This window comes from Triturus cristatus, chromosome 11 (genome assembly GCF_964204655.1).
Source record: "Triturus cristatus chromosome 11, aTriCri1.1, whole genome shotgun sequence".
Classification (NCBI taxonomy): domain Eukaryota; kingdom Metazoa; phylum Chordata; class Amphibia; order Caudata; family Salamandridae; genus Triturus; species Triturus cristatus.
Window position 1 is genome coordinate 686056859 of NC_140594.1, and position 144179 is coordinate 686201037.

Sequence of the window (144179 nt, forward strand, 5' to 3'; positions counted from 1 at the left end):
GCGCGCTACCTTCCATGGGTCAGAGGTTCCCGGAAGGAGCACATTTGCCTTTATATATATAAATATATTCACTGAAAAGAACACAGGTTACAGGGACATTATATTTAGGAATTAGCTTTTAAAAAACCTTAGATATTCACCAAAAAAAACTAAAGTTTCAGGGACGTTATTGTTAGGCTAACATTTCACTCATACAAATCCAGAGAAATTCAGCCGATATAGTTAGCTGAGCTAACTATAACTCATGCCCCTGCAAATCACTGCTGATGACTTCACATATTACATCACTCATGACATGGTCATTGACATCACTGATGACATATCAAATGACATCACTGATGACATCACTAATGACATCATCCAGTGACTGAGGGCCAGATGTGCGACATGATTTTGCATGCGCAAACGGGAAAATATTTTTTAAGGCAGGCAGTGGTCCCAGGGACCACTGTCTGCCCTTAAAAAATTACACAAAAACATTACACTTTTTCTTTTTTAAATGCATCCCATTTTCCTTTAGGGAAAACGGGCTGCATTTAAAAAAAAAAAAACGGTGTTATTTAAAAGCAGTCCCAGACCTGGTGGTCTACTGAGCCCAGAAGGCCACCATACCTGGGAGGGCCTGCCATTACCAATGGGGTCGCAAATTGCGAGAGGCTCATTAATATTCATGAGCCTCTCTATTTGCGACCCCATTGGGAATCACAAAACAGTGTAATAACACTGTTGTACATGCATAATAGCGCTTCTCAAATTGCGAGTCGCAAAAGACACGCAATTTGCGAAGCACTATTTTGCGTGTCGTACATCTGGCCCTGAGTCTTTCTAAAAATGTAAAAATTTTAAATACAAATATGTGAACAAGGCTCTGCTGAGCCGAAACGTCAAGACGACATCCTCAACGAATAAAAATTAGGCACTTTATTGAAGGTCCGTGTCCGCCTGTGATTTGGAGCTTTGACGTTCATCGCCGTCGTTTTCCCCATAACTAGCGGTAAAACGGATATATATATATATACACACTGACGAAGGCAAGGGTGCCGGAACGCGTGTGTCAGCTTTCCACGGAGAGTGACGAATAAAGATTTAATTTTGGTAAACGAGCTCGGAGTGCGCTTCACGTTATCTTGGGAGACGTGTGTTTTTGGAGATATATACATATATATATATCTACCAAGGTGTATTGAAGAGTGAGTGGGTGTATGAATGTCTCAATGGATGATTTAGTGGGTGCGTGACTGACTGTATAAGTGAGTGACTAAACGTGTCTTAGTGAATGCATGGTGAATTACTAATCTGTGTGAATGTCTGTATCAGTCTGTCAGTTGGTGTATATGTTGCTCAATGGGTTTGTGAGTAGCTACATGAGTCTCTATATGGGTTAATGATTGGTTGAGTACCTCTATAGGTACCTGAGTGTCTGTATGGGTGGGTGGGATCGTGTGTAATTCCCTGCATGGATGTGTGAGTGGGTGATTCACTGTGTGTATGTGTTCATGAGTACGGCTGCGAGGGGCTATATGGGTGAGTGAGTGTGCGTATGGTTGTGTTGGTGAGTGAATGAATGTCTCAGTGGTATATGTGTGAGTAGCTACATATGTGAATGGCAGCATATGTGAGTGTTGGAGTATATACGCTTCTATATGTGAGAGTGAGTGATTGTGAGAGTGGCTGTATGGATGAGTGTGTGCTTGTGTCAGTGATTATAGAAGAGAGTAATTATGTGTTACTATCCATATGAATAAGTGAGGTGGTGTGTATAACTGTATAGGTGAGTAAATAGCAGTGTGATTGATTCTTTTTTTATTGTTTTTATTATCATTTTAACTTTATGGGTGAGTGGCAGTGTGTGAGCGTCTGTATGGGTGTATGGGTGCATATATCAGTGGCTATATTGAGTGACTGCATGTATGAATGACTGTATGGGTGAGTGAGTGGATGTGTGTGTAGACCTATGAATCAGTGAGTGGGTATATACTAACTGGTATTGATGTGTCTATGATTTCGAGAATGGTAGTCTCTATTTTAGAGTGGGTGTATGAAAGGTTATAATAGGGTGTGACGGGGCATCAGAGATTAAGTGGATGATGTCATCAGTGATGTAATCAGTGACGTCATTTGAGATGTCATCAGTGATGTCACTGACCATGTCATGAGTGATGTAATATGTGATGTCATCAGCAGTGCATTGTGTGGTTGTGAGTTATAGTTAGCCCACCTAAATATAATGGCTGAATTTCTCTAGTTTTGTACGAGTGAAATGTCAACCTAACTATAACATCACTGAAACCTGTGGTTTTTCAGTGAATATCTAGGTTTTTAAAATGCTAATTCCTAACTATAATGTCTCTGTAACCTGTGGTTTTTTCAGTGAATTTCTAAAGTTTTTTAAATGCTAATTTTGAACAATGCCTACATAGGTAGGACATGTACAGAAAGAGGAAGAAAGGCGAAGATAGAAGCAAGAGAAGTGCAGAAAGAAGCAACAGAGGTGCAGAAAGAGGCCTACTTCGACTGTACCTTTCCACAGACTCATACAAAGTGGGCTAGTCACTAATCCTTCTCCCAAGATCTTAAACCTCACTTTTCTCTTGAACGTTCACTATTCATCAACTGCTAAAAATGTTAGCGATTTTTTAATAGAGCTTGCAGCTACTCAGATAGAGTAGCTGCAGTAGATAGAGCCCTATCAATTGTAAAACTGCAATCCTAACCATTTCACTGTTGGACGTCTGACCAAGTTTGAGAAGATATGCATGCATGTCTCTGCTTTTACCTAGTGACATGTTACATAAAAAGAAAAGAGGCAAGAGAAGTGCAGAAAGAGGCAAGTGGGGTGCAGAAAGAGGCAAGAGAGGTGCTGAAAGAAGCAACAGAGATGCAGAAAGAAGCAAGAGAAGTGAAGAAAGACACAAGAGAGTTGTAGAAAGAAACAAAAGAGGTACAGAAAAAAGCAAGAAAAGTGCAGAAAAAGGGAAGAAGTGTACAGAAAGAGGCAAGAGGGGTGCAGAAAGAAACAAGAGATGTGACGAAAGAAGCAGTAGAAGTGCAGACAGAAGCACCAAATGGGCAGAAAGAGGCAAGATGGGTGCAGAAAGAGGCAACAGGGGTACAGAAAGAGGCAAGAGAGGTACAGAAAGAGGGAAGAGAGGTGTAAAAACAGGCAAGAGAGGTGCAGAAAGAGGGAAGAGAGGTGCAGAAAGAGGCAAGAGAGGTACAGAAATAGGGAAGGGGTACAGAAAAAGGCAAGAGGGGTGCAAAAAGAGGCAAGAGGGGTGCAGAAAGAAGCAACATATGTGCAGAAAGAGGCAAGAGAGGTACAGAAAGAGACACGAGAGGTGTGTGCTGAAAAAGCAACATAGGTGCAGAAAGAAGCAAGAGAAGTGATGAAAGAGACAAGAGAGTTGTAGAAAGAAACAAAAGAGGTGCAGACAGAGGGAAGAGGAGTGCAGAAACAAGCAAAAGGGTTGCGGAAAGAGGCAAGAGAGGTGCGGAAAGAAGCAACTGAGGTGCATAAAGAGGAGGAGAAGTGCAGAAAGAGGGAAGAGAAGTGCAGAAAGAAGGAACAGATATGCAGAAAGAGGCAAGAGAGGGGTGCAGAAAGAGGGAGGAGAAGTACTAAAAGAAGCAACAGAGGTGCAGAAAGTGCCAAGAGGGGTGCAGAAAGAGGCAACAGGGGTGCAAAAAGAGGCAAGAGAGGTGTAGAAAGAGGCAAGAGGGGTGCAGAAAGGCAAGAGAGATTCAGAAAGAGGGAAGAGGGGTACAGAAAGATGCAAGAGGGTTGCAGAAAGTAGCACAAGGGGTGCAGAAAGAAGCAACAGGTGTAGAAAGAGGCACGAGAGGGGCAGGAACAGGCAAGAGAGGTGCAGAAAGGGGCAGGAGTGGTACAGAAAGAGGGAAGAGGGGTGCAAAAAGAAGCAAGAGAGGTACAGAAAGAAGCAAGAGATGTGCAGAAAGAAGCATCAGGGGTGCAGAAAGAGGCTAGAGGGATACAGAAAGAGGTAAGCAAAGTGTAGATAGAAGCAACATAGTTGCAGAAAGAGGCACAATAGTTTCAGAAGCAGGGAAAAGAGGTGCAGAAAGAAGGAATAGGGGTGCAGAACGAGGCAAGAGGGGTGCAGAAAGAGGCAAGAGAGGTGCCATAATAAAGGAGGAGAAGTACAGAAAGAGGGAAGAGATATGCAGAAAGAGGCAAGAGACGTGCAGAGAAAAGCAAAAGAGGTGCAGAAAGAGGCAAGAGAGGGGTGCAGAAAGAGGCAAGAGAAGTACTGAAAGAAGCAACAGAGGTGCAGAAAGAGGCAAGAGGGGTGCAGAAAGAAGCAACAGGTGTAGAAAGAGGCAAGAGAGGTGCAGGAACAGGCAAGAGAGGTGCCGAAAGAGACAGAACAGGTGGCAAAATAGGGAAGAGGGATGCAGAAAGAGGCAAGAGGGGTGCAGAAAGAGGCAACAGGGTGCACAAAGAGGCAAGAGAGGTATAGATTGAGGGAACAGAGGTGTAGAAACAGGCAAAAGAGGCACAGAAAGAGGGAACAGGGGTGCAGCAAGAGGCAAGAGAGGTGTAGAAAGAGGCAAGAGGGATGCAGCAAGGCAAGAGAGGTTCAGAAAGAGGGAAGAGGGATGCAGAAAGACACATGAGGGGTACAAAAAGAGGCAAGAGGGGTGCAGAACAAAGCAACAGGTGTAGAAAGAGGCAAGAGAGGTACAGGAACAGGCAAGAGAGGTGCAGACAGAGGCATTAGAGGTGCAGAAAGTGGGAAGAGGGTGCAGAAAGAGGCAAGAGGGGTGCAGAAAGAGGGAAGAGACGTGATGAAAGAAGCAACTGTGGTGCAGAAAGAAGGAAGAGAAGTACAGAAAGAGGGAAGAGAAGTGCAGAAAGAATGAACAGATATGCAGAATGATGCAAGAGAAGTGCAGAAAGAAGCAACAGAGGTGCAGAAAGATTCAAGAGAGGTGTTCAGAAAGATGCAAGTGAAGTACTGAAAGAAGCAACAGAGGTGCAGAAAGAGGCAAGAGAGGTGCAGAAAGAAGCAACAGGTGTAGAAAGAGGCAAGAGAGGTGCAGGAACAGGCAAGAGAGGTGCAGAAAGAGGCAGAACACGTGCAGAAAGAGGAAAGAGGGGTGCAGAAAGAGGCAAGAGGGGTGGAGAAAGAGGCAAGAGAGGTGCTGAAAGAACCAACTGTGGTACAGAAAGATGGAAGAGAAGTGTAGAAAGAGGGAAGAGAAGTGCAGAAAGAAGGAACAGATATGCAGAATGATGCAAGAGAAGTACTGAAAGAAGCAAGAGGGGTACAGAAAGAGGCAACAGGGATGCAATAAGAGGCAAGAGAGGTACAGAACGAGGGAAGAGAGGTATAGAAAGAGGCAAAAGAGGTTCAGAAAGAGGCACGAGGGGTACAGAAAGAGGCAACAGGGTGCAAAAAGAAGCAAGAGAGGTGAAGATTGAGGGAACAGAGTTGTAGAAACAGGCAAAAGATGCACATAATGAGCGAACAGGTGTACAGAAAGAGGCAAGAGAGGTGTAGAAAGAGGCAAGAGGGGTACAGCAAGGCAAAAGAGGTTCAGAAAGAGGGAAGAGGGATGCAGAAAGGCACATGAGGGGTGCAGAAAGAGGTAAGAGGGGTGCAGAACAAAGCAACAGGTGTAGAAAGAGGCAAGAGAGGTACAGGAACGTGCAAGAGAGGTACAGAAAGAGGCAGGACAGGTGCAGAAACAGGGAAGAGGGGCGCAGAAAGAGGCAAGAGGGATGTAGAAAGAAGCAAGAGAGGTACAGAAAGAAGCAACAGAAGTGCAGAAAGAAGCAACAGGGGTGCAGAAAGATGCTAGAGGGATGCAGCAAGAGGCATGAGAAGTGCAGAAAGAAGCAACATAGTTGCAGAAATATGCAAGAGGTCTGCAGAAAGAGGCAAGAGAGTTTCAGAAACAGGCAAAAGAGGTGCAGAAAGAGGGAATAGGGGTGCAGCAAGAGGCAATAGAGGTGCAGAAAGTGGGAAGAAGGTGCAGAAAGAGACAAGAGGGGTGCAGAAAGAGGGAAGAGAGGTGATGAAAGAAGCAACTGTGGTGCAGAAAGAAGGAAGAGAAGTGCAGAAAGAGGGAAGGAAGAGAAGTGCAGAAAGAAGGAACAGATATGCAGAAAGATGAAAGAGAAGTGCAGAAAGAAGCAACAGAGGTGCAGAAAGATTCAAGAGAGGTTTTCAGAAAGATGCAAGAGAAGTACTGAAAGAAGCAACAGAGGTGCAGAAAGAGGCAAAAGGACTGCAGAAAGAGGCAACTGGGTTGCAAAAAGAGGCAAGAGAGGTGCAGAAGGAGGGAAGAGAGATAGAGAAACAGGCAAAAGAGGTGCAGGAAGAGGGAACAGGGGTGCATAAAGAGGCAATAGGGGTGCAGAAAGAGGCAAGAGGGGTGAAAAAAGAGGCAAGAGAAGTGCACAGAGAGACAAGAGAAATGCTGAAAGAAGCAACAGAGGTGCAGAGGTGCAGAAAGAAGCAAGATAAGTTATGAAAGAGACAAAAGAGTTGCAGAAGGAAGCAAGAGAGGTGCAGAAAAAAGCAGGAGAAGTACAGAAAGAGGCAAGAGGGGTATAGAAAGAAGCAATGGAGCAGCAGAAAGAAGCAATAGAGGCGCAGAAAGAAGCAAGAGATGTGTAGAAAGAAGCAAGAAAGGAGCAGAAAGAGGCAAAATGGATGCAGAAAGAAGCAAGAGAAGTACTGAATGAAGCAACAGAGGTGCAGAAAGAGGCAAGCGGGCTGCAGAAAGAGGCAACAGGGTTACAAAAAGAGGCAGGAGAGGTACAGAAGGAGGGAAGACAGGTGTAGAAACAGGCAAAAGAGGTGCAGGAAGAGGGAACAGATGTGCAGAAAGAGGCGTGCAGAAAGAGGCAAGAGGGGTGCAGAAAGAGGCAAGACGGATGCAGAAAGAAGCAACAGAGGTGCAGAAAGAGGCAAGAGAGGTACAGGAACAGGCAAGAGAAGTGCACAAAGAGACAAGAGAGATGCTGAAAGAAGCAACAGAGGTGCAGAAAGAAGCAAGAGAAGTAATGAAAGAGACAAAAGAGTTGCAGAAGGAAGCAAGAGAGGTGCAGAATAAAGCAGGAGAAGTACAGAAAGAGGCAAGAGGGGTATAGAAAGAAGCAATGGAGCAGCAGAAAGAAGCAATAGAGGCGCAGAAGGAAGATAGAGATGTGTAGAAAGAAGCAAGAAAGGAGCAGAAAGAGGCAAAAGGGGTGCAGAAAGAAGCAATAGAAGTGCAGAAATAAGCAACAGAAGAGCAGAAAGAGGCAAGAGAAGTACAGAAAGATGCAAGAGATGTGCAGGAAGAGGCAAGAGAGGTCAAGAGAGAGGGAAGAGGCCGCAGAAAGAGGTAAGAGGAGAGCTGAAAGAATCAACAGAGGTGCAGAAAGAGGCAAGTGAGGTACAGAAGAAGAAATAAAATATGTGTAGAAAGAAGCAAGAGAGGTGCTGAAAGAAGGGAGGTGCATAAAGCGGAAGAGATGTGCAGAAAGAGGCAAGAGAAGTGCAGATAAAGGAGGAAAGGTGCAGAAAAAAGCAAGAGAAATACAGAAAGAGGCAAGAGAGGTGCTGAAAGAAGCAAGAGTGGTCTGCGCACCATTAGTACCAATTTGACACCCACATTTCAAGTTCAAGGTCAGCTTTATTCGGTGCAAGTAAAACCACCATAAAAGCATATTATTCAAGGAAAATCATTCCTACATTACAACATAGTTAAAATCATAAAAATAATAAATTGTGTTTATACAGGTTAAGATATAACATAGCTTAATCCTGATACATATGCAATACATGAAAGAAACATGGAGCTAATATGGGGCAGCCATTAGGGATTACAAACAATTCAGGTTATTGCACATACAATTTGTACAAATAATTCATTCTAATTAAAAGTGCTGGTGCTCATTTAGTGTATGAAGATATGTAAAGTGCATAGTGCCGTGACTTATCTTAATACTTTCTCTAGTCAGTATAGGAAATCATGAGTACATGAGTTTATATCAAGTGCAAATACATTTTCATTTCGGAAAAAAAAACTAAAATGGGGGGATCTAACAAGTTTCATCCATTTTTTCATGTAATAGTGCGTCCAGATATGTGTAATCCTTTCTTTTTCTAATAGCAAGTTGCACATATCAGGTCACAGAGTTTATAATTTTCATGTTTACCAAACCACAAATAAAATTAAAAGCTTGTTTGTAATTATAAAGCCTATTCGATAAAAACAGGGGCTTTAAAATTGATTTTCGGATATCGCCATAAAAACTACAAAACAGAATAAAATGCAACGTGGATTGTGTTGTTTTACCCGTCACACGGGCAATTTGGTAATTTATGACCCCATTTTTCCATTTTTCGGAATGCAAATAAAAAATGTAATGTCCCCATCCATAATCTGGTTAGATAAAATATATGTTGGATGTTTCTTACCAGCATTAAATAAGGTTGTAGTGTCATCGTAAGTGGATGTTCGCAATAAGAGACAACACTAGATTTATTGATAGCGACCCTGTTCCTTTCGTTTTCCATAACGTTTAGATATTTGAGCTTCAGGTCACTTTTACCGAGCTCTAAATAGATGTAGGGTTCTTTTTATCTATTTCGACTTTGCAACATGTTAGCAGATTAAAGATGTGCTCCAACCAAGGTATTTTCTGGCTGTGGTCTAGGGTCAAACAATCCATTATTATATCTTGAGTAAATTTGGTTTCCTCCTTTGCCCATATCCCTCTCCAGAATGTCAGGCCAGACATATTTATCGTATCACTAAGATATGGGGCTGACAATTCTTTGTGGACTATATAGTTAGCTATAGGGACTGCCAACAATCTTTTGAAGAAGTTATTTTCTTGGGTTGTAGGGAGGCGGTGTTAGCTCTCCCCCAGATTGCAGCCCCATAGCAGACCCCTGAGACACATTTAGTCCGGTACAAAGTTAAAATTTCATGGGTAGGTTTATTTCCTATTTTCGTAGAGAATCTAAGAATACTCTCCGTGATTCTTAAAAATTTCATATTGGATGATTCAATATGTGTGTTCCATGAACCGTTCCTATTAAAAGCATCCCCAGGTATGAGAAAGATGAAACTCTGTTAATAGAAACCCCGCCCACATGGTGTTGTCTATTCTTGGATCTGTTACTCACACGTCATAGCAAATGTTTTCTTTAGATCTAGCTGTAGATCTTTATTGGACATGTAGGATACAAAATTATCTATTAGGAGTTGCAGCCCATTAGCTGTCCTAGAAATTAGGACAGCATAGTCTGCATATAGTAACACAGGCGTGGGACGTGTTCCAACTTTCAGGGCATCTGCAGCTAAGTTTTGTAAAAAGTGGTCTATATTATTAATGTAAAGGGAAAATAAAAGGGGTGCTAACACGCACCCTTGTCTAATACCACGTGTGACTCTAAAATCCGAAGAGCATTCCCCCATATTACCAAATCGTACCCTGGAAATTAGGAGGTTATATATCTGAGACAAATAATTAATTATAGCAATGGGCGCCCCTAATCCTTTAAGTGTTTGCCATAATTTTTGATGATTGACTAGGTCGAAGGCACTTGTTAGATCAACGAAACATAAGTGAAGTGCCCCGTCCTTTGCTAATGTGTACTTCTCTATTAATAATTCTAGATTTAGGCATTGTTCGTCCGTCCCAATAGCTCTTCTGAAACCATACTGTGCCTCTGTCAGAATATTTTGCTCACTGGCCTAGCTTTCAAGCCTTTCACGCATTATACGACCCATCACTTTAGAAGTGGAATCAAGAAGAGATATTGGGCTGTAACAATTGGCTTTCTCTCTATTTCCTTTTTTAAAAATGGGTACGATGATGCTTTAGACCGAGGTGGCCGGTAATACACCCTTGAGAGTAGCATTAAAAACGTTCAATAAAATAGGTATCCAAAAATTCATATTCTATTTAAAAACATTGATAGGGACCCCATCCACGCCCGCGGCTTTGCCATTGGCACTTTTTTGTAGTGCCAATCTAATTTCTTCTGGCGTTATTGGTGGGGTTCCAACTGATTCTACTATTATAACATTGTCCCTATTATCATTGGCTATTTTCAAAGCATTTGGGTTGAAAATGCTCTCGTAGTGGGTTACCCAATCTTGCAGGGTTACCACGGTTTCAATTTTGACTGCATCATTCTCTCTAAAGTAAAGATGATTAATAGTTTTCTAAAAGAGGGCTTGATCGTTCAACTCTGCTGCTTGGATTAATTTCTCCCATGCGCCTCCATGTATCTCCCTTATCCTTTCTTTCACAGCGTTTTTATAGTCTTTCCTCATGGTACTGATCCGACGCTATCTCTAGGATTTTGTTTTAATGCAGATTTAAGTTCCCCATTCAGCCTGGAGCATTCGTGGTTAAACCATCTAGGGGTTAGGTCACAGATTTTCTTTCTCCTTTCAGTTGTTAAGTCGCCTGCAATGATAGTGGTAATATTACAGAAGGCAGTAATAATTGCCGGGTCCGAGGAGAAACCTTCCAGACAGATGTCTATGTCACTTTGGGTTTTCCTAAAAGGTTTTCCATAAATGTGACTGGATTCACTCACGTCCACTTTATTGAAATACCATTATTACCTTGTGTGTTAATTTCTGCGTTCATTGTATCCCCAATACTTTTGGTGTTAGTTTTAGTCTCAATGACAAAGTTAAGGGGTTATGATCGCTAAAGAGACTTATGTTGGTTTGTATTGTTTCCACCAGATCACAGCATTTAGATGATATAATGAAATGATCTATGATAGAGGATGACCTTCTCCCTACAAAGGTTTGAATTGTTATTTCTCCATCTAGACTGGTAGTTTCTAAAACAGCTAAATCATATTTGTGTACAGCATTATTGATTGCCTCCCCTTACATATCATGTGAGAAATGCGGAATCCTGTCGCCAAATTCATCGCAATACCCACAGGGTTCTCCAACTTCATAGGCACATTTAACACAATTAAAATCACCCGCCCAGACCAAAATAAAATCCCCATCAAGTCCCTTCAGAAAGTTATCCAAATCATTTTCAAATGCTTTGATGACCTTTCTCTTCGTATTATCAAAAATATTGTTATAAAAGTTTATTATGGCCTGAACAGAAATGCAAAAGCTGATAATATTGTGATAAGACATATGTATCCCTTAGAATCAGAGGCGAGGTGACTGCGATTAATGTGGCTAAGCCCCCTTTCACTCTGCCCATCCTAGAAGGGCTAGCATTTGTGCAAATGGTTTGGTAACCATTAACAAAAAAAGGCTCGGAACACCACGTTTCTTGGATTAGTACAACCGCACACCCCTCTAGGGTTTTCAGCCAATCCTCATTCCTAATCTTGTTTTTAATCCCAGCCACGTTCAACGTCATAATATTTAAAACCTCATTTGAGTGTATGATAGGACCATCTATCATCAGGTCACTGGTAGGTCGGTGTTCACCACCCCGGGCACTAGGCATGTCCAAAGCCTGTGTCTGTGGGGGTGCAACCAGGTCATCACCCTCCAGACCAGTAGTCAACCAAGTCTCATGGACAGCATCCCCAACACCACACAGATGCTCCTCCATACCACCATCCTCAATCTGTGTTGTCAAATGACCATCTAAGAGCCCATTGTTTACAGCGTGACCTATATAACACCCACATGTAGCAATAAGTTGCAGGTGACCTTTACAGGTTTGTAAAGGGCCTTCCATCACGCTGTAACACTTGTCGCTGCATTTTTGGTAACATTTGAGCCATTTGAGGTAGAAACAAGGTGTTTTTTGTTCACATCTGCAGATTATGCAGCAGATGATGGATTATGTGGCAAATGCGGAAAATGTATAATTGTGCGAAAATCGGTGCAGCAGAACAGTTGCATAATTCAAGTGCCCCTGCTCATACCTCTGAGGAGGTCCAGAAGTGCTCATCAGTGGTTCCTTCTCTTTTTTGTCTCAATGAGTTTATGGTTTATCGTCTATGGAAACGAGGAAGACTAAATCTGAGGTTACTGCTCCACAACACAGACTACCATGCCACATAATTACACTCTATAACACATAATCCCACTCTACATAATTCCCATACACTAAATACCACATACTTTCTATCCCCATAATTTCACTCCACAACATACCACATAATTCCACTACATACATCGTACGTCCACTCCACTTCATAAAACATTAGGAAAAAAATGTTACATTTACAGCACCAATAGCTCTAACTCTCATCAATGTGAGACCTATTACATTGCAAATACTTCTTTAACTAGTAGTCACGTTTGCAGAGTGGTGGAGAAAGGGGGCTGGGCCTCCGTCCAGCACTCAGGAATTCCGCTGTGTAGAACTTACAAGAGGTACCAGGCGGGCTTCTTGGCCCCCAAAATCCCTCAGGAGTGGAGTGGACTTAATCCCCTAACCAGTAGTGTACCAGGAGGTGCCTTTGCAGAGTAGTGGAGAAAGGGTGGCGTGGCCTCCAAAGACCTCTTAGCAATCCCACTGTGTGGGACTTACTGGAGGTAACAGAAGGAGTAGTTGGCCCCCAAGGACAGCCTTGAGGGCCAACTACCCCTCCTATTACCTCCTTTAAGTCCCATACAGTAGGATTGCTAAGTTCTCATAGCTGGACAAATGCATCCACTGTAGGGGCCTGTGTTCGACCTCATGGTCACAGGTTCTAATCCCGGCGGGTCCACTCAGCCTTTCATCCATCTGAGGTCGATAAAATGAGTACCATTTAGTTGCGTAACAATATACATCTGTTATTAAGCGCCTTGAGACTTTCGGGTGATACGTGCGCTATACAAAAGTACATGTTATGTTATGTTATGTTAAATGCGCTCCCTGGCACTCTTTGATGGAGTTTGAAGTCCCCTTCGCTGCTCAGGGTCCTTAGGGGCCAACTAGCGTACCTCTTACCTCCAGTAAGCCCCACATAGTGGGATTGGTGAGAGGTGGACACAGGCCACGCCCCCTTTCTTCACCACTCAGCAAAAACACCTCCTGGCACTTTCTTGGTTGGAGGGTGAAGTCCCCTTGCCTCCTGAGGATCCCTTGGGGCCAACTAGCCCTCCTGTTATCTTTTGTAAGACCCACACAGCTGGACCCCGGGGCCAGACCCATCTTTCATTTATTTTTTAAATACATTGGGAGGGGGGTGTGTGGCACTTCCTGAGGCCGATTACGGCTCCGGGGACCCCATCCCCGAGTCTAGGTCTTTGCTTATTTATTTTTTTTAAAGGCGAGGGGGGCTGTGCGGCATAATAATTAAGGTTGGGCCAGATCCCAGGGGCTTAAAGAAACGAAGTGCTGGAGACAGTACTTATTTTTTATTTTTTTAAGTTTGGTGGGATTCGCAGATTCTACGTGAATCCCGCCGATATTTTTAATCAAAAAATACTTTTTTGGGTCCTCGGGGTCACAAGATGGCAGCCAACATTTCCTGATTTTAAGTGTTGGCAGCCAATCAAAGTCATGCTCGCGATAAGGAGGGTTCACGGATCCACCGCAGTCACATGACACAATTCTTTTTTTATATATGAATTTCTGGGGAACTGCTGAATGGATTTAAGCCATCTTAAGCAAAGAGTGCACTCTGGACCAAGAGCAACCTTTCTGCCAAATTTGGTGTAATTACGTTCAGCAGTTCGGGCTTTAGCTTGAAAAAAGTTTCCTATGGACATAAACATGGAGAAAACGCGTTTTGGGATCCCCCTTTTTCCTCAGCCCCCTGATTGATGAATCACCCGAAACTTTCAAGACAGGAGCTGACCGGAGCGCCCCATTTGTTTTGAAAATGTTCGCAAAGATATTGGTAAATCAAACAACGCTTTTTGAATAGAAACAAGGTCCTAACTATAGCAACCACCAGTAGGTAGTATATATATGTGTGTTATGTTAAATGCGCTCCCTGGCACTCTTTGATGGAGTTTGAAGTCCCCTTCGCTGCTCAGGGTCCTTAGGGGCCAACTATATATATTTATATATATATATATATATATATATATATATATATATATCAAAACGCATCATGCGTCCTGTCCGCAAATATAGTTTTTCTCACTGGTCCCCTGTTGTGTCCCTTCTGTCTCTATGGAGTGGTGAGGAGCCTTTTGTTTGCTATTTTGCGCGCCAGCCCTGGGCGTGCAGGAGGCACCCATCTCGTACTGTGGCCGGAGCAACAAGCGTACAGGCTGCAAAGCTTCTTTTCGTCAACCAAGGTATTGGTCTGCTCTGGCCCCTGCATCCAGGAACAGTGGAGTTTTGCTGCAGGTAGCAGGCCGTGACTGCACGGATGGACAAAACTCACTGTAGCCAGTCCTCGATCCCACAACATCCTGGAGCAATGCGGTGAGACGTCGATGGGGGCCAAAGAGAGAAACCTTTTCTGCACAGACACTGGGACAATTTTAAATTGCACCACACATGCTTGTTCACGGATGCCAGCACTCACTTAGGGTTACAAGAAGGCAACAGAAACGCTTACCTGATCACCGAAATGGTGTACTCTGGGAGCTGTAGTCTGCCGATGCAGACTACACAATGAAGTTCTGGTAACCAATTGTCTTCGCTGGGCTTCCACTAATGGAAACATTATTGTCCATTTGAAAGGCAGCGGTGACAGTACACAGTGTAAAGGCATTTGAGAAAGACAATACGTCGAAACGAGTCATGCCTCCTGTCCGCGAATATAGTTATTCTCACTGGTCCCCTGTTGTGTCCCTTCGGTCTCTCTGGAGTGGTGAGGAGCCTTTTCTTTGATATATATATATATATATATATATATATCAATGATCCTTGTTTAAACTCCTTCGTAACGACGGAAAACAAGAGCAGACCCAAATTCGTCGAAAATGATTTATTTAGCTCACCACCATGTCGCCATGACGCGTTTCGGTCGGGAAACTCCGACCTTGTTCACATATATATATTATCTACTGGCGGTCGCCAGTAGATAGTTATAGTTAGGACCATGTTTCCATAGGAAATCTGAAAATTCTATTTTGAATAACTTTGGCACCGGTTGACGAATCCTCGCGAAATTTTCAAAACTAGTGGGGCGCTACGCTCCGCTCCTACCCTGAAAGTCTCGGGGTGATTCGTCAAGCGGGGGCTGAGAAAAAAGGGGGGTCCCAAAACGCGTTTTCCCCATGCATTTTTCCATAGGACCTTTAGACACAGCTACAGCCCGAACGGCTGAACAGAATTACTTGTAATTTGGCAGAGAGGTAGCCATAAGGTCAAGGAAGTGCCTTTTGTAGGTCTGGTGTAAATCTGTTCAGTAGTTCCTGAGAAAATAGCATTTAAATCAGTATATATATCTGTGACAGCGCTCCGTGCGCTTACCGTGCGCTTACGGTAAGCTTACCGTACGCGTACGGTGCCGTGCGCGAGCGCGTTTCTGATTGGTTGTTAGATCAAAGTAAACATTCGAATCGGTCGAAACCAGGAAGTATCGGCCGCCATTTTCTGTCTCTCGCACTGAGAAAAAAAGGTTGATAACAGGAAAAGGGGGCCATGAAGAGAGTTGCAGACCCCCTAGCGTTCATCAGGGGGTTCACGAAGGACCAAAAAGTATGAAAAATGAATTTAATAATTTTTAAAAAAAATCACGGGGTGCGCGTACGGTAAGCTTACCGTACGCGTACGGTAAAAAAAATAAAAAAAATTAACAATCACATTTAATATATAAATCTAAGGACCCCCAAGAGAGAAAAAAACAATTGATATTTTGTAAAAAATGGCGAGGCGTGCACGGTACGAAATGCGCCACGTGGGCGCTCGGTGCGCGAAGCGCACCGAGTGCCCACAGTGCGCGTACGGTGCGCGAAGCGCACCGTGCGCGCAAAAATTAAAAATAAATACATAACTTAGCATTTAAAAAAACGTACAAATTCACTGAAAAAACCATAGGTTTCACACACGTTATAGTTAGGAATTAGCATTTAAAAAACCTTGCAAATTCACTGAAAAAACCATAGGTTTGACACATGTTATAGATAGCTGTACATTTTACTCGTAAAAAACCAATGAAATTCCACGTTATAGTTAGATCAGGTAACTATAACTTGCGCGCCCGCAATCCACTGCTGATGACGTCACATAATACATCACTCATGACATGGTCAGTGGCATCACTCATGACATTACTGATGACATCATCCTTGTGATAGAGTGGCGGTCGCGCGAGTTATAGTTACCTGATCTAACTATAACGTGGAATTTCATTGGTTTTTTACGAGTAAAATGTACAGCTATCTATAACATGTGTCAAACCTATGGTTTTTTCAGTGAATTTGCAAGGTTTTTTAAATGCTAATTCCTAACTATAACGTGTGTGAAACCTATGGTTTTTTCAGTGAATATATATATATATATATATATATATATATGTATATATATTACCTACTGGCGGTCGCCAGTAGGTAGTTATAGTTAGGACCTATTTTCCATAGGAAATCCGCATCATTCTATTCCCAATAAGTCTGGCACTGGTTGACGAATCTTTGCGAAATTTCCCAAACCTTTGGCCAGCTCCGGTCCGCTCCTATCCTGAAAGTTTCGTGGTGATTCGTCAAGCGGCGGCCGAAAAAAAGGGGGTCACAAAACGCATTTTCCCCATGCAATTTCCCATAGAACCTGTTGACGCAGCTACAGCCCGAATTGCTGAACGGAATTACACCAAATTTGACAAAGAGGTAGTCCTCAGTTAAGACTCATGCCTTTTGCATAAATGGTGTAAATCTGTTCAGTAGTTCCTGAGAAAATTAGACTAAAAAAGATAGATATATCTATGTCCTTGGAGGATCCGTGCAACCTAAGCACACCCTCCCCGAACCGAGCGTGCACCCTCCCGATCACGCGCTGAATGCTAATTGGCTGTCAAGTGTCTGTTTACATTCGAAACCAGGAACTGTTGGCAGCCATTTTGTGCCTCGGTAGAAGCGAGGCTGATTAAGTAAGGTAAATAAGTGTGTGAAAGATGTAAAGGGGGCAGGGTAGAAATACTCTGACCCTCTAGTGTTGCTTAGGGGGGTCCCAGAAGGACCCCCTGGGGCCCCCCTTTTTTTTTTTAAATGGCGAAATGCGCGCAGGGTGCGCGGCTCCTAACGCATTGGGTGCGCGGATCTAAGGAAAAAAAACTTACATTTTTGGGAGATAAACATCAAGCTTATGTGTTTCGATCTTGAGTGGCTCTAAAAAGAGCAGTTGTGTTCATTGAGAGTTTTTGGTACTTATAAGTAAGTACCTATACAGAGTCTAAAGTTGTTGAGGAAGACTCTGTTTCCTTCATCAGTAAAGTGTACTCCATCTCTTGCATATGAAAGCACAGATTGTTATTGAAAATGGACCCCATTCTATAGTCTCAGAGAAAAGCAGAAACAGATTTATTCACATGTTTCCTAGCTTTCTCAATTTGTGGACAAAAATGATTGGACCAGTTCCATTTCTGCCTTTGGCATATGTTAGAATACACAAAGGCAGTTTTGGGAAAAAGTTAAATCAATTCTGCAAAGGTGTCCTTCATAAGCATTTTCAGACCTACCCCAGTCAAAGTGCCTAGGTCATTGCCACCACAGTGCACTATTATGAGGTCAGGGTGTTGGATATGCATAAAGGATTTTACCAATGGCATCAATTGGTGCCATTTTAACCCTCTCTATCCAATCCATTTAATGTCTACATTTGGCAAACCTAGGTCTTTGTGAATGCCTTTGTTTTCTGCATACCTTTGGCTCAAGAAAATATAGCTGTGTCCCACAATCCACACTCTAAGCTTCTTGAAGGGAGGTCTGGATGCACTCAGATGGTCTCTGTAAATGAAATGGCAGTTTGAAAAGTAAGATTTTTCTAAAATGGTGGCTAAGATGCAGTTTTGAAAAAAGACAAGAAATCATTGGTTGTTTGACAACCTTCTACACTGAAAGGTAGGGTGCATGTTTCTGTTTTTCAAACGCATGATTCTTATTGGTTAACAAAAACTGATTGAAAGGAACATTATATATGATAGGCTGATATGTTGAAAAGTCAAGCACACTTGCTGTTTTGATTAGCAACATTGTGTGCTGAACTTGTGACCTGTGTGCTTCGTTCAGTGTTCCATGACCTGTTTCTATGGTAACAGGCAGAAGGCGGATTGGGGGTAGGGTCCAAATTTATGTCATTTGGAAAGGGTTGGAATGTTTAACCAATAGAAATGTGTGTTTGCTTTTGAATTTATGTGGGAAGTAATGTGATTTGATATTTACATGTATATGTGTGGAAAATGAGAGGGAAAATTTGCCATTCTTTGGTTTTGCTGACAGGTGCACAGTGCAGAGATTCTGTGTAAGAAAATCTGGTGTGTGACTGATATACTTCTTAATCTACAAAACAACTTGAAAGGTGAGTTATTTAATTGTGAGGGGATGTATGTGGTGTATTTTGATTTTAATCAGACTAATGTATTTCTCCTGGTAAAGTGCAGGGAGTACTTTTTTTGTCTACAATCTTATTGACAGTGTGTGTGCATGTAGAAATCATTCTGTGATAAGCATTTGTGTTGGTCATGTGTTTGCAGACATATAACTGTGCTGTTTTTATATTTTGGTAAAATTAGAAATCAGTCATTGTTTATAAATTTGCAAAATGAGTCATGTTTCTACACTAAAATGTAGTATTCGTAGATTAAGAAATGTGTTTTGGTATAGTGCAAGGGATAGTGTTGTTTGTCTAGGATCACACAGTGAGTCTGTGTGCATTTAGGAATCATTTTGAGAGAAACATTTTGGTACTAATCTCTTGTAGTAGATTTTCTGCAATGTGTACAGTCACCTTAGATCTTGTAGACTAGTAAATGTGTTTTGTACAAGGGATAGTTGTCTGTCTACATTCACACTGTGAGTCTGTGTGTATTTGGGTAAGCATTGTGAGAGAAGCATTTGGTAAAATTATGTATCTGCTGACAGACAATTGTTTTAAAACCTGTCATGTTGTCAAGTTTTAGTAGCATTAAAAGCCAGTCTTTGCTTATGCATTGATAAAGTGAGTCAGACTTTGACACTAAAGTGCAGTACTGAAATATGTAGATTGTGTGCAGTCCCCTTACCCCTTTCATAGTAGTGAATGAGTTTTGGTAAACTCCTAGTGATAGTGTTGCTTGTCTAGAATCACACTGTGAGTGTGTGTGCATTTGGGAACAACTGTGAGAGAAGCATTTGGTAACATCATGTATTTGCTGACTGATAACTGTTTTAAAACCTGCCATGTTGTCAAGTCTTAGTAGCTAGCATTGGAAGCCAGTCTTTGCTTATGCATTGATAAAATGAGTCAGGTTTCACACTAACGTGCAGTACTTTAATATGTAGATTGTGTGTAGTACCCTTACCCCTTCCAGACTAGTAAATGAGTTTTGGTAAACTCCTAGGATAGTGTTGCTTGTCTAAAATCACACTGTGAGTCTGTGTTTCTTTCGGGTAAGGATTGTGAGAGAAGCATTTGGTAACATTGTGTATTTGCTGACAGATAACTGTTTTAAAACCTGTCATGTTGTCAAGTTTTAGTAGCATTAGAAGCCAGTCTTTGCTTATGCATTGGTAAAATGAGTCAGGCTTTGACACTACAGTGCAGTACTGAAATATGTAGATTGTCTGCAGTCCCTTACCCCTTGCACAGTAGTGCATGAGTTTTGGTAAACTCCTAGGGATAGTGTTGCTTGTCTAGAATCACACTGTGAGTCTGTGTGCATTTGGGAACCACTGTGAGAGACGCATTTGGTAACATCATGTATTTGCTGACAGATAACTGTTTTAAAACCTGTCATGTTGTCAAGTTTTAGTAGCTAGCATTAGAAGCCACTCTTTGCTTATGCGTGGATAAAATGAGTCAGGCATAGACAGTAAAGTGCATTACTGAAATATGTAGATTGTGTGCAGTCCCCTTACTCCTTCCACAGTAGTGAATGAGTTTTGTTAAAGTCCTAGGGATAGTGTTGCTCGTCTAGAATCACACTGTGAGTCTGTGTGCATTTGGGAACCACTGTGAGAGAAGCATTTGGGTACTTCATATCTTTGAAAACTTTCCTGCTCTCAAGTTTTGGTAGAATTAGAAGGCAGTCATTGCTTATATATTCACCCAGCAACTGTTCTTGCAATACTGTAAACGTTCAGTTAATATTCAAGTAGTAACGGAGTGAGGCAGGCTTAGCACATGCATTGATTCAAATGCTTATCCACTATGCATGCAGTTCTCCAACCATCTACACAGTTCTCTTTCACACCTTTAATTCCACAGTCAGTATCCATATACTTCAAGCAAACACCCTGTCACTCCCCATGTACTCCTCTAGTGACTTATTCAGCAGCATATACTAAACCATTCACTGCTCCAAAACCCAAACACTTATAAATTCACTCAGGCACTCTCTTTGCAGTACTCTAATCATTCAGTCAGTATCCAAGTACTCATGCAGCGAGCCAGGCCTTACAATATGGACTGCTTCAAACCCCTATCCAGTATGCATACAGGCCTCTAGTCACCTACACACTTGTCTTTCACTTCTTTAATTAACTAGTCAGTATCTATATACTTCAATAAACATCCTGTCAATCATCTTGCACTCATCCAGTGACTGATCCAGTACCATGTACAAATCTTTTCACTGCGCCAAAACTGAAAAACTTAAATGTTTTACCCAGGCACTCTCCTAGCAGTAGTTTAATGATTCAGTCAGTTTCCAGGTACTCATGTAGTGAACCATGCATTACCACACAGAGTGCTTCAAATGTCTATGCAGTATGCATGCAGTCTTCTAACATACTATACACTTGTCTTTAACAGCTTCAATTCCCCAGTCAGTATCCATGTACTTTCAGCAAACATCTTGTCACTCCCCTTGCAGTGTTCCAGTGACTTATTCAGCACCATGTAGTAATGCATTCACTGCGCCAAAACTGAAACACTTGTAAATTCACCCAGGTACGCTTCTTGCAATAGTCTAATCATTCAGTCAGTACTTAAGTACTAATGGACTGAGGCTGGCCTTAGCAAATGGATTGATTCAAACGTGTTTCCACTATGCATGGAGGCCTCTAAGTACCAACACAATTGCCTTTCAGACCTTCAATTTCTCTGTCAGTATCTATAAACTCCAATAAACACTCTGTCACTTTAATTGCACACCTCCACTGACTCATTTGGCAGTAAGTACTAATCTATTCACTGCACTAGAATCCAAAATCCTAAAAAGATTCACCGAGTCACTCTTTTTGTAGTACTCTAATGATTCAGTCAGTACTCAGGTAGTTTTGCAGTGATCCAAGTGTTACTCTATGGACTGTTTCAAACGTCTATCCACTATGCATGTAGGTCTCTAGCCACCTATATACTTGTCTTTCACACCTTCAATATCCCAGACAGTAGTCATACAGTTCCCGCAAACACTCTGTCACTCTCCTTATACTTCTCCAGTGACCCATTCAGCAGCATGTACTAATCCATTCACCGCGCCGAAAGCCAACCACTTATACATTTACCCAGGCACTCTCCTTGCAGTACTCTAATCATTCAGTCAGTACCCAAGTACTCATGCAGTGAGCCAGGCCTTAGCACATGAATTGCTTCTAACGCCTATCCAGTATGCATGCAGTCCTCTAACCACCTACACACTTGTCTCTCACACCTTCAATTCTCCAGTCAGTATACATACACTCCAGCAAACACCCTATCACTCCCCTTGCACTCCTCCAGTGACCCATTCAGCACCATGTACTAATCCATTCACTGCGCCGAAAGCCAACCACTTAAAAATTTACCCAGGCTCTCTCCTTGCAGTACTCTAATCATTCAGTCAGTACCCAAGTACTCATGCAGTGAGCCAGGCCTTAGCACATGAATTGCTACAAATGCCTATCCACTATGCATGCAGTCCTCTAACCACCTACACACTTGTCTTTCACACCTTCAATTCCCTAGTCAGTATTCATACATTTCTAGAAAACACCCTGTCACTCCCCTTGCAGTCCTCTAGTGACCCATTCAGCACCATGGACTAATCCATTCACTGTGCCAAAACCCAAACACTTATAAATTCACCCAGGCACTCTCCTTGCTGTACTCTAATCATTCAGTCTGTACCCAAGTACTCATGCAGTGAGCCAGGCCTTAGCACATGGACTTCTTCAAACACTTATCCACTATGTATGCAGTCCTCTAACCACCTACACACTTGTCTTTCACACCTTCAATTCCCCAGTCAGTATTCATACACTTCCAGGTAGTTTTGCAGTGATCCAAGTGTTACTCTATAGACTGTTTCAAACGTCTATCCAGTATGCATGTAGGTCTCTAGCCACCTACACACTTGTCTTTCACACCTTCAATATCCCAGACAGTATTCATACAGTTCCCGCAAACACTCTGTCACTCCCCTTATACTTCTACAGTGACCTATTCAGCACCATGTACTAATGTATTTACTGCACCAAAATACAAATACTTATAAATTCATCCTGGCAGTCTCCTTGCAATACTCAAAACATTCAGTTAGTATGCAAGTACTATTGGACTGAGACAGGCCTTATCATATTGATGGATTCAAACACGTGTCCACTATGCATGTAGGTCTCTAATCACCTACATACTTGTCTTTCACACCATCAATATCCATGTCAGTATTCATACACTTCTAGCAAACACCCTGTCACTCACCCAGTGTGTCTCCTTATAGTACTGTAATGATTCAGTCAGTTAGCATGTAGTCTTTTAGTGAGGTAGGCTTTAGGGCATGAACTGCTTCAAAGTAGTATGCACTATGCATGTCGTGTTTTAACCATCGTTACACTTGTGCTTCAGGGCTATAGTTTCTTAGTCAGTTTTTATATAAAAAGTATTTCTACAGTAATAGAATAGTATAAATTTGAAAGTTATTAATATACTTTTATTTGTGATTCTTTTTTACAGATACTGTTTTTCAACGTTAAAATAGAGAAATCATGCCAGAAAAAGAAAAGAACAGAGACAGGAGAATTACTTGAAGAAACATGAACCACAAGTATTGAATGTACAAGATAATGTGGCTAAAAAGAAAAAATCTTCTGGTAAGATCACAAAGCAATTTATTAAAAATGTTTGTAGGAGCAAACAGAATGTACAGAATGCTGAAACCACTGAGAATGCTTCAACTAGAAAAAAAATTCAAAATAAGACGAAAAGCAAAAAAGCTAATGTTCAGTCAAAGGAGTCAAAGTATGCTAAAAGAAGGCAAAATCAGTATAAGGAATTACGCAAACAAATATTTTACAAGAGAGTAGTACATAATTTGCTGAAAGATGTGAAGAAATATAAAAAGAGAGCTCTATTTTATAAAAAGAAGAAGCATATTGAAAACATTGTTGAAAAGGATTTTGAAGTAAAAAGGAACTATTCATTTTAGTATTAAACAGAATTCGATCACTAGATAAACCAATCCATTTAATGAAGGCCAAAAGTAGGAGGCAAAGAGTAATTCATAGAAAAAAATGTTGTGATGTTTTTTTGGGAGAATGGAAACATAGTTCCAGTTCAGAGCCTTTCTTTAATGAAGAGAGTTATTTACAGAGCAAACAATTACTGTATGCAGTTGACACCAGTGGTAGAGGTTATGAGGTTAGAGATGGTTGTCAAATTGAGAAAGAGACAATGGTTGAAAGAAATGCAGAAGAAGTGATAGCTGATGAAGTTCTAGGGAGACGTCCTAAACACCCTGTGTACATTTGGGATTGCAGTAGTATTTGTAGTGTACGACAGGAATCTATTGATAAATTATGTAGTTTTTTACAAGCATATAGTAAAAAAAGTGTTAAACAAAAGATTAAGGTGTTGCAAGGACTAGACCCTTGCAGAGTGAGAAAAAATACTGGTTTGCAAGGTCATTCTCTGGCTTGTCTTTCTAGGAAAGTTTGTCAAAGTGTTTTTCACCATTTCAGGATGCTGGCAGTACATCATACTCAAATGCGGAAGTTAGTGAGAAGATTGTATTATGCGAAAAGTCCAGCACTAAAGTTAAATGAGTTGAACAGTGCTCTTTTGCGTGGCTCGGTATCAGATGTGAATAAGGTTTGTGATGATATTGAGTTTTGTTACTTTGGTCCTCAGCAAGAGAGTGCAGAAACTGACACATTAGTAGAACAAAATGTTGAAGACAATGTAGAAACCCATAATTACAAAAAATTTTGAGGATGAAATCACAAAGTTTAAGGTAATTTCAGGTTAAAGACCAAATGTTTCTTGTATTTGTTGTCGGCGACCTCACTATAAAAATCAGACTAGGGGTGTCAATCTGTATTTAAAAAGTGAAATAGAAGATAATGATAAGTGGATGGAATTTGCAACTTATTTGTTGGTAGCGGATTGTTTTGATTTGGGATCTGAGCAGCGTATTTGCAAATATTGTTATAACAAATTAGATGAGAATAAAATGCCTGCTAGAGCTGTTCATAATATTCTAGAGTTGGTTGCTATTCCTCCAGAGCTGATAGATTTAAATACGTATGAGTCTATTCACATTCAATGTGTTCACCCGTTTCAGGCTATTGTTCGTATGGAGCCTAAAACAGGTAAATTACCTCCATCAGAGTTGCAAAGAGGATTGAAAGGAAGAGTTGTGTATTTACCGTTAGATTTAAGGAAAATATTGAAACTATTGGTGTAGACCATGCAGAAAATGAGCCACTAGTCATTCTAGTTAATGGTGTTCCTACTAAGAATAAGAAAATCTGGCAAGAGTTAGTGGATATTAGAAAAGTGCAAAAGGCATCATTGTATCTGTTAAAAAATAATGAGTACTATAGAAATGTGTTTGTAGGAGAAAAATAAATAGATTTAGCAGAAGATACTGAAACATTAAGTGGACAAATAGAAAAAGTGGACATTTCCAGATGTGAAGAAATCTATGAACATTACAGTGTACATCCACTTCATTCCAAAGAGGTGATGGGGAATACGATTGAGTTGTTGTTCCAAATGAAAAAAAGCAACAGGAAGTCCCATGAGTGTATGGGAAGAGAGCTTGGAAGCTTGTTGTTTTCCGCAGTTGTTTCCAACAGGAAAAGGTGGATGATATGATGAACGTCCTGTGCAGATTCCTGCATCTGAATATCGGACAACAAGATTATATGCAGAAGATCCAAGATTTCGACAATGTATCCCTTACATGTTTCTTCTTCTGTTTTAAAGTGACTTGTCCGGACTTTCATATGCAGTAAATCACATTTTAAAAACTGGAATGCATCTGCAAAATGTAACTGCAAAGGATTTTATGGAAAAAGTGCTTCAGAGAGATGATCATTTAGAATCTCAGTTGATTAATCTGATGGCATGTCAGCATGGGACTAATGAATATTGGTACCGTCGTCATGGAGAACTGAAATGTATGCAACGGAACTTGGGAACTCCTACATGGTTTGTTACACTAAGCTGTGCTGAGTATGCTTGGGATGATTTACTTGAATTTCTTGGAGAGACAAATTCCAATATAAAAAATATTGAATACAAGACACCTGGAGAATTATGCTCTTTGGATCCTGTTAATGTATGCAGATATTTCAATCATGGATTCGAAGCTATGATGTCTTTCATCTGCAATAAAAAGAATCCTCCTCTTGGAGAAGTTGTGGATTTCTTTTGGAGAAAGGAGTATCAAGCAAGAGGTGCTCCTCATATACATATGTTGTTATGGATCAAGGACGCCCCCAAATTTGGAACAGATTCAGATGAAACTGTTTTGTCTTTCATTGAAGATTATGCCACATGTGCTGTACCCAATAGCAGAGAACATAAAAACTTAAAACAACAAGTCTTAAGATTCCAAAGCCATCGATGTGGAAAATACTGTCGACGAAAGTACAAGTCAAAGGTTAAGTTCTATACCAAGGTGCCGATTACGATCCTGGAAAAACCGGGTACGAACCGTCGGATGGAGCATATTCTCCGTCCGACGCGTACCCGGTCGGAACAATATACAAACATGGAAGTACGATTCGCACGGAAATACTATTTCCGTACGAATCGTACAAAACACCGACCAACGAAAATATACATACAAATGTGATCCGGGAAAGCGCCGACGTGACGTCGGGACGCACGCAGCCTGCCTTTTACGAACCAGGAAGTACGATTCGCACCGACGTCATCCCGCACGGAGAATATTTTCCGGCAGCCAAAAACTGCCGGGAAATCAGGACGACGCGAACAAAGAGTACCTGCACACGACGGACAGACATGGACCCGAACCTACGTGTCATCCCGGCCCTCATAGCAGTCGACCTCCTCTACAGGTTCTGACGCAGATGCCGCAGAAGGTCAGAACAACAAAGGGAGGGGGGAAAGGGGGGGGGGCAGGAGCAGGGGCAGGCCACAAAACCCCCACCCAAGTCACACAGCACACATGCCCTGGACATACCTGACCCCCAGGCCCTGGTCACTATGAGGGGGTGGGGGCGTGTCCAGCAAAGCCAGCGTCCGCCACAACGGAAGTGGTTGACGACGCGAACCGGTAACACAACAATACAGGTACGTCCCGTACCCACGCCTTAAGAGCGTGGGTACGAGTCGTACCACGCCCACACCTACGTCACCCCAACAATGGCGGGACGGCTCGTACCCATGTTGCAAAGGCCTGGGTACGGCCCGCACAAGCATTCCACAGCGTGGGTATGGATATGTACGGACCGTACCCCCACCCGTGTATGAATGGAGTGTACCCCCCACCCCAACAGTGTACGTACGGACCGTAACACCACCCCCATATGTATGAAGCGTACCCCCCACCCCAACAGTGTACGTACGGACCGTAACACCACCCCCGTATGTATGGAGCGTACCCCCCACCCCAACAGTGTACGTACAGACCGTAACACCACCCCCGTATGTATGGAGCGTACCCCCCACCCCAACAGTGTACGTATGGACCGTAACACCACCCCCGTATGTATGGAGCGTACCCCCCACCCCAACAGTGTACGTACGGACCGTACCCCCACCCGTGTATGCATAAAGCGTACCCCCACCACAACAGCGTATGTACGGACCATACCACCCCCGTATGTATGGAGCGTACCTCCCACCCCAACAGTGTACGTACGGACCGTAACACCACCCCCGTATGTATGGAGCATACCCCCACCACAACAGCGTATGTACGGACCGTACCCCCACCCGCGTATGCATGGAGCGAACCCCCACCACAACAGCGTATGTACGGACCGTACCACCCCCCCGTATGTATGGAGCGTACCCCCCACCCCAACAGTGTACGTACGGACCATAACACCACCCCCGTATGTATGGAGCGTACCCCCCACCCCAACAGTGTACGTACGGACCGTAACACCACCCCTGTATGTATGGAGCGTTCCCCCCACCCCAACAGTGTACGTACGGACCGTAACACCACCCCCGTATGTATGGAGTGTACCCCCCCACCCCAACAGTGTACGTACGGACCGTAACACCACCCCCGTATGTATGGAGCGTACCCCCCACCCCAACAGTGTACGTACGGACCGTAACACCACCCCCGTATGTATGGAGCATACCCCCCACCCCAACAGTGTACGTACAGACCGTACCCCCACCCGCATATGCATGGAGCGTACCCCCCACCCCAACAGTGTATGTACGGACCGTACCACCACCCGCGTATGCATGGAGCGAACCCACACCCGTGTATGTTCTAAGCGTACATATCCTGATATAGGAGGGTTGGGTGCAGAGTCCTCCCAGCAGTGCCCGGACATAAGAGGGGTGGGTGCAGATTCCTCCCAGCAGTGCCCAGACACAGGAGGGGTGGGTGCAGATTCCTCCCAGCAGTGCCCAGACACAGGAGGGGTGGGTGCCTAACACTCACAGCAGTGCCCAGACACAGGAGGGGTGGGTGCCTAACACTCCCAGCAGTGCCCAGACATAAGAGGGGTGTGTGCAGAGTCCTCCCAGCAGTGCCCAGACGCAGGAGGGGTGGGTGCAGATTCCTCCCAGCAGTGCCCAGACACAGGAGGGGTGGGTGCCTAACACTCCCAGCAGTGCCCGGACATAAGAAGGGTGGGTGCAGATTCCTCCCAGCAGTGCCCAGACACAGGAGGGGTGGGTGCCTAACACTCCCAGCAGTGCCCGGACATAAGAGGGGTGGGTGCAGATTCCTCCCAGCAGTGCCCAGACACAGGAGGGGTGTGTGCAGATTCCTCCCAGCAGTGCCCAGACACAGGAGGGGTGGGTGCCTAACACTCCCAGCAGTGCCCGAACATAAGAGGGGTGGGTGCAGATTCCTCCCAGCAGTGCCAAGACACAGGAGGGGTGGGTGCCTAACACTCCCAGCAGTGCCCAGACATAAGAGGGGGGGTGCAGATTCCTCCCAGCAGTGCCCAGACACAGGAGGGGTGGGTGCCTAACACTCACAGCAGTGCCCCTGGAAAGAAAAGGGTGGAGTACCCACAGATCCAATGGCCACAAATGTCAGTCAGGTGCACAAAGACCCTGCAGTACATGTACCACATGTGTGCGAGGCTGGGAGTATACACATGCATAGCGCCGAAAAGAAAACATGTCCACATGAAGTCATGTCAACAGTCTACATACACAAGTACAGTGACCACCAAGCATGCCATGAATGATGCAGGTGGAGACATAGCTCAGCATGCATGGCCAAAGTCTAACGAGTCCGTCACACACCCAGCCAATGTAGACACAGCTCAGCACCACATATTGGAATGACCCTGCAGGGAAGATGTCAGGTTACACAGAGGAAGGAACACACCTTGGGACGATGTCACCATGCAGTAACTGCTTACATGAACAAAGTTATGTAGCCAACAGCTTGTGATGGCACACAGATACTAGGGTCCACCCTATGACCAGCACAAGACTACAATTCCCACACACCCAACACATTACCACCACCCAAAATAATGGAGCAGGTCCACCAACAGCAATACCAGATAAACAGTAGTGTTCTATTTAAACAAAAAAAATGCTTTATTCAGCAGGATCTAAGTAATAATCCTTATAAATGTCAATATATACAAGGCCCATAGGGCAGTCCATGACTCCAATCTGGATGGGGGACACAGTGGGACGCGTGTCCCCTAGCTTGCCTGCACAGTCAGACTCCTTTGTCTTCCAGAGGGGAGGGGGGCATCATGTGGGGGGGAAGGACCAGGCACCGCAGGGATATGAGGGCGAAGGGTAGGCGTTGTGGGTGCAGGGACGGAGGACTCCACCACAGGGGGTGGGGCAGCGCCAAAGGTGGAGGTCAGGATGGCGCTGCACACCTTAGCAAGGTCCCCCAGCGTCTCCCCTGCACCCGAAGGAACCACAGGCCCCAAGGAGGGGGGGGGGTCGGAGGGATGGGTCGCAGCGCCACTGGGGGAGGGTGTGGACAGGGGGGGGATTCAACTCCCCTGCCGGTGTCCTGCCTCCACCGCTTGCGGGGTGGTGCCACACTGGGGCTGATGGACAGACTGGGCAGGACTAACCCTGTATCCGACTCTTGGCCAGGAGAGCTGAGGGGAGGGGATTTGGAGGGAGTGGATTTTGTGGAATGCGGACTCCCACTCTGGCTGCGTGTCTTACGTTTGCCCCCCGACCCAGTGGGTGTGCCTACTTCACCCTGTGTGGGCGTGCCAGGAGGTGTGCGTTTGACCTTCCCTGCTGGTGTGGTGCCTGTGTCTGTTGTGGTGGGTGCATGCTGACGTCTGGGTGTACGTGGGACAGGCATGGGAGTGGGAAGTGTGGATGGGGCAGGGGCAGGGGGTTGGACGAAGCGCTGCAGGAGACCCACTGCTGCAGTCAGTGTCGAGTCAATGGACCTCAGCAAGTTGCGTTGGTCAGCCTGCGATGAGAAAATGCACTCCAAGTATGCCTCCATGTTGTTTAGCACTTGGCTGTGGCCATGGAGGACATTAAGCATCGCAGCCTGACCAACCTGCAACTGCCGCTGGATGTCCACAGACTCGGCATTGGCGGCAGCAGTGGAGACAGGGGCAGGGGGTACGGTGCCTGGCAGGAAGGAGACATGTGGTGACCGGGCACGCTGGGAAGGGACACGAGCAAGTGGGAGGCGGCTGATGGCAATGGAGGGGGCGGGGAGAGATGTTGTGCCGCTGTCAGCTGGTGGTGCAGCCTCCGCCCACTCGGAGGGCTCAGCCTCGGACCCGTCAGCTTCATATTCTGTGGTGGCACTGGACAGGTCCTGCGCCTCACTCCCCTCCGCCTCAGTTCCACTCGATGTGCCAGCCAAGATGTCACTGCTGGCACTGGTGCTCGGTCCCTCCGCACGGTCTGTGCTGATGTCTCCATCCGTGTCCCCCGACGATGCTGTGGGCAAGGTGAAGAGACAGGAATTAATCATACACCTGTATACATATGTCACATGAGTCCAATCTACATAGGTTACAGTGCATAGCCTGAAAAGAAAGATGAGTAACATCTACAATACAAGGTACATATGTAGGCCCTGCAACACACAGTTGGTTGACCCACCATGCCACTGAAAAACTATGGAGAGCATGACACAATTGCAAATGACATGAAATGGATTTTGACAGAGGAGCCAGGCTCTGGGGACAATCCAGCACTGCATCTGCACTACACAGCGTTGCCGAAAATAGGGATGAGCAGGGACCATATCCATGAACTTGAGGCACATGCTGCATAGGTAATACTGAAAACATGCCCACCATGACTGGCTCACTGCACCTTGAGTGTATGTCCAGACAAACATCACACACTGGCCAGACCTAGCAAGGAGATTTCGGGTTTTGACATGTAGGCCTTGCCCGCACCAACCACCCCCTACATGAGACAATTTGTTGAGACACAGGAAGCACTTACATCTCTTAGTCTGGGTGAAATACACATGGGCTGGAAAAAATCAAGATTGGACACAAAATACCCAAGGTGCGCCTGTCCAAATAATCATGTACAAATGGGCATCATCAGATGATTGTAACAAGACACACAGGCACTGGCCACCGTGAGTATGAACAAGGAAAATCAGGTCAGGCTGTACAGTGGACACTTGTACTACATTTTACGTCAATATACATGGTGCCAGGGGACAATGGCACAGAGCACAACCTATGCTGTAGACACTGAGAGTGTCCACATTTTGTGATGACACACATGACACCTAGGAAAATATGCCCCAGGGGACAGTAATGGCCACACAACTCCATGGTCCTGAATGGGAATGACTACAACACACGCCACCATCCCTGCACTATGCGTATCGCACACTCATGCACATCATGTCACAGGCCACAACATAGGACATGCGTGCTGTAAGGCATTACACTTGAGAGACTAACTCCCATGTCTGGACTCAGCATCAGTGCCAACTGACATGGAACCCACAAGTACTGAACTGGACAGGGCACAGGCAAGGTCCCAAAACCTGTTACACACCAACCCCACACATGATGCTACAGGCATTGTTCACGTGGATAAACTGCCAGCCTAGATAACCTTGTGAAGGAGTGACTACACACAGAGCAGGGAACACATTACAAGGAGGGGAAGGGAGGCAAGAGAGCACCGCTATACTGTGAGTAACAGGATCTGCACAGCACATTTAAACCCTGGCAGTGTATCCATGCAACTGCGCACTTACAAATGCTGATGACACACAACAAACACACATGTACCTACCCACTTCCTGCTGCTGCTTCTCCCGTAAGCGCCTGTCCAAGTCTGGAAAGACCACCGCCAGCACACGCTTGTGGATGTGGGTCAGACGGCGGCGCCCACGGTTCTTATGGGTCTCAGGTGAGTCCCCCAGCAGGAGCCGTGCGATCCTCCGCGTCCAGCACCAGATATCCTGCCAGCGTTTTCTCACCTGGGCCAGGCGCCGCTTGCGAACCTCCGTCCTCCTCACGGCACTGACGGCGTTCATCCAGGTCTGCTTCTTGGCAGAGGCGCCTACCTGTGAGGATGAACAAGTGACACTACATCAATACACCTGGCACATGTCACAGAGACACATATTAGAACAAATTTGCTGGTTACAACAAGGCATAGTATGCAGCCAACACATTGCACCTTTGTCATAGGGACATTATCCTCTGGGGAAGGGCAAAAGCAGTACGTGCCATTGAAAGTACACAGGTGGAATGAGGGCAACGACACAATCAATGATCCAGGCTCACACTGTGCATCACAAGCTACACCAGGATTATGTGCAGCACCTCAAAGCAGTCACATGCCACAGGCCACTGACGCTACCTCAGCAGTGTACACAGACACACACAGGCACAGGACATTCACCTGCCATTGCCAAATGCAGCTACAAACCTCACTCTGCACATGTGCCACTAGACGTGGGGGGGCTCACAGGTGTGGGGCTGGCTCTGCACGTCAGACACACAGCACTGCTCCCTGCTCACATCACATGGGCAGGGTATATCCATCCCTCATGCAGCTTGGGTGCTACACTCCACATATGCACCCACCCACATGACAGGGGACTTACACACACACCGATGTCCAGGGTACGAACACATCATGTGGACACTCTCAGCACAGGTACACAGAACTAACACACATCTGTGGGTACAGTCACCTGTCACACTGGGCTGACCACATAATCACATGAGGACTGTAGAGGCAACATTCCCAGGAGGATAAGACAGGCAGAATGTGGTATGCACTATGCAGTGATTGTCACAGTAAACACAATGCAAGTGAGGACGGCAGACATGCACCACAGCATGCTCTGGCTGGAAGACATCAGGCATTCCCCCCCCTGGGACCCCCCCTACAGTACATTGCATGTGTGTCACACCTGGACACAATGCCAGAAGTCACAGACACAAAAAAGGGACACAGTCTGTGCTAGTGGACTCTGCACTCACCTGAAACCCTGGTCGCCCATACAGCAGGGGGTACTGTGGGAGGATCACATCCAGCAATGCCAGGTTCTCCTCCAGGGTGAAAGGCTGGGCCCTCTCCACAGACCTTGACATGGTTCCAGGGAATCACGAGCAGCAGCAGTGTCTTAGGATCAAAAGATGTGCAGGCAAGTGCTCTCTCATGGGACCTGGCTGCCTTATATCTGTAATGATCTTACCCGGTCGAAGTTCTGCAGGGACGTCAAGCAACACCAACTTCCAATGTAGAGAAAGTCCCAACCTTCCACCCCAACCTACTGCCTCTATCAATCCCTAGAGCACAGAGGAGGTGGCGGAAAGAGGGGAAACAAAACAAGGATAGAGGGGGAAACACAGGAGCTGCGGTCTTCTTCCTTCTGCTGTGTCTATGGAACGGTGTCTATGTCCGTGAAAACAGTGTTCTGTAAATGGTAAGAAGAACAATATGAGTGACTCTAACACACCTACGGGGACCCTGGGAACCCCCCCCTTGTGTAGCTTTCCTATCTGAGTACCTTACTGCTAGAAGCCTTCCGCTATCTATAGGGTTGCACAGGAGAACGGAAGAGGTCAGGAAAAGGCAAAGGCTAGTCGTAATTCCCCTTCAATACTGGAGTGGATGCAGTTCGACCCTATAACATAAAAGGGAAAACCATAGACTAGTTCACCAACGGAAATTCTGATGAATCCCAAATTCCCCTTTCCCACTTATCTTACTCGGGGAATCCGGAGGTCATCACAGGTTAGGGAGTCTCATAAGGCTCCTGTAGAGATGTCTTCAGGTTGATTCCGGACAAGACAGCAGGAGAAGAGCTCGTGAAGAAGGAGGGGTGAAAATGGCGTGAGCTGGATATAAGCCTACCTCAGGGATCACTGGTAGGTCCACAGCTCACATCTGGGTTGAAGGGAGACAGGGCAGAGACACCCGGCCGGCCCGTGGGACAAAATCCAGCAAGGTGGGCGGAGCGCTCTGATCCCTGTGCACCCAGGACCCAAACCGGAAGAGACAAGGCCAGCTAATCCATAAGGAGGGACGGGACAAAAAGTGGACTGCAGTACCAAAAAGTATAAAACAGAGCTCTGCTAAATGAGAGAAGACTCTCATACATACGTCCGACAAAGGAACGTACTTCCGACGGGGAAGCAAGGAAGTCCAGTTCTCACGAAACGGACGCCGGAGCGCCCACTCCCAGAGGAACAAACAGGAAACAGGAAACAGGAAGTCCACGGAACAGCCTGCGGGGCAAACACGCTAGACGCTACAGGTGATTTGTTTACAGCGGCATATCGTTGTTCCCGGCAATCATGACAATATCTGCCTTGCTGGCCTGTTTCATGCACAGGAGTACAGAGTGATTGGTCACTCACATTTGCATCCTATGTTTCCTCCAATCCCTTTAAACCTAGCACAGTCAGTGTTTTTTTTTTTTTTTTCTTGAGCATGATGTCAACTCCACAACCACTTTGCAACAAAGTAGATTCATTCAAACAGACTTTTGCTGTGCACCTGCTGAAAAAAATTCATACTTTAAACTTGGTCTCCATGACAACCAGCATGCATGTAGGCCTTTATACTTGTCCCTCATGTGTCCCCTATGTAATTTGGAGATTCACACACAGGTACGGTGCGTTCCGGGGCCCTAGGGCACCCCAAATGCATAGCAACGGCCCGTACCGGCGTGTGTACGCTCCGTATCACTATGGGTACGCATACGCGAGCACACCCATAGTGATAGTGAGTGTACGCGCGTGTGTACGGTCCGTATCACTATGGGTACGCATACGCGATCAAACCCATAGTGATACGGACCGTACACACGCGCGTACGCTCACTATCACTATGGGTGTGCTCGCGTATGCCTACCCATAGTGATACGGACCGTACACACGCGCGTACGCTCACTATCACTATGGGAAGGCCTACGGCAGCACTCCCATAGTGATGGGGAACGTACACACGCCCTCAGGGCGAATGTACGGTGCCTTACACACATTACAGTGGTGACAGGCAGCACACAGAAAAGAATAGAGCTGACATACTTGTCCATGGATGGACATCAAGGCATTGTCTGGCCAGTACTACATGTGTGGGGCACAGGTGTGAAAGGCTGTGAGGTGGCACATTACTCCTGAGTTGTGAAGGCAATAGATGTATGATGAGAAGTGTACAGATGTTATGTGTGACGGTGCTATATGTGCCAGTCATGCCCTTCACTCCTTTGACATGTGTGCATGTCGTACAGATGAGCGTCACTGGCATGGCACAGTCAACAACACACGCAAGTGTCCCCTGATGCCCGCTACAGGGGTTACCACACCAGACATGTGACTACCCACGGTGCACGATGTGACTATGTCATGTATGTGTGGTGTGTTCACATTAGCTTGATGTTGGTGTTCCCTCAACAGCATCTGCTGTTGCTGCAACCAACATGTGTCTGTGTGTAGATGGACATGGCACACTGTTACGCACACCAGGCCACATGTGGTATCGGATGTAAGGTGTGTATGTATGCATGGGACACGGAGTAGCGTAACAAGGACCTGTCTGCATCCTCTCAATGTATGTGTGGTCAGTCATGACATGTACACCTTCATGGCAAGGTGTGTGGGCTGTCCTAGTGTAATGTCATGTGACCTGTGGCTCTAGTGTTCCGCTACCTGTCTCTGCAATCAACATCCTTCTTCTGCTGATATGTTGATGTATGTCACTCCTGTATTGCGTCTGGCTGTTCACTTACACTGGGACACAGCTAGTCCCATGCCATGGGATGTGGAGGTTCACAATCTCCGTGTGTAGCTGGGTCTTGGTAGGAGTGTCACCTGGCAGCCATACGTGTCCAGGGCATGTAGCACGTACCTGACTCCCTATGTAGCATATGTGTATTGACAGATTAACATGTGCTCAGTACATATAAATTGTTGTTGTAGTGCACTCACTCTTCCTTGTCACTTCCAAATTACTGCAGAGCGCCGCCTCTTCCCCGACCTATTCCGGACTTGGCTGACATGCGGGAGAATGACTGTATACGCTGCTACCGCTTCCCCCAACCGTTGATTGAGGAGTTGACGGCAAGGCTGGCACCACACCTGCAACCGCTGCACAGGTATCCTACGGCACTGACACCCAAGCTGAAGGTAATGGCAGCCCTACATTTTCTTGCCACGGGTACCTTTCAATATACCATAGCTCATGTTGGTGGCATGTCCCAGAGCATGTTCAGCCGTGTGCTGCATGATTTTTTAGAGGCCATGTTGCTTCACCTGGATGAGTTCATCCATTTCCCAACTCCTGAACTGTAGACTGGTGTCAAGCGTGGATTCTATGCCCTGGGAGGGATGCCCCATGTCATTGGGTCCATAGATGGGACACATGTGGCTTTGGTACCACCACAGGCACAGGAGGTAGCGTACAGGAATCGCAAGCACTACCACTCCATCAATGCCCTTGTGGTGTGTCTGTCCAACATGGTGATTTCACATGTCTGTGCTCGTTTTCCAGGATCAGCACACAATGCCTACATCATGAGTAGGCCTGGGTGGTAAATTCCGTTCCGCTCGCGGAATTTGCGGAATTTCGGTAATTTCGCGTTCCGCGGAGAACGCGAAATTGCCCAAAATTCTGCTTTCCGCGACTTCGCGAAATTTTTTCTTGTTCGCGTTCTCAAAATGCGTGTTTGCGAGATATTTCTCCCCGAGCATGCAAACAGCAACTGTGAACAGGAAAAAAGCATCGCGAACAAGCAATTCCGCGTGTTCGCGGAATTTCTGCATGTTCGCGGAGATTTTTTACCGTTTCGCGGAGATTTGCGTAACGCGATTACGCAAATTCCACCCACCCCTAATCATGAGGCGTAGCAGGGTGCCTGAAATGATGACACAGCTGCGCAACGAACGAGCATGTGTTGTTGGTGGGTACACTCTGTCTGTCCTGTATTTTGCGTAGACTTCCAGCCCGACCGCTTCTCCTGTCCTACTTCTGTCCATGTGGTTTCCATGTAGGGGACGCTGGCTATCCCAACATGCCATGGCTGATCACACCTCTCCGCAACCCCAGCACGCCGGCCCAGCTCCGCTAAAACACCGCCCATGGCCGGACAAGGTGAGTGATAGAGAGGACATTTGGCCTCCTGAAGAGCCGATTCAGGTGCCTACACAAGACCGGCGGAGCCCTCCCATATGCCCCGGCGAAGGTCTGCAAAATCTTCATAGTCTGCTGCATGCTGCACAACATGGCAGTTGAGAAAGCTGTGCCACGTGGAGGACGAAGGGCTTGGCAATGGGGCTAGTGATGTGGAGGATGTGGTTCCGCAAGAGGACATCCGGAGTCGGCTCATACGCGACTTCTTTGCTTAGTGGTGAGTACCAGTGTCTGAGTGTGCACGCATTGGTCCCCGTGTGGCATGTGTTGCGATGTGTGTGACCATCTGCATGTATGCCACGTGAGTCAGAGGTGTGTGTGGATGTGTCACTCGAGTGATGGTGCCAGTGATGAGTGTATTTCCCCAGTCATAATTGTGACCTAGCATGTTGTCATCCTTACATGGGTCGAGTACATGCACATTCAAGTGGCTGTGCTTTTTGTGGCTGACTTCTTGTGTGTCTCTCATCCCCAGGTACTTGCGCATGCCGTCTGCTGGTTGCATTTTTGTGGCACTGCTATTCCTCATGGACACGTCATCGTGTGCTGACTCAGCGTTACACACACGGACAAGTTTGGAAGTCTCCTTAGGGTAAGGGATGCATCAGGGGTGTATTGAGTGTGGCAGTTGTTTACGATGTGTGCACACTGCCCCTGTCGATGTTTGGTTCCTCTGCAGACATGTCGCATCACCATGGGACACATTACATGTAGCTGGATACACCTGAATAGATGGTCAGACTTGTTGACAGCCATCTGTAATGGGATAGTGGAATGTGATGATGGCATCAATGTGTGTAACACTGCCCTCGGACACATACGGTTTGCATTGGCTTGACATGGTGTGGGACTTCCACATCAGAGGATCAATGGTGTATGGCAGCCTCTCCGTGAGCAGCAGGGGGTGTTTAGCTGTTACCCGACACTTATGTGCCCGTTCCATGGATATCACGTATTTGTGGTGCAGAAGGGGGGTGCCAGTGTTGGACCCACATGTTAATCCACATGACCTGTGTATGTGTACTCCGAGTTGCCTCTGCATTCCGGAATACATGACTAATAAAGGTGTCCCTATCCCTCCAAGGTGCCTCTTCTCAGTCAATGCTGGTGTGTTGCCACGGTGCATACGGCATGTCTGGCATGGTTTTCAGTGATAGTGGCTATGTATCTATGTGTAGAGAAGCAAGATGCAAGCTGTTTGTGTGGGATTAGACTCTGTATTGTGCATGATGTCCATGACTGTGTGGGTATTGTGACATGTGCCATCCCCATGCATCCAACGTAGGCCAGGCCACCATTCTCTGCATCCACCTGACTCAAGCTTGCAGGACATGGTTCTGCCACCTGTCTACACTTACCTGGGTGCCCCCCAGGACACTCCACATGATCCCTGACCTCTGCGCATGACTGTTGCTGTACTCAATATGTCTGTCGGCACAGTTGTGCCGCCACCCCCTCAGCTGGTTGGGCCCATCACGGGTGTGTATGGTTCTCCATGTCTGTCTTGCCTAATACATTGTGACCCATGTGTGTCCTGTGCCAGACTCAGGCCCCAGGGTGTGGATGGTTGAAGTCATATGAGAACTCAGGCATGGTTAGACTTTACAAGACACATGTAAGGTAATAATGCAAAATGTAGGCATCATCTCTTTATCGTGTAAGTTTTTATTTGCGTTGGGGTACGTGTTGGGGGGGGTATGACAAGAGGGGCTTTCCGGGTGTGTGGAATCCAAAGTTCACTGGGGGAGTTGGTGTCCTTGCCATTGGAAATCATCCGAGTCCATGCCACAGTCTTTGTCAACATTGGTCAGACAGTGACCAGCAAGTCCATGTGGCAGAGAATGTCATTTGCTGATGTGCTGCTGTTGGTCCAGTGGGCCAGGTGCCAGGCCAGGTGTCCTGGGAGATGGTGCTGTTGCACCGACCCTCACGGTCTTTTCCGTGGACGACACGCCCTCCTGCGGGAACCCTCAGAAGCAGGCCGTGACGATGTTTGGGATGCTCCGTCGGATGTATCCTCCTCCTCCTGATCCGTCCCTGTGGGTGGTGATGTTCTTCGCCTGGTGGCACAGGGAGGGTTGCCCATGTTGTCGGCTATCCGACGGAGTGAACGGTTAATTCCTGTGAGCACCGTCACGAGCTCAGCCTGTCTGTCCTCCATCCGCCCTTGGTGTCGCAGTTGACAGGCATGTTGCTCCGCATGTTGCTGGGCCTGCTGGGTCTTGATCTCCTCGAGGGTCCCCTTCATCTCGTTGAGGGTGGACACAACCTGGCTCATGCCCGTGGTGTCCTGCCGGTATGTGTCCAGGATGTTTCTTACATGGGAATATACCGGTTCCGCAGCCAACTGGTCAGGCTCGCGCCTCCGCCGTCCTCCACTCCCACCACCCCTGCCCACTTGCACCTGGCCTGCCCTTGTCAGCACATCGGGTCTCCGGGACCCCTGAGGGGTGGCATTTGCGTTGTCGCCTGCCTCCTCCTGGGTGCCCGGTACACCGTGTTCCTCCTGGTCACCCTGGCTGCGTTGTGGTGGTGGGGCAGGGATCCTGGGTGTCTCCTGGGATGTGGCAGGAGTGGGGGTGGTGGTTGGCCCAGTTGTACCTGACGCAGGTGCTGCAGGTGGTTGGACACCAGAGGGGCCAGGTTGGTCGGGGTCATCCACAGAGTGGTGAGAGTCGTCGCTGCCGGTGGGATCGTCATCCCGCAGAGCCGGGTCCTGTGAGTCTTCCCCCCCAGTGTTTGGGGGTGATCCACGACGTTGACCTGTGTGTGTGAGAGACAATGTTATTATTGTTCCATGCAACATCCATGTTTCATTAGTTTCAAAGTTTGCACATTTCCTCTGGGTATTTGGATATGTCTTGCATTCCACTCACAGTGCACTTGTGCATGAGTATGTCCCTTGTCCACAGCTTTTGAGACTTTACCTATGTGTGACACAGTCTTACTTGCTGCGTCAATTGTGACTGCAGTCAGCAGTGGAGTGAGCAGGTGTGGCGAGCCATGCATTGGCGCCTTCCATGTTGCACTGTACATGGGCACATGGAGTTGTTTCACACACTTATATAATGCAGGTAGCTGTCGTTGTGCTCGTGCACAGGTTGAGACATGGCCCAGTGTTTTGCCATGGAGAAGAGAGGGGGATTCAGGCACTGGCCACCCTTGTCTACATGCACGCAGTCCACCTGCTGACGAGCAGACATTCCCACACCACCCAAGGCTGAATTGGTCTCCCTGTGTATCCCTTTCTCACTCCCTCTCTGTCCCCCTCTCCCTCCCTCCCTGTGTCAGCCTCCTCCCTCTGTCCGTCTCCCTGTGTCTCCCTCCCTCTCTCTCCCCCTCTCCCTCCCTCTGTGTGTCACCCTCTGTCACCTCAGCCCAGCTTCCTAGGCACACACTTTTTGCAGATCTTTGAATGGCCCTTGGCTTGTTCATGTGAGTTTGTTTCTGATCTCCAGGCACCCATTGGGTGTAGTGTCTGTGTCTGCGCTGCTGCTGTGGTGGTGTGTGCTGCCACTCTTTCACAGTGTTGGCTGTTCATTGGCTGCTGTCATGTGCAAAATGGTGCCTTCAACCCCATGTCTTAATGCAAGGCGTCCGCCATTTGCAGGCAAGTCTTTCCTGTGTGGGGACACACTGTTTGTCTGGCTGTGACCTAGGCCATATGGGCAGAGGGCATTGCTGTCTGCTTCTGAGTTGCACTATGTGATTTTTGAGGCCCACACTCCCGCCATTCGGCTTACCGTGTCTTGTATTGGTGTTTTCTGTGGCCTGTGACTTGGGATTGTCCAGCTGGGTGCATGGGGCATGGTGGCGCTAGTGGCATGTGCGTGTTTATGGAGTGGGGTTGAGTCATGCGATAGCTTGGGGTGGTTGCGTGCATGATTGTGAGTTTGGTTGTGGATGACGTTCCCCCCATGTGAGGTGAGTTGTTTGTGTACTCACCAGGCTCTCAGAATACTTCTACTCCGTCCACTGCCACCACCGGCAGTATGGCCATCACCTTCTCCTCCCAGGGATGGTATTGTACGCGTCTGCGGGGCGGCCCTCCTCCAGTGATGTTGGCCTGGTTGTGGTCGTCGGTCATTTTGCAGCGGACCCTCCTCCGCAGATCGTACCACCTGGCTTGGCATTCATGCCTGGTCCTTCTGGTGGCCGCAACAGCATTCACAGCATCGACAATCCTCTGCCACATGGCTGTTTTTTCGGACATGCAGGTCTGTCTGACCAATGTTCCAAAGAGGTGTGGCTCGACTCTGAGGATTTCGTCGACAAGGACCTCCAACTCTCGGCTAGTGAACTTTGGATTCTTGTTAGTGGCCATGGTGAGGGGTGTGGGTGTGGATGGTTGGGGGGGGTGTGTGTGGATGGTTGTGGGTGTGGCTGTGCAGGTGTGTGTGTGAATGTGATGAGGGGGTGTTTGTGAAGGTGGTTGTGTGAAGGTGTGCAGGTGTAAGGTGTAGTGGAGGTTGTAGTATGGTGCAGTTGTTTCTCGGTGTGGTCTGGCAGCAGTGGGTCTGTTGCAAAGGATCATGGTTTGTGTGTGTTGGGCCTTTTTATTGGTCCATTGGTGGGTGTGGCTGGGTTTCAACTTTGGGTGGGTGTGTTATAAGGAGGGGTTGTGTTTTGGGTCTCTGTTTGGGAGTTTGGCAGTTGCAGGTCAGTGAATGTGTTGTATTTGTGCGTGTTGGTCATGTTTTGTGGCTTTGTACGATTCGAATGGAGTCTTCTTGTGTTGTTTTGCTTTGTCCTGGTTGTGTACGTGTGTTTTTAGCGTGTGTACGGTGTGTACATCGGCCATTTTGTTGTACAGTGCTGTCCTTGTCTCTGGCTTGGTACGACTCGTACATGCGCGATGTTGGGTGAAGGTGCTGGTGTTGGGGCCTGGGGTGCGCTCCGTACTTAGACTGTTGGGGTCGGGGTATGCTCAATACATACGCGGGTGAGGGTACGGTCCGTACATACACTGTTGGGGTGGGGGTACGCTCCATACATACGCATGTGAGGGTACGGGCCGTACATACACGTTTGGGGTGGGGGTACGCTCCATACATACGCGTGTGAGGGTACGGGCCGTACATACACGGTTGGGGTGGGGGTACGCTCCATACATACGTGGGTGAGGGTACGGGCCGTACATACACGGTTGGGGTGGGGGTACGCTCCATACATACGCGGGTGAGGGTACGGGCCGTACATACACGGTTGGGGTGGGGGTATGCTCCATACATACGCGGGTGGGGGTACAGGCCGTACGTACGGGGGTGTACATACACGGGTGGGGGTTCGACTCGTACGTACAAGGGTGTTCATACACGGGTGGGGGTTTGACTCGTACGTACACGGGTGTACATACACGGGTGGGGGTTCGACTCGTATGTACACGGGTGTACATACACGGGTGGGGGTTCGAATCGTACGTACACGGGTGTACATACACGGGTGGGGGTTCGACTCGTACGTACACGGGTGTACATACACGGGTGGGGGTTCGACTCGTACATACACGGGTGTACATACACGGGTGGGGGTTCGACTCGTACGTACATGGCTGTACATACACGGGTGGGGGTTCGACTCGTACGTACATGGGTGTTCATACACGGGTGGGGGTTCGACTCGTACGTACACGGGTGTACATACACGGGTGGGGGTTCGACTCGTACGTACACGGGTGTATATACACGGGTGGGGGTTCGACTCGTACATACGAGGGCTGGGGGGTGGTTGGGTGCGTACATTCGGGGGCTGGGGTGGTGGTTGGGCGCGTACATACGGGGGCTGGGGGGGGGTTGGGCGCGTATGCGGGCACATGTCTCCATGGTTGCTATAGGAGTTCGGTGCGGACGGTGTTTTTTCCATCCGGTTGTAACATCGGACGCACGGGATGGATCGTACTTCCGCGGTCGGACTTCACTTTTCACATTTGTAGGGTAAATCGTCCGGGGACGTGTCGGGCACATTTTCCGACCCGAGGACGTGTGGGGAATTATTCCCAATGCGATTCGTGTGGACTTTTTCCCATGCGAATCGTAGTTGGCAGTTTGTACGGCACTTGTACGATTCGTACGGTAAAAAGACCGGATACGAGTCGTACGGGGAAATTTTTTCCAGGATCGTAATCGGCACCCAAATGTCGTTTTGGATTTCCACGTCCTGTATTATCCAAAGTAAGAGTGAACAGTTTTATGTCAGCTATGCGACATACCATCACAAGAAAGTCTCCGAAAAATACCTACAACTTAAGAAGAAGCGAAGAATCAAAATACATAAATGACTACAATCCAGTTATTTTATCCATGTGGAACGCTAACATGGATATTCAGTATGTTGCGGACAATTCCATTGCTGTTGCTCGATAAGTAACATCCTACATTACTAAATCAGAAAAGACGGAATTGAAAGAAATGTGGGAACAGATTTCTCACGAGAAGACTCTAAGTAAGAAATTATACAGTTTCAGTTTGAAGATGTTATCGCTTCGTGAAATTGGAGCATATGAATGTTCAGATCGGTTATCATCTGCAAGTCTGTATTCCAAAAGTAGAAGAATCATTTGGGTGAGTCTAGGTCTTGCAGGAATGCGAAATCGGGTACTGAAATCTGTTCAAGAAATTGAATATTTAGCAGAAAAAGAACCAGAAAGTACAGATATTTTGAAAGCGAATATGTTGAACACATATTACCCAAACAGAAGTCATAATCTTGAGAACATGTGTCTCTATGAAGTGCTGCAAAACTCCACTTTTAAACGGAATACTATAGAGAACATCAATGATGGAAAATATGCAGTGATTGGTTCCGAAGGATGTCTGGTGAAACAAAGGAAAGGAAATTTCATTAATCACAGGAAACTGAGTTGCGACACTGCTGATAAAAGGGAATTTTACTATTTAGCCATTTTGCAAATGTTCAAACCATGGCGTTCAGAACTGGAATTACTTGGAGATTTTCAGAGCTATGAAGATTCATTTAATGCTTGTAAAGATAGCATACAATGCAGTGCTTTTGCAAATTATGTGAAAATGTTGAATGATGAAATTGATCAAGAAGCTACAATTGCAGCTGAGATTGCTAGAGACAGTTCTCAAGACAGTCAAAGTTCTGCTGCACTGAGTCAAGATCCACTTGGACAACCAATCGTTGAAAATGAAGCAGCGACTGCCATGAATGAGGTGGAAACAGTAATGTATCAAGCTCAAGAAGATGTAATACAGTTAGGAAACTTGGAACAACAACTAAATGTTGAACAGAAACAAATATATCAACAAGTGAAAGAGCAGATTGACCATGGATTACTTCATGATAAGAAAGGGTGCTCATGTACATCATTTCAACCTATCCGAATGTATGTGAGTGGTCAAGCTGGAACAGGAAAAAGTTTCTTAATTAAAGTAATTACAAGTTATCTGCAGAAAACAACTGAGTCGCATTTTTCTTGTGTTGTCACTGCTCTAACTGGGTTGGCATCACATAACATTAAAGGAATTACTTTACATTGTTTACTAATGCTACCAGTAGAGCGTGGACTTAAAAGCTGCATTTGATTTGGTCCCAAGAAGCAAGCTCAGGCAGGTCCTGATGGAACTGGGAATTGCACCCGAACTTCTCACCGTGATCATCCGCTTGCATGAGGGAAATATTGCCAGGGTGCGCTGTGGTGGCCCGGGGGAGGTGACCGATGACTTCCCGGTTGACAGGGGAGTGAGGCAGGGGTGCATTTTGGCGCCAACCCTGTTCTCGCTCTTCGTCAATGGGGTGGCCGGTTGGCTCTCGCGGACCCCCACCGACGCGCCGATTCTGGCAGGAGTGCATATCCCTATCCTCATGTTTGCGGATGACACACTGGTAATCTCTAAGACCCCTAGAGGTTTGCAGAAGGCTGTTGGGTGTTTCGAAGAATTTTGCACTGAGAGGGGCCTGGAGGAAAATACGGGGAAGACGAAGTTCATGTCTTTTAATGGATCAAAAACCTTTAAAGGGAAAATATACATGAACAAGTTGCCCCTGGAGGAAGTGAGATCATTTACATATCTAGGGATAACATTGCAAAAAGACATGCGGTGGGGTTGTCAATTAGATCGTGCCGGCCTACAACATAAACAAAAAGCAGGGGCCTTGCTGGATAGATTCAAAACCTCACTTACTAAGCCAATTTCTCCAGCTTTAGAAATCTATGGAACCAAGGTCCTGGGCTCATGCCTCTATGGGGCTGAGCTCTGGGGCTTTAACAATTTGAATAGCTTGAAAGCTTTAGAAAATGCTTTTTTGCGTAAAGTCACAAACCTTCCTTCCAGTACACCACTGCGACCGCTATTATTGGATTTGGGCAAAAAAAACCCTGGAACATCTGGTGAGGCTACGTCCAATATTATACTGGCGTCGTCTCTGGTGTACTGACGAATTAATTCATTATAGGAGTGGCTTTATGGACATCATAGAATCTGACAGGTCCCAAAAAATACCATGGCTGTTAGGAATAAAATCTCTTTTGGGAAGCATAGGCCTTATAGATCTCTGGAAAAACCCTGTAAACACCGTTTTCCCATCTAAAGAAAATCTGAAAAACATGTATTGGGAATGGGTTTACAAGCTGGAAACCACCCAAGGCCTTTCTACCCATTTAACAGCCCGTTTTTTTGACCTAAAAGCTCTTCCACACCTAGAGGATTACTGGGATATTATTGAAAAAACCTCTGATCGTAAGTTATATTTCCAGCTGCGGGTGGGTACACTACCCATAGCAGAATTTACCTCTAGATGGGGGAGGCAAGGCAGCAACAATGATAAGTGTTACAGATGTGTTGAATTATGTGAGAATATCGGACATGTACTATTTTTCTGCCCAATGTATGTGGCACCTCGCAAAAGATGGATACAACCCATCTGCAAGCTTTTGGGTATCAGAAGATATGCCATTGCTCTCCGCATTCTGTGCACCGATCCCACTCACCCAACATGTATAGCAGTGGCCAAATTCCTAGGGTGGGCCTGGAGTATAAGTACAAAAGCCTTGAGGCAAACTGCCAGCTCCTTTCTTCTGAACTAGCATTTAATCTTGCAAATTTTCCATGGAGAAATATCTTGATGTCGCCAGCTGGAGAGCTGGGTTGTGAATGCAATGTCTAGCTACCTTCTGTATACTACAAGTTGACATGTTTAGCTTTTTAATTTTTATATTTTATAATCCAAGCTCGTCGGCTATTCATAAATTTAATTGCAATTTTATTCTTTTTTAGGTAATTTATACGTATTTATATGTAATGTTTGTAAATGTGCTTTTATGACTTAATTGCCGAATAAAGCTAATTGATTGAAATACTAATGCTACCAGTAGAGCATGAGCACAAATTGGAATACCACAAGCTATCTGGAGAAGCTTGTTGTGAAGTTTCAAGAGTCTTGAAGAAAATGAAACTTCTCATTATTGATGAGGTGAGCATGGTCTCAAACTTGATGCTTGCCTTTGTGCATTTAAGAATGCAGAAAATTCTTAAAACAGAGTTTGACATGTTATTACATTTGATCAGATTGAAGAAGTCAAAGAAATTGGTCGTTGTTCACTTCGTTTTTTGCTTGTTAAAGATTTATATGTCCGTAGGAAACAATTTCCATTTTCTCTGGCATACGCAGTGACTATTCATAAATCTCAAGGATTAAGTGTAGACAGTGCATTGGTGAACATTGGATCTACTGTATTTAAAGAGGGTATGGCATATGTTGCTTTGTCGCGAGTCAGAACATTATCTGGTTTGTTTTTGATTGATTTTGATGAGACAAAGGTTACTGCAGATGCAAACTGTGTGAAAGAGTATAATAGGTTAAGAAGGGTGTATGCTCCAAATTTAGGTCAATATCCTGTATTTGAAAAGCGTGTGGTCGAAAAAGAAGGTTTGAGAATATCTGTTCTGAAGGTGTCGAGAAGGGAAAAGAACAAGATAATGTTGTGATTGCAAGTAAAAAGAAATTGGACACTGTTGAAGAGGTTGTTGTTTATCAGTTTGAAAATAGTTCAGGTGTCAACTGCTATGCTAATGTAGTGGTCAATGTTGTTTTTTATCTTGAAGGTTTGCAAGAACAAATTATACAGAATCGGCAAAAAAGATTTTGTTCTCTGTTGCATTCTGTTTATGAAAAATTGACAACAGATACAAGTAAAATACAATCTGTTTCAGATGTTCGTAATCTTTTGGATGTGTGTTCTGGTTCTACACAATTTACACAAAATATCCAACAAGATTCTCAGGAATTTTTAATGTATATGTTTACCAATTTTGAAAATGAAGGCGTAGAAATAGAAAATATTTTTGGCCTTTCTTACAAATGGGAACATCATTGTGAAAATTGCATGTATACATGTACCACTAATGTAGACACTGAAAGATTTCTGTATTAAACATTACCAGACTGTAAATCAGTGTCTTTCAATAAATTAGTTAAAGGTGCAAATCAAAACATGGAGTATAGCCAATGTAAATCAGAAATGTTATCCACATTATTTTTAACAAAATATGGACAATACATAATTTTAATGATGCAACGTTGTACAGCTGATGGAAGAAAATTGGATAATTTAATAAAGCAGTTTGTAGCAACACAACTATCAATATCAGGAAGGACTTTTGTAGCAATTGCAATAATTTTCCATGATGGTCCTTCCACCACATCTGGACATTACACTGCCTATCTAAAATGTGACAAAGGCTGGACACTTTGTAATGATTCCCAGTGGTTTTCAAACAACGTTTGCCTAGGGAATTATCAAATTCCTACCTAATATTTTTAAAGTCAAAGTTTTAGGAAGATAATTCATTCTCTGAGGAATTTATTATTATAATTTATTAGGACTAGCATTGGACAATTTACATAAAAACGAGTGCAAAAATACCATTTGGCCGCAAGGAAAGGTATATGTTTGAATTATGGATTTTTTTGTGCTCATTGACTCGGTGAATATTTTAAAGCGACAACATTTACAGTTTTTATAAGTTAAAGTTATAAAATCTTGTTAGCCATAAGCATTTCATGTATGTGTGATTTGTATTTTCTGGTATTTTACTGTGAATAGCATGTTGTTTTTTTTTAAACAATCTTTTTGATTGTTTTTTTTTTCCCGCTGTTAAGTGATGAGTATGATTGAAATTACTATTTCTAGTGAAATTCAATATATTCTGAGAACAGCAAAAAAGGCAAACAAATTACTTTGTTGAAATTATGCTGTGTTGTAAAAAATTTATTATTACATGTTATAACTATTTTTTCTTTTCTTTACAGATCCTAATTCTAAAATAAGCAGTTTACATCAATTTACATTGCAAAAAAAATCTGAAAAAAATGTATACCATTTTTAATTTCTATTACTGTGAAGGTAAGTTTAACTAAGTATTAATATGCAGAATGGGCAGATCTGCAAGAACCTACAAAGATTGAAAAAGTTTTTTAAAACACTCTGTTTATACCGATGTAGTTTTGAAATCTCTCTGTTACCGGATATTATGTGACCGCCAAAAAAACAGATTTGAGTGGTTCATAATATTTCCCATTGTACCTATTGAAGGACCGCAATCATTTCAATCATTCTTGTTTGAGCATCTTTGCAGACAAAACTCTGTGCTTACCTTCTATCATTCGGAAGCAATTTTAAAACAGAAATATGTCACTTTTAGTATCATAGTTATTGCACAAGACACTATTTCATATTTACAAAGAGAGGAAAAGCTGCTCTGTGTACTTTTTCTACTCCATGTAAATACAACCTCATCATACACACCACTTTGCGTTGAAAGGTTGTTCTATAAGTGTTGTTGTGCATGATTGCACTGAATACTCATAGAACAAGACACATCTCCTGATTTATCAGAAATCATAAATTTCGATATATGTGTGAATGCTGCACCATTCTCTAATTGATGTACGAAAGCACAACAAGGAGAATTGTTTTCTTTTCTCCTCAGTTTTAAATCTTCAATGCATGCTAAAATGTTCAGCATACATTGAAGGAAAAAAATGTGTTTACTGATTGTTTTTGTGCAGGAAGGTGTGTCTTTCTGCACAAAAACAAACAGCACATGACACAGATATCCTTCCACTATGGTGCAAGGGTGCCTGTGTCACCACAGGGTTGCAATTTAAGCAGCCGTGCAGAGAGAAGCATAGATGTGCAACATATTTATGTACATATGTTGCGTCCCTGTGCTTCGGAAGTACTACAGCACACTGCAGTTAAAGAGGTTACTGTGTGATGCTGCAGCACTTCCTCATAGTTCTGCACTTATACATTCACCATACGCTATTAATGCATTCATTCAGTCAATTATGTTCTACACATACATTCATCTAAACTTTCACACACTAACAAACAAATATATAGCTCTTTTTTTAAACCAGGAAAGTTAGTTCTTAGAAGAACTTTATTTTTTCTTTTATATTTTTGTTTTTGTTTTTTTGAACAATTTTTAAATTTTGGGGGATTTTCTTGAAAAAAAAAAGGAAAAAACAGAACTGGAGGAACAAAACAATGAACTTCAGGGAAAAAAAACCAAAAAACTAGCAATGGTGACTCTCTTGCTTGCGGCAGATTAGATCAATAGACTGCTCCCCGTAGCATAAAGTAGCATTGCATTTTATGCAGAGCACTTTCAAGTATTGGAACTGCTGACGGATGTCCAAATTTTGTGCAGAAGGATCCACCCTTGAAGTGCTTGGCTGCGATGAATCCGGAGGAGCAGGAACGAATCTCATTCTTCGGCATTCCTCCTGAGCATGGTTTACCGGATGAAGGGTCCTCAGATGTTTCATCATGCTCGCAGTTCTGCAGGAATATTTTTTGTTTGGATCCCCACGGCACAGCACTCTCTGGCAGATCTTGCAGGTCACCAAGGTGGCATTGGTCTTTGTTTGCCCCTCAGGATATGTGAAAAATTTCCACACCACAGATGAAAAATGTGGTGTGCGTGGTGGCTCTTCCAAAAAATCATCCTCAGATGAATGAGGAGATCCAGGAGATGCCTGCTGCCCTGAAGCCATTGTTTGTTAAGAAAAAAGTTTGAGCTAAGTGAAAACCTAGTCAAAAAAGCTTCTTCTCTGCAAAGAGATGCTCCTCCAAAGAAGGTCAAAGAAGAATGATTGAAATGGGTGGGGTCTTTCAATAGTTAGAACAGGAAGTGTAATGAACCAATCAAATCTCTTTTTTTCAGGTTACATGGTATCCGCGCACCGTGCGCTTACGCAGCACGCACCCAGCGTGCATCCGCGAAATTGAATTAAAAAAGAATATAGGATTAGATGTAAAAATATATTACTTTCATGAGTAGTTTACAGTTTGTCTTCAATTAATATTCACATAAAATACATATATATATGTTTTTCTAAATGTTAAATATTTCGCGGGATTCACGCACCCACGGCGTCTTGTACGCACATGACGAATCGCGGAAGCGCGCAAGCGTCGCATAACGTGCATCGTACGTGTCGCGTATAGGCTTGGAGTCGCGTACCGGTCGCATTGCAATCGCGTACCAAACACGTACTTAACGCTTACCGTACGCGGATGCTTACGCGTAGGGGTCAAGAACGGTGCACATAGGGTGCGCAGATCCCCAAAAAATGGGAAAAAGAATAAAAAATAAAGTTTTGAAAATATTGTTGAAAAAATATTTTAAAAAAATATAAAAATATATTTTAAAACATTAACAATTTTTAAAAAAAAACAATAAACACAAATAATATTTTTTAATTTTTAAAATAATTCATTGAAAAAATAAGTTAGAAAAAAGGTGATAAAAAAGTATTTAAAAAAAACATAATTAAAGGAATTGACCCACACTAAAATTGAAAAATTTAGAAATTCAATGAAAATCATTAAACGTCATAGCTTTAGAGATAAGTTATAGATAGGAATTAGCATTTAAAAAACCTTTGAAATTCACTGAAAAAACAAAAGGTTTCAGGGGTGTTATAGTTAGCTGTACATTTCCCTCGTACAAAACCCTAGAAATTACCCCGTTATAGTTAGTTCAGCTAACTATAACTCGCGCACCCCCGCAATGCACTGCTGATGACGTCACATATTACATCACTCATGACATGTTCAGTGACATCACTGATGACATCACTGATGACATCTCAAATGACATCACTGATGACATCACTGATGACGTCATCCATGTAATAAATGAGTGCATCTTCTCACACCCTAATATAACCTTTGATACACCGACTCAAAATTTCAGACGGCCATTTTGACAACCATAGATACTCCACTACCAATAACTACTCACTCACTCATTGACTTTTAGGTCTACATACATGTCCACTCACTCACCTCTACAGTCACTCATACTTACAGTCACTCTGTGCATTTATACACCTATATAGACACTCACACGCTGCCAATCATCCATTGAGGTACTGACACATCTAGTCAGTCATGCAAATAATTAATCACAGTCCAATTTACTCACCTATACAGTTAAACACACTCAAGTTCACTTACTCATAAAAATACTAACACATTCTGTGTCTTCCTGCAGAATAAACAAACAGCACATGACACAGATATCCTTGCACTATGGCGCATACAGCCACTCCCAAAATCACACACTCTCACATATTGATAGTTATATACTCTTACACATATATACATTGCGTTTCACATATGTAGTTAGTGACACATGTATAACTGAGAAATACATTCAATCACTAACACACCCATACATACACTCACCCAACCATACAGTCCATCACAGATGCACTTTTAAAACCATGCACCCAGTGAATCACCCACTCACACATCTAGTCACAGAGTCACACACACCCTACCCACACAAAGACTCAGGCACCCATACAGATACTCAGACAACCAATCAATAACCCATATAGACACTCATATAGCTATTCACAAAACCATGCAGCCACTTATACACCAACAGACAGACGGATACAGACATTCACACAGTTTAGTTACTAGTCTGCAGTAAGATACATTTAATGACTCACTTATAGAGTCAGTCACACACCTAGAAAATCATCCATTCACACACTTATACACCCACTCATTCTTCCATAGGTCTTTCCCTATATATATTAGGGATGACGTCATCAGTGATGTCATCAGTGATGTCATTTGAGATGTCATCAGTGATGTCAATGACCAGTGATGTAATATGTGACGTCATTAGCAGTGCATTGCGGGGGCGTGCGAGTTATAGTTAGCTGAACTAACTATAACGGGGGAATTTCTAGGGTTTTGTACGAGGGAAATGTCCAGCTAACTATAACACCCCTGAAACCTATGTTTTTTTCAGTGAATATATATATACACCAAGGACCGGACTTTGGTTGGACCCCATCAGTGAAAAAATGAACTGTGTGGGGCTTGCGGTGATTGGTAAGCAGAAGGCATCGCCCACCAAAGGGTCATAACTGGGAGACTGTCAACGCACTACATGACCCAGCATGCTCGACTCTCGTCTATCGAGACGCCCACCAGGGGGCAAACACCTTAAAAGCTGCCAGTGAAGAGCGGGTGTGTTGTTCAGCCTCGAGATGCCTTGGCCCCTCCTCTGAAGAAGGTCAATGTGACCGAAATATATTAGGAAACGCCAACGTTGCTTTTCTCGCCGTAAAGGAGTGCAGCTCGTACCCTTCTGTTGCAGAGAGGGATTGGACACATATATATATATATATATATATATATATATATTCACTGAAAAAACCATAGGTTTCACACATGTTATAGTTAGCTGTACATTTCCCTCGTAAAAAACCATTGAAATTCCCCCGTTATAGTTAGTGCAGGCAACTATAACTCACGCGACCGCAATCCTCTGCTGATGACGTCAGATATTACATCACTGATTAAATATGTGTCTTTCTGAAAAATAAATATTTGTAATATATGTATAGCTAAAGATTAATGGAAGAAGACATGGGTAAATAGGTGTCTAAATACAGTGATGTAATATCTGACGTCATCAGCAGAGGATTGCGGTCGCGTGAGTTATAGTTGCCTGCACTAACTATAACCGGGGAATTTCATTGTTTTTTTACGAGGCAAATGTCCAGCTAACTATAACATGTGTGAAACCTATGGTTTTTTAAGTGAATATATATATTATAATATTTATTAAAGCCATTTTTACTTACCCCGGAGCAGTGTCACACTCTTTTCGGAGAGAAGGAGAGAGCCTGGTGAGCATGTTTGGCCAGTAAGCAGGTACTGGCGTAGTGACACGCCCTCTCGGTATGGAGCACCGCGTTAAACCTGCACCTGTGTGTGTTGCATAAAATTGCTACGCGGAGCCCCCCCAGGTGATTTTTTCCACATGGAGATTTTTTTTCCACATGGAGATTATTATTTTTTCCACATGGAGATTATTGACACCAGAAGGGGAGAGAGGAGGCAAAATGCTTTGCCTGACAAGGGGGACTAAGGATGACTTTACTTGATGCACTGATGCCACGGCGAGGGATCTTCAGCCAAACTAGTTTGGAACGTCACGGTATGGTTCAGGCAATCCCGTCATTGTATAGGGTGCCTGCTGAGGACTTCTAGACCCAGAATGCAACAGTGTGGAAAGTACAGCGCAAAGTGTCTTTTACCTATGAGGCAGTAAAGGAGGAGCTATGAACCACATGATTGGGAGTGGCCACGGACATAAGAGCACCGGAATAGCTCCCCCGGAACACTAAGAAAATCTTTCAAAATCTTTCTGGATTGGGCACTGATGAAGCCATTAGGCAGAAACGCGTCTGCCCTGCGTTTCCAGAGAACTATGTTGTCAACGCTGGTAATTTATTAAAGCCATTTTTACTTACCCCGGAGCAGTGTCACACTCTTTTCGGAGAGAAGGAGAGAGCCTGGTGAGCATGTTTGGCCAGTAAGCAGGTACTGGCGTAGTGACACGCCCTCTCGGTATGGAGCACCGCGTTAAACCTGCACCTGTGTGTGTTGCATAAAATTGCTACGCGGAGCCCCCCCAGGTGATTATTTCCACATGGAGATTTTTTTTCCACATGGAGATTATTAATTTTTCCACATGGAGATTATTGACACCAGAAGGGGAGAGAGGAGGCAAAATGCTTTGCCTGACAAGGGGGACTAAGGATGACTTTACTTGACGCACTGATGCCACGGCGAGGGATCTTCAGCCAAACTAGTTTGGAACGTCACGGTATGGTTCAGGCAATCCCGTCATTGTATAGGGTGCCTGCTGAGGACTTCTAGACCCAGAATGCAACAGTGTGGAAAGTACAGCGCAAAGTGTCTTTTACCTATGAGGCAGTAAAGGAGGAGCTATGAACCACATGATTGGGAGTGGCCACGGACATAAGAGCACCGGAATAGCTCCCCCGGAACACTAAGAAAATCTTTCAAAATCTTTCTGGATTGGGCACTGATGAAGCCATTAGGCAGAAACGCGTCTGCCCTGCGTTTCCAGAGAACTATGTTGTCAACGCTGGTAATTTATTAAAGCCATTTTTACTTACCCCGGAGCAGTGTCACACTCTTTTCGGAGAGAAGGAGAGAGCCTGGTGAGCATGTTTGGCCAGTAAGCAGGTACTGGCGTAGTGACATGCCCTCTCGGTATGGAGCACCGCGTTAAACCTGCACCTGTGTGTGTTGCATAAAATTGCTACGCGGAGCCCCCCCAGGTGATTTTTTCCACATGGAGATTTTTTTTCCACATGGAGATTATTATTTTGTCCACATGGAGATTATTGACACCAGAAGGGGAGAGAGGAGGCAAAATGCTTTGCCTGACAAGGGGGACTAAGGATGACTTTACTTGACGCACTGATGCCACGGCGAGGGATCTTCAGCCAAACTAGTTTGGAACGTCACGGTATGGTTCAGGCAATCCCGTTATTGTATAGGGTGCCTGCTGAGGACTTCTAGACCCAGAATGCAACAGTGTGGAAAGTACAGCGCAAAGTGTCTTTTACCTATGAGGCAGTAAAGGAGGAGCTATGAACCACATGATTGGGAGTGGCCACGGACATAAGAGCACCGGAATAGCTCCCCCGGAACACTAAGAAAATCTTTCAAAATCTTTCTGGATTGGGCACTGATGAAGCCATTAGGCAGAAACGCGTCTGCCCTGCGTTTCCAGAGAACTATGTTGTCAACGCTGGTAATTTATTAAAGCCATTTTTACTTACCCCGGAGCAGTGTCACACTCTTTTCAGAGAGAAGGAGAGAGCCTGGTGAGCATGTTTGGCCAGTAAGCAGGTACTGGCGTAGTGACACGCCCTCTCGGTATGGAGCACGGCGTTAAACCTGCACCTGTGTGTGTTGCATAAAAATATATATATATATATATATATATATATATTCACTGAAAAAACCAAAGGTTTCAGGGGCGTTATAGTTAGGAATCGGCATTTAAAAAACCTTAGAAATTCACTGAAAAAACCATAGGTTTCAGGGGCGTTATAGTTAGCTGGACTTTTCACTCGTACAAAACCCTAGAAATTCCCCTGTTATAGTTAGTTCACCTAACTATAACTCGAGCACCCGCAATGCACTGCTGATGACGTCACATATTAAATCACTCATGACATGGTCAGTGACATCACTGATGACATCTCAAATGACATCACAGATGAAATCACTCATGACATCACTAATGACATCACTAATGACATCATCCAGTGAATGTGTGTTTTTCTTAAAAGTTTAAATATGTTTCATATATTTATAGTGAAAGGCCTATGGAAGAATGAGTGGGCGTATAAGTGTGTGAATGGGTGATTTTCTAGGTGCATAACTGACTATAAGTGAGTCATTAAATGTATCTTACTGCAGACTAGTGACTAAACTGTGTGAATGTCTGTATGTGTCTGTGTGTTGGTGTATAAGTGGCTGCATGGTTTTGTGAATAGCTATATGAGTGTCTATATGGGTTATTGATTGGTTGTCTGAGTATCTGTACAGGTGCCTGAGTGTTTGTGTGGGTAGGGTGTGTGTGACTCTGTGCATAGATGTGTGAGTGGGTGATTCTATGGTGCATGGTTTTAAGAGTGCAACTGTGATGGACTGTATGGTAGAGTGAGTGTATGTATGAGTGTGTTAGTGATTGAATGTATATCTCAGTTGTACATGTGTCAGTAACTACATATGTGAAAGGCAGTATATATGTGTGTAAGAGTATATAAGTGGGTATATGTGAGAGTGTGTGATTGTGAGACTGCCTGTATGGATGAGTGTGTGCTTGTATTAGTAATTGTATAAGAGTGTCAGAATTTGTTAGTATTTTTATGAGTAAGTGAACTTGAGTGTGTTTAACTGTATAGGTGAGTAAATTGGACTGTGTTTAATTGTTTGCACAACTGACTAGGTGTGTCAGTATCTCAATGGATGATTGGCGGTGTGTGTGTGTCTATATAGGTGTATAAATGCATATGATAGTCCTGTACAGAGTGACTAAGTATGAGTGACTGTACAGGTGAGTGAGTGGAGGTGTATGTAGACCTAAGAGTCAACGAGTAGGTATGTAGTTATTGGTATTGGAGTATCTATGGTTTTGAGAATGGCCGTCTGAAATTTTGAGTCGGTGTATCAAAGATTATATTAGGGTATGAGAAGATGAACTAATTTATCACATGGATGACGTCATCAGTGATGTCATGAGTGATGTAACTGATCATATCATGAGTGATGTAATATGTGATGTCATCAGCAGTGCATTGCGGGGGCACGAGTTATAGTTAGCTGAACTAACTATAACGGGAATTTCTAGGGTTTTGTACGAGTGAAAAGTCCAGCTAACTATAACGCCCCTGAAACCTATGGTTTTTTTCAGTGAATTTCTAAGGTTTTTTAAATGCCGATTCCTAACTATAACGCCCCTGAAACCTTTGTTTTTTTCAGTGAATATATATATATATATATATATATATATATATATATATATATATATATATATATATATATATATATTCATATTCAGCTCAGAGACTTCACTTTACTCACAAAATGAAGGGCCCGCACTCAATCAAGGTTCTCGGTTTTAATTTATTCACCGAGAATATTTATATATATATTACCTACTGGCGGTCACCAGTAGGTAGTTATAGTTAGGGCCTATTTTCCATAGGAAATCCGCAACATTGTATTTATATATATATGTATGTATATATATTCCATGATTAATCTTAACATGCATCCACTCATCATAAACAGATGGGCACGGACTCTGGTAGTATTTGTGTAATTGCTTTATTCCTCGCAACAACTTGCCATTACGCGTTTTGGTCACCACACGTGACCTTAATCACATTACACATATATATATATTATTGCAATGTGGGGCACTTCGGAAGCAAGTTCAGCTATAACGCACCGACATACACAGCCCGTTGGTTTCCTGGTCGCACCGACCCTTGGGAGACTACTTTACTTATAATCCCGACGGCTTTCGTTCTTTTTCGTATGACATTGCTCATCTGCCCTGAAGAGTCACAGTTGTTTCACTGTTGACGAAACACGTGTCGGCTGGTGCTCTTTGTACTGATGAAAGACAACGTTTTGAATTAAAAAAACATCTTTCCATTGTTCTTTGAACCCTGTTATCTTTGCTGTGATCTAATTTAATTATATTGTCACGTGTGCACAGGATTTGCTTATAATTGTTCTGGTATGGGCTTTTGCCCACACCTTATACAGGGGTTTTGGGTATTCCCCCGACCTGTTTGCACCGTTAAGCATTGGTTCTTTGTTTTTCTGACTCCATCTGTCCGTTCATCTGCCTTAGCGCCATTTATCCTGTCTACAAAACCCTCTCTGGTCTATACCAGTAGGTAGTTATAGTTAGGGCCTATTTTCCATAGGAAATCCGCAACATTGTATTTATATATATATGTATGTATATATATTCCATGATTAATCTTAACATGCATCCACTCATCATAAACAGATGGGCACGGACTCTGGTAGTATTTGTGTAATTGCTTTATTCCTCGCAACAACTTGCCATTACGCGTTTTGGTCACCACACGTGACCTTGATCACATTACACATATATATATATTATTGCAATGTGGGGCAAAGCTATGCATTGTAAAGTCCTGAGAGGTAATAATATGTATTGATTGTAAAGGTCAACGAGTTGTAATGCCTGCGGATTAAAGCCATGCAAAGTATGATAATTTTTGCTGTCAACCTTGCTTTTTAAGGATATTTTTCTCGTGTGCATTTTTCAGGAGACTCTCTGAACAAAATTAATCTGACTGTGGAGTTGCACTGAACTCCCCAACCTGCTGGTCATCCAGTTCACCACCTTGTTTAATAGTTGATCATAATTCTCATCTGCACTTGGTCTCAGAGGAAGGACACCTTTAAGAACCAGAACAAAAGGAGTAGCCTGTGTGTGCAACTGCAGTATATGAAGTTCTATAGAGAAAAACTCCTGGAAGTTATCCGGCACATCAAAGATGTCAAGATTCAATTACAAAGATCCTCATTAACCCAGGGAGTCCTTCCCTTTCCTTCCTCATGTTATTGGGGCCTGGGCTGTGAGATAGTTTAGAAGGGCCAGGGCGCTGGCTCTTGATTAAAAGCCCCCCGCCCAGCACTCTTCCTGCGTGACCCCTTGCTTTAGCACCAGTAGGATGAATTTGGGTTTGGAATTGTGTCCCCTCAAAAGGCCCGATAGGCTCAACAACCTGGGTACTATCAATGCCAGTTAAGATGTCAGAGGCACCTGCCCTCCCCTCTGACGTACTCAGGTCAAGGCCCTCATCAACAGAGATTACCTCAGGCAAAGTCTGCAAATCAATTGGCGAGGAGAGGGATACATTTTCAGCCAGTTCAGTCTCCTTACTAATCACTCCCACTGCCCTCTGCAAAATGCCATCCAGGGTAGTGCCTGGCGTGGGTAACGAGGGAATAGCAGAGGCTTTCTATTTCCCCATATTAAAAGAGAAAAATACTATCTTGTATAAATCCCAGAAAGAAGTATCAACAGTACCTTATATTCAGCATAAAGCGGGTTGCCAGGCCTCTTCTGGGCGAAGAGGTCTTTGTACGGGCACGCACCCGTGTGCATCCCATACATGTCCCATGCCGCGGGTAGAAATCGGGCCTATTCTAGCACCCGACCAGAGCTGTGAAGCTCTCCTCCACCTCCTCCTGCTCCCACAGGGCTCTCTGGGACTTGTAGTCTGCCCCCTGTCCCAAAGTCTCAAAGCCTTGAAGGCGTGGAGGACTCAAAATGCAAATAGTGCAATTATTGGGCTTTTGCTTGCAGGAGGCAGGTGCGCAACGCCCATTGGGCTCAAAGAGCTTTAGCCCCCCCCTGTCGTGTGTGTCAGACCAGGCTGGATGGCTTCCCGGACACACACACAGACAGTTCTTGAGCTGCTGTGGGCTGGCTGGTCAGGCGTCTTATCAGAGCTGCACCCAAGTATTTCACCGGTCTTTAAAAGACCATTCGCTATATAATGAGGCTTTGTTGTTTTTTCACCTGTTCCTAGAGCCCCTGCATCTTCACTCTGCCTCTTCCTTAAAGTTGCTAATTACTTTTACTGCCACAATGTGAGGATGAATTTCCTGAAAAGTAACCTTAGGCTTTGTTGCAGGACTCATAGATTATTTATTTCCTCCACCCTTCATCCTTGATGGATGCCGTATTACAAAATATATCTGAGATCCCACTCACTACCATGGATAACAGATATTCTGAGTTTCTCAAAGTATCTAGCCTGCATTCAGACAACTAACCCCTCATTCTCAATGCTCACCGTGCACTCACTGCGATCACACTGTATTTCCAATTATCACTATGCACTCACGCCATTCACCCTCCTTTTACCCTGCACCCACAGCCTGCACTCACATGACACTCCATCCACCTGTTACTCTTACCCTGCAGTCTCACCACTCAACCTGCACTCACAGTGATCACACTGTACTTACACCGCTTACCATGCACTCATGCCGTTCACCCTGCATGCATGTCATTTACCCTGTCCTCACACGATACTCCACTCATCTGCCACTCTTACTGCTCAACCTGCAGTCTCACCACTCATCTCTGAACTTTCACTCTCACCCAAAATCGAATGGGCACATCCCTCACCCTGCACTAACATCACTCACCCTGCACTCACTCCTCTCACTCTACTTTCACAGGGACACATCACTCATCCTGCACTTACATAGGTACTCTGATCACACACACAGCTCACCCTTCACTCACATGGACTGACCACTCACTCTGCACTCACAACACGCAAACAGGCTCATCACTCACCCTGAACTCACACCACTCACCCTGCACTTCCTTCTCTCACCCTGCACTCACACAGGCTGACTGCTCAGCCTGCATACACACAGGCACTGCATTCACCCATCACTCTTGCAGCTCACTCTTCTTGCACACAGGCACAATTGTCTGCCAGAACTCACAGGGGCACACCACTCACCCTGCACTAACTTATCTCACCATGCACTCACTATCACAGTTCACCTTTCACACTTGTTGCTTATCCTGCACTCACACAGGCACACTGGTCTCTCAGTATGCATACAGGTACATAACTCATTCTGCATTTACACCGCTCACACCACCCACCCTGCACTCTTACCTCTCACTCTGTCTCCACTCCTCTCACCCGGCACTTACATGGGCCCTTCTCTCACTTTGCACTCATGTGCCTTGCCCTGCGCTCACATCGGCACACCTTTCACCCTACACCTACAAAACTCACTGCTTTCATTCACACTGTTCACAATTACCTAGTATTTATATGAGCGTAGCTCTTATGCTGCACACATAACAAGCACTGGCAAAGCCCCTTGCTGTATACCATATGTCTTGCAAGCTAGAGTGCATGCGCAAGCAGCACATACTCTTTCACAGGCAAGACCTAAAATTACCAACTGTCATAAATATACACATTTCTATAAGAAACCTGCTAAATATCTGTTCTTTCCGCAAAACTAGGGGCCTCATTTACAAAAATGGTGCTGCACCGCAAGCCATTTTGCTGCGCTCAGCTGCATCATTGTAAAAGCACACAGATACATCGTATTAACAACAATATGATGCATCTGAGTGCTTTCCCCTGCGCTGGCACTTAAGTGGCTGCCATGGGCCAGTGCAGGCACCCTAGTGTCATGTTGCAATGGTGCCTTGATTGTGAGGATTATTTTTTGTGTGCAAGAAGGAACACCTTACTGCACAAAAACAAGAATTGATGGCATTTTCCTCTGTCTATGTGTGCTGCAGAATGCAGCATGCATAGAAAGAGGAAAAAACAATGAGAAATAAAATTATTTCTCCTCGTTGCGTCACTCCTACACTAACCTGGGGAGGCGTAGGGTTCTGGCGCATTCCAAGCTTCACAAAACTTTATAAATTTGGATAGGTATCAGATTCCATGGATGTTGCATTGGAACACCCACAGCAACCCCCATGAAACGCCCCTTTCACGCAGAGTAATGTGTGAAAGGGGCCCATTTTTACAAGGCCATGAAAAGTCACGCAGGGTGACTCGCACACTGAGCCGCTGGTGCCTCGCAAAAAAATGATGCACTGGTGGAACAATGGCCTTGAAAATGAGTCCCTAGATACCGAGTCAGTCCCATCTGTAGCTACGTGGCCAATGGAAGAAGGTAGAGTATTGGCGAAAGAAGGGAGATCGGGGCTGAGGCTTTGGGGGATGGTGAGGGACTGAGTACCAGTCTGAGGCTTTGGGGATAAACTGGGAGCAAGTGTTTATTTGGTACAAGAGGAGAAAACAGGCGTATGCTGCAAAAGAGGGAAGCAGGCACAAGAGGTTAAGGATGAAGCAATACGGCAGAGGCTGTGAGCTGGTGATGGAATAGAGTGGGGACTTAGGTCAACAGTACATTGCAGGTGGTGAAGTAGCACTGGCTCCAGAGTAAATTTTTAATCCTTCACCTGAGCTCCCTTGGCCTGCAGAGGGAGCTGGTGTTTTCGCTATTGCTGAAGACACGATGTAGATAGGTGTTTGAGCCTGTTGGTCTGCATGATGGCAATGCTTTGTGGCGGCAGGGACCACAGTGGATAACTGTCTGAAGCTGCTCGCACCAGCACCAGCTTCTTTAGGACACTTGGGTTCACGTTTCAACATTATTTCAGAAGAGTGACTGGGGCTCATGAAAGCACATCAAAGCTTCAGCTCTGCATGGGAACACAGCGGTACAAAAGGGGGTGGTGATGGACGGAGCATCAGAACCAATCAAACACTCACACCCAGTCAACAGATCTGGGTTTGATCCATCACCGTTCTTTAGCCCACTCTGACACCCCAGTTCAGACATGGCCATATGCAAATCAGTCTGACCCTGTGCCTCATGGGAACAGTCCAGCCCGAACTGCCAAGCCATGCCTTCCCTGGACCGGAAACAAGCTTCCTAGGACCGGTTTCTGGCATTTCAGCCGTCTTCAGCCAGGCTTGCTTGAATCCAGTGACAAAGTGAACAAGGGACTCACGTCTGAGCATACCCTGCCAACTTATGGCGAACACAGCGGTACAAAAGGGGGTGGTGATGGACGGAGCATCAGAACCAATCAAACACTCACACCCAGTCAACAGATCTGGGTTTGATCCATCACCGTTCTTTAGCCCACTCTGCCACCCCAGTTCAGACATGGCCATATGCAAATCAGTCTGACCCTGTGCCTCATGGGAACAGTCCAGCCCGAACTGCCAAGCCATGCCTTCCCTGGACCGGAAACAAGCTTCCTAGGACCGTTTTCTGGCATTTCAGCCGTCTTCAGCCAGGCTTGCTTGAATCCAGTGACAAAGTGAGCAAGGGACTCACGTCTGAGCATACCCTGCCAACTTATGGCGAACACAGAGGTACAAAAGGGGGTGGTGATGGACGGAGCATCAGAACCAATCAAACACTCACACCCAGTCAACAGATCTGGGTTTGATCCATCACCGTTCTTTAGCCCACTCTGCCACCCCAGTTCAGACATGGCCATATGCAAATCAGTCTGACCCTGTGCCTCATGGGAACAGTCCAGCCCGAACTGCCAAGCCATGCCTTCCCTGGACCGGAAACAAGCTTCCTAGGACCGGTTTCTGGCATTTCAGCCGTCTTCAGCCAGGCTTGCTTGAATCCAGTGACAAAGTGAGCAAGGGACTCACGTCTGAGCATACCCTGCCAACTTATGGCGAACACAGCGGTACAAAAGGGGTGGTGATGGACGGAGCATCAGAACCAATCAAACACTCACACCCAGTCAACAGATCTGGGTTTGATCCATCACCGTTCTTTAGCCCACTCTGCCACCCCAGTTCAGACATGGCCATATGCAAATCAGTCTGACCCTGTGCCTCATGGGAACAGTCCAGCCCGAACTGCCAAGCCATGACTTCCCTGGACCGGAAACAATCTTCCTAGGACCGGTTTCTGGCATTTCAGCCGTCTTCAGCCAGGCTTGCTTGAATCCAGTGACAAAGTGAGCAAGGGACTCACGTCTGAGCATACCCTGCCAACTTATGGCGAACACAGCGGTACAAAAGGGGGTGGTGATGGACGGAGCATCAGAACTAATCAAACACTCACACCCAGTCAACAGATCTGGGTTTGATCCATCACCGTTCTTTAGCCCACTCTGCCACCCCAGTTCAGACATGGCCATATGCAAATCAGTCTGACCCTGTGCCTCATGGGAACAGTCCAGCCCGAACTGCCAAGCCATGCCTTCCCTGGACCGGAAACAAGCTTCCTAGGACCGGTTTCTGGCATTTCAGCCGTCTTCAGCCAGGCTTGCTTGAATCCAGTGACAAAGTGAGCAAGGGACTCACGTCTGAGCATACCCTGCCAACTTATGGCGAACACAGCGGTACGAAAGGGGGTGGTGATGGACGGAGCATCAGAACCAATCAAACACTCACACCCAGTCAACAGATCTGGGTTTGATCCATCACCGTTCTTAAGCCCACTCTGCCACCCCAGTTCAGACATGGCCATATGCAAATCAGTCTGACCCTGTGCCTCATGGGAACAGTCCAGCCCGAACTGCCAAGCCATGCCTTCCCTGGACCGGAAACAAGCTTCCTAGGACCGGTTTCTGGCATTTCAGCCGTCTTCAGCCAGGCTTGCTTGAATCCAGTGACAAAGTGAGCAAGGGACTCACGTCTGAGCATACCCTGCCAACTTATGGCGAAAACAGCGGTACAAAAGGGGGTGGTGATGGACGGAGCATCAGAACCAATCAAACACTCACACCCAGTCAACAGATCTGGGTTTGATCCATCACCGTTCTTTAGCCCACTCTGCCACCCCAGTTCAGACATGGCCATATGCAAATCAGTCTGACCCTGTGCCTCATGGGAACAGTCCAGCCCGAACTGCCAAGCCATGCCTTCCCTGGACTGGAAACAAGCTTCCTAGGACCGGTTTCTGGCATTTCAGCCGTCTTCAGCCAGGCTTGCTTGAATCATGGGAACACAGGCACCAGCATTGAGATTTTCTGTTCATCTTCTCAGTTCAGACACGTTCAGTTGCTGTTACTGAACAGCTTGTCCAAAGGTCTGCAAGTGACGCTATAGCATTTCCAATATCCCCTTGGACCTGTCACTGTGGTGAGCCGTCAATTTTTAGCAAGCTTCAGGTTTTTTAAAGGAGTTTGAATGTTTGAAATGTATCACTTGAATTATAACATCTACACATGACATGGAATCCTTGCTCATTCACCATTTCACTACATAGCTTTTGATTGCTTCAAAATAATTAAACCAAAAATCGAAAAGTGAAACTTGTTTATAAACTTTTTGCATAGTAGCCTGTTGTCCTGTGTGAAACCTACAGCCGTTCCTGGCTTTCCATTCACCACAACACGACATAGTTTTTGGGGATCTTTTGCAGCTCACTCCAGTTAAAGGACAACCAGTATTCCATACACTTACACATGAAGACACGAAAAAGTCATTAGGAAGTATAGGTAATGTGAATATTTGGACATACTTTGAGTTCCAACAGAACAAATAGTTCCAGAGAAAATATACAAGAAAATTGCTGAAAAAAATACTGTAATCTGCTTAATGCCAACACTACATTTCTGCTCTATATACAATCAAGAACTTTTGAAATTGGAAAATGAAGAGATTATAAAACTGGAAGCTGTGGATAAAATACAGCATGAAGGAATAACTATTATGTTGACAAGCAAATTGACAACTAAATTGGATTCTCTAGAGAAAAACATATCGAAAACAGCTGGTTTGGAAAAGAATCTTTATGTATGTATGAACTGTCGAGTAATTTTAAGACGTAATTTGGATGTAGAAAAAGGTTTAGTGAACGGAGCTATGGGTAAAGTTGTGGGTTTTGTTAATTACCATAAAAAAGTTGGAATTGAATTTTTAAAAATAAAATTTGATCAGATTGAAGAGGTTAAAGACATTTGTCGTTGTTCAGTTCGTTTCTTGCTTGTGAAAGACTTATATGTACGTAGGAAGCAGTTTCCGTTTTCGCTAGCATATGCTGTAACTTTTCACAAATCTCAAGGATTAACTGTAGATAATGCATTTGTAAACATTGGATCTACTGTGTTTAAAGAAGGTATGGCATATGTTGCTTTGTCACGTGTGAAAAAAATATCTGGTTTATTCATGATAGACTTTGATGACTCAAAAGTTAGTGCTGATGCAAACTGTGTTAAGGTGTATAATAGATTAAGAAGAAGCTATGCTCCTTATTTAGGTCAGTATCCTGTGTTTGAAAAACGTGTTGTTTGTTGGAAAAGGAGATTTGAGAATATCTGTAATGAGGATGTACAGAACAGAAAACAAAAAGAGAGTAATGTGACTGCAAGCAAAAAGAAAAAGGACAGTGTTGAAGAGGTTGTTGGTTGTCATTTTGAAAATAGCTCTGGTGTCAACTGCTACGCAAATGTAGTGCTGAATGTTGTATTTTATCTTCAAATTTTGCAAGAGCAGATAATACTAAATCATGGAAAAAGATTCTGTTCTCTGCTGAGTCTCCTTTAGGAGAAGCTGAGTAATGATAAAACTAAAATAGAAAGTGCTTCTGATGTTAGAAATCTTTTAGATGAATGTTCTGAATGTACACAGTTTACACAAGATGTCCAACAAGATGCACAGGAATTTTTAATGTATATGCTTATGGTACTGGAAGATGAAGGGGTAAAAATAGAAAATATATTTGGTGTCTCATATAAATGGGAACATTGTTGTGAAAACTGTATGAACACATGCAGCAGTAATGTTGATTCTGAAAGGTTCATATATTTAACATTACCAGAGAGTAAATCAGTGACTTTTAGTAAATTAATTAAAGATGCTAATCACAACATGGAATGTTCTCAATGTAAATCAGACATGTTATCAACGTTATTTTTAAATAAATATGGACAGTATGTAATTTTAATGATGCAACGTTGTAGAGCAGATGGAACTAAATTGGAAACTTTACTAAAGAAGTTTGTAGGAAATCAATTATCCATATCAGGTAAAACTTTTGTTGCAGTTGCAATCATTTTTCATGACGGACCTTCTATAACTTCTGGTCATTACACAGTTTATCTTAAATGTGAAAAAGGATGGACACTGTGTAATGATTCTCATTTGATTTTCAAGCAACGTTTGCCTTATGATTTACCAAATTGTTACTTAATTTTTCTAAAATCAAATTTTTAGATACAAATTCCAGCATCTGAAGAAACCATTATTTCAATTTTATAGGATTAACATTGGATATTTCACTTAAAAAGGATTATAAAATTACCATTTGGCCTCATGGAAAGGTAAAGGTAACAATTGTGGACTTCTTTGACAGATATTATTTTGGTATACGTGCTTAAGCAGCAAGAATTACAGACGTTATTTATTCGAAATAGTTATTGTTCTTAGAAGGTATTTTTACTATATTTGTGACATTTCTATCAAGGTCTGTTTTAGTGAGGATACATTCTGGGCTTTTTTAAACAATCTTTCAGATTGGTTTTTTTTTTGCCCGCTGTTAAATGATGAATACAATTGATATCACTATTTTCAGTGAAATTCAATACATTCTGAAAACAGCAAAAAAAGGGCAAAAAATTGCTTTGTTAAATATGAAAAAACATGTACTGTTTAAGAAAATGTATTGTTGAATATTAATACTTTTTTCTTTTTTTCAGATCTTGAAAGAAAATTTAGGCAATGTAATCCATTTTACTTGCAATTAAAAAAAACCCATTTATTTCTAATTAAGTTATTTTGTTGGTCAGGTAAGTTTTAAATATCTGTATTTCTCACACCTTCCCTTTCATGCTCCCTTTTCTTCACCTCTCCTCACTCTGCTTTTCTCATTCCTCCTCCCTCTCTCTTGTTGCTTTACTACTCTTTCGTAACTCCCTCACTCCTTCTCTACTACTCCCCTAGGTTTACTTCCTCCATCACTATTTTTTCAACCATGTTTGTCAACCTGTCTCCATATGTCTCAGTCATTCTAACTGCCTTACTCCTTCTCAGTTCCTTGCTCTCACTCTCTGTTTCTGTCTCTCTCCCTATGTCTTTGTCAGGTAGTCCCTGAAGGATCACAAAGGGTGAAAAAAATGATTCATTTTTTTTTTAAAACCGTGCACGCACCGTGCGCGCACGGTTTTAAAAAAAAAATGAAAAATAGATTTTAAAAACAAGTTTTTGTGTTTAGATTTTAGGTGGCTCTAAAAAGAGCCCTTGTGTTAATGTAGGGACAGAGGAACAGAAAAACGAGAAAATGAAAAAAACTATGGCCTGGTGCATGAGTGCTGCTCTATCTTTCTCTCAATGAGATCAATACTGGTTTCACCAAGAGAAATAAGAGCATGACAGTCAATGCACCGTGTATACAGCCTCCGAAAAGCAGGGCGTATATCCAGAGGTAAAGAAGTAGGTGAAGGCGCCACCGCAGATGAAGTGCTAGGCTGAGCTGCCAATGATGTGCTCGGCTGAGCTGCTGCGGATGTGCTCGGCTGAACTGCTGGAGAGTTTTCACTCGCAGCTCGAGCAAAAGCCGCAGGATATACTCCTTCAACGTGCCTTAACATCGTGTGAATACTAAAAGAGTATTTCTTATTAGCATTTCCACGTGATAAGGTCCATTTACAAATAATGCAGGTGACTTTGGGAGCATTTACCTTCTTCTGCCCCTCAGGAAAAGTGAAAAACTGCCATATGAAAGAGTCTTTCTGCTTCCTCTGTCTCTGTGGCACAAGAGTCTCCTGATCACTACTAGAAGATGGCTGCTGCTCTGCCATTGTATCTCAAAAACAGATCAGCTCCTTCTCCCAGAGAATCAGAAGTAATAATGAGGGGAGTGGGTGTGGTATTGTAAGAATCTGGAACTGAAACTAATAGGAACCAATGAAAAGTGTTGTTTCCTAATCACATGACTTGCCTGGGTGTGGTGTTGGAAGAATCTGGAAGTGAAAGTACTATGAACCAATGAAAAGTGTTCTTTATTAATCACATGACTTGCCTGGGTGTGGTGTTGGAAGAATCTGGAAGTGAAAGTACTATGAACCAATGAAAAGTGTTCTTTCTTAATCACATGACTTCCGTGCGCGCTCCGTGCGCGCACGGCGCATGCGCGGAGCATGCGCGGAGCACAAGCGCATGCGCGAACATGGCACGCGTGCATGCGCGAACTTAGCACGCATAGCACGCGTAGCACGTGTGCATGCGCGAACGAACCGCGCATGCGCGTACTTAGCATGCGCGAACGTACTGCGCGGAGCACGCACGACGTACGCATGCGCACATGAAGAACGTACGCATGCGTACGTAGTGCGTGCTCCGAGCGCATAAGAAGCACGCGCGCATGCGCGAATTCCGCGAACGTAGCGCGCGGAGCACGCATGACGTACGCATGCGTACGTGGAGAACGTACGCATGCGTACATTGTGCGCGCACCGAGAGCATACGAAGCACGCGCGCATGCGCGAACATACCGCGCGGAGTACACACGACGTACGCATGCATACGTTGAGAACGTACGTACGTGGACAGCACCGAGCGCGTACGATGACGTAGCAATCACCGTGCGCGCACCGAGCGCGCACGGTAAAAACCCTTTAAATAAAAAAAAGAAAGAATTAAAGTGTTTATAAGTTAATAGAAGATATTAACTATGCTGTTCAACTTTATCAATTTATTTTTTTTAAAAAGCAGAGCCATTCCAAATTAAAGGATAGAGGTAATCTATAACTATATACATAGGTAACTTTTTATAAAAGAAATTTATAAAAAATCTAATAAAAAATAAATTAAATAGCATTAAAAAACCTTTGAAATTCACTGAAAAAACCATAGGTTTCACAAACGTTATAGTTAGGAATTAGCATTTAAAAAACCTTGCAAATTCACTGAAAAAACCATAGGTTTCACACACGTTATAGTTAGCTGGAAATTTCACTCGAACAAAACCATTGAAATTCCCCCGTTATAGTTAGTTCAGCTAACTAGAACTCGCACGCCTGCAATCCACTGCTGATGACGTCACATATTACATCACTCATGACATGGTCAGTGACATCACTGATGACACCACTGATGACATCTCAAATGACATCACTGATGACATCACTGATGACGTCATCCATGTGAGTATGTGTTTCTGAACAGTTTTAATATGTTTAATATATATAGGGAAAGGCCTGTTGAAAAATAAGTGGGTGTACAAGTGTGTGAATGGATGATTTTATAGGTGCGTAACTGACTATAAGTGAGTCAATAAATGTATCTTACTGCAGACTAGTGACTAAACTGTGTGAATGTCTGTATGTGTCTGTGTGTTGGTGTATAAGTGGCTGCATGGCTTCGTGAATAGCTATATGATTGTCTATATGGCTAATTGATTGGTTGTCTGAGTATCTGTATGGGTGCCTGAGTGTTTGTGTGGGTAGGGTGTGTGTGACTCTGTGACTAGATGTGTGAGTGGGTGATTCATTGGGTGCATGGTTTTAAGAGTGCATCTGTGATGCACTGTATGGTTGGGTAAGTGTATGTATGGGTGTGTTAGTGATTGAATGTATTTCTCAGTTGTACATGTGTCAGTAACTACATATGTGAAACGCAGTGTATATGTGTGTAAGAGTATATAACTATCTATATGTGAGAGTGTGTGATTTTGGGACTGGCTGTATGTGCCATAGTGAAAGGATATCTGTGTCATGTGCTGTTTGTTTTTTTCTGCAGGAAGACACAGAATTTTTTTAGTATTTTAATGAGTAAGTGAACTTGAGTGTTTTTAACTGTATAGGTGAGTACATTTTACTGTGAATAATTATTTGCATGAGTGACTAGATGTGTCAGTACCTCAATGGATGTTTGGCGGTGTGTGAGTGTCTATATAGGTGTATAAATGCACAGAGTGACTGTAAGTATGAGTGACTGTAGAGGTGAGTGAGTGGACATGTATGTAGACCTAAAAGTCAATGAGTGGGTGAGTAGTTATTGGTATTGGAGTATCTATGGTTGTCAAAATGGCCGTGTGAAATTTTGAGTCGGTGTATCAAAGGTTATATTAGGGTGTGAGAAGATGCACAAATTTTTCACATGGATGACATCATCAGTGATGTCATCAGTGATGTCATTTGAGATGTCATCAGTGATGTCATCAGTGATGTCACTGACCATGTCATGAGTGATGTAATATGTGACGTCATCAGCAGTATATATATATATATATATGCAGCAAATCAATCTCCTCGAACCTCTGCAGCGGTGCGCACGCAGCAGCAGTGGCGAACAGAGGAAAACGGACCCCGATATGATGGCACGTAGATTTATTTCATTCCTTCTCTCAGTGACGCGTTTCGAGCACAGCCGTGCCCTTGTTCACACACTAGGGAACAGTCCGCCATTACATTTTAAATATGCTGAGTGAGTTGCTTACTGTGTCCCGTGACCATAAACACAGAAGACAGATTGCGTAACGACACTTGAACGAAGACCATGATTTTCCACACACAGTTTGTAAATTGAATAATGTGCAAAATATTGCTGTATAAATACAAAAGCATTGCATAAAACATATATTAATAGGCTCAAATTATAAATGAGTAATAAATATGACCTAAATGCAAATATATATGGTTATATATACATATCAACACTGGAATGGATTAAAAAGCAACACATTGTTAAAAACTGTCAATAAATAGGATATGAAATATCGCTAATACATACAGTATCAATATAGTGCCACAAAATCCAGACATGAGCCAGCGAGAGTCATTGTATATGCAATTGGTAATGATATCAGCCTAAATGCTTGTTAAATATATTATGGTGTAATTTTGGCCCGAATTTATTTCATATTGTGTCCTTCACGTCATGCATTGTCATCTGGAATATGTTGTAAAGTGCCATTAAATATGTGCAAAATATTACTAACAATATCCTTTCCTGTCAGAATATCATCTCCATTAAGAGAAAGGATATTCTAACGCAAATAAACCCATAAAAAATGTAAAAATGTGCAGAGTTCTAAAAGCAGCTAAAATTTCATAATGCATAGTGTATACAGACAAAAACTATATCTACTCTAAAAATTAGCTACCAATGGAGGAATATAAAGAAACAGATAGGGAAGTGAATAAGAGGATCAATGAATAATATGCAGGGGAGGATGTCAAATATATCACAGTGTTCACCACCACATGTTCCTATAGGAAATTATGCATGTCTTCAGTCGTATTCAACCCATGTGGTGCTTTACTGTCTAATTCCAGAATAATACGAGATTCCAGTTTTCTTAACTTCTATATATATGAACACCAAGACTCCCTCCCAGGTAGGAAAGGAGAGACGATGCAGCTCCCGGGATAAAAGGCTTTTTTTGCTGTTTCCTGCACAAGTAAATGAAAGTCAAAGAAACGCTTTTGGCAGACGCGTTTCAGCCTTCAAATGGCTTCATCAGTGCCGGGTTCAATGGATTCTCATTCTAACAGGGGGGCCAACCTCTAGGATATTGATAATATGGCGCCTCCCAGTCAGGTGGTCACTCGCCCCTCCTCAGCCCTCATGTTGTTCAAGTAACTTGCGCTTGTCCAGCCAGGCAGGTGCATGCTGGTACTAGTAGTCCCAGAGGAAGCCCATTCAGTGATAGGGCTATTCCTAACGTCAGGTGAAGTCCCCAAAAATTGGCTGAGGTTTCCAACACCGCCACAAATACCTGGGAGGAGTTTGCCTTTAGTTGTCCCCTTCTCAGGCAATCAGTGTTGCCTCCTCTCTCCCCAATTGGGGGGGAGACGCGTTGCAGGTTAATACACATCTAAGAGTTGCAGACTCTATGCGTTGCTTCAGAACGAGAGGGCGGTCGTCAAGTCAGCGCCTGCTTGCTGGCGAAACACGAACACCAAGACTCCCTCCCCGGTAGGAAAGGAGAGACAACGCAGCTCCGTGGGATAAAAGGCTTTATTTGCTATTTCCTGCACAAGTAAATGAAAGTAAAAGAAACGCATTTGGCAGACGCGTTTCAGCCTTCAAATGGCTTCATCAGTGCCGGTTTCAATGGATTCTCGTTCTCACAGGGGGGCCAACTGCTGGGATATTGATATTATAGCCACTCCCAGTCAGGTGGTCACTCGCCCCTCCTCAGCCCTCATGTTGTTCAAGTAACTTGCGCTTGTCCAGCCAGGCAGGTGCATGCTGGCACTGGTAGTCCCAGAGGAAGCCCATTCAGTGATAGGGCTATTCCTAACGACAGGTGAAGTCCCAAAAAATTGGCTGAGGTTCCCAACACCGCCACAAATACCTGAGAGGATATTGCCTTTAGTGGTCCCCTTCTCAGGCAATCAGTGTTGCCTCCTCTCTCTCCAATTGGGGGGCTGACGCATTGCAGGTTAATGCACATCCAAGAGATGCAGACTCTATGCGTTGCTCCAGAACGAGAGGGTGGTCGTCAAGCCAGCGCCTGCTTGCTGGCGAAACACGAACACCAAGACTCCCTCCCAGGTAGGAAAGGAGAGATGAAGCAGCTCCGGGGATAAAAGGCTTTATTTGCTGTTTCCTGCACAAGTAAATGAAGGTGAAAGAAACGCTTTTGGCAGACGCGTTTCAGCCTTCAAATGGCTTCATCAGTGCTGGTTTCAATGGCTTCTCATTCTCACAGGGGGCCAACCGCTGGGATATTGATATTATGGCCACTCCCAGTCAGGTGGTCACTCACCCCTCCTCAGCCCTCATGATGTTCAAGTAACTTGCACTTGTCCAGCCAGGCAGGTGCATGCTGGTACTGGTAGTCCCAGAGGAAGCCCATTCAGTGATAGGGCTATTCCTAACGACAGGTGAAGTCCCAAACAATTGGCTGAGGTTCCCAACACCGCCGCAAATACCTGGGATGATTTTGCCTTCAGTTGTCCCCTTCTCAGGCAATCAGTGTTGCCTCCTCTCTCCCCAATTGGGGGGGGTGGCGCGTTGCAGGTTAAGTGGTGCTGTCACTTTCAATTGCTGCATAAAGCGCAAGATTTTCCTGAAACAAGAGGTGTCGGCTTCTTTTTTCTTTTGATGTTGAATAATGGGAGGCTCTGTTCCCGTATGGCTGATGCCGACCTGACAGGGTCTTGGTCTCCTTTTAATGCTGATATATTATATAAACTAATATTTTAAATAATAATATAATTTTAAAAACAGTAAATAACATACTATTATCAAAAATGTATGTATACATATTAAAATATACTAACATAAAGGGGTCGATTCCGATCCTGTATTTTTTTTTTCCCGTACGACTCGTATCCGTATTTTTTACCGTACGATTCGTACAAGTCACGTCCGATCCATGAAGTATGATCCGTACGGGGAAAAGTACATACGGATCGGCCCGATCCGTACGAATCGTAGCTGGAAAATTAGTACGAGACGGACCCGGACACTTCTCCGCACAAATCGTAAAAATGAAGTCCAACCGTACTAGTACGATCCGGACCGGCGTTACAATTTATGATTCGTACGGAAAACGTCCCGTACACGGGGAATGACTTTGCCCGCTATGAAGCAAAGTTTGTACGCACCGTACCCCCAGCGCAAATGTATGGTGCGTTCCCCCAGTGCGTAGGTATGCACCGTAACCCCAGCGCGTAGGTACGCACCATACACCCAGTGCAAAAGTACGGTGCGTACCCCCAGCGTGTAGGTATGCACCGTACCCCCCTTGCGAATGTACGGTGCATACCCCCAACACGTAGGTACGCACCATACCCCCCACACGTAGGTTTGCACTGTACCCCCAGCGCGTAGGTACGCACTGTACCCCCAGTGCAAATGTACGGTGCGTACCCCCAGCGCGTATGTATGGTGCGTACCCCCAGCACGTATGTATGCACCGTACCCCCATTGTGAATGTACGGTGCGTATCCCCAACATTGCATAAGTACGGCGGATGTTGCAGGTACGCGATGTTGCGGGTACGCACCGTACATACGCGATGACGGTCTACGCAGCCGCACCGTACAGAAGCAATTGGGTGTACGCACCGTACATAGCAATATCCGTGTACGCACCTCACATCCACTACGCATGGGGGTGTGTGGCTGTACGACTCGTACCCCTGTACCGTACTGAACCACGGACACTGTAAAACAGCACAAGGAAGGCCTATTCGACTCGCACAACACCACAAAACACGTCTACACTGCACAAAAAATAAAAAGGACTGACCTGGACACATCCAAACAGGCAAACAGAGGGGCAACCTCACAACCACCCCTTATAACACACCAACCAAAAATTCAAACTGAGGCCCACCCACAAATGGACCAATAAAAAGGGACCACACACACATACCATGAGCCTTTGCAACAGACTCACTACTGCTACAGAGCACACACAAACCACTGCACCCATCCACCTTAACATATACACCTTCACACACACCCCTTCACACATACCCCCTCTCCACATTCATACACACACCGTCACATTCAGACCCACACACCCACAACCATCCACACCCTCACCCCACACCATGCCCACCGACAAGAATCCAAAGTTCACAAGGGAGGAGCTGGACATCCTTGTCAACGAAGTCATCAGAGTCGAGCCACAGCTGTTTGGAACATTGGTCAGACAGACCAGCATAGCCGAAAAATCACGCCTGTGGCAGAGGATCGTCGAGAGGGTGAACGCTGTTGCACCCATCAGAAGGACCAGGAATGAATGCCAAGCCAGGTGGTACGATCTGCGGAGGGCGTTCAAGAGAAAAATGAATGAAGAGCATGCCCAGACTAACATCACTGGAGGTGGTGGGCCCCGCAGACCAGTACATTACCATCCCTGGGAGGAGAAGGTGATGGCCATTCTTCCGCCGGTGGGAGTACATGGACTCCAAGGACCTCCAGAGCCTGGTGAGTACACAAACAGCTTACGTAACATGGGGGTAATGGCATCCACGCACCAAATGCACGCAACTACCCCCAAGCCCTCAGTCACAAACAACGCGAATGCCAATAACATGTGGATGCCCCATTGAGAAAGCAAGGCCATGCTATGTCCCATGCTACACGAAGCACCAACCCAAGAATGGATGTCCGGTATGCTGGGAGGGTGAGTGCACCAAAACGCATGTTTGAATTCCAAATCAGGCACAATTGCCCTCATCCCATATGGCCCAGCTACATACCCATGCACCATTCGCAATGCCCAGGGATTGGGAAAGTACTGACAAGATAGCTCACACTTGGCCCTGGTGTGGGCAGCACAAGGCCCTCCTGTGACCAGTGCAAACACAAACACCAACACAACAATGTCAGATATCTAGGACAGGAACTCACACTCACTGTCATGGCAGCATGCTCCATGGGGGGACAGCTACATCACCTGGGAGCCCCAGTGCCAAATCACACTACACCCACCAGCAGGCCCTGTCACACACACCCCTTACACAAGCAGACACCACCAGGACAGGCAATGGATTTACCCACTGCCACAATGGACATGTAACACAACAAGACCAATACATAGCCGAAGAATCACCCAAGCCACAAATGGACATGTCAAAGACTCAGGAGAACATATCAATCTGTCCCCCACAACATACCCATACACAAGTGAACATTGAGGAGAAGGCTAGGCACATACAACTACCTGGAGGAACAGTGCCAACTTGAATGTGTATGAAATATGCATGTTGCATGAAACAGCATTAACATTGTCTGTCTCTCACACACAGGGCAATGTGATGAACATCCCCCCAACAATGGGGGTGAAGAATCACAGTCACAGGCTCGGGAGGAACCGGATCCCACCAGCAGCGACACCTCTTAACACTCCGTGGATGACCTCGACCGACCTGGACCCTCTGGTGTCCAAGCCCCTGCAGCACCTGGTTCAGGAACATCTGTGCCAACCACCACCCCCATTCCTGCTACATCACAGGAGACACCCAGGAGCCCTGCCCGCAGTGAACAGAGCCAGTCTGACCAGGAGGGACAAGGTGCGGCGGGCACCCAGGAGGAGGCAGACAACACCACCACTGCCATCCCTCAGGGGTCCCGTCGACCCGATGTGCCCACAATGGCAGGCCAGGCTCGTGTGGGCAGGGGTGGCAGGAGTGGAGGCAGGCGGAGGAGAGTACCTGACCAGCCAGCTGAAGGGACCGGTATGTCACACATCCGCAACATCATGGAGGCATACCGGCGTGACACCAGGGAGATCAGCCAGGTATTGGTGACCATCACAGAGATCAAAAACCAGCAGGCCGAGCAACACGCCAGTCAACAATAACACCAAGGACGGATGGAGGCAAGACTGGCTGAGCTCAAAGGGACATAAGCCATTCACTCCGTCGGATCGCCGACAACATGGGCAACCCTCCCTGTGACACGAGGCGCAGACCAGCACCAGTCACAGGGAGGGAGGAGGAGGAGGATTCGTCCGACGGAGCATCCCAAACATCGTCAAGGCCTGCATCTGAGGGTCCCCGGAGGAAGGTTGGTCGTACACGGAACAGACCGTGAGAGGCAACGGGCCATCCACATCTCCCAGGTCACCTGGCCTGGCACCTGGTCTTCATGTGCGACAGCATCACCTCATTGATTGACATCATCTGCCACATTGACTTGCTGGTCACAGTCTGACCAATGATGCCAAACACTGTGGGCTGGACTCTGATGACTTCAAATGGCAAGTATCCCAGCTCCTCCTGTGAACTTTGGATTCTATGGTCCCTGCATATCCCCATTTTCTGTGCACAAATCACGCCCCAGAGCTAGAAATTAAAAAATTAATATTTGAAATTTCATGTTGCAGTCATTTAGCATGAGTCCACAACATACGTGTGGGGATATGTCAAAGTATGCCTGAGTGTGGAACTAACTCCAGCCATCCATACACTTGGATCTGAGTCCGGTCGAGGACACACATGGTTCACAATGTATCACAAAATACAGACATGGAGTCCAACACTCACCCGTGATGGCCTCAAGCTGCTGAGGGGGGGCTTGCTATATTGCTCTGACAGACCAATTTGGTAGAGTTACATGACGGTGTAGAGGTCATGGGACATGTTGATGTGCCCGGAGAGGGAGTCCCAGGTCTGTTTTGCGAGGTGGGAGAACTATCTTCTGCATGCAGATTTTATGTGGATGTGATGAATGGTGGCCAGGGCAAGGTGGGCTGCATGGAGTAGGGCCAACGGGGTGTTGGATGACACACGTCCAAGGTCGGGTTTCGGTCTGGGGTTGTGGACTTCCTCCTGAGTGTGGTTGAGGAGTCTGAAGGTGATCCTGCAGCACACAGTGAGCCATTGTACCTCTCTCAGGTGGACGGTGATGTAGCTGGGGCGGGGGATGTTGCAGATGAGGTGTACGGATGCACCCTGGATGTGGATAAGTTCTCCTGCATGTTTGCTGTTTTCCTCTGTAGAGGACGGTGCCGTATTTGAGCCGGCTGGTGTCCTGGACCAGGGGGACGGTCTGTCTTGCCTTGGAGTGGATCTATCTGGGGGTCATCAGCAGCATGTGGAGGGTGTTGCAGCATGAGGTAAAGATGTTGGTGAGTTGCATGTTAATTGTGAGCGATGGGTCCATGATGAACACCAGCTTTCCTGCGTGGCACTGAGTGCTGGTGCGGTGCACAGACCAGTGGGATGCAAGGACTTGACCCAGCCATAAGGGGACAATCCTCAGATGATTACCTCTGTCCTGTCCAAGTTCTGCCTCAGATGGCTGATATTCAGCCATTCATCAACGGATCTCATGCCTTCTTGAAGTTTGGATCTGGCAATGGCTGGCTCTTTGGTGAGTTTGAGGAGCAGCTGGGTGTCAATGGCATACCAGATGATGATGACGTTGTGTGCACATGTGATGATGGAGAGGGGGGTCATGGAGACATTGAAGATCGTCATGCTGAGAGAAGAGCCCTGGGGCATGGGCCAGATGACCCCAGTGTACTACATGTTGCAGGGTGGAGGCAGACTCCCTGGGCCTTGCTGGTGAGCTACTTCCTGATTGAATCCTGGGCCCTCCTCTGCATACCAGTGTTGGAGATGTGTGAGCTGACAGTGTGGTAGCACATGGTGTAGAATGCCGTTGAGAGGTCAAGGGTGGTGGCCTCACCATTGTTGAGCAGGGCAAAGTAGTCATTGGTGGTGGCAATGATGAGGGTTGCAGTGGTGTGATTACTGTGTAAAACGGTCTGGTGCCGGTTGGCTGGAGCTGGTTGCCTGTAGGAAATTAATCAGTTGCTTGTTGATTGTCTTCCTGGTGACATTTGCTGGGTAGGGAAGTAGGGTGATGTACCAGGAGATCCTGCGGTACTGCCGTCCGTTGTTTAAGAAGGGCCTGGGGCTCTGCATGCCTCCTGCAGCCATGGAATGTGGCTAACTCAAAGGAGACATTCATGACGCGCAGGACGTGGGCTTCAAGGATGGCAAATGATGTGGTTGAGATGTTGTGTGGGAAGGGGCCTGATGGAGAGCCACAGTGGATGGTGCACATGATCCCGGTTGTGTACTTGCTGCTGACGGGAGTCCATGACCTGAGGGGGGTTTGTCCAGCGGATAATAATGCTGTCTGGCTCTGTGTGCCAAGGCTGTTATGTATGGCCATGAGCTTGCAGTGGTACAAAGTTGCAAGGGATGGGATCTGCCTTGCAAGGGTGGGGTGTCTTGGATCACAATGCTGATGAGCACCTTGATGTCGTGTGTTTGGGTGTCTCGGCACTATCTGAAGTAGCTCCACATGTCCTTGCTGATGATATGGTGATGGCTGTGTGTTGTGTCTTCCGGGGCTGTAGGGAAAATGATGTTTCTTTGTGTTGCAAGGTTTGCACAAGAGTCTGGCTAGGTCTGTAGGAGTCCAGTAGGTCTGCCTTGTCCCAGGTGCCTTAACTGTTGTTGTGCTTCACAGGAAAGTCTGTCAATGTGGCAAGATTGTTGGAGCAGTTGCTGATCCAGTGTGTGAGTTTGCAGGGTGTGGCGGTGGTGTTGTTTTGAGTGTCCCACACAGCTTGTCTGTGGCGACTTACATCAAGCATCTTTGAGGGATCGGTAGCGGGGTGTGTGGCACTGTGTTGCTTGTTGGAGACGTGGATTCAAATGTTGATGGACCAATGATGGATGGTGGTGTGTGTCCCCTCCAGCAAGAAGTTACTGGCCCCCAGCCACATGTAGCCTGTGGAGGTGAGGGTCTGCGTGCAGATGTATGTGTTGATGGCTTAGCGGAATTGTGGATGTAGGCCTGCAGATCTGTAGATGAGTGTTACTCCGAGGGTTAAATCCAAGTGGTCGCACACTGCTGACCTACCTGCGTGTTACCCCAAAGAACTGTGGTCCCTGTAGTCAGCGTCGGCAGATACACCTATGCTCGTGTCGTGAGTGCAAGTGTGAATAGCGTTAGCCATCCCTGGACACATGTTTCGAGGTAGTTGCCTCTCGTCAGCAGGGAGTAGGAAAGAGAGTAGGGTTGCGGTGTAGGCTGCTAAAATCATTATCAGGTATAGTACCTCTCGTAGCAACGCAGGTGCGTAACCTGAGTCCGTCGACTCCCCGGCTCATGGAGCCACTAACTAATTAAATCCAAGTGGTCGCACACTGCTGACCTACCTGCGTGTTACCCCAAAGAACTGTGGTCCCTGTAGTCAGCGTCGGCGGATACACCTATGCTTGTGTCGTGAGTGCAAGTGTGAATAGCGTTAGCCATCCCTGGACACGTGTTTCGAGGTAGTTGCCTCTCGTCAGTAGGGAGTAGGAAAGAGTGTAGGGTTGCGGTGTAGGCTGCTAAAATCATTATCAGGTATAGTACCTCTCGTAGCAACGCAGGAGCGTAACCTGAGTCCGTCAACTCCCCGGCTCATGGAGCCACTAAATAATTAAATCCAAGTGGTCGCACACTGCTGACCTACCTGCGTGTTACCCCAAAGAACTGTGGTCCCTGTAGTCAGCGTCGGCGGATACACCTATGCTCGTGTCGTGAGTGCAAGTGTGAATAGCGTTAGCCATCCCTGGACACGTGTTTCGAGGTAGTTGCCTCTCGTCAGCAGGGAGTAGGAAAGAGTGTAGGGTTGCGGTGTAGGCTGCTAAAATCATTATCAGGTATAGTACCTCTCGTAGCAACGCAGGTGCGTAACCTGAGTCCGTCAACTCCCCGGCTCATGGAGCCACTAAATAATTAAATCCAAGTGGTCGCACACTGCTGACCTACCTGCGTGTTACCCCAAAGAACTGTGGTCCCTGTAGTCAGCGTCGGCGGATACACCTATGCTCGTGTCGTGAGTGCAAGTGTGAATAGCGTTATCCATCCCTGGACACGTGTTTCGAGGTAGTTGCCTCTCGTCAGCAGGGAGTAGGAAAGAGTGTAGGGTTGCGGTGTAGGCTGCTAAAATCATTATCAGGTATAGTGCCTCTCGTAGCAACGCAGGTGCGTAACCTGAGTCCGTCGACTCCCCGGCTCATGGAGCCGCGAACCCGGACTTGTGACTCTGAGGGTGTAGTTGTGAATAATTAGCAATTCAGCCCCCGGGATTGGTGTTGGCGTCCCTGCAGATGATCTTGGATCCGTCTGAGATGGCAATGATGACTTCTTGTGCTGAGGATGCTTTTGTCCAGGTTACTGTCATGAAGGTGATGTGTGGGGCTGTAGTGTTGAGGAGGTAACAGAGTCCAATGGCGTGCTGGTGGATGGAGCGGGTGTGGAGTAGGAGGCACATAACCTGGTTGTACTGACAGGGACTGGTAGGCTGGGCAGCGCTGTATAGGCAGTTGGAGTAGCACACTCAGCATGCGAAGGTGTCGTGTGTGTGCTTAGGGGTTGCCTGATGGCAGGAGTATGATTGTCACGAGGACATTGCTTGGAGAGAAGCTGCAGCAGGAGCCTGTTGTGTGACGTGGGTCATGCAAAGACTAGAGGGTCGTGCACTGTTCATGTTGCAGGCGCAGACGGTCCGGCCTTTGGCACGGCGCTGGGGCTACAGTGGCACAGAAAAGCTGCTGGCTGCATTTCAAATGAGTGGAGGGGGAAGGGCTGAGCATTTTTTAGGCATGGGGGTTGCAGAATCAGGGCACTCAGAGTGGCAGGGCTGCAGGTGAGGCAGTAGCAGGCGGAAGGGGTCAGAAATCATGCAAAAATCAACACACAAAGACAAGGAGGTCTGCAAGGCACAGAGCAACAGGTGTATGTCAAGGAAGGAGTGTCAGCTCACTCATGGGTCACTCCCAGAAAGTGTATGATCAATCACCATAAATTACAGCCACTGTATCAGGCAACAAAATGCGGAGATGCGCAATGGTGACACACCATCAGCAGGCATTCACGTCCCATTGTGGGCAGCAACCTGCACAAATACATACACAACCAGGTACTTCATGCACAATAGAGATCATTAGCCATAAAGCACTGCATGCATGTTGCGAAAGTACACATACACTCATATGCTCAATCTTTGTCAATTATGCCATTGATGACGCATGCAAATTGGTAAGAGATCTGCAGTGACCGAGATGAGGCACTTCGGATTGTGCTGAACACCTTTATTCCACATACACACACAAAGGGATATGCCTCCATATTAACAGACTCACAGGTCAGTTGACAGAACATGTGGTACATACGCTGGACCCCCCCTTCACAACACGGATGATGTCAATCCCAATGAACTGGCACACAAGGTAAGGGGAGGAGCAAAAGACATCCTGCTGCACATGGAGAGGCTGCAATTCCCCATAGAGCATGTTGTTGTGATGTCCCCCACTATGTCCACCCGTAGCATCTGCAATATTTCAGAGCCAAGGTTCACACACATTGATGCCTTCATCAGACGCCATATTCCACTACAGATGACTGTCAAGAAGGCTGACTATCATGTCATGGGAGTGATGCTACATGTCATATGCTCCATGGTGAGAAGACATGTATGCATGGTACCACAACATGCACAGAAGCAGTCACCACACATTCCCAACCTGTACCACCATCAAAAAGCCTTACTGCAATACTTACCCAAACTGACATTTCCACATGTCCATGCATGGAATGCTGATTCAGCACACGTTGCAATACTCACGAGGAATAGCAGGAGGACAACGATGACACGACCAGACAACAGGTGCAAAATTTCTGGGAATGACAGACACACGAGAAGTCACCTAAAAAAAAGCTCAACGCACACATGGAAGTGTACAAAACATGAACAATGTTGGACACATGTAACTTGCCAGTCAAGTCTCTCCGCAAAACTGTGTTGCATGACAACATCACTCGAGTGACACATCAGAACACACATCCAAGTCACTTTGCATTCAGTCAGCTGGACACACACATTGCAACACATGACAATCAAAGCTACAAGCTTGCACACTCATAGCCAGTGACTCACCATTATGAGAAGAAGTTGCGTATGAGCTGACTCCGGATATCATCCCCCTCCTCCTCCTCATCACTAGCCTCATGGCCAAGCCCTTGATCCTCCACGGGTGGATGCTCCTGCTCATCTGCATCCAGATGAGTGGCACTGCCTTCTCAACTGCCATGTTGTGCAGCATGCAGCACACAATGAAGATTTTGCAGACCTTCTCCGGGGCATAAGGGAGGGACCGGCCTGTCTTGTCCAGGCATCGGAATCGGCTCTTAAGGAGTCCAAACGTCCTCTCAATCACTCGCCTGGTCTGGCCGTGTGCATCTTTGTACCGGTGATCTGCAGCTGTTCTTGGGTTGTGGAGAGGTGTCATCAGCCATGGCATGTTGGGATAGCCAGAGTCCCCTACATGGAAACATCATGTAAATAAGTGGGTCACGAGATGCCGTAAGAGACAAAGATACCGCAACACATAGGACAAAAAGACTATACCCACCAACAAGACATGCTCGTTCGTTGTGCAGCCGCAGCATTATTTGTGGCACCCTGCTACGCCTCATGATGTAGGCATCGTGTGCTGATCCTGGAAAACGTGCACAGACATGGGAAATCAGCATGTTAGCAAGACACACCACAAGGGCATTTATCGAGTGGTAATGTTTGCGGTTGCGATAGGCTTGTTCCTGTGCCTGTGGTGGTACAAAAGCCACATGTGTACCATCAATGGACCCAATTACATGGGGCATCCCACCCAGGGCATAGAAATCCCCCTTGACATCCCTCAACCCCTCTGGAGTCGGAAATTTGATGAATTCATCAAGGTGCTCCAACATGGCGGCTAAAACATCACGCAGGACATGGCTGAACATAGTCTGGGACATCCCACCCACATGAGCTATGGTCAATTGAAATGTACCTGTGGCAAAAAAATGTAAGGCTGCCATCACCTTCATCTTGGGGGTCAGCGAATTAGGATACCTGTGTTGCGGTTGGAGGTGTGGTGCCAGCTTGTTTGTCAGGTCCTCAATCAACTGTTGAGTGAATCTGTAACGGCGGATGCAGGCACGTTCCCTCATGGCACCCAAGTCTGGCAATAGTCTTGGGACAGGTGGTGCCCTGCAAAACATAGTTTTGAAGAATGAAGCTTGAGAGTCGGCAAACATCAATGTCAATGCACATAGCACATGCTACTCTGCTAATACACATCAGGTAACTATGGAGTCGGGTGTGTGCAATACATCCAGGACACAGATGCCAGCTTGCTGGCACTCCTACAAAAAGCCTGATACACCTGTTGATTGTCAAGTCTACATGACATGCCCTGAAATGATTTGGGGGCCAATCTGAGTGAAGAGCCACAGATATGACTGGAGTGACACACATCCACATAGCTGCATTTGAAGGATGTCATCTCATCCAGACAGCTGACTGTAAGGCACACGCACAGGTCACATGGAATGTCAAATGTACATATCAAACACAGTGCGATGAAGGGGTACACGTGACAACACAAAGACACAGCCATTGAGACAACAAACACATGTATGACTAAAAATATATGATGTCCCATGCACACAGACCCTACAGCCCTGGGAATCCACATGTGGCATGGTGAGCGTAGATGTGTTACATGCCCATTTCCACACAGACCCCTGTTGGATGCACCAACAGCAGATGCCGTTGACGGGACACTGACATGAAGCTCACGGGAACACATGACACACACCTGACATAGTCCCAAAGGGGCACGCTGATCGTGACAGGTCAGTTGATAAAGTATCCCTGTCCCTGGCATCAGGAGACAGGTGCGGGTGTTGATGACTGTGCCACCCACTGCTGCTATGCATGACACAGTTGGACTACAGACACACATGTGGCAAGTGTCAAGGTGATGTGTGCCACATCGTGCCCCATCACACATGACATGTGTCCACAGGTCAAAACACATCAATTGTGCAACTAGATGAGAGGACCTGTGCAATATCACTGGCTAACACACCTAGGGCCTGCACATGAAAGTATGCAATGACAAGTACTTGATGGACATCCATGTGCGACTCGTAGCCCTCCATTCCTGGCATGTGTACGGCTGTATTACCATTGTAAGCGTATGAAATGCGTACCTGTACATGTAGGCACTGGTAGTACACGTACGTGTACAACCAGTGTGTACACGTACGTGTACAACTAGTGCGTACACGTATGTGTACGACTAGTGCGTACACATACTTGTACACGTACGTGTAGGCACTGGTAGTACACGTACGTGTACAACCAGTGCGTACACGTACGTGTACAACTAGTGCGTACACGTACTTGTACACGTACGTGTAGGCACTGGTAGTACACGTACATGTACTACCAGTGCGTACACGTACGTGTACAACTAGTGCGTACACGGACTTGTAGACGTATGTGTAGGCACTGGTAGTACACGTACGTGTACAACTACCAGTGCCTACATGTACGTGTCAAATGCACTGTGCAACTGGTGCCGTAGGGGTACGTGTCAAACGCACCGTACCTGTGTGTGGCTTTCAAAACTACATAGGGGACACATGAGTGACAAGCATTAGGCCCTAAATGCATGCTGGTTGTCATGGATACCGAGTTTTCTCTTCAAATTTTTCCATCAGGTGTCCTGGAAAAGTCAGTTGGCCACAAAATACAATGTTGCAAAGTGGTTGTTGACTTGACATGATGCTCTAAATTTGAACGATGCAAATGCTGTCACTGGTGTATGTTTAAAGGGATTGGAGTAAACGTAAGATGCAAATGATTCTGACCAATCACTATGTACTCCTCAAAATGAATGCCCCTCAGCAAGACAGATAGAAGGCAGCCAGAAGCCATGAGAGGGCACTTGCCTGCACAACTTTTGTGTCAACAACATTGCTGCTGTGTCTGCTTTCCTGGACCATGTCTCGTGCTGTGGAGAGGGCCAAGCCATTCACCCTGGAGGAGAATCAGGCCCTGCTGGACGTCCTCCTCCCACAGTACACCAGCCTGTATGGGAGACCAGGGGAGCAGGTGAGTGCTGAGTCCACTACCTTTGCCTATGCACCTGTTGTGTGACTGTCAATATTGTGTCCAGGTGGGACTGACATGGAATGTTGTTCAGAGTGTGTCCCGGGAGGGGGGCATGCTTATGTCTCTCATGCAGTGCTTCATGTAGTTCCTGTGTGCACTCCTCACTTGCATGGTGCTTACAGTGACTTTTACTGCATAATGCATGAGACATTCAGCCTGGCTAATCCTTGGGGGCTTTTATTCCTGTTCTCCTGAGGTGATTCAGTGGTCTCCCCGGTGTGAAACGTGACTGTACCCACAGATGTGTATGAGTTGAGTGGACCTGTGGTGAGAGTGTCCAAATGACGTGTACGACCTCATGGACATTGATGTGTGTGAATGTTCCTTGTCATGTGGGTGAGTGTCTATGTGAAGTGTTGCACCAAAGCTGCATGTTGGAGGCTACTGATCTAACCTTCTGATGTGACAAGTTAGCCATGCTTTGTGTCTGACTTGCAGAGCTAGCACGACACCTGTGACTCCCCCGTGGCAAATGGCAGATGTGCAGAGTGAGGGTTGTATCCGCTGTTGTCAATGACAGGCCAGTGATCTGTGGCTGGGTGTGTCTGACTAGTCTGCTGAGGGTGCGTCAGTGGAGTGGGACATGTGACTGCATGGCACGTGCTGCCCATCAGCCATGTGCTGCACAGTATGTGGCATGTTCATTGAGTGTTTTGCACCCCTCATGCCACCAGTAGACTTTCAATGCCATGTACTGCATTGGCGCTTGCACACAGGCCAATTTCATGTTGCGAATGAGGCTATTCATGTCAGCATCCTATGCCCTGTTCAACATTTCAAAGAAGTTCTAATGTGTGTCTCTGGGACATGGAGCAGGTGTATTGATGTTGTGTCACTTTGTCATCCTGACAGGTAACTGCCTACGAGAAGGGGGTGATCTGGACCAACGTCGTCAGGGCCGTGAGGACTGCGGGGGGCCTGATCGGCAGCTGGCCCAGGTCCGCAAGAGGTGGCAGGACATCCGGTGCTGGACCCGGCGGATCGCTCGTGTCCAGCTCAAGCTCTCTCCACCTTGCCCCCATGGCGGCCGCCGACACCTGACCCACCACATGAAACGTGTCCTGGCGGTGGTCTTCCCTGACCTCGATAGGCAGTTACAGGAGAGACTGCAGCAAGGAGGGGGTAGGTACATGGCTTTTTGTTGTGTTATGTGTCCCCAGCTTTAGGAAGTGCTATTTTGCATGAATGCACTCCCAGACTTCATATGTGCAGTGCATTTTCTGTTCCCAAATGTCACCTGGGGATCTTTTTCATCCCTTCCTCTCCTTGACATGTGTCCCCTGGTGTGTGTAATCACATTTGCACATGGTCATCTAGGGTGCCAGTACATCTAAGAACACATTGCTTTCTGCATCATGTGGGAGGGTGGTCTGTGACTTGTGTTGGTACCTTGCCTGTGCCATGACCTGTTTACTATGTAGGGGGTCTATAGTTGTTGTCACTGATGCTGATTCTCAACATAGGAGTGTGAGCTTTCAACTGGACACCCTTGCAGCATGCATGAGCAATGTTGTGGCCTCAGACATGATGTGCATGAGTGTGAGATATGCATAGTGCCATGACGGTTGAACATGGTAGAGTCAGCTCATTCCAGGACCATGGAGCAGTGTGCCCACTACAGTCCCCTGAGACACCCTGGCCTCCTAATCATGTGTGTCATCCAACACTGTGCACATTCTCTGTGTGTGCTGCATAGGTCTGCCTCTGTGGCATTGTTCCCTGGCCTAGTTTGGATTTTGTTAATGTGTGCTACATGTGTCCACTGGACAGGGATACACCATTTTGCTTTTGCATACTGATACTGGGCAGTGCCTGTGTGGCTATTCACAACAATCTGTTGATGGTTGTTTGTCACAAATATGTGTTGTCAGCCCCACAAGGTGATGTGGTGTCAATGAAGCGATTTTTCTAGCACAGTTGTTGTAACCCTGAATAAGAGGTGTCACTTCTTGATCTGTATAAATCACATTTACTCAGGTATTGGGGGGGGGGTGCGGGAGAGGCATAAGTGCAACCCTGATTTTTCATTGCCAGGTCTGACTTGTGTGTGAGAATTGCCTGGACTAAAATACACTGGGCAGTGCCCCTGTGATGCTAGCCAGTGCTTAATGTACGTGCTTTGCAGCCTGTGTCATATTTTTTACCAACAAGAATCCTGCTCATACATTTTTGGCACGTGTGTGGTTCAGGTGCAACGCAGTTTGGACTTTGTGTGCTGACATCTGTGTGTACATTCTGGCTTGCCATGAGGGTGTCCCCACAGTACAGCTGGTCTTTTTTACCACCCAATTGCAGGCCCATTAGCTTATGCATTGTCCTGGGTGTGGACATGTGTGCCACTCCAGATGACAGGCAGTAGGTCATATGTGTAGCCAACTGTGTAATCAGGTGACGGATGGCCTGGTGACAACTGACATGATTCAGGTTGTTACTCTTCATGAATTGTACCTTGGCACTCACAGCACTTGTCAACAGTTGTTCATGTTTAACATGTGGAAATTTGATGATTTGTGTTAAGAACACTAATGTGCCTGCATGTAATATGTCGCACAAGGCAGTGCACACTGTCATTGAATAAGCTGGCACCTTTTTAAAGAAGCCACTGTTATAAATAAATGGTGTTGCAGATTCTCCATATACATGTTCCCACGGTGGTCTTGATTTTGTGAGACTCATTAGTTGTCGGTGATACAAACTATCGAGTGTCAAGACGTCAAGACCTCCGTGGGCCCATGTATATGTACTTTCTGCAACACCATCTATTTCTAACAGTGGCTCCTCCGAAAAGGTGCCAGCTTCTTCAATGACAGTGTCAATGTACTTTTGTGTGCACTGCCTTGTGCAACATCTTGCATGCAGGCACATCAGTGTTCTTTTCAAGAAATGGCCAATTGGCACATCCCAAACATGTAGATTGGTTAAAGTATTGTGAGTCCCAAGGTACCAACATTTGTTCGTTTTGTGTTGCAAGGGACTTACAGGTCTCTGAGCGTGGTGACACCTTGAGTATCGAGGTGTGTTAGTTTACCTTGAGTGCACCACTCCTGTTTATTTCAGGGTAAACAAGAGGTGTCATGACTTCATTGTATTGCTGTGCTCACCGGTTCACAGACACTAGCTTCTCAGTGTATTGCTCATTCAAGTTGTGGCCTTTTGTGTATTGAGTTTCCTGGTGTCAAAGTGGCATGGTGGGTCTACCAACTGGGCAGTACAGGGCTTACATATGTGCGGAGTAATACAGCTGTTACTCATGATGCATTGCCTGATATGCACTGTGACCAATTGTTCTTGTGCTCATGTGTCAGATGTATACAGGTGACTGATGCTTTCTGGTTTCTTCTCCTTGCCCACAGCATCATCATCCACAAGCGAGGGAGACAGCTGCATGGACCTTGAGGAGGGACCCAGCGACAGTGCCACCAATGCTGTGGAGTCAGCAGGAGACAGTGGCACGGAGGGCGAGGAGAGTCAGTCGGAGATCCTGTCCGGAGGCGAGAGCATGTACGACACCGACAGGTCCCAGGCTGACATCCTTGAGGAGCCGGAGGATGCAACAACATCTGGCAGCATCCCACCATCTGTACGCGCCTCCTCCATTGCCATCTCCGCCCTCCCAGTTTCTCCCGTCCCTTCTGTCAGTGCAGGGACCCACCGTATCTCCTTCGGACCAGGCACCGCAGCCCCTGCCCCTGTCACCCCTGCTGCCCTCAGTGAAGAGTCTGTGGACACACTGCGGCAGTTGCAGGTTGGTCAGGCATTGATGCTGCATGTCCTCCATGAACACACTAGACTGCTCACACAGTTGGTGTCGTTCGTAGAGGGCATGTCATCAACGGTGACTGAGCAACGCAGGTTTCTGCGGTCCATGGACTCTTCACTGATGGAAGCAGTGTCTCTCCTGCGGCGCTCCATCCCCCCCTACCCCGGACCCATCCACACTGCCCTCTCCCATGCCTGTCCAAAGCACACACAGAGAGTCACAGGCACACACCCCAACCGACACATCCAGCACACCCCCAACTAAGGCTCAGCGCACACCTCCTGGCACGCACACTCAGGGGGATGTAGTCACACCCACAGGGTCATGGGGCAAATGGCAGACACGCAGCCACAGTCAGAGTCCGCAGTCCTCACACCCACTTCCTCCAAATCCACTCCCCTTAGCTCCCCTGCCAAAATGTCACCCAAAGAGACCTACATGGCTGGTTTGTCCCTCAGCCCCACTGTGACACCACCCCGCAAGCGGTTGAGGAAGTCTCCAGCCAGGGGAGTTGAGTCCCCCCCCATGTCCACCACCTCCCCCAAGAGCACTGCACCCCATCCCTCGGACACCCCCCCCTCCGTTCGCCCTGGTGTTTCTTCTGGTGAAGGGGTTCCTCTGGACGCCCTGGCAGCAGTGTGCGGCGAGCTGCTCACCACCACCTTTGGTGCTGCCCCAGCCCCTGTGATGGATACGTCCAGCCCTGCACCCACCACACCTACCCAACCCACTCCAGTCCCTGCGGTGCCTGGTACTCCCACTGATGATGCCCCCCCGGTCGACAAACCTTGAGGTGACTTTGTGCAGGCAAGGTAGGGGTGGACACAGTCGCATACGTCCACCCTTGGACTCGAACTATGGACTGGCCATTGGCCTTTGTAAATAGTGTCTTCTTACAATTTTTTTTTGGTGTGCTGAATAAAGCCTTTTCATTTAGTTTCCACACTATTGCATTTCAGGTACTTGAAGTTGGTGATGAGGCCCATGAAGTTGGTGTTCTGGTAATGTGTTAGGGTTCTGAGAAATGTTTCAGTATGATGGTCATGAGGTGGACCATGGTATCAGTGTGCCATCACATTGTCTGTGAAAATATTAATCGGTAGTGTGTGTTCCTTTGGATTGTGAGACATTGTCCCAAGGAGTGTTCCTTCCTCTGTGGCACCTGACATGTTCCCTGCAAACAGTTGCACAATTGTTGTGCTGACCTGTGTCAACATATCCTTTGTTGGTGACGGATCCCTTCAACAATGGCCATGCATGCTCACTGATGTCTCCTGCTGAATCGTCTGTGCCATCCTTGCCAGTCACTGTACTTGTGTTTTGTGTATGTAGGAATGGCATCAGGGACCAATTGCCCCTTTTCAGCACTATGCATGTGTGTAATCACAGCCTAACACACAAATGGCACGTGTAATGCAGGGTATTCGAGCACCTGACTCACAATTGTGGGCATTGTATCTAGTGGCAGTGAACCCTATTCCTTACATGAGAGACAACATCAGGGTGGCTGAACCAGCACCTGGACATTCCTATCACTCCTGTGATGTGCGTGACAGTTTGTGTTCCCCTTGGCTAACTTATTTTAGTATGCATTTCCATGACTATACAGTCTGTTGGCATGAAATGAGGGTGTGTATTGTGGGGCATCCGCCATGGGTGGGTATGCATGTGTTGTATGTCCTCACACCCACATGTGGTGAGTCATGCAGTGTGTGAATGACATCCATCCTCCTGGGTGTGGGGCACTGCTGGGAGTCCTCTGCACCCACCCCTCATATGTCTGTCCACTGCTGGGAGTCCTCTGCACCCACCCCTCATATGTCTGTCCACTGCTGGATTTGATATGCACCCACCCCTCATATGTCTGTCCACTGCTTGGAGTCCTCTGCACCCTCCCCTCATATGTCTGTCCACTGCTGGGAGTCCTCTGCACCCACCCCTCATATGTCTGTCCACTGCTGGTAGTGATATGCACCCACCCCTCATATGTCTGTCCACTGCTTGGAGTCCTCTGCACCCACCCCTCATATGTCTGGACACTGCTGGTAGTGATAGGCACCCACCCCTCATGTCTCTGTCCACTGCTGGGAGTCCTCTGCACCCACCCCCATATGTCTATCCACTGCTGGGAGTCCTCTGCACCCACCCCTCATATGTCTGGACACTGCTGGTAGTTATATGCACCCACCCCTCATATGTCTGGGCACTGCCGGGAGTTCTCTGCACCCACCCCTCATATGTCTGGACACTGCTGGGAGTCCTCTGCACCCACCCCTCATATCTCTGTCCACTGCTGGTAGTGATATGCACCCACCCCTCATATGTCTGTCCACTGCTGGGAGTCCTCTGCACCCACCCTTCATATGTCTGGGCACTGCTGGGAGTCCTCTGCACCCACCCCTCATATGTCTCGGCACTGCTGGGAGTCCTCTGTGGTAAATAAAATATACCGGACTGAATTTCATACGGGATCTTAAATAAAGTAAAATAGCTCAAAATAACAAGAGGCAGAATCCGTGGTATAAGAGGTTTTCTAATGGGCTTTATTCCATTCAAAATGGCCGACTCGAGTCGCGGCCTTCAGGTTCCGTCACCACGAGGGTTCAGGAAGTGAAGTACAATAATTCATTGACAGACATGTATTTTTATAATAAGTGCATTACAATGAAACGAATGTAAAAGGCGTAACATTTGATAAGAAAAATGACGTGACAGTGACATAATCGAAACTAGGCGTAACAAGGAATAAAAGAAACATGATTGGTTTGCATTATCAGACATAGGTGGATCTATAAGATAATACTTGGCATAGATGCGCGCGCAGCAGCATGACGTGTAATTGACGTGCAACTAGGGGGTGAAGGGGACTTGACATTTAGCTCTACATGTGGAGACGAGAAGTCTGGGGGGTCAAGTCAACCTAATCCCAAATCATATCTACCATCCTATGTTTGGAGAACTATGTTATCCACAAGGAAGGACTCTCGGACAGAATCTATTCTATACTAACTGTGTGTGCGTGTACAAGCGTCTAAGTGTCTATATGAGATGCGAGGGGCAGAAAACATTCCATGGCAGCAGGACTATGAATCACTTGCAGGAGGACGGAAAGGCTGAGTCCTTGCTTGTGAGCTAAAGGAAATGTTTACCTAAATCACTTGACAGGAATGCATCGGCTAAAGAGCAAAATAGATAATTCGAAGGTGAAATACAGCTTCTTGGCAGGCATGCGAAAACTGGCCGAGGCAGGCACCGTTAGCTGCACAGGGAGTAGGACAAAGTTCATGGATACAGATGCGAGCTCAAGCTGAAGCTGTCAAAGACAGAGAGCAGGGAAAGGCTTTGAGGACAGAATCGGGCCTACTTGCCTGAACTGTAAAAATGGAGTAACTTAGCCATATAAAGTCGGTGGCCTTTCATACCTAGGAATCGAATATCCAGCCCATCAATGGCGGATCTGACAGAGAACATGTCGACGGTAGACACACATATGTTTGCGTCTTAGAAACTGGAACTGGAGGGAACATACATGTACTTGTAACATGCATATAGAACCGTTGGGGTCCAAGATAGGGGACATAACTGATCAGGAAAATCCACATTTCCACATTCCCTCCTTGTCCCCTTCTTGCCCTTCAAGAGACATCAATCTTCATCATTCCATCGATTTGCTCATGGAGCATCATTTCTTCTTCCTTCTTCTTCCGGCATTCTGAACGAGACCTTGGTGGTGGAATACACGATGTGGCATACAGACCACAAATCGCTGGTCCACATTGTAGACATAGACAGCAACTGAATAGTATGAGAAGGCCAATACCTAGGAAGGATAGAACTCTCCATCCCCAGGCTGATATCACACTCCAAAACCACCCGGACCACGTCCAAGTGCCTGGATTCTCGTGTATCTGGCTTACAATCTTATGAAGGCGTGTTATAGCTTTATATACAGATGGCGAATTTTCTGGTATGAATATGCAGCAGCTGGATCCGATGACCCTGCAAGCTCCGCCCCTATCGGCCAGGATGACGTCAAGGACAAGACGATTCTGGAGAACAACAATTCTCATCACTGATTGTTCCTCTGTCAGATTGCCTAGGGCGGCTATAGTCTCGTTTACTACAGCTTCAAGAGTCTTGGTGAGTCTGCGTATCAGCTTACTATTTGATATAGTACCTATATAGGGAAAGATACCTTTATTGAAATCTACATATTTGTCCCATGCTGTCTCAGTATAATCGACAACTGGGAGATCTCTTCGCTCTCTATTGTGTACTAAATGAACATTTCGATAATAATCAGGGGGAGCTAGGAAAACAGGTGGCAAAAGGAATGCTATGTAACAGGTACCATCCCAATCTAGAGGCAGGCGCATATATGCCGTCTGGCCACATATGAAGTAAGAATGGCGAGAAGCTCTAAATGAAGATTTACCTTGATCACTATATTTTACTATAGTAACGCATTGGCTATGGCCCATATGTATGGAACCAACTTTTCTCACACATAATTCACCCTTAACTGGAAATACTGACATAGTGGGCAGAATTAGTTCAACTTCGGATTTGACATTCAAAATCATAAGATTAGGCGTAAAATTACCTAATTTATACACTTCATTTTCTAAATCAGTTCCTGTTCTACTGGGGTGACCCTCCTTATTAGGGTGACAGACTTTGAATAAAACTAGATTCAGATTTCCCCATATCCAATGTTGTTGATAAACTGCTGTGTCTGGGTCTATGGAATTTAATAAACTAAACCATGCTCCACAGGAGCCATTGTGTGTGAACGGATGTGGAAAGAAAGGCAGAACTCCTTTGTTATTCTGATAGGGAGGAAGTCGGCCACACACCCAACAATTGGTGGCATTACTAGTCTGATGGGAATAATGTAACATACTAATGAATGTGTTATTACGCAGCGCAAGTCTATAGGACAACTCATGTGGGGGTAGGTCACTAAAAGAATGTTCATCAGTTATATTGAAAGCAAGTTTAGAAACAGGATAATACATATGCAACAATATACTTGCAGTAACTATTAAAAAACTCAAGAAAAACAAAATTAATAAAGTCACAATACAGTGGCTACGCAGTGATTTACAATAAGCATGTCGTTTCATTATGATTCTGGACTCTACATGATTCAGACCTAAGGGATACATGTCGGGACAGATTAAACCGCTTCACCTTGGAGAGGACTTAAACAATCAAATCGTCCGACAGTTTAGATCTGGACCTGAGTTTCTGTTTATAGAGTTCGGTGCTACTGGCCTCAGCCAAAGGTAGCTTTGAGTCAATGGGGGAAGACACACGGGAAGTACTGTTTGTGTCAGGAGGAAGTCCATTAAATTTTTTTATATGGGTGGAATGCACCCATCCTTTTCTTCCTTCGATCTTCACAGCTGTTCTGGTCGTCAGCAGGACCAACTTAGGAAGCCTCCACCTTGGCTCCAGTTGGGTTTTCCGATCAAAATTCCTGACGAGAACATAATCACCGGGAATTACATCATGAGGTTTCACCTCGGTGTTGTCGGGAAAAGCTGCGACTACCTGTGAACGACAAGATTGTAGTGCAGACATCAAGGAAGCCAGGTAATCTGTCAGCATATTACAGTCAACATCAGTTATTTTACGGGGTATAGGTGTCCCCCACATATTCGGTGGCCTACCAAAGATCACCTCATAAGGCGATAGCCCTGTTCGAGAGTGTGCTACCATCCTCATGTAGAATAGCGCAACTGGTAAGGCTACTATCCAGTCCACACCTTTTTCCTGACATATTTTAGACAATCTGATTTTTAAAAGTTGATTATGTCGTTCCACGAGACCTGCTGCCTCGGGGTGTCGGACACAGTGGAATTTCCACTGATATCCCAACAAGAGTGAGACATATTTCATTAATTCGGATGAGAAAGGCTGACCGTTATCTGAATATACAACACGTGGTAAACCGTACCGTGGGAAGAATTCTCGAACTAGCTGCTTGGCAGTAGTCGAGGCAGTGTAATCTGATACGGGATACGCCTCTGTCCAACGGGAGAGAGCGCAGACAACTACGAGAACATATTTGAATCCTCGACAACGTTCCATCTGAATATAATCCATCTGGAGGACTTCAAAAGGATGGTCAGGAGGCTGAAATCCACCCTGCTCTACGGGAACACTCTTTCCTGGATTAAACTGACAACATATCATACAGGTACGAACTTTTTGTTTAGCTGCTGCTCGTAAATGTTTATTGAACCAAATGTGCTGAATGCTGTCTAGCATAGCCTTCTCTCCTAAATGTGCTGGACTGTGAACTGTAGCTATAATGGCTTGAACCATGGAATCAGGGAGAAACCATACAGATTTCTCCTTCGTCATCCATCCTTGATCTGTCTGGATCCCTCCTAGTTCAGTCCACTTCTTTATTTCTTCTGCTGTGGCATGTGTCTGTATGTCAATTACGTCAAGTGCGGGATCCTTAATTGTCATACACTGTGTTGGTGTCTGAACTATTGGCTTTGTCATGTCTAATGTGCGATTCTGAGCAGTCTGTTTAGCTGTTTTGTCAGCTAAATCATTGCCTTGAGAAATGGTATCAGTAACCTTCGTGTGTGCTTTACATTTCATAATCGATATAGCAGTGGGTAGATGTATTGCGTCTAACAAAGCATGAATGAGGGGTCCGTGCTGAATGTGGGCACCATGGGAGGTTAAATAACCTCTCTCTCGCCACAGCACGCCGAAGTCGTGTACAACTCCGAATGCATAACGTGAGTCAGTGTATACATTAACTTTCTTATTTGTGGCTTGAATACAGGCTTGTGTTAGAGCAATAAGTTCTGCTGCTTGGGCTGACAATGTATCTATACAATTTGTTTCAATAACTTCAGTGTCTGTTGTGACTGCATACGCGGCCACTAAATCTCCTGTACTTGTTCTCATGCACGATCCGTCTACATACAACGTCAGGTCTGGATCTAACAATGGAACGTCTGTCAAGTCTTGTCTAGGTTTCGTCTTTATTTCAATGATTTCAACACAATCATGAGCTAGTGGGTCTGTTCCAATTACAGGTAATAGTGTAGCAGGATTCAATGTATTACACCGTCGGATCTCTATGTGTGGTTGAAACAATGTCAGTTCATAACCGGTAAGTCTTGCTATGGTCAAGTGTTGTGTTTGTGTTCGGTTCACAAGAACCTCTACTGCATGTGGTACTTGTACTGTCAATGGGTGTCCTAATACTATGGCATCGCTTTGTCTGATTGCTAAAGCTGTCGCTGCCACTGATTTCAGGCATGCAGGCAAAGCCTGAGCTACGGGATCTAATGTACTGGAAAAATAAGCACATGGCTTGCGTGATCCTGCTTGATCCTGAGTGAGTACTGACAAGGCAGTACCTTCGCGTTCTGTAACAAAAAGTGTAAAATGTTTGCTATAACATGGCGTTGCTAAAACAGGTGCTTGACATAAAGCTTTCTTTAAGCTTTCAAAAGCTTGTGTATGTTCCTGAGTCCAAGGGAGAACAGTCGATGTGGCTGCCTCCTGTGTGGTTAACTGAATGAGTGGTTTTGCTAGAAAAGCGTACTGAGGGATCCACTGCCTACAATATGAAGTGAGGCCTATGAAAGCCCGCACCTCCTTCTGTGTCTGGGGTATTGACATGTTAGCAATTAACTGGATGCGATCTGGTGTAAGCTGCCTTCCCTCCTTGGACAGCGAGTGACCAAGATAAATAACTCGCTGAACACAGAATTGCAGCTTAGAAGGGGACACCTTGTGCCCCTTGACGGCTAGGAAATGTAAAACTGTCAGAGAAGCCTTTTCACATTCTGGCTCGCTTCTTGCGGTGATCAGCAGATCATCGACATATTGAAGCAGTGCAGTATTGACTGGCATGTGGATACTGTCAAGTTCTCGTTTCAGTGCTTGGCTGTAGATGCTGGGGCTTTCTGTAAATCCTTGGGGAGCGCGTGAGAATTTAAAGCTGCGCCCATTTAAACAGAATCCGAACAAGTATTGGCTTTCCGGATCTATTGGGACGCTGAAAAAGGCATTCTTGAGATCGATTACAGTAAAGAACGTTGCTTCGGAATCAATTGCTGTCAACAATGATGATATATCAGGGACCACAGGGAATTGTGGTACAATACACTTGTTTAGTTCACGCAAATCAATAACCAATCGGTATACTGGTGGGGCAGTAGGGTCAGTTCGTTTAAGAATCGGAATTATCGGTGAATTACATACATTGGAGTCTGTTTCTATAACTACTCCCTGGGCAATCAGCTCATCAATGATTTTCAGCAAAGCCACTACAGCATCATGCGGTAACTTGTATTGTCGCATTCGTGGTAGTACCACTCCTGCTTTCAATGTAACTCGATAGGGTGTAATGTTCATGCAGCCAACATCCGTAGGGCCTTGTGCCCATAGATGTACTGGTAAAGTCTGTAGTCGGGGATCCATGTCTCTAGACACATAGTGACCTTTAAAATCCCGCAAAAACAACCTTACTCCTTCCGGAGAACAACATATTATGGCTCCTAGTGCTTTCAGAGTTTTAATTCCTAACAGATTTTCTGGGCATGATTTAGTAAGCAATAAATCTGTAGTTCGTGTCAAAGGTCCTATCGTAAGTGGTAGAGGCTGTGATACTTCATTAACAATAGGTTTTCCCGAAAAACCAAGGGAAACATTTTGAGAGCCTGAGAGGGGTGCCCCTGGAACTTCACTACGTTTTATAGTTGTTCGACTTGCCCCTGTATCGAGTAAGAATTTTCTATCTTGACCTAATAATTCACTATGTACATAAGGTCCTTCTTGATCTACAGGAATCTCGATAAGCGGTAAGTCGACTTCCCTCTCTAGGCTGGTTCATGCGTAGCGCTGATATTCAGGGTATTCATACTGTGCAGTCTGATACATTTGTCGTGTTGTGGTTTGTGTGGCAGTAGCAGGCAACGGTGGTGCAGCTGGCACAAACTGTATGGGTTGCTGTGAGGCTGGCATGGACTGTTGCTGAACTGGCATGGACTGTCCATGCTGCATAGCTCCTTGTTCATTCTGATCTTGTCTAACTAATCGTGGTCTCTCTTTTGCAATACCTGTAGCTATATTACGTTTCAGGACTGGACAATCATGTACATAATGGCCTAGTTGTTTACAGTAATTGCAGGTTCCTTTTACAGGAACTGCAGAATCACCAGAATGTGTCACACCCCTTTTGTGACCATCTGCTGGTACTGTCTGAGAAACTAGCATTTTCATTTTTGTATCCTTCATGCGTCTATGCTCGTGTTCTTGTTCATCCCTAATTCTATTGTGATGATACTGTAACATTTGTAGCATTTGCGACGGAGTGTTACTTTGCCAGGTACTCTCGAATTTCAATATTCTATTCTTCACTGGAGGCAATGCATTTTCCACCAATTTTGTCACAAATAAATGTGGATATGAGTCACTACTTGCTTTTATACCACTATTTATACCAAAACATTTTTCAAATCGAGCATAATAATCGCTTGTGTCTTCATCTTGCTTTTGTTTGCAGGCTGTGATTGCACCCCAATCTTCCTTTTTTGTAGTTAATAAACGTGGCAGTACCTGTACTAGTAAACCTGGTAACAGTTTAACTTTATCCCCGAGCCCCGAACCTGCAGTTCGGCCCCTTTCTTCCTCTGCTAATGCTGTCCAGTCTATCTTTTGGTCTCCTACTTCCCACTCTTTTTCTTTCAGTTTTTCATAAATGCCAGCAGGCAAAAGCACCTTTAATATCGTCATAATATCAGGAAAGGTGTACTCTCCCATCAGTAACATGTCTTTAATTTCTCGGTGGAAACCCGCTGGGTCTTTGTCATGACTAGGTACTACTTTCTTCATTTCTAATAATTCCATTTTCGATATGGGTGTGTAAACAAATACACGGTGAAACTCATTGTCTTCGCCTTTTATTGGGTGCACTTCTCGTAAAGGATTTTGTCTATCCATATAGTACGGTGCTCTTTCTCTGTGGGGCAGCGAGAGAGAATCCGGACTTACAAAAAGGACATACTGTTTACGTGACACTAATATCTCTTTAATTAGCTTGTTACTAGAACCTCTCCATCTGTTTGTGAGTAGTTCCGTTAATATATCAGGTAAAGGACCAGGGTCAGCATGTTGGCACTTATAAAATATGAGGAGTTGCTGAATCATATAGATTCCAGCTAAGCGTTGTTCATCTGTACTGAGATTGAGAAACGTGTGTGCTACGGTCTCATCACCGTATTTTTCAGGACTGTCAATCCAGTGAACGGCTGATCTGGCTAATTCTTGCTCATCCATGGAATCGAGGAGGTGGTAACCCCTTCGTTCTCGTAGTATCTTATCTGCGGCTTGAAACGAATGTTCAGGAGACTTCAGATTTATTACAGGCGTCGGATACGTTCTGCTGTTTTTTGGGCATACAGAATGTATTGGATCAGGAAAACATCTAGTATTTTCACAGGATCTTCCTCTGCCTACATAGGCTATGGTCTCTGACTGTCTTGCGGAATTCCCTGATTCGGACACTTCATCTTGCTCAAACTTGTCTGTTCCCAATCTTTCTTCATGAATATGCTCTATTTCTTTACGGATTTTTCGGCACATGGCTATTATACAATTTTGCTTATCGTGTCTCCCTTCTGATATATTCTGACTCCATCTTGTAAGAATAAGCATTGCATTCGGGTCTACCCCCGGACGATCTTGATTTCTGATCATACAGTTTATGAGGAAACGTAACAGTTCCCCCTGGATCTCTACTTTCTGGAATTCCATAGCTCTGTTAATACATCCTGGATCTCGTCCTGTTTGAACAAAATGATATATGTTGTCTAGATGCGTAGTCATCCCTGGTAACCTCGCTAAATACTCTGCGGCTCGCCTGATACGTAATGATGCCAGGACCATTTCGTCCTCTTTACCAACCACCGGGTCATATCTACAATTTACAAGGAGTTCCTTAAGCGTACGTTCACTTACGAATTTAGGTGTACGTGAATGTGCTGACTCTTGAAAGACAAGTTTATTTATTCTAGGTGGTGTAAAAGTACTGCTAGCACCTCCCGTGGCCCTATCTGGGGCGTCGGGTGTGAATGGGTTCGTTGAACGTGACACAGCAACTATGGGTGTCGATACCTCTGTAGAGTCGACTGCGGAGACAGATGCGGAAACAGATGTGCTTGCCGACGCTTGTGTCGGAACTTGCTGTTGCACGGGGACAGGTACCTGATCCTGACGTTCAACCCCTCCGCCAGACGGTCTATGTGGTGTGGCGTTAGCATACTCGGGAGCTGCGTCATCTAGATATGAGGAAAGAAAAACATCTTCTGCGGTTCTTGGAAGCCCCTTTGGATGTACCTTAATTGGAAATAATGGGGGTGGCAAGTCTTTTGGTATCTCTGGAGCAGCCTTAGGTAATCCTTCGGCTAATAGGGGATACATACCATTCATAAGAGCATTTCTTTGTCTATTTACTTGTTCTGATCTCACTCGGATACCTTCCTCAATTAATAGATTTTCTTGAACTTTATTTGAACTTTCTTTACTCCTCTCTTCTTGTCTACGTGCTTTTTCTGTTCGTCTATGAGATTCTTTACGCCATAACTCAACAGCGTCTTTCTGTGACTGTCTGACCTTTCTTTTCCATAACTCTTCCTCCACTTTCATGATGCACTCTGCATCCCAGGTTCCCGCTATGGGCCACCTTTGACTTTCCGGTAATCCCTTGGTATAATCTACCCATAGCTCAAGAAACAATATGGCATCTAAGCCATGTTTATGGTACATGAAATGCCCTGGAGTGTCCCTAGGAGGAATAGGAACTGCTTCTTCAAGCACCCCTTTTCTGGTAGTAATCTGTCTTAACTTCGAGAAGAGCGGCATATTTACAACTGATCTGATACTTACTCTTGAATTTTCTTAATACGAAAAACACAATAAATGAACAGTGAACAATGAACAGTCATTCGTACCACAATATGCAAGACATTTCTGAATACTTTAAACATTAAACATTAAACATTTTAACAATGATCGACAATGATGACAGTCTGCCTAACTAATCACCACGCTGAATTCTTGACAATAACTGAATACTTCGGAATACTTGATATACTGCTAAACAGTACATATACACTGCTAAACAGTGCAGACCGGATTTGTGTACCCAAATCCGTCTTGACCGGCACAACCTATGTGCGCGTCAACACGCCTCCCCGGCGATGGTACTCACCGAGTAGCTCCTTGAAACGGAAGGCCTCAGAGAATGGACAGGACTCGATAACTGCGGACAGCGGACCCTCTCGACATCGGGATTTCGGAAAACCTGGTGGGCCTCTGTATACCTCGGATCTTGCTCTCTCAGCTAGGCTCTGGTCGGGATACTTCGCACTTCTCACCGCCTCGTCTGGGTTGATCGCAGCCTCAGTCGCCCCCGCTTGACCGGAGGGAGCTTACAGGAAATCCTGCTGGTACGCGTTTATGGTCCGTCCAGCTGTGGCAGGAGACCGGGCCTGCAACGCACCGCCGGCGCGTGAGATGAGAAAGTGTCCCTGTTCGGGCGCCATTCTGTGGTAAATAAAATATACCGGACTGAATTTCATACGGGATCTTAAATAAAGTAAAATAGCTCAAAATAACAAGAGGCAGAATCCGTGGTATAAGAGGTTTTCTAATGGGCTTTATTCCATTCAAAATGGCCGACTCGAGTCGCGGCCTTCAGGTTCCGTCACCACGAGGGTTCAGGAAGTGAAGTACAATAATTCATTGACAGACATGTATTTTTATAATAAGTGCATTACAATGAAACGAATGTAAAAGGCGTAACATTTGATAAGAAAAATGACGTGACAGTGACATAATCGAAACTAGGCGTAACAAGGAATAAAAGAAACATGATTGGTTTGCATTATCAGACATAGGTGGATCTATAAGATAATACTTGGCATAGATGCGCGCGCAGCAGCATGACGTGTAATTGACGTGCAACTAGGGGGTGAAGGGGACTTGACATTTAGCTCTACATGTGGAGACGAGAAGTCTGGGGGGTCAAGTCAACCTAATCCCAAATCATATCTACCATCCTATGTTTGGAGAACTATGTTATCCACAAGGAAGGACTCTCGGACAGAATCTATTCTATACTAACTGTGTGTGCGTGTACAAGCGTCTAAGTGTCTATATGAGATGCGAGGGGCAGAAAACATTCCATGGCAGCAGGACTATGAATCACTTGCAGGAGGACGGAAAGGCTGAGTCCTTGCTTGTGAGCTAAAGGAAATGTTTACCTAAATCACTTGACAGGAATGCATCGGCTAAAGAGCAAAATAGATAATTCGAAGGTGAAATACAGCTTCTTGGCAGGCATGCGAAAACTGGCCGAGGCAGGCACCGTTAGCTGCACAGGGAGTAGGACAAAGTTCATGGATACAGATGCGAGCTCAAGCTGAAGCTGTCAAAGACAGAGAGCAGGGAAAGGCTTTGAGGACAGAATCGGGCCTACTTGCCTGAACTGTAAAAATGGAGTAACTTAGCCATATAAAGTCGGTGGCCTTTCATACCTAGGAATCGAATATCCAGCCCATCAATGGCGGATCTGACAGAGAACATGTCGACGGTAGACACACATATGTTTGCGTCTTAGAAACTGGAACTGGAGGGAACATACATGTACTTGTAACATGCATATAGAACCGTTGGGGTCCAAGATAGGGGACATAACTGATCAGGAAAATCCACATTTCCACACCTCTGCACCCACCCCTCATATGTCTGGACACTGCTGGTAGTGATATGCACCCACCCCTCATGTCTCTGTCCACTGCTGGGAGTCCTCTACACCCACCCCCATATGACTGTCCACTGCTGGGAGTCCTCTGCACCCACCCCTCATATGTCTGGACACTGCTGGTAGTGATATGCACCCACCCCTCATGTCTCTGTCCACTGCTGGGAGTCCTCTACACCCACCCCCATATGACTGTCCACTGCTTGGAGTCCTCTGCACCCACCCCTCATATGTCTGGACACTGCTGGTAGTGATAGGCACCCACCCCTCATGTCTCTGTCCACTGCTGGGAGTCCTCTGCACCCACCCCCATATGTCTGTCCACTGCTGGGAGTCCTCTGCACCCACCCCTCATATGTCTGGGCACTGCTGGGAGTCCTCTGCACCCAACCCTCATGTGTCTGGACACTGCTGGGAGTCCTCTGTACCCACCCCTCATATCTCTGTCCACTGCTGGTAGTGATATGCACCCACCCCTCATATGTCTGTCCACTGCAGGGAGTCCTCTGCACCCATCCCTCATATGTCTGGGCACTGCTGGGAGTCCTCTGCACCCACCCCTCATATGTCTGGGCACTGCTGGGAGTCCTCTGCACCCACCCCTCATATGTCAGGACACTGCTGGTAGTGATATGCACCCACCCTCATGTCTCTGTCCACTGCTGGGAGTCCTCTTCACCCATCCCTCATATGTCTGGGCACTGCTGGGAGTCCTCTGCACCCACCCCATATGACTGTCTACTGCTGGGAGTCCTCTGCACCCACTCCTCATATGTCTGGACACTGCTGGTAGTGATATGCACCCACCCCTCCTATGTCTTGGCAATGCTGGGAGTCCTCTGCACCCACCACTCATATGTCTGGACACTGCTGAGAGTCCTCTGCACCCACCCCTCATATCTCTGTCCACTGCTGGTAGTGATATGCACCCACCCCTCATATGTCTGGGCACTGCTGGGAGTCCTCTGCACCCACCCCTCATATGTCTGGACACTGCTGGTAGTGATATGCACCCACCCCTCATATGTCTGTCCATTGCTGTGAGTCCTCTGCACCCACCCCTCATATCTCTGTCCACTGCTGGGAGTCCTCTGCACACACCCCTCATATGTCTGGACACTGCTGGGAGTCCTCTGCACCCACCCCCCATATGTCTGTCCACTGCTGGATTTGATATGCACCCACCCCTCATATGTCTGTCCACTGCTTGGAGTCCTCTGCACCCTCCCCTCATATGTCTGTCCACTGCTGGGAGTCCTCTGCACCCACCCCTCATATGTCTGTCCACTGCTGGTAGTGATATGCACCCACCCCTGATATGTCTGTCCACTGCTTGGAGTCCTCTGAACCCACCCCTCATATGTCTGGACACTGCTGGTAGTGATAGGCACCCACCCCTCATGTCTCTGTCCACTGCTGAGAGTCCTCTGCACCCACCCCCATATGTCTGTCCACTGCTGGGAGTCCTCTGCACCCACCCCTCATATGTCTGGACACTGCTGGTGGTTATATGCACCCACCCCTCATATGTCTGGGCACTGCCGGGAGTTCTCTGCACCCACCCCTCATATGTCTGGACACTGCTGGGAGTCCTCTGCACCCACCCCTCATATCTCTGTCCACTGCTGGTAGTGATATGCACCCACCCCTCATATGTCTGTCCACTGCTGGGAGTCCTCTGCACCCACCCTTCATATGTCTGGGCACTGCTGGGAGTCCTCTGCACCCACCCCTCATATGTCTGGGCACTGCTGGGAGTCCTCTGCACCCACCCCTCATATGTCTGGACACTGCTGGTAGTGATATGCACCCACCCCTCATGTCTCTGTCCACTGCTGGGAGTCCTCTACACCCACCCCCATATGACTGTCCACTGCTGGGAGTCCTCTGCACCCACCCCTCATATGTCTGGACACTGCTGGTAGTGATATGCACCCACCCCTCATGTCTCTGTCCACTGCTGGGAGTCCTCTACACCCACCCCCATATGACTGCCCACTGCTTGGAGTCCTCTGCACCCACCCCTCATATGTCTGGGCACTGCTGGGAGTCCTCTGCACCCACTCCTCATATGTCTGGGCACTGCTGGGAGTCCTCTGCACACACCCCTCATATGTCTGGACACTGCTGGTAGTGATATGCACCCACCCTCATGTCTCTGTCCACTGCTGGGAGTCCTCTGCACCCACCCCATATGACTGTCTACTGCTGGGAGTCCTCTGCACCCACTCCTCATATGTCTGGACACTGCTGGTAGTGATATGCACCCACCCCTCCTATGTCTTGGCAATGCTGGGAGTCCTCTGCACCCACCACTCATATGTCTGGACACTGCTGAGAGTCCTCTGCACCCACCCCTCATATCTCTGTCCACTGCTGGTAGTGATATGCACCCACCCCTCATATGTCTGGGCACTGCTGGGAGTCCTCTGCACCCACCCCTCATATGTCTGGACACTGCTGGTAGTGATATGCACCCACCCCTCATATGTCTGTCCATTGCTGTGAGTCCTCTGCACCCACCCCTCATATCTCTGTCCACTGCTGGGAGTCCTCTGCACCCACCCCTCATATGTCTGGACACTGCTGGGAGTCCTCTGCACCCACCCCCATATGTCTGTCCACTGCTGGGAGTCCTCTGCACCCACCCCTCATATCTCTGTCCACTGCTGGTAGTGATAGCACCCACCCCTCATATGTCTGTCCACTGCTGGGAGTCCTCTGCACCCACCCCCATATGTCTGGACACTGCTGGTAGTGATATGCACCCACCCCTCATATGTATGGACACTGCTGGGAGTCCTCTGCACCCACCCCTCATATGTCTGGACACTGCTGGGAGTCCTCTGCACCCACCCCTCATATCTCTGCCCACTGCTGGTAGTGATATGCACCCACCCCTCATATGTCTGTCCACTGCTGGGAGTCCTCTGCACCCACCCCTCATATGTCAGGGCACTGCTGGGAGTCCTCTGCACCCACCCCTCATATGTCTGTCCACTGCTGGGAGTCCTCTGCACCCACCCCTCATATGTCTGGACACTGCTGGTAGTGATATGCACCCACCCCTCATATGTCTGGGGACTGCTGGGAGTCCTCTGCACCCACCCCTCATATGCCTGGACACTGCTGGGTGTCCTCTGCACCCACCCCTCATATCTTTGTCCACTGCTGGTAGTGATATGCACCCACCCCTCATATGTCTGTCCACTGTTGGGAGTCCTCTGCAGCCACCCTTCATATGTCTGGGCACTGCTGGGAGTCCTCTGCACCCACCCCTCATATGTCTGGGCACTGCTGGGAGTCCTCTGCACCCACCCCTCATATGTCTGGGCACTGCTGGGAGTCCTCTGCACCCACCCCTCATATGTCTGGACACTGCTGGTAGTGATATGCACCCACCCCTCATGTCTCTGTCCACTGCTGGGTGTCCTCTACACCCACCCCCATATGTCTGTCCACTGCTGGGAGTCCTCTGCACCCACCCCTCATATGTCTGGACACTGCTGGTAGTGATATGCACCCACCCCTCATATGGCTGGGCACTGCTGGGAGTCCTCTGCACCCACCCCTCGTGTGTCTGGACACTGCTGGGAGTCCTCTGCACCCACCCCTCATATCTCTGTCCACTGCTGGTAGTGATATGCACCCACCCCTCACATGTCTGTCCACTGCTGGGAGTCCTCTGCACCCACCCCTCATGTGTCTGGACACTGCTGGTAGTGATATGCACCCACCCTCATGTCTCTGTCCACTGCTGGGAATCCTCTGCACCCACCCCCATATGTCTGTCCACTGCTGGGAGTCCTCTACACCCACCCCTCATATGTCTGGACACTGCTGGGAGTCCTCTGCACCCACCCCCCAAAAGTCTGGACACGGCTGGGAGTCCTCTGCACCCACCCCTCATATCTCTGTCCACTGCTGGCAGTGATATGCACCCACCCCACATATGTCTGGGCACTGCTGGGAGTCCTCTGCACCGACCCCCCAAAAGTCTGGACACGGCTGGGAGTCCTCTGCACCCACCCCTCATATCTCTGTCCGCTGCTGGTAGTGATATGCACCCAGCCCTGATATGTCTGTCCACTGCTGGGAGTCCTCTGCACCCACCCCTCATATGTCTAGGCACTGCTGGGAGTCCTTTGCACCCACCCCTCATATGTCTGGGCACTGCTGGGAGTCCTCTGCACCCACCCCTCATATGTCTGGACACTGCTGTTAGTGATATGCACCTACCCCTCATATGTCTGTCCACTGCTGGGAGTCCTCTGCACCCACCCCTCATATGTCTGGGCACTGCTGGGAGTCCTCTGCACCCACCCCTCATATGTCTGTCCACTGCTGGTAGTGATATGCACCCACCCCTCATATGTTTGTCCACTGCTGGGAGTCCTCTGCACCCAACCCTCATGTGTCAGGACACTGCTGGGAGTCCTCTGCATCCACCCCTCATATATCTGTCCACTGCTGGTAGTGATATGCACCCACCCCTCATATGTTTGTCCACTGCTGGGAGTCCTTTGCACCCATCCCTCATATGTCTGGGCACTGCTGGGAGTCCTCTGCACCCACTCCTCATATGTCTGGGCACTGCTGGGAGTCCTCTGCACCCACCCCTCATATGTCTGGACACTGCTGGTAGTGATATGCACCCACCCTCATGTCTCTGTCCACTGCTGGGAGTCCTCTGCACCCATCCCTCATATGTCTGGGCACTGCAGGGAGTCCTCTCCACCCACCCCATATGACTGTCTACTGCTGAGAGTCCTCTGCACCCACTCCTCATATGTCTGGACACTGCTGGTAGTGATATGCACCCACCCCTCCTATGTCTTGGCAATGCTGGGAGTCCTCTGCACCCACCACTCATATGTCTGGACACTGCTGAGAGTCCACTGCACCCACCCCTCATATCTCTGTCCACTGCTGGTAGTGATATGCACCCACCCCTCATATGTCTGTCCACTGCCGGGAGTCCTCTGCACCCACCCCTCATATGTCTGGGCACTGCTGGGAGTCCTCTGCACCCACCCCTCATATGTCTGGGCACTGCTGGTAGTGATATGCACCCACCCCTCATATGTCTGTCCATTGCTGTGAGTCCTCTGCACCCACCCCTCATATGTCTGGGCACTGCTGGGAGTCCTCTGCACCCACCCCTCATATGTCTGGACACTGCTGGGAGTCCTCTGCACCCACCCCCATATGCCTGTCCACTGCTGGGAGTCCTCTGCACCCACCCCTCATATCTCTGTCCACTGCTGGTAGTGATAACACCCACCCCTCATATGTCTGGACACTGCTGGTAGTGATATGCACCCACCCCTCATGTCTCTGTCCGCTGCTGGGAGTCCTCTACACCCACCCCCATATGTCTGTCCACTGCTGGGAGTCCTCTGCACCCACCCCTCACATGTCTGGACACTGCTGGTAGTGATATGCACCCACCCCTCATATGGCTGGGCACTGCTGGGAGTCCTCTGCACCCACCCCTCATGTGTCTGGACACTGCTGGGAGTCCTCTGCACCCACCCCTCATATCTCTGTCCACTGCTGGTAGTGATATGCACCCACCCCTCATATGTCTGTCCACTGCTGGGAGTCCTCTGCACCCACCCCTCATATGTCTGGGCACTGCTGGGAGTCCTCTGCACCCACCCCTCATGTGTCTGGACACTGCTGGTAGTGATATGCACCCACCCTCATGTCTCTGTCCACTGCTGGGAATCCTCTGCACCCACCCCCATGTCTGTCCACTGCTGGGAGTCCTCTACACCCACCCCTCATATGTCTGGACACTGCTGGGAGTCCTCTGCACCCACCCCCAAAAGTCTAGACATGGCTGGGAGTCCTCTGCACCCACCCCTCATATCTCTGTCCACTGCTGGCAGTGATATGCACCCACCCCACATATGTCTGGGCACTGCTGAGAGTCCTCTGCACCCACCCCCCAAAAGTCTGGACACGGCTGGGAGTCCTCTGCACCCACCCCTCATATCTCTGTTCACTGCTGGTAGTGATATGCACCCACCCCTGATATGTCTGTCCACTGCTGGGAGTCCTCTGCACCCACCCCTCATATGTCTGGGCACTGCTGGGAGTCCTTTGCACCCACCCCTCATATGTCTGGGCACTGCTGGGAGTCCTCTGCACCCACCCCTCATATGTCTGGACACTGCTGTTAGTGATATGCACCCACCCCTCATATGTCTGTCCACTGCTGGGAGTCCTCTGCACCCACCCCTCATATGTCTGGGCACTGCTGGGAGTCCTCTGCACCCACCCCTCATATGTCTTTCCACTGCTGGTAGTGATATGCACCCACCCCTCTTATGTTTGTCCACTGCTGGGAGTCCTCTGCACCCACCCCTCATATGTCTGGGCACTGCTGGGATTCCTCTGCACCCACCCTTCATATGTCTGGACACCGCCGGGGGTCCTCTGCACCCACCCCCATATGTCTGTCCACTGCTGGGAGTCCTCTGCACCCACCCCTCATATCTCTGTCAACTGCTGGTAGTGATAGCACCCACCCCTCATATGTCTGTCCACTGCTAGGAGTCCTCTGCACCCACCCCCATATGTCTGTCCACTGCTGGGAGTCCTCTGCACCCACCCCTTATATGTCTGTCCACTGCTCGTAGTGATATGCACCCACCCCCATATGTCTGTCCACTGCTGGGGGTCCTCTGCACCCACCCCTTATATGTCTGGACACTGCTGGTAGTGATATGCACCTACCCCTCATATGTCTGGACACTGCTGGGAGTCCTCTGCACCCACCCCTCATATGTCTGGACACTGCTGGGAGTCCTCTGCACCCACCCCTCATATCTCTGTCCACTGCTGGTTGTGATATGCACCCACCCCTCATATGTCAGTCCACTGCTGGGAGTCCTCTGCACCCACCCCTCATATGTCTGGGCACTGCTGGCAGTCCTCTGCACCCACCCCTCATATGTCTGGGCACTGCTGGGAGTCCTCTGCACCCACCCCTCATATGTCTGGACACTTCTGGTAGTGATATGCACCCACCCCTCATGTCTCTGTCCACTGCTGGGAGTCCTCTGCACCCACCCCCATATGTCTGTCCACTGCTGGGAGTCTTCTGCACCCACCCCTCATATCTCTGTCCACTGCTGGTAGTGATATGCACCCACCCCTCATATTTCTGGCCACTGCTGGGAGTCCTCTGCACCCACCCCTATATGTCTGGCCACTGCTGGGAGTCCTCTGCACCCACCCCTCATATGTCTGTCCACTGCTGGTAGTGATATGCACCCATCCCTCATGTCTGTTCACTGCTGGGAGGCCTCTGCACCCACCCACGCACCCCCTTGGAGCTGTACACTGCTGGCCAGGACCTACACACACAACAATATGAAGGTAACATGCTGGACCAGTCCTCTATGCCCACATTCCTGGTGTGTGTATGCCTGGTATCCAAATTTTCCTGCTGCCGTAACAGGGTACGTGTGGTATGGACCGTACCCACGCATGTATGCTTGGGTACGGTCTGTACCTTAGTACTCATGGGGCCGTAGGGGTACGTGTGGTATGCACTGTACCAACGCATTCATGCGTGGGTACGGTCCGTACCTGAGTACTCATGGGGCCGTAGGGGTACGCACCGTACCCACGCATGTATGCGTGGGTACGGTCCATACCTGAGTACTCATGGGGCCGTAGGAGTACGCACTTTACCCACGTATTCATGCGTGGGTACGGTCCGTGCCACTCTTGTCATTGTGCCGGAGGGGTATGTGCGGTACACACCGTACCCACGCATTCATGCATGGGTACGGTCCGTACCACTGTTGTCATGGTGCCGTAGGGGTACGTGTCGTACGCACTGTACACGTCCACTTCCTTGTTGCGGTACGCAGGGGTTGCTGGCCACGCCCCCCCAAGTGACCAAACCCTGGTGGTAATGTATGGCCTCCATATTATAGGTTTGTGTTTGCTATGAGGTATGTTTCCTGGCCCTCACCCCCCCTGGCCCCTGGGTGTTGTTCTCACCTTCTGCGGCGTGTGCGTCGGGTGCGGTGCACCAGGCCGTAGGCCAAGAGGATGGTATGACATGTACGAGTTCATGGCTGTACGTCGTGTACCGGGGCTCCGTGGTGTAGGGTTCTGCTTTTTCGGCAGTTTTTCGCTCCCGTAGTCACAGCGAGGTATGTAGTGACGTCGGTACGAATCGTACTTGCTGGGCCGGAAAACGCTGCTGAAATACGTACGGACGTCGCGTACAAGCAGTTCCGGATCGGAATCGTGGGTATTTTTTTGCTGTATGGTCTTTTTACGATTCGTACAGAATAAGACTTTCTGTACGAATCGTACTTCCTAGGTTGTAGAATGAGTTTACCTGGTATGAGTCGTACGGGAAAACGCTCCGTATGACTATTCGTACAGCCTTTTTCCATGATTGGAATCGGCCCCAAAATATTAAAAAAGAAAAACAATTTAATTTAAAATAAAAAGTGAGCACATATTTTTTAATTTAATTATTAATAATTTACAAACAAAATATATTGACATTTTTGAATATTAGTATAATAAATCAAACACATAATTATGTAAATTGCAATATAAAATACATTATTAAATATTTAAATAAATACCTATAAATGTCCCACTATATTAAATAAAAATCATTTCTATACTAAATAAATATAAAAATAAGTACTCCCACCTAACCCAAAACAACAATAAAAAATAAATCTTTACATCACAAAAAAATAAGATCTACTACTCTAACTACAATAAATATTACTACAATTTACTTTTCCCTGTGTCATTAACCCCTTCGCTGCGGCGGAAATTCCGCAGCAGCGCTGGGGGGTGCGGGGGGCAGCGCGGTGGCACGGTGCTCATGATGGAGCCACTCCGTCATGAGCCACGGTTGGGCTGTGCTCGTGACGGAGTGGTTCCGTCATGACTCCGCCCACAGCGCTAATCGCCCGCACAGGCGGGGAATTAGCGCCGCGTGGGCGGCGCGGCCGCCAACGGCCGCAGCATGACGGAACCACTCCGTCATGAGCACACGGCAACCGTGGCTCATGACGGCGTGGTTCCGTCATGAGCACGGAACGAGTTAACACAACAATAAGGGGCCGATTCTGATCCGGGTCGGAAGGGCACCGAACGTGATCCGGCTGGAAAAACTACGAGCCGTACGCGGGTTTTCCGGCCGACTCATACAGCTGTAAGAGCGAGCCAGTACATTGCAAGCTACATGAAATTCACTGACCGAGTCGTTTCCGGGTCCGAACCGCTCCGTACGTCTCGGTCGTAAGCTAACCGCGCCGTGCTATGGATGCGATTCACGACCGAGCCAGTACGATGCAAGCGTCAGACAGCCTGTGCGAGCCGGACACTTGTCCGGCTCGCAAAAGCTCCCGGAGTCGGACTTTAGGGGTCCGCGTCGGACCCCCGACACCCGCAGCCGTACGACTTGCACACAGGTGGAGACCTATGGCTCTCCCCAACACAGGCATGTACGGTGCGGATGGCACCAACGCATACCCACTGTAGGGGGCGCACTTGTTCGAGACGTACCCATTCAGTCAATGGGAGCGGATGTACGCATACAACTTTATCCCATTGACTTCTATGGGAGTCTGACCGAACAGAGTCCAACAGCATACGTGCATATCGTACTCTCTCGGTCGGACTGTAGGGGTCCGGCTCGGTCAGAAAACACTCCGGATCCGAATCGGTCGGAGTGCTTTCCGACCCGGATCGGAATCGGCCCCTAAATATTATAATTGACAAAATATAAAAATTATTATTTTCACTCCAGTCAGTGCAACAGTAGTGAAAGTGTTGGATTGCAGAGGGGTAAAATGTACTATTACCACTCCAGTCAGTGCAACAGTAGGACAAGTGTTGTATTGATGAGGGGAAAAATGTAATATTCCCATTCCAGTCAGTGCAACAGTAGGAAAAGTGTTGGATAGTGGAGGGGAAAAATATGCTATTCCTACTCCAGTCAGTGCAACAGAAGGGAAATTAATTAACTTCCCACCCTTTACCCGTGTAAGCTCCACAACCCCAACCTAAAATTAAACTAAGAAAATAATTAATAACACAATTAAATTAATTAATTTACAATTAAACATTTATTTGTATTTCATAAGTAATTAACAAATAAAATAAAATAGTTTACTCCCCACCCTTTACCCCTATAAACCCCACAACCCAAACCTATTTTTGTTTTCATTAAACAATAAACAAAATTAATTATCAACTAATTAATTAACAAATAATTATTAAAAAATAAATTACTTCCCACACTTTACTTTTATATACCCCAAAACCCCCTCTAAAAAAATATTTACCCAATTATCATAATTAATTATCAATTAAGTAATTATTATTAACTAACAACTAATTACTAATAAATTAACAATAAATCACTTCCCATCTATTACCACTAAAACCCCACAACCTACACCCAAAAAATTAATTACGCAATTAACATAATTAGTGATCAATGAATTAATTATCAACAACTAATTATTAATTATTATTTTTTTAAAACAACTTCACAACCCATACCTAAAAAAAATAATTACACAATTACCATAATTAATTGTCAGTTAATAATATTAATAATAAGATTAAATAACAACTATTTATTAACAAATTAGGAATAAATTACTTCCCACCTTTTACCCCTATAAATACTACAACGCACAAAAAACATTAACATAAAAAAATTATTAACACAACTAACAATATTAAATAACAATCAAATAAATAATATTAATTAAAAAAGAATCATACATTTTTTATATTTAACTCACTTCCCACCCTGTCCCCCATAATCCCACAACCTACTACAGAACTAAAAAACTTAAAATTGTATTAAATTAAATTTCATAACTACAAAAAATGTAACTAATATAGTAAGAAACATAAACAATAATTAAATACAAAATAATGTCATATACATTTGAAATATATACAAAAAACATTCCAATAATTAAAAAACGATATTTTAAACAACTATATTTTTACGAGCGATATTAATAACTTCGATATTTTTAACATTGATATTACTTACCTTTAAATAGATATTCTTGCTCTTGATATTTCCATGCTATGATATTTGTCATTCGATAATAATGTAGTTAAAAATCTCGATATTCTGTCTTATTACCCTATGCAAGTATCTTAATTTTTCTAGACTACTGCAGAGAATTTATGTAATGTGTTGCCATGACATAAGTCATTATCCAGAAAAATTGTAGTGTTTTTTATCCCTCTGTTTTACTGAAAATCGTATTTTCCAATTCATTCCTCTCATGCATTTATTGCCAACAATATTACACAGTTCCTATATGCACCCATTGTGCCTTGTACTCTCATTTAAATCTTAGGAAGTGAATGAAAGGGACTCCATGGAGCTAGGTAGTGCACAGTTGTCCTGTCGAACTATGCATTAGCATTATGAGTAGGTAACAGGGAAAGCTCTCTGAAGGCAAGCTACCTGATGCCCGCCTTACTTCAGAGGAACCTGTTCTATCTCCTGTAGAAATGACCTGTGGCCTGAAGAATAGACCGTGGTCAAGAGAACTAAACATGAGGCAAGCAATCTGAATAGGGGGAGGTGATGAATGGCCTCTAGATGAGAAACCCACCGAAAGTGTTCCCAGGTAAAATGATCCTCTAACGACAGTAACTGCAGTGGCAGTACCTTGGGAAATTCTGATGCCTTGGCAACACTGTCAAAGGCCTCTGGATTTTCCCTAGCTGTGTGCCTGGCACACCTGCATCACTTCAAACCTCCAAATGATTTTAGACCCCCTCCATCCCTCTCCAATGCTCCATCACAATTCCAACAGTGCTGCACAGTTCACTAGAAAACAAATTATGAAAACAACACCGGTTACTCACCTTTAACCTCCTTGTAGGAGAGTAGGATCTGCTTCACATGGGTACCCCCCCTTTTTGCTGGTGTTTCACTGTTTTTCGACCTTGGTCTGGCTCTGGCCCCGCTAATCCGGACCACAGCCTTGCTGCTGCCTCTCTAAAAGGGTTTACATGTACATTAGGTACATATCTAATTGGATTCTGGAGTGCCTTATACGCCCCTAGTATATGGTATACTATGTACCTAGGGCATAGGTACCTCAGAGGTCTACCAGGGGCTGAAGCATGTATTACGCCACCCCTGGGAAGCACTCTAAAGTGGCACCACAGGTCTGCTACTGCAGCCTGGGTAAGGGTGTGCTTGCACTCCTTACAGTGGTATAGGCTACCTATATCACTACCCTATACAGACACATATAAACCTATAAGCCACTCCTATGGCAGGCCTTGACAATCCTGAAGGCAGAGTGCTTGGTTTTATGTGAGAGAGTGCCCAAGCATGAGCTGAGACCCTCTGCAGCTTTCGGAATTTACTTCCTTATGGCTGTTCTGAGATACATCATCATGGAACACCTATAGGCTCCAAGCCTGTGGTACAGCCTTTTTCAATTGCATTTGCAGCCATACTTTATGGTTTATCACTAATTTATCATTTTACTCCTTTTTTCACTATTTTCATTTTCCGCTTTAGCGTGCGTCACTGTTTGCATCCACGTGCCAGGAAAAGCAGTTTTCCAAGTTTCTCATGTTCATGCAGGGCCATCCGAACCTCAAGTCAAAAACACGTACCAAAGCCAAATCCATAAAAAAGCAGTTTATTGTAACCCAATGCAATTGAAAAAGGCTGTGCCACAGGCTTGGAGCCTATAGGTGTTCCATGATGATGTTATTCAGTTGATTACGTGCTGCACGGGCTGAGCATGTCGCCAGTGAGCACGCAACGGTTAATTTTCAGGATCTGAGAACAAAGGGATAAATTGTTGTAAGCAGTTGGTGTGCTACCCTATAAATATATTTGATGTTCTGAGATACAGCCATACCATATACTCTTAAGTGCATTATAACCTCGCGGTAAATGCTAACTTTGGAATGGCTGCATAAAAACATGTTGTGTTTGGTGTCAAATGTTTTGGAATACTACCCCCCCACCAGTTCTGGTGGTGGGGGTAGCATTCCACCCTTCTCGAGGGAAAGACATATTCATACTGGTCAAAGCCGGTAAGACTTTCCTGAGCCCTGGCATCACAAAATGGATGCCTCTGCCACAGACACGGGTCTGGCCTCCTGCTGCTGACCGAAACTCTGGCAGGGGAGGCCTGGACAATAGGTTTCCTGTCGAAGGGAGGTGTAACCACCTCCCCATACAGGCAGATGTGTATTGGGGCTGGGCAGGAGCACTCTCTGGTGCTTTGAAATTCTGAACTGGGGGCACGTTTGCTGTCCCTGTGCATAGTCCAGTTCAAACTGGTTGCAGGGGCTACCTGCCCCTGCTCTGGCGCGAAACTGGACAAAGGAAATGGGTGTAACCACCCCTCTTTCCAAGCCCACCCATAGGTGGGGCCTTAGAGTTAGTCCATCCCCTAAACTTAGTATAAGTATAGGAATCCAGTCCCTAGGGCTTTAGATTACGCTGGACGAAACTCTGCAACATATATCCTGGACCTTCGACGTTCTATCCTGACTAGAAGATGGAAGAAATCTCCCTTGGGGTCAAGGAGTGACTTCCCTGCTTGGCAGGCACCAAAGAAGCAACTGACCGGTCTGTATCGCTGAAGCTCCTGACGGATGCCAAAGTCTTTGCATCACCAGAGGTGGATTTCCAGACTTTCCCAAGGCTACCCTGAGTCCATAGCAAAGCTGAGGCCCGTGGCTATCGTGGGTGATGTGGAACCGTGACCCCTGGACACCGTGAACTTTTGCAGCAACACTATCTTCCTGGTCCTCCTCGAAGTTGTGCTTTGGGCTTCGAGTAGCCCCAGCCATGAGCACCTGCTGCACCGAAGATTGCTGGCCTCCACTCTACGAGTGACCCTTTTTGTCATAATTTTTCTACCTTTCTCTTTTGCCTTTTGTGTTTTTCTCTCTCTCCTTCTGGAACAAAGTCTGATGAGGAAAAACTAATGCAGGACCCCAAAAATGAGTGCAAGTGAGCTCCACCTGCAACCACCGGCTCAAATTAGGCACTGCCACTAAGCCTAATATTTTGAGACCTGTACATAAGGGCAGCTTCACCGATGAATATTTTGCAACATCCAACTGGGTAAACTAAATTGTGCCTTCAGCCGTTTATTGGGCAGAAGCATATTTCTGGACTTTCAAATATAAATATTTCACAAGCACATTGTCCTGCACAGAAGGAATTAGGGATTTGGCAAAAAGGGTGTTGTCTTGAAATACCTTTGTGGAAACATGTCTTATGTGCTTTGGATTAAACTTTAAAGAGGCTGTTTTTAACAGTCAGTGCACTCAATCTGTTTTTCAAAGATCACCATGAGTAGCCTAGGAGCAGTGTCAAATCTACAACAGCATGCTTGTTACAATATCAAGTTTGTCCAATATGTTCAAATTACTGTTTGTCACTTGTTATTCTCATACTGGCTATGAGGATAGCTCGTACTCCACTTCTGGAAATTCTTGTCCTGCCCCATTGCTGGAAGTATTAGCCCCCCCAAAATGTGTCTCTAGTTGTGCCCCTGGCAGGAGGTAAGGCCACCTTATGCTTGGTGAACTAATTTAATGGTTGGGGTTTTGTCTCAAAGCTTTTTCCTTACTTTTCCTTTTTCCCTATTCTTCTGTTCCCGATGCTTTTACTGCAGATCAGGTTTTCACTATCGCCTATATTTATAAAAGCCGCATATATTGATAGTTGCATTAGAGAACAGAAAGGTTACATTCAAGGCTATCTGAAGTTGATGTACATTCAATGCAAGGGCTGCCAGCTCTAATAAAGGATGTGCAGAAGCGAAGCTGCTATCCTTGAACACACATACATCTCTGAAGTCACAAATGGAGGGTGGAGGACAATGCAATTTATGCCATTATTGCTTCGTACATAGAAAGGACGAGTGCTGTATGCACTCCCTCCTACGCTCAAATGAGGCCCTTGACCGCGCTGAGCCATCCCCTCTTTGTGATAAACACTTCACAATCCACTATTGGGAAGGGCACAAGATCATTCCATACCATGCTTGTTTGCTTTTTCTGAACTTACTTTTGTGCTATAACCGTGGCATACTAAATGCACTGCCTGATTCCAATCATGTGTCGAGTTAAGGGACAGTCTTCCATTTTAGGACTATCACTCATCAAGCCAAGAAGAGAAGGACATGAGGTAAGGTAAGGTGCGCTTTCACCCCTTAGGGCATTATGGCGCTGAATAACACGTTTATTGTTCTCCATCTCACCGGTACTCATTTTATCGCTGCCAGAAAGATGAAAGGCTGAGTGGAGTTACTGGGATTTTAGCACAGATCCCTGGAGTGGATGGATGTGTTAGGGAAGTGAGACCTGTTACTATAACAACTTCGAAACAGCATGATTTCCAAAATGTCGGCCTCCAAAGAGTTGTAGAAACTTCGGATGATATACAATTCAGTGTCCACTTCTCTCATAGCTCCTCTCACCTCGCCTCCCTTCACTGGCATCCAGTAACGAAGTGCTTTCGCTTTATAGGCGCTTCTACAAAAAAGCCTTAATCAGAAGTCGGTTCATCCAATGCACTTCTAATTGAATCCGAAATATTCTGCAAAAAATCTCATTTCTATCTGCATTGTGTGACTCTGGGGATGCACTTTCAATATCCTTAACCACAAACGCTTGGCATGCCTTTCCTTCACCACTCGGGGAGATGAAAAACCTCATATTATTCTAGAAACACCATAAAACAATGTTTTTTTCTACCCCCCCCCCCCTAATCGTGCCTACTTTTCTCTCTGTTTCAGGATTTGCTCAAGATTTCAGAACCGAGAAACCAGGGGGCATATCAACAAGGGCTTTATCTCTGCTTTTTTGGCTTTAAAAGCCAAAAAAGGAGAGATAAAACTAGCGCCCTATCAACAACAGGGTTCTAACATGCAAATTTGCATGTTAGCACCCTTTTACTCTACGCTTCCCATTGCATCTCTAATGAGATGCAAAGGGGGCGTTCCAGAGTAAAATAATAGAAATGTCGCTAAGTGACATTTCTGCTATTATCAAGATTGTCGCTAACCCTGTTAGAGGCAAAAAAAGCAGCGCTAACCGCGGTTAACGCTGCTTTTTTACGTCTGCTATTTTTCTGACTTAGCCATGATATCCTATGGAAGGAGGATATCATGGCTAAGTTTGCCTGTCCCTATCAACAAGGTAACGTGAGATTATCGCTGGGTTTACAGCGATAATCTCACGTTAGCCTGTTAGCGTGAGTATTTTTATCGCTATTGAGATAAGCGTTGCTAATAGCACGCTATCACAGCGATAAAAATTCACGCTAGCCGGCGATAATTATCCTAGCGCTAAGTGCGCTTAGAGATAATTATCACCGGTTGTTGTTGATATGCCCCAAAATCCCTGGCTAATAGCATGCTTACGTATTAGCTCTATTCATTCTTTCATTCACTCATAGGATCATACACGATGAAGACATCATATCTACTTGAAGACCTTAAATCAGATACTGTTGTGCTACTCCACAGAAGTTCCGCAGAGTGGTAGACGTATCAATGACACAACAACAAGCCGCTGAGGGCAAGAGATAAGTCCATAAAGGTCAGGGGAGCATGCACGCAGGCTGCTTCAGTTTGCATTGGGCACTTTGCATTATCTGGCAAGATGTCAAAGCAGAATAAACTTTCAGCCCAACTCTGTTCACCCATAAGTATTTGCACCTCAGGTCCTTCTTTTCATCTCGCTGCAAAAGTAGCAGGCTTCGACTGAACAGGGCGTAAACGCACTCTATAGCCCGGATTTAGGGGCTTATTTATGAGAGCCCTGCATCACTTTTGCACCATATAAAGTGGTACATGCATAACGGAGGGCTCTCATTTCTATTGATGAAGCCACGCAAAGCTACCCTACCCTGCATGACTTTGAGGGGCCTCATAAATCATGAGTAAGGTGACGCAGCGCAAGTCGCTGCATTGCCTTACTCTGCCCCCGGGAGGCCTTCCATTGGCATTGCGGTGGTTTTTCCCACACAACACTCATGGAATTTGACGCTGCCTCAGATTTACAAAGTAGCGTAAACGTAAGGAAGCACCAATACGTCCTGAGGTGAGGCATAATGAGAAATATGTTTACTTCTTGTTTTTTCTTCTTTGCATGTGTTCTGTATTCTGCAGCACACATAGAAAGAGGAAAACGCCTCTAAGGATTTTTTTTAATGCAGGAAGGAGCCCCTTCCTTCAGAAAAACAAACCTGCATGCATAGGAGGCACTCTTGCACCATGGTGCAAGGTTGCCTAGTTGGTGCTAGGCTGCCGAAACGACGCCAGCGCAGGGAGAAACAACGGGAATGCACCATATTGCTTGAATACAGTGAATTCCTGCCCTTTCACTTTGGCATAGGGCATCGCGGCAAGAAGACTTGCTGTGCTGACCTGCTCCAAAAACCCATAAATAAGCCCCTTAGTCTGGGCTGCTCCGAGTAGGCTTGGGAACAATTTACATTTTGCCCACACAGTTTTCAGACTTGGCAAACTTCACTGTTCGCAGAATTCACAGCCTTTTGCCTGAATGCATGCATGCTTGACAAAATGAAGATTTTGCTCAACAACTTTTTACAAAAACGTTTTAATAGATGAGCACCTTTTCTCCTAAAGTGCAGCATTCCTAGAAACCTTTCCCGCGAAACCTACGCCTGCATCGATGATTTGCCATCCTTTTTTTCACTTTGTACCTTTCACAAGGTTTGCAAATTATGAAACTTCTTCCCAAAGACGGCAGATTAAAATGTGCAACTCCGCAGCCCTAGTTTTATGATGTCTCAGACAGCAGTGATTTAGATTGAGGGATGACCCTCCCATGAAAGGAGACAGGATTAGAACATGGACTAGTAAATCAAATGTAGGGACTGAATACTTTCCATGTCACTATAGAAATGCAATTAATCTTCTGGGGGCGCCTACTGCCTACAGTCTTTTCATTTAATATTCAGAAAGAGCTGGGGATTCAGAGAGAGATAGGACAGTCTGAATTCACTTCAATGGGTGGAAATTGAGGGATTTGACACAGGAGTGGAGCCGCAGACAGATGCACAGCCCCTCAGCTTTCAGGTATTGATGCACTGCATGGTGGTTGGTATTCAGCTTGCTGGAAGAGGGACCAAAAGAGAGTGAAGGATATTTGTCAAGCTTGTTATTAAAGATTATGCCATGCCAAGAAAGCTTTTTTTCCCATTCCCTTCTTGCCCAGACTAATGTTGGATCCCTGTCAACTGCTCTTAGTTGAAGGACCCTTAACACCCCTTCCTCTGGTGCTGTCACCACCTGTCATTTTTGCCACAGCAACCTTCTAACATTTGTGTCAAAACGAGATGGATTCAGGGACATCCTAAGGATTTTGTGGGCCCTGGGCCAAACATATTTTGTGGGCCCCTGTTCTGAACAGCTTTGCATTTATGATCTAATTCCAGGTTTTTCCTGCTCTCTTTGGTCAGGTCACTGACCCTGCTCAGGCAGACTGCTCCAAATTCTAAATGTGTTTTCTTCTAAGGTATAGAGAAGTGTTTTGAATGCTATACTATAGCAGCAGCTTACAGATATTATTGCAAATAAGCAACCCATAGCCATTCCTCAAATGTGAGGTTCTGTTTTGACATGAAAGAAACGTTGTTTAAGGATGTTGCATGGTATTGAAAAACATAAACAAACCATTTATCTGCAAAATGTCTGAAATAGGAAAATGGTATTTAAAACAATCTATGTTTAAAAATCATTCAAGGCCATCAGGTCAGGACTGTGTGAAGAACAGAACCAGATCTATCAATGGGCCACCTGAAAGGCTGGGGCCCTGGGACAGAGCCCACTTTGCCCATGCCTTTAAACATTTCTGATGGATCTAGTCTACTGATTGGCTGTAGCACCATCTGCACTTTGTACAATTAATAATGTGCATTCGCTTATGTAGGTGTGATTCTATTCGGTGGAAGAGTGTGTGTTTTGTCCTCTTTCTATGTCTTTAATTGTTTTTATAAATAATGTATAGATCTAACAGATGATAATGTTTGTAGATCTTTTGGGCAATTTATAAACCAATCTACATAATTATCCACTAGTGGCTTTCAATCCATGCTTTTGCAACCATTGACTCAGGTAGTTAGTTATCTGAGCATGAAATCATCAGTGATTTGGAATATTTCGTTTTTGGAGCCCCAGACCTCGGTTTTGTCAGGTTGCCCCCCAGCAGTAATTAGCAGTCTGTATTATTAGTTTCTCCAATTTTTCTTCACATTTATGTATTTTAGACTAGAGCAGAGAAGATTTGATCAACTAGTGGCATCTAATTTGCCATGCAGACTAGGACAGATCCAGGAATTAGGTATGTGAAACTAGTGGAGCTTCTTCTTCTCCCTTGTGGCAGTCTCTACTGAGCATCTTGGTTTCTTCATGGGTGTGAGCATGTGTCCTCCTCAACTCCTTTTCCTAGGGTCTGGCTCCTTCGCGGTTTGAAAAGTCTTCTAAGATCCAGGTCGTAACAGAATTTAACGAAAAGTCTTGATCAGTTGGCCCTCGAACATACCCTCTGCTATGGCCCTCAGTTCTCGGTTTGGACAGTTACAGGGCCCTAAGTCACCCAACCACAGGTCAGCGCCACGCCCTCTCACTTCACAGGCGCTCAGATTGCCGTAGCTCTCTGGACTGAAATACAACAGTTTTGGAGGCACAGTTGTCTCAACCAATCAATCAATCCGTATTTGTAAAGCGTAAACTACTCACCCTTACGGGTCTCAAGGCGCTAGGGGCCATCTTGGAACTATTGAGCTATTGCCCAGAGTCACATGGTGCTAAGCTGAGCTGCCGCCGGAGCCGGGAATCAAAACGTGAACCCTGTGCTCCAAAGTCAGCTGCCCTGGCCGCTGCAGCACACCTCACAAGTGTTAACTTTGTTCCCCTGAAGAGTTTGAATACTATTTCCAAATAACTGTCAAAACGTGCAACCAATCTAGGTAATTCATTCAATTGGGTAAAACAGAGGTAGTGGAAAATGGCCATAGTCGAATTGTTTTGTCTGAGCACTGCTGTCGCTGCTCAGGTTCTCAAGCTACACAATCTTTCCACTCATATTTCCTGTATAAACTTATTCCAAGCCATGGATCCCTAAAGGCCACTAAATCTCTCTCTCTTTTTTGTTAGTATTTGTAGTTTAGAACAAACACAATAGCAATCATGGTAATTTGTAAACGATTCTCAATCCCTGTCGTATATATCAACACATTGAAATCAAAATTAACCGAAGACTGCACATCAGAAATATCTGCCTCATGGATATTCTACATGGTGGCCCAGGAGACCATTGCAGCTTGGGAGAGTGAAGGGGAGAGGGGGGGCGAGGGGGTGTCAGAGCTAAAGTCTCAACCCACAGTTATACAGTGTAGGGTAAGTGCCTTAGTCGGTTCCTTTCTAGGTAAGGTTCCAGAGTGTCAGGCATGGTACGGAGGAGACAGTCCCGGTATGGACTCCACATTTCTCGTGGCTGCAGTTTGGGTGGTTAGAGAAGAGTGTAGGTTTTGATCCGGTCCTTATAGATTTCCATGTTGCGTAGCCAGTCAGCGACCGCAGGAATTCTGACCCACCCCCAGGTCAACACCATCCTTCATTTGCTCAATAACAAGGCCAAAGCAGTGAGGCACCAAACCTCAGATGGGATCTCCTTGAAGTAACCGAGAAGCATTATCAACTGGTCTAGTTGTAGGGTATGTTGTGTCATGCCCACTAGTACATCAAGGAGCTAAGGCTAATATTTAAGGATAGAAGGACATTCCCAGGCCAGGTGACAGAATCCAGCATAGGCCTGCCTGCAACAATGGCAGTTGTGAGGGAAAGAGGGGTCAATTCTATGTTTCTTATGTGAGATGGCATAGACCCGGCATAGAAATTTGTAATGTATAGTTTAGACACCCATCTAGTAGTGTTGGGCAATGTGATGAATTGTGCTAGAGGAAGCAATTTGGAGGGAGGTTGCAGAATTCCTGGCCATGTCTTTTTCACAGTGTCACACAGATGCAGGGCATATATGAGGTTGTCTAGGGCTGTGTCAGCGCTGCATGAGCAGAATTGGTCTAGGGATATGAAGGTGTAATTCGCATAAAGGTGCCCCATTTCCACCATGGCCATTTAAGGCAAAGTATTCTGCACCGTGCGCTCAAGCATGAGTGGAAGAATGTAATTGTGTAATGTGATGGCCATGGAATATAGACAGGGCATGCCAGATTGGCGACATAGAGATCTCCAGGCCCAGCAAGTGGCAGTGAGGGTGTGGATCTCCCCATGGCCTGAGCAAGCCCTAAGGTAGCAGTGAGAACAACAGAATCCCATTGATCCGCGCCCGCTCCGGACCAAGGTAAGGAATGCGCATATCAGGATAACACCAAAACATTGCACCACCTAACAGTATAGTTTGAGGTCCGGGATTACAAAACCTCAAAGGTCATATGGCAATACCAGCAGATCTCAGGTTATCCATGCTGGTTTATTCGCCCATAATGACCTTATCAGATGAACACGAAGTGTAAAAAAGAATTGTTTATTCAGGGGTATAGAAATAGTCATAAAAAGGTACAATAATTTAGGAGGTGGCATCCTTTCAAACAGGGCCATCCTACCAGCCAGGGTAAGTGAGAGCCAGAGCCATAGATCTATGCAATGTGATAAATCATCCACCCCTGAGCATAATTAAACCTAATCACCAGTTCCGGTTGCCTATGAAGGAATACATTGAGGTATTTCACCAAGTCAGTAAGTAACCCATCTGACCGGGTACTCCAGGGAATTGTCGCTGTGCAATTGGTAAGTGGGAAAAGGTCTGATTTTGCCCAGTTCATTGAGCCCCTCATTTAAATGTTGGCAGGCTGTCAGGGTGGTTCCTGTAAATGCATTGAAAGTTTGACGGACTGCTCCATCAACATGATGAAGCTGGTCAGCAAACTTTCAATGTTTTTTTATTTTCAAAAAGAAATTCCCAAAGCTAGATTTTCTTTTCGAAATGAAAAAAAACAATGAGCCTCTCACCATGGGAGTTTCTTCCATGGTGCGGGGAGGTCATTTTATAGTTTTTACTGTCCACTACATCACAGTTGAGATGGAGTACCCTCACCCTCAAACCATAAATCTGGCCCCAAGTCTGCAGTGTTTGTCATCTATGAGGAACCAAGAATCCTAATCAGCCACCAAAATGTTCTTGCCTGGAAGGAACTCTGTCATAAACAAAACCCTGCAATACATATATACATTCTTGGCAAGTTCTGTTGAGATCTTGGAATTAATACCCCTTAGTCTATTTACATCTTAACCTGCTGAGATGTTGTCCAGCTTCAAAAGAATGCAGCAGTTTGTCCTGTACCTCATCAAACAGTACAATGTACACAAACCTACCATGAATTCTACTCAGTTTATGCGAGAATAGAGCCCCTCCTCTGACCCATGTCTGGAGGACGCATAGAGAGCTGCATTAAGCCCACAATCCTAACTCGCTGCATTAATAACCACATTTGGCACTTATCTGAAGGCTGCCCTGCAATACCACGCTTCTTTTTGATCTATCCATCCTGGTTTTCATGCCTGGAACAGTTGAAAAGCTTGATTGAATCTGTAAGGAATAATCCACTTTTGAAAAAAAAAAAGAAATTTTAAACAAATGTTATCCTTATTACTAGTGTTCTGCTTTTTATCTTTCTTTACGATGTTCTAACATTAGTCGTTATGCATAATAATCTATCTCTTTGTTATGGTTTTAATTAACCAAACAATAAAGATACTTCTTCCACTTCTGAAATGAAGTATATTTAACCTTTGCAGGGCCCTTCATTGAAGATGTCACAGAAAGCCCCTTGATAAATTCCTTGTGTAGATTTCAGGACCAGAGGTATTAGGAAGAACAAGACAAACATGAGCAGGAGACAGGCATGGCTCTGCAAGAATAGGGAGAAGCAAGATTGGATGATTTGTAGGGCAGGTCAGTGCCAAATGGAGCAAAATATATCAGAAGAGCCTTCAAGGTCAAGGTCACTAAGAGACCAAAGAGAGACAAAGTTGAGGGAAGGCAGAAGCTTCCAGGGAAATGTACAGATTATCAGAAACAGTGGCCTGTTGCCTGGCAACTGCATTGTTGTAAGACTCCTCAACCCACTTGCTTCTTGTCTGCATCGTTTTGTTTTCCCCTTCCTTCCCCTGTTTTCTTCCTCCTGGCAGTGTCTATCTTGCTTGGCTTTCTCACTCCTTCATCAGCTGTCCACCACACCTGTTACCCTCCTAACCTAAATGACTGAAGTGTCCCTCTATTGCTTCCTCTCTCAATGCTCTTTTGGCTTCATTGCTGTGTCACATCGACTCAACCACTTACCAGTCCACAGACTTTCTGGGTTGCTGGAGTTTTACCGGTACTCTATGCCCATTACCAACACTTCCTTAATGAGAACCTGCTAATTCCTGGTCTTGAGCGAGGGTGGTGGCTGAAGGTAGTGGTTCTTTGTATTAACTGTCTCCTTTGTCCTTTTATCTCTGTAGTACAAGAAGGACGTGTGCAAGTATATGTGTCTGAAGAATCACTAATAGATGCACAGCTGGTATTGAACCACTGAAGACATTTCTGGTGTTTCCCTTAACCTTATCCATATTTCCCCCAAATTGAGAGTGTGTGCTGTAAGATCCTGTCACTCAATAAGGGCAGAGTCTTGGGTATTCACATCAGAATCCACAAATTGTATCCTTTTAAATCTCAAACCACACAGTTTGAGAGGCTCAAAAGATGGATTCTAAGGAAAAAGAGGATTTTGACATTGCTAGAAAAAAAGAGCCTTTCTCTTAAATATAGTTAATGAGCTTGGCCTCAAGAAGACAGACCCCCACCTAGCAGGCAGAGTTCTAATTCAGACCCATGCAGATTTTCATCACTTTCCAATCCCACAGTGCATACTAATTTGCTAATTAGTACTGCTGTGGCTGATACTTGTTTGGCTCCTCTGGAGAAATTAGACCATGAGCCCCAGAAATATTAGACTTTCATGATTGCATGTAGATTGCATTTCATTGCTAGATCTCAAACATTTCTTACCGATACCTCTGAAGTGTTGTTTATACTTTTTCATTTGATCTAAGAATCGTAACTTGGGCTACTCCATTAATTAATGATAGTATCCCAAAATTAACATGTCTGCCGCACTTTCTGGGGCATTTCGAAAAGGTTTTCGACAAAAGATATGCAGAGAAGTCCGAACACATAGGATTGCTCATGCTTTAGCAAGGGAGTCAAGAGCTGATAACCTACATTAGCCAATTTCAACAACCTCATGCTGAGGCAAAGTGGACTTATAAATCAGAGACAGCTGCTTTTTATAAAGGCAGTTGCGAGAAGATGAAGGATACCTTATCCTCAGTTGTGAGCCAACCTGCTGTGTGAAGATCGTATTGACCTCACTATCCAAATAGAGGCTCATCTGAGACATCAACCGAGATAGCAGATACAGAGAATGCCTGTGCATTCAGTGCTGATGGCAGATGGGATGTCAGAAAGTCCGTGATTAACCTATGCAAACGGGATCCATGTGAAATTCATTGACTAAGGAAGAAAACATTTGAAGAAGGGAAAGGCTGTGTTTGCACTGTGGAAAATAAGTAGTTATTTTCTAGCTGTCCTTCGTTAGTCGGAAACTTGGCTGCTCACCATTGACTGGCAAATCCTAGGTGAGCGCTCCATAGCCTTCAGTGTTCGCCACTGATAAACCTCATTTCCACGTACAGGAGGGTATAAGTACACGACAAAAACCTCTTAAAGTGAAGACAATGATTGACTGTAACACATCTGGATGCTTTACTGATCAGGACGTTTGAAAGAAGTCCGAATTTCCTCTTTGTTTAAAATCCATCTGAGAAGTTATTTCGAGAATTGATGGGCAGCTTCTTCCATCAGAGGAAGCGCAATGGGGAACAGAGCCTATTTTAATGGTTTTCATGATAGGACATCTTGAGTCCATAATTTTGGATGGGAATTATGTTCCCATAGTACTTGGAACTATTTGGCTAAGAAGACACAATCATTTTATAGTTTGGCTAAGAGAATACCTTGAGAAGAATTAACATTTTTGCAAAGAAAACAGTTGACTTTGACACTTGGATCAAATCAGGCAAACCCTAATGTGCTTTACGACAAAGATGATCAAGGATGAAAGTGTCATCTCTCCTGTATATAATGAATTTGAGGATGTGTTTAAAAATAAGGCAGCAAATGAACTTCTTCCATATAATATATAGGGTTGCGACATAGTTCTGCAACCACAAGCCAATATCCCTCATGGTCACATATATCCTCTGACACCGAAGGAAGATGCAGTTTAAAAAGATATTAGGAAGAATATCTAGCAAAGCAATTAATTCCAGCCTTAGTATCACCAGCAGGTGCCCCAATCTTCTTCATTCCCAAGTGTAAGAGGGATGGGTGGATGTATGGACAAAGAAGCTGCGTATGTTTCTCAATGTTGATTTTTAATTAGATTTTCAGCATAAAAGAAAACAGCGGTGAGGATACTTCTCCATAATGAGGTGTCTCCTTTTGTCTCCCTCCTGAAGATATCCTTCGTGAGATGGAGTTGGCTTGTAGTCTCGAATGAAATGAAGGATAGATAGATAAGTATGAAGATAGACCAGGGAAATTTGGTATACCATCACCATACCTGATTGTGCTCAGGAAGCAGGGGGAAGGGATATCTTTCCGGGGTGTATTTCACATGCCCCTAATTTGCCCTGGAACTAAAGTGCAGAGATAATCAGATCAAGGTGCCCCATCTCCTGGATTAGTCAAGGGAAATCAAGTCGGGAGACTCTAAATGTGCCACTTTCTTTCGTAGGCAGTGACAGGCTTATCTGAATCTAGCCATAACTTGTGAGATGTAAAATTTTTGGGAGACAATTTCCACTTAAAGCTTAATGCAAAAAAAAGAAACACCCCTTGTGCTTTTCAGTGCAGCCGTCTAAAACAGATACACTACGAGAAATGTGCGATAGAGAAAATCAGACCCTCTTCCCATTCTACACTCTCCCCTCCATCCAACAAACCTTCCTCTAGCGACACACCCGCTATGCTGCAACTCTCCTGAGATGTGCCTGTTTAACAGCATCCTCCAGGGGCAACCACTACTCCTCGCTCCAAGCCTCAGCACATTCCTCCTGGTCGGCGGCATACTCGTAGGCTTCTTCGATATCAGGCAGCTCTTCGTTGAGCAGATAGCTTTCTCCTTTCTCTGGCGTCTCTGTCCTCCTTGCGTGCACTTTCTGTTTGATGATGGGCCCCGTTTCGCTTTCTTGTGGCTTCCTGGATTGGCTCTCCCTGCCGGAAGGCTAACATCCCTGTTTAAAGAGATAGGAGTCAGTTTTCTGATAGGGGGTTCTCTTTCCCTGTTTTGGTTTAACCCTTTCTTCTTGTCGTTCACAGGTGCTGCGGTGTTTGCAGCATTCAACATGGCTGTTGTGGGGGCATTCCTGGTGTAAGTATAGTGGTTCTGGGTTGATTTCCACAAATCTCTTTTCCCTTACATTGTTATTAATAAGAATACTGTCTTGGAGATACCTAGACAAATAATTTGCATTTGTCCGTTCTGTTCCCTTCTGATGTAGGGTCTGAAAATGGAAAGGCTGTATTGCTACAAACCATCTTAGTATTCGTTCATTGTTGCCTTTGGTGCGGGCCATCCACTCAAGGGGAGCATGATCAGAAAAAAGGGTAAACTCTGTCCCCTCAAGATAGTAGCGTAGAAAGTCAATAGCCCATTTTATTGCTAGGGCCTCTTTTTCAACCACTGCATAATTTTCTCCTGCAGGAATAGCTTCCTACTGATAAATACATTTGGTCGTTCCTCCTCCTTTTCATCTACTTGTGGTAAGAAGGCCTCTATCTCAACCTCTGTTGCGTCTGTCCGTACAATGATGAGTTTTGTTTAATCTGGGCTGATCATTAAAGGCTCAGAGACCAGGGACTGTTTTAACCTATGGAAGCCCTCCGGCACTTCTGGGGAGGGTTGCTGCAGTTCTATTTTGGTTTTGGGGGTTTTCTTCAACAGGTCGGTCAGGGGGGGTGCTATATGAGAGAAGCATTGTATGAAATGTCTATAATATCCGAGGAGTGTTAAAAAATACCAAAGATCTTTTTTAGGTACAGTCACTATGGAACTGTCAGCCACTTTCTAGACTTTGGGTTTGATATACCCTTCTTCTAGGAGTAACCCTAAGTACTTTACTTTGCGGGCCGCAAAATATCTTTTTGCAGGGTTGATCTTTAACCTGTTGTTGTCTAAGGCATGCATGACTGCCTGCAAGTGTTCCAAGTGTTGCTCCCATAACAAACTATAGATGATGATATCCTCTATAAATGCTGCTGGATAGCCATTCTCTCTAAAGAAGATGCATAGTCTGGCTACATCCACTCATTATTCCGAACCATTATGAGCAGCCGAAAAGAATTATACAATCTACGATAGAGTTAATATCTATAAAGGAAGAATTTTCTCAATAGCACCAGCATCTGTAGAGTTCTGAATTGTCTGTGAAAATTTGGACTGACCACTTCAAAGTCAGTTTTGTCAAATCAGTGAAATGGACAAAGGCTAGGTATGCTAGGTGGTCCTTGTTCTTCTCATGATTTCAGTATATCATCTACCACCTTTGAGGGGCTAAACAAGGCAAAGCAGGTGCTTCATTTGACAAGGATTAGAAGAATATAATTATCCTAAGGGTGTGACCAATGCATCACCCAAACTGACAGAAGAGAATTTCAAATCAAGACATACTCCACAACCTCCTGTAGAATCAGAGCAAAATTTAAGAAGACCTCCAGAAGGAAGAAAGTACAGGGTTATGTTTTCCAGGATCAACGGCTTTATACCCTTGAAACATCACTGTGAAAAAGAGTGATTACCTCCTTTTATGATAACCCCTCTTATGGTCATCCAGGAACCAAGAACACAACTAAATTAGTTAGCAGTTCTTGAGGCCCAATATTAAAAAGGCTGTATGGGTTATATTGGTAGGTGTGTCACTTGTGCCGTAATAAATCATCCCACTAAAAGAGAATAGGTTTATTATAACCCTTACCAACTCTTAAGAAAACCATGTCCAGAATGTTGGTGGGTACTATTGCAGAGCGGCCAGAATATGAAGGGTACACATAATTATAGGTGTTGGTGGGTTATTGATTTAAATTGGCCCACTTGGTTCTGCTCAAGAGATTGCCCACAGCTATAGAACTTGTTATGCTTTTTGAAAAAGAAGTAGATTACATGAACAGCCTGAGATAATCATTATGCACAGAGAAGTAACGTTTATATCATGTATTTGGAATTCATTACAGCAAAAGTTGAAAACTCTAAATTATAAGTCCATGAGTTACCATCCCCAAACTGGTCGTCAGACAGAAAGAATAATCCAAATAGCAGAACATTATCTGCTATGTTGTTTAACAGACCATTAGGTCTGTCAGGGAGCGTATTCCAAAGCTTGGGAGCTAAGAATGCAAAGTAGCATCCCCCTTTTCTCTATTTTTGAATCTTGATGATTGCGGCTAGACAGAAATTAGAAGATCTTAAAGCTCTGGAAAGAGTTTAGTGTTGAATGTATAAGGAGAATGTGCCTGAATTGGAAAGTGACCAAAACGAGACACAGAATAGTTTAAAATGTACTTGCTTCTCAGTGAGTAGCCAGTACATACTTGCAAGGAAAGAGGCCAATGACTCCCACCTAAGAATCTGGAGGAGAAGTCAAGATGCATCATTCTGGATGATCTGTAGTCTATTTAGCATTGTCTTTGTAGCTCCTAAATTTTGCACATTTCCATAGTCAAGCCATGATGTGATCATCGCCTGAACTACATATTCCTGAATCCCTCTTGGGAGGGTGCATAAAATCTTTCCCAGAGCTCTTAACAGGCTGAAATAACAGGCAGCAAGTTTCTTAACTTGTGCTTCAAATGTTAAGTGCTCATCCAGCCAAAATCCTAAGGCCTCATTTACAAGCCCATTGCGCTACCGGTGCATCACTTTTTTAAAATGCACCTGCGATGCAATGGGCTTGCCCATATTTACAAGGTCAAGTAAAGTCACCCTGCATGACTTTTCATGGCCTTGTAAATATGAGCCCCTTTCACTCATTACTGTGCAAGAAAGGGGCGTTCCATGGGTTTTGGTGTGGGTGTTCCCACGCAACATCCATGGAACTTGACCCCTTCCCAGATTTACAACGTTTTGTAAAGCTAGAAATGCGTCAGCAACCTATGCCTTCCCAGGGGAGGCGCAGTAGTGTCCCTTCCTGCACATAAACAATCAAGAATGGTGATTTGTAACTTTGTAACACTTAGAGTGTGCTCCATTGTGCAGCACACATAGAAGTTGCAAATCACCATTTTTTTAATTATTGTTTATGTGCCAGAGGGTACACCTTCTGGCACATAAACATTCATTTTTGGAGTTTTGCTGTTTCTATGTGTGCTGCACAATGCAGCACACATAGAAACCACACAAACGAGGAGAAATAATGCAATTTCTCCTCATTTCGCCAGGTTAAGGCCAGGTTTCCCTGGTCTTAATTTTGGCACTGCTTCCTATTTACGCCACCCTTGTAAATAGAGCAGATTAAAAATCAATGGATGTTGCAGGGGAATGCCCACTGCACCACCCATTGCCCACCCCTTAACGCTAAATGTATTGTGAAAGGTGGCCTTATTTACAAGGTGGCGTTAGGCCACGTTAAGTGGTTTAATGTCTCCTTGTAAATAAGGTGAAGCCCCTATCGCCACAGGAACGTCGTTAAAAGTGACATTCTTGTGGCAATAGGGGCTTGTAAATATGCCCAATATGTATATTGATGTATTTGTGTGTTTATGAGCATGGATCTAAGAATGTCTGTAAAGTCATATTTATATACATATACATTGCCAAGTATAAAAATTACAAGATACTGGTAAATATGTGTTGCCTTTCAGCTGCACAGGCATGCCAGTTAGAAAGCAAACTTTATCATCTCAAGAAGGTATATATTTTCTCAATGTTACCAAATTAATATAGGTGGAGTGCTATTTAAAATCTATGAATTATTGGAACTTATTATTCTTCAGTTTCAGAAATATCAGCTTCACATCAAGAACACAGAGAATTAGTTATATAGAGATAATTTAAGGTGTATCTTATTACTGTTAGGGCTAGATGCTCCGTTTCTCTTTAACTATCCATGTTGATCTGCTGATGTTAGTGCCCTGCAGAGATATGAGTGGTGATATTTAATATTTCTGTTTTTTTGTCACATTCCCCTTTCCCCATTTTCTTTATTAGCCAGTCTTTTCCTACTCTCTGAGGTTGATGGTGGTTGTGATGAGGGGTGGAAGTTTGCATCGCTGCTGTATAATAGAGAGTTGAAAATTAGTGCTTTTGGAAACGGAGTGAACTTCCTCATGATTATTGCCAATCTACCTATCCAGGGACGGTCTAGGGCAATCAGATTTAAAGTGGTTCCTTACTTCGTTGTCAATTACCTTATGAAGTCTGGCCTGCGTATGGGCAGCTGAGATAGGTGATAATGTCCAGTCAGATGATCTTGGGTGGATGATATTTCCTGGAACATTGGTTCTAGCATCTGTTTCCTGTAAGATTTGGAATTCTCAAGATCCAATACTCTATCTTCTGTGCCACTGGGCACCAAAACCATTGCTGTTCCACCTGGAAGTCCTCAGACAAATGTGAATTGCAAAGGTCTTCTTCCACAGAATATTCTCCATGGACAGATTTGTATCATCTAGGCAGCCTGATTTTCTTACATGAACAATTAAGAATGAGCCTTTGAATTAATTAGTGGATTGCACCTTCATCACAAAGGCCTCCATTATGTTCTCAAATGAGTTCACATCGAATGAGCAATTCACTATCTCTTCAGCATTCATAAAGCTTGTTTTTTTCTCTTTTGTAATGAAGGAAGTGACCCGATTAGGGTTTCCCGGGTCACTCGCGACCTCCTCTTAGCCTTCCAAGAAATGAAGAGTCGGTGACACAGTAGAGAATACAAACTAACTGATTTATTAGTAAATACACTGCAGTGGAGTCCCGTCTGACCAGCCCTATGGGATAGCTGTCGGGGACTGTCTTCAGAACGCTTGGTAACACAGAATAAGCTTTTCCAACACCCCCAAGTCCCGGCCCTGATGGAAAAATACAACTTAGGCAAACACTGATGTTGGGTGGGCACACGTTATCAGACTCCCAAGGTTGTCTTGTTCGGTCTTGACTCTCTCTAGCGTGGGAGCACATCTACGACCAGGGATAGACATGCAGAGTAAAATGCACTTTTCATTAGCGTGTCTGGGTTTCAACCTTGAATATGATAAGAAGAACTAACTGAACAGCAGCTTTCTGCTGTGGCAGACAGAGAGGGGCATGGAAGGTTAGTTTCGATTACAGTGCAACATGGCCGCTGCACAACAGAAAATGGCGGCTCAGATGCTAACTTTAACTCACACAGTATTTTGCAAGGATCGGTTACATGCAAATGCAATAATAATAAATGAAATAGCTACATGAATGCTAACATATTACAGTGTAAAGCATAAGTGATGGAGCAATCACACATTCACTTCTAACAGTAAGAATTCCAACTAATCTTGGAACTCTGTCCCTTCTATGTTCCACCTTGTGTCTTTCACTTGTCCCTTACAGGTCCATTGTTGTTTTCCCTATGTTAGCATGAGCATGTTGCAGACTGCCCTCTGCTTTGCACACGTTACTATACAAACATATTCTGTCCTTTCCTGGGATTTAGTCTGCACACCGTAGACAAGGTCAAACAACATTGCCTCTTGTTATTCTGTTGTGGTCAGGCTTCCGCACCTAGACAAAACACACAGATGCAGCTGTTTTGGGGGAACATGTACTTCGTTATATAGCTATGCACAGAATAGGTAACAACCCACTTGGAGAGGGATCTTTCCAGGGAAGAGATCATGACAGCACCTGAGATGTTGAACTTTCATCTATGCATGCTAAGGTACGGAGTCTGCTGCCAACAACCAGCGATCTTCTGATATATAATCACTTCGTTCTGTAGAAGGGAAGGGATTTAGGCTACCCTGACTTATATAATGACACTCCTTTTATGATTTATGGACTAATTACTATGCTGACTGTATTTGTATTAGGGATCTTCTTACTTATTGTGGCATGCATACTGTCTGCTAGAGCACGATAGTTAAAATGAACATTTTAAACTTTCCTCGTGCCGCTGTCAGATCTTATTGTGGACCAGTGCGAGTGTGAGAGTGAAAGGGTTTGTCCTGTCACCGCGATTCCTGAGAGGATCGGGAGTGTTGTGTTCTGGGGTGTCTAATCACTTGTTCCTCTGTGAGTGAGTAGGAGGGCAAGGGAGACACTAAAACTTGTCAGTCCCGGGCTCATAGGTACTCAGGTGTTAGGAAGGCTCAATCCCTGCCTCCGAGGTTCTGTGATCCCAAGCATAGGTTTGTGACTCTACAGAATCCCTTCAACAATTTCAAAGGGGAATCATCATTTTGGATATAGCTAATTTGTGAAGATGGGAGATCAGTGATTTCAGAGCAATTAACACACATTTTCCATTAATCACCTGCACAGGATTACCTGTAATGCCAGTGAGATTCTCACCCAGTGCTGTGGGAAAAGCAAGATGGCAGTTGGCCAGTTCACCGCTCGCGGCGCTAATTGCCATGACCCAGTGAGACCCTCTGGAGAATGTCCCTCCTGGCAGTAAAATCAGGTTGCTTTTAATGGTTTTGGAACTTTTACTGGAGGTAGTAGAGGAGAGGATCCGTAGGTTTGCTCCCTCATGCAAGGCAGCAGCGAAGCAGCAGTAAATAGCACTAACCTGCCAACCGATTTGCAGGACGCTGAGCTCTGGGCACTGTTGCCCTGGAGTGCAACCCGGGAGTCACTCGAGCAGCATGAAACCGAAGGGGCCCCCATGACTCGCGGCAAAGCTGTGGTGAATTCGACTGGTGGAAGCCCGATTCTGGAGGCTGCGTCATCGACCGTTCATTCAGCAGCAGAGATGAGCAGCGCAGCAGCAGGAACGTCTCGCCAACCCGGACTCTGTGGGCAGACTATGACCCGGAAGGAGGTATCTGACAGGAAAGGGAAAGGAGATGCGCCCCAGCCACGAATGTCAGGTCTGATGATTGTGGAACTGCTTGGCGATTCCAAGAAGCTTGAAGGACGCACAGAGGCTGAGAAGCCGGAGCAGGATGAGATGCAGGATGTAGAAAGGAGGAACTCAGCAAGCCTGTCGACCCCGCAGGTAAATGCAAAAGTGGGAAGAGAAACACTGTTGGGTCAAGCTGAATCAGCAGAGCATGAGATCAGCCGTCCCTTGGCATGGGGAGATCTGGTAGAGGGAAACAAGACCAGAGACCTGTTGCTTGACACTGATAATGGGAGTGTCCAAGTTGAGGGTGCGAATGCCCTACCTATTGATGATGCAGACGCTGCAGCCAATAAAACGGCGGAAAGAGTAGTACAACTAACTCAATCACGTTACATAACAAATGTCTCTGAAGGCCCTCTACAAAATAATTTGGGGAAAAGAATATTGGCTAAAACGACAAAAATTGGGGCCCCGAATGCAAGTCTGCTAGGCTCTAAACCCAACAAGCAAAGTAGCCAGCATGTGAGAGATACGGATGTTGAGTCATGGATTACTTCTATTCATTATCAGATTATACCGGGTCACTTGTGGATTCCCCGTCCCTAACAAGCTTAAGTGAGGGGGAGAGTGAGAGCCTACCAGACACCTGCGGAAGGGATTCTGACGCACCTATGCGAAGGGCCAGCAGAGTGGCTAACCTTCCTGGTCTTGTAAGGGGAAAGGAAAAGACAGATACAAATTGGGATTCTACACCATCCAATTGGCTGATTTGGGGGATAAAGTACTAAGCTCTGAAAATACTCCTTCCGCAACTCTGGATGCTATCCTCCAATCGGTTCTGGCCCACCGGGAGAAGACTAGACAAGATAATAGACGTTCCCAGGCAGCTATCCGTAAGGTGCAGGGGTCAGTTCTGAAAATCGCTAAAGTAAGAGGTGAGATCTCGGACCGACTAACAGAGCTGGAGACAAGAACTGGAAATCTTGAGACTGATATAGTGGCAACACAACTCCAGACCGAGTTGCATGAGGCTAGATTAACTGATATCCAGGGGAAGCTGGAAGATCACGAGAATCACAAGCGTAGGAACAACCTGCGGTTTTTGAGTAGTCCTGAGGATAAAGGAGGAGCGGATATCTTCCTCTATATGATTGATTTACTAGCAAAGGCTTTTCCGGAGGTTGAAGGATGGAACTTAGGCCATGAAATTCAACGGGCTCTCGGTGTTTGTCTATTTTGGGAACTATCTTCTCCGGCAGATCATATTGGAAAAAGCCAGAGCAGATAACAAACGCCAACTTGACGGTATAGAGTTTTTCACCCGGCCAGATTTCTGTCATGTAACCGTTGAAAGACGCTGGAGGTTACAACAGATGATCACCCCTTTCCAGGCAAAGGGTGCACAGGCTTTTCTCATGAATCCTGCCAAACATAAAGTTATAGTTGGTGATAGGTCCAGGTATTTCACATCCAAAATAAAAGCCAAAGAATTCTTAGATTAAATAACTGGGAAGATCTAGCTGTTGAGCTAATGACTAGAAGATGCGGTTTAGGAGAGAGCTTTTGAGGGACAAAAAGGGAAAGCATTGGAGGAATAGGGAAATATAGGATTTCTTCTTCCTTTTTCTCTCCCCCACTCTACTTTACTCTCACTTGCTCTATTATTCTGCCCCGTTATAGGTAATTTAGGTGCAAATGCCAATAAGGTTAGATTAGTGGGAGTACACTTTGTTCTCACTACAGGGATTTTAGGTGCTAGGTGGGGTGTATTTTTTTGTGAAGGATAGGAATAATATAAGGGGGGTTCTCACAATTCATGGCGTGGTGCTGTCACATCTCACATCAGACCATGGGTATAGAAGCTTCTAGGGGGAGGTTGTGAGTGGGTGAGGTGGGAGGGGTGGGCAGGGCCTTGGGATTGTTGGAGGGGTGGGGGAGGGAGTAAACAGCTTCGGAAAGAGTTTGGGGAGGTTTGAAGGGGGAAAACAGCCAGACAAGGTACTTTGAAACTGAAAGAATAGATGGAAACTGGAGAAATATTCAATATATATGCAATATAGAGAGTTACCTTGAATAGCCGGTTATGGATAAAATACAGATCTGTTCAGTTAATGTGGGAGGACTGAATGATAGAGTAAAAAGGACCAAAGTATATGAGATCTTGCTGTTCTGGAACCCAGAGATTATTTGTTTACAGGGGAACTATATTCCTTGAAGTAACAAAGATGTCCTTCAGATAAGATGTTTCGAGTTGGTTGCTTTCTCTTCACAAACAACAATGATTAGAGGAATTGCTATATTTATTAAACATCATGTTGGCACTGTGATGTGGGCATTGGCGGCTAAATGGGGAAGATGGGCGATTGTTACACTAAATACGGAGCTTACGATTGTGACTATCTATGGCTCGAATCAAGATGATACTAAAATCTTGGAGGAGCTTGCCTCCTGGCCGATACCACTAATAATACGTGGGGATTTTTGTATCCATCTTGGGATTTCTCGAGATATGGGTCTACAGTATAACGGAAGGAAACCACAGGTTTACAGGGCACTAAGCACCTTAAGGACAGCCATGGACTGGCAGATGCACAGGCTTATAAAAATACTTTAGATCCTGGATATACCTACTTTCCACATCCCCATCAGAAATATGTGTGTTTTGATTATTTTTTTATCCCTATTAGGATACTTGATGAAATAGGGATAACAAAATTGCCCCAAATCATCTCAGATCATAATCCACTTTTACTGAAAATATCACAACAGGAAGTAGAGAGGAAACAGAGTTGCTGGTCCTTTGATAGGAAGCTATTAGTAGATGAGGTATTTAGGTGTCATATTAAGAAGTGGGTAAAAGAGGTTTTTGATATGAATCGCTATAGTGCCTCACGCACTATAGTCTGGGACGCCTTTAAGGCTGGGTTAAGGGGGAAAGTGATAAGCTATGTAGGCCGGCAGCGAAATGTAAGCCAGAATGAAGTTTATTCCCTAATGGCACGGCTGGCACAGCTGGAGGAAGAACATACACAATTGATTTGTCTAGGGGATCAGAAGACAACAAGTGAGGTGATGGTCAAAATTGTCATCACTAAGTCAGAAATGAATAGCTACTTTCAGATTCAAGCCGCCCAGTCCTACCAGGTACATTAAAGGGAGATGTAGGAATATGGGGAAACGGCGAGCAGAATATTGGCTCTCCGGATTAGACAGAGGGTAGCTAGAAATAATATAAGTAAAGTCAAGTATAGCGAAGGGCAGTATGAAACTAACTCTACAAAGATCATGGGGGTGTTCGAATGGTTCTATCAAAAACAATATCATGCAGATTTTATTGATCTTTCCCTAAAGTCCATCAGGACTGGGTATCCTATGTTGAGCAAAATTGATGAAGATATATGTCAAGAAATGGAAGCAGAATTTACGCTTGAAGAAATAATGACTGCGGTAAATTATTTTTTCGAGTTTAGAATGCTTTATTGAGATGATAAACAAAGTAAAACATCAATATATAGTCATGTAACAAAAAGGATAAAATGTAAGATGTGTATATGACACTAAGGCAAAAAAAAACCACCCTCTAAAGGTGAAGCCTGTACAAAGAGTAAATGCATTTTAATGATTTTTAAGATAGAAAAGAGAAGAAAAGAAACGAGAAAAAGAAAGAGGGGGGAAGGAATATAGCAGAAATATAAAACATTAAGACGGATAAAATGAAATAAATAACAATAATAATATAAAGAGATAAACAATCAGTAACATAAGTACAGGAAAAATCAAATAGCAGACCTGGAGAGAAAGGATGTTAGTGGTAACCACAGCAAATCTTTTTTGATCAACAAAGAAGTGGAAGTGGCAAAGGCACAATCAAGTCTGTGATGATGACAAAGCAGGTTCCACCAAGCTTGAAACAACATTTTTGAGGTGTCCTTCCAATTAGTGGTAATTATCTGAAAAGAAATCGCTAAAAACAAATCAATACATTTACCCACATTGCACTGGGCTTCCCATAAAGGCGAAGAACCACCCAAATAAATATGTGTGATATCAAAAGGAACATTAGTTGATAACATTTCATTCAATTTCAACCAAACATGAGACCAGAAATATTTAACCAAAGGGCAGTGAAAAAACATGTGAAAAAAATTACTATTCTCATGGGAACAAGACCAGCATTTTGGGGAATCTAGCAAATTGAATCTGTGCAAGTCAGTAGGGGTAAAAAGAAGTCTGTTATAGAAATAATATACAGTCTGTGTTGTACTAGCTGAACGTGATGAGGTGTGAATTTTCGACCAGATGGAGTCCCATGTTTGAAATGAAAAATCTTGTGCCAGGTCCTTTTCCCATAAAAGTTCTAGGTTGGAAAGATTATACATTTTAGCCCGCCATGATTCAAATACAGGGGGGTCCATTTGGAGCCAATTAGAGGCAACACATAGCCGTGCAACTGTCATGGCTATAAAAATCAGATAACGGTGATTATATAGTGAAGTGCCTTTGTCAGTTTCAGGCCCCATCCCTATTAACATTATGGCTGGCGTAATCTTCAACGGTCTCCCAATAATTCCAGCCATGAACTTCTCTATATTCGCTATAAATCTAGACAATTTACAACAACTAAAAAAAATATGCAGGCTATCAGCATTATCCCCCCGACAACGAAAGCATTTCCCATCATACCCTCCGCCCCACTTAAACATCCGAGCAGGGGTATAATACAAATCAAAGACAGTTTTAAAAAATTGTACTTTCAAGCTAGCGGACATTAACACAACCCGAGATCTGGTAATAGCATCTTCAATAGATATGTAATGTACACCCAAAGTGCTAACCCATTTACTATTCTGTTTCCCTATATCATCTTTTCTATATGATAACAATATCTTATACAAGACGCAAATTTTCTCCTGCTGCCTTACAGCCTCTATAATTAAATTGGGAGCGGCCACAACTTTTTTCCGCATTAGATAATCCCGGACCTGAAGAAATTTAAAAAACTGAGAATTAGGCAAATTGTAATATTTCCCCAATTCTTCATATGACATTAGTGACCCCTCCTGGGAGAAAAAATCCCCTAGTGTAATAATACCTTTTTTCCTCCACCCATTGGCAATATTATCCCAGAAGATGGGAGGAAGGATCTTAGTTGCATTCATTGGTGTTTGATAATTTCTCCAATATCCAAGTTTTCCGTATTCTCTTCCACACTTTAAAGGCTCCTTCCATCACTTTAAATCTTGTTCGCTTAAAATAACTGCCATCAATCACTTTAAACAAACAGTATCGGGATTCAGATCCCAACAAGATCTCAAAAATCGACGGGGCCTGGGCAATATTAGCCATTCCATCCCCAGTCAATAAAATCCGCATTTTTAACAAAAAGCATACATAAAAATAAAAGGCAAAATCTGGTATGGCTAAGCCACCTCTCTCTATTGGTAGCGTCATAAATCTAGCCGCTCGTCTTGGTTTGCCAGGAGCCCATATAAACTTCATACATAAAGATTAAAGATGTTGTAGCTGAGTGGTTGTCACCTCCAAAGGAATTGATCTAAATATATATAAAACCTTTGGTAAGATATTCATTTTAATAATGTTGCTTCTACCAATTAAGGTAAAATGTAATCGTCCCCATGTATCAAGCGACTCCCTAACACTATGTAACATAGTATTCCAGTTGACATCGACCAGTTCTAGCATTGAGGTCTTCATTTTAATGCCCAGATAAGTCACCTCATGTAACACTCTGATATCCTGTAAATAAATTCTGTCTGAACAAAGGATTTGTGTTTTATTTACATTAAGTTTGCAACCAGATATCTGGCCAAACAATCTTGCTAAATGTTCAATCTCTTGAAGCGCAAGAGAAGGATCCACCGACGTCACTGCGAGGTCGTCCGCATACGCGAAAACAGAGAATGGAATATCATGTACATAAAAGGGTTTAATACAAGGGTTGTTGCCCAGTTGTTCAACAAAAGGGTTTATATATAAGGCAAACAAAAGTGGCGAGCAGGGGCAGCCTTGCCTGGTCCCTCTGGTGATTCTGACAGGATCAGTTAATAACCCCATAGCAGTAATTCTGCCGATCGGCGAAGTGTATAGTACCTGTAAAGCCTTCCTAAATCCTTACCCAAAACCCATACGTTGCATCAGTTGCCACAGATACTCCCACTCCACTTGATCGAAGGCTTTCTCCGCATCCAATAGAATTAGCCCTAAGTCTTGTTTTTCGGTATGGGCAACATCAAACAATGTGATGACTTTATTTACATGAGTAACAGTCCCACGAGCTGGAATGAAACCATGTTGATTTAAAGAACCTAAAGAGTTTATAACCTTAGATAACCGCATTGCCAATATCTTAGAGTATATTTTACTATCGCAGTTTTAACAACGAGATCGGGTGGTATGATCCTACTAGTTCCGGGTCTTTGCCCTTTTTACAAAAAAACGCTATAGTAGCTTCAGCCCATGAGTTAGGAGCATAGCCCTTCTGAGCAGTCTGAAAAGTTTTCAGCATTTCCTCTTTTCAAATTAGAATTAAGCTTATTTTCTGTTAAAGGGGTTAAAAAACGCAAGATTGATTTGAGTATATGGGGTTCATTTTGTGACCATACTTGAAATATTTTGAAATATATTTGATATACTTGAAATTGTGAAATGTATATATGTACTATTGTACTGTATTTCCTCATTGTTTCTTTTTTTTATGCTGTTGTGGAGTAATAAATAAAAAAATAAAAAAAGTTCTAGGTTGGATTTAGTTCTGACATTCACAGGACGGGATAGTATTTTGTATATAGCAGCAGCTTTAAATTGAGTAGAGAAGTCCAAATGAGGAGCAAGACTCTGGTCAGGTGTAGCTGTGGAGTTTCTCTGGGAAAAATGACGAATCAGAGAATCCTTAAGCAAGGGGTAGTGAGGTGCGTATGTGGTAGAAATACCATAAGAACTTTGGATCTCCGAAAAATCCATAAAAGACCCATCTTTCAACAGATGTTCAAGTGTAATGATGCCTTTGTATATCCATTCCTTCCAGAATAGAGCTCTGTTATTAATCTTTAACTGTCAACTGTACCAGACTGGAATGCTTGAGATGTAATCTCAGAAGAAAGATGAGATTTAAGCAAAGAAATTGCAAGAGTTTTGGAATGGGCAAAATTAGGAGATGCTTCAGGGGCTGAGAAAAACGAGTAGCAGAGATGAAGGAAAAAGGTGTGTATTGAGCGGAGAGACCAACTATCCGTAAGATCAGTATCAGCAAGATTAATTTTAATTGTCTCCCTAATGTTATTAGCATAAAGAATACCTAAACATTTGATACTTCTGGAATTCCATTCGAAACCTGTGCCATGAAACATATGTGGAAGACAGTGCTTATTTAAGGGCATGACTTCGGATTTATCAATATTCAATTTATAGCCAAAAACTATAGAATAATCTTGTAAAAGGGAAAAGAATGCTGGCAGGGAAGTTGCCGGATTAGAGATATATAACAGAATATCATCTGCATATGCAGTAAATTTAATGTCG